Genomic DNA, 144,179 nt, shown 5'->3' with positions numbered 1-144,179 from the left:
CAAATGCTTTGCCTTTCAATAGATTTTGCTTTCTTCATGCCCATTTTCTAGCTGTAAGTATTCTTACAAGGCATTACTTCAATTTTCACAGTGTTGATAAGTAGTTTCTCAAGCCCCAGATTATGCATGGTCCTTGCACAAATAACTGGTAATAGCAAAGGGATTATATAAAAAAAAGTAAAAGACTGAGTAAATAAATAGCTCCTGGTTAAAAATCTGAACCTCTTATTGGCTTTAATGCGAACGTTTCCCCTTGGGTGTGTATCCACGGGAATCATTTACCTCTCTGAGGAAGCTTTTTTTTTACAGTTAAATGATCCTCAAAGGCACAAAACATGGCCATGATTTATATACATGCATGCGTGTGTATGTATGTATATGATCAATGTCTATGTATACGTATTTGTTGGTGGTAGAACCAGAGCTGTTCTGAAGATCTCTTCCAGACCTGTTTTTCTGTGATTCTGTGAGAAAAGGCTAATTAGGAATCCATTTTCAGAGGCACTGAGTATCTCCTGCTGCCACCCCAAAAACAGCTTTCTTAGAGAACAGCTCCTGTGAAAATCCTGGGTTTGAAGCTTATTTCCCCATGAGAAGTGCAATGGTTTACTTTAAAGCCATTTAAAAACAATTTAGTGTTCTTATATTTTGCTAAGCAGTGGGTTATATTGTTTTGAGTTAGTAAGGATTTGACTGAAATCAATGTAAGCTGTTCTTCTGTTTAATGAGTTCATTCCTATTAAAATCATGTCTTTATTAGGTTTACGGATGTTTCTTGTATAAATCAGACCTTAGAGCCTCTAAAGGGCTCTAAGATGCACAAAGGAAAGATAATGCCTACCTTTATTTCCTGTTTTTTTCTGCACTAAGTTACCTATCTTATATAGCAGTATTTCTGCAGTCTTTGGGCCTCTCACAACACACCTGGGAAGAGGAGAACTATTTTCTTTGCAATGTACCTACAGGGAAGTGGGCTGGAAAGCAGCCCTAAGCCCTCAGCCATACCTGAGCTGGGTCCTGCATTCAGCTCACCAGCCACTAACCCATGAACTGCTCTTCTCCTTCCACGCTATCGCTCTCTCCCTCTTTCTATAATGCACCTGGCTCAGCCCTAAAGAAGTCACAAAGACAGACAAAACCATGGGGCAAGGACACACACATATCTGGTTCCCCCTAAGGACAGACCAGGGCATCTCCTGCTCCCTCCATTCACCGGGGTTCTGGCCTGACTTGTGCTCTGGAGACCATCCCAGCACCCTGAAGCAGTGAAGTGCTCTTGGGCACCAACAGCTTAGATATAACCAACAACGACTTGCACAACGCTATTTTTGGGAAACAGCTTCCCCCACTTCTGTTCAATGTGCTTCATTAATCAGATGCAGTGGTTGATGTTCCAAGGGGCTGAAGTGCCAACTTAGTCTGAGCTGCGAGAACTCCCGTGGCTGCCAAATAGGTTACGTGAAAACCATCACAGCAGAAGAAATACATCGAGTGCAGCAGGGAGCAAGAGAGACGAATATGGAGTTGAAGATGAGAGGAAATGCTCTAGTGCCAGACTTTAAACTGTACACAGGGGCATTTGCTCTCCTTTCTCATACAAAATTAAAAAACAACTGCAGTGCTGATGTTTCAGGAAGCCTTGAAAAGAGACTTGGTGGTACAGGCGTTCAGCAGTCTGGTCTCCTTTCCTTTCACTAGGACTGGAGACCTTCTCAAAGAAAATCACACTTGGTTTTTTAGGAAGAAAAGTGTTATGCAAGAAATGAGGTATGACCTCCTAATTTTATACCCATTCAAAACCACATAAATATTATTTCTATATGCACTGTATGTTAGGGAGACCTCTCACTGGCATTTAGAATTGAAAACAACCTGTATTCCTGTGAAGCACTTAAAGCTCTCATCTGGAGATGCAGTCAGGAGAGAAAATGAAGAGGGGGAATCTGTAGGCAGATTTCTGACAAAAGCCGCTGTTTATAGCCAAGCGAGGCTAGGAAGCCAGTGCCAAGATTCCTGCAAGATTTTTCAAACCTGGTGCCCGGATTTTGGCTCCCACATCCATCATTTGGCACCTCTTTGGCAGCGCAGAGCACCCTGGCCGCCCTCCTTGGGATGTGCGAGGGTCTCTGCTGGAAACCTCAGCGGCCCCGCGCGTCCCGTCCCTCTGCTGCTGTCTCACGCAGATGTGTTTCCTTTGGAAGTGGGGGCAGATGGCACGGATTCATTTATTTCTGCTGCACAAACAGAAAACAAACCCCAAAAGGCGACATGCAAGAAGAGGCTGTACTCTGCATCCTGATCCCAATATCCACACAAATACAGCTCAGGCCTGCAAGGATGCTACCAGATGGAAACTATGGTAATTTTAAAGAAAAAAAAAAACAAAACCATTTTGCGAGCTGGGGGGTGTACATTTAAGTTTGCATTTGGCAGAGCAACAGACCTTATCTCTCTAAAATACACCTCCTAGAGTGGCACTCGGCAAAAATAAGCCTTTGCTTCTACCTCCCCCACTGCCCACTCTTTTTCTGGAGCTCAGAGCTTGCGTAGGGGTTTGGGCAGTGGAGCCATCCACCTCCTGTAGTGTCCAGAAGAGGAGAACAATTTTTCCAACAGAAAGAGGAAATTCATGGAAGTTGACAGGAACAAGGACACAGCAGTGAAGTCCTAACATCCATCATTTCACAGAAAAGACCAAAGACTGGTCAGTAACTGCTGGCAGCTGGGACAACAGCTTTCAGCCATATTTTAAAGAAAATGCCTGACCTCACCCTGGTCCTGTGCAGGACATATGACTCTGAGCCACACTCTCACCCAGCTAACCCAGTGTTTTCCTTGGTCGTCCCACCCCAGTGCTGGCCAGCTCTGGAACTGTTCAACCACTCATAACATCCCTGTCAATCTAAAACAGAAGGCAAAGCTCTTGTATTACCAACTTCCTCCTGAGTAAGTTTTCGCAGTGGATCATATCTATCTGCATACACACAGACACTCCTTTCTGTAACCTAACAGACGGGTTTTGCTCCCAAAGGCTAAAGCCTTTCCTTTTTAACGGACAAACCAAAACATCACAAAGAAAGATGATTTCTATAACCAAACATTCAGAAGTGTCTCAGATGGTACGTTCAGTATCTGGAGAGACATGTAGGCTGCATCTGAAGTTGTCCTGATACCATGCCCATGGCAATGACTTCAAGCTCCAATTCCCTGGTCGTTTTCATCACATGGTTCTTGGGTGCCATCTCCTGCGTGCGCTCCAGCTGGTCCACCATTGGAAGCATCAGCAATGGTCATCCTTACCTGGCCAGCCCCTGATGAGACCCTCAACACAGACAGACAATGCCAGGTCACGGCCTGCATCCCACATCCTCATCCCACAGCCCCTACAAAAGCACCTCCTCAGACCTGCATGATGCTCAGTCTCCTGACATAGAGGATGGTACCACCATTGCAAGTCCATGGTTTGTCATCTCTGGGGCATGCTGGATTCAGAGGGCACTTGTGCACTTCTTCTGTGTACGGACAGATTAGAGGATGTACAGAATACAGTTCAGGCAGAGCAGCAGCAATGTCTGTAAGGACACTGCAGGAATTGTCCACGAAGGGGAAGGAGCTCTGCACCATCCTCCTGATCAGGTACACCAGCGATGAGCAGCCCTCCTGCAAGGGCAGACTGTGAGGGCCCCATCAAGGAGGGTCCCCTGGCACTGAAAGCCTGCAGGGGCAGATCACGAACTCATCTACACCTCCTGTACTCAGCCGCGGGCCACCTCCCTGGCACTGTACACAGCAGCCAGGCTCCCTCTGCCCCAGCTTGCAAGTCTACGTACAGCCCTAATCACCCTTGCCACTCCAGGCCAGAGAAGGAGACCTGACGTCACTACGCACTTGCTCTGGTGACAAACCTGAGCCTCTACTGAGAAACAGTAGTGGAGGGCGAGTGAGTCTATCTTTGAGTTGCTGGTCTTCCCAAGGGTGGCTGATGGTTTCACAAGCACGTGCTCAGTCCAAAACACACCCGTTGCTCAGGGACACCCTGCATAGGCCACAAGCTCCCACAATGGTACTTATTAATGCAATCATCTTCCATGAATGCCCACCCGGCACTGGAAAGGGATGTGCCATCACCTCAGAGACAGCATCTGCGCCACCTTCAAACTGCAGGGAACAAAGTTGACTTGTCCCATGTGAAAATTTGTGACATGCACAACAACTAACATATCCAGCCTTGCCTGAAGCAGCAGCCTTCCTCCTTTCTCGAGCTATGACTCTGAGATGGCTCCTGCTCCCTGTGTCACCCATCCCATGATCTGAGCTCTTACGACTTACTGGCTCAGGAAGATCATCCTAAATGCCCTTACAGAGCTCAGTTCTTGGAAGCAAGATGAGGACATTGAAGATGTGGGCATACAGATGAATGGCAAAGCAAAAATTACAGCCTCACTTCATTGCCAAAATGTGGAAAGGAAAGAGCATAATATAAGAAAGAAAAGCCTGGTCAGCCTGATTAGGAAATATTTCACATGATACAGTAAAATGAGCTGCTGGCAAAAAAGACCATGAAAAAAATGAGACACTCGGAGACTGGCATGAGTTAAAAGCAGACAAGAAAGAGTACCTGCCTCAGGTCTTAGTGCAGAGTCAGCCTATATGTCAAAAAAGGTTGGGTTCCTGAGCTCTGTATTACAACATCTGTGATCTTCTACTGCTCTGAGCCATAAAAGGTCACAACAGCTCATGTCACAGCCAGTTCCTTCCAGGGCTTTCAGACATCTGCTGGAGATCTACATTGACCTGGCGATAATCACACCTGAGCACCAAGGAGGACCCATCACTCTAAACCCCACAGGTACCCAAACCCCCTGTGGAGAAACAAGATAGTCTTGTCAATCTCTCACATATGCTTTCACGCCCAGTGTGACAGTCGTGTGGCTGGGTCTACCTGGACAGCTGTTCAGCACTAATCCAGCCCTCTGACTGTACCCAGAGATAATGGGTATGAGAAAGGGGGTGAGCTGCATGGATGCCCCTAGCCAGCTTCTGCAGATTTATGAGAAGAGAAAGCAGCATTGCTGCCTTCAGATATGAAGTTGCACAAACAAAATCTAGTGGTATGATCGTACAGGGTTACATTATGACTAGAAGTGTAAAGGCAGTGCCAGACTCAAAGATTTCTCAGTTTAGGTGAGACACGCTGAGATGCCTTCACTCATACATGACACTTCATGGTAAGACAGAGACAGGAGCTAGAGGTTTGATATGACAACAGTGAAAAGCTCTTACCTACCATTGGCTTCTAACCACAGAATCCACAGCCACTTTTTCACAGAATCACAGAATCATTAAGGTTGGAAAAGACCTTCAAGATCATCAAGTCCAACCATCAACCCAACACCACCATGCCCACTAAACCATATCCTGAAGTACCAGGTCCACACGTTTTTTGAACACTTCCAGAGATGGTGACTCCACCACCTCCCTGGGCAGCCTGTTCCAATGCTTGATCACTCTCTCCATGAAGAAATTTTTCTTAATATCTAGTCTAAACCTCCCCTGGCGCAATTTGAGGCCATTTCCTCTCGTCCTATCGCTAGTTACTTGGGAGAAGAGACCAACACCCACCTCACCACTACCCCCTTTCAGGTAGTTGTAGAGAGCGAGAAGGTCTCCCCTCAGCCTCCTCTTCTCCAGACTAAACAACCCCAGTTCCCTCAGCAGCTCCTCATAAAACTTGTGCTCCAGACACCCCATCAGCTTCGTTGCCCTTCTCTGGACACGCTCCAGCACCTCAACATCCTTCTTGTAGTGAGGGGCCCAACACTGAACACAGCATTCAAGCTGCGGCCTCACCAGTGCCGAGTACAGAGGCACAATCACTTCCCTACTCCTGCTGGCCACGCTATTGCTGATACAGGCCAGGACGCTGTTGACTTTCTTGGCCACCTGGGCACACTGCTGGCTCATGTTCAGCCGGCTGTCAACCAGCACCCCCAGGTCCCTTTCCGCCGGGCTGCTCTCCAGCCACTCCACCCCAAGCCTGTAGCGTTGCATGGGGTTGTTGTGACCGAAGTGCAGGACCCTGCACTTGGCCTTATTAAACCTCATACAGTTGATCTCCGCCCATCGATCCAGCCTGTCCAGATGCCTCTGCAGAGCCCTCCTGCCCTCCAGCAGATCAATACTCCCACCCAACTTGGTGTCATCTGCAAACATACTGAGGGAGCACTCGATCCCCTCATCCAGGTCATCAATAAAGATATTGAACAAGACTGGCCCCAGAACCGAGTCCTAGGGAACACCGCTTGTGACCAGCCGCCAGCCGGATTTAACGCCGTTCACCACAACTCTCTGGGCTCGGCCATCCAGCCAGTTCTTCACCCAGCGAAGAGTAAACCCGTCCAAGCCACAAGCCGCCAGTTTCTCCAGGAGAATGCTGTGGGAGACACTGTCAAAGGCTTTACTAAAGTCCAGGTAGACGTGTTAGTAGACGTTCCCTCCTTCCCTACATTGGGAACCTTCTCTGAGATGGTAAGGGCATTATACCAGTGTTGTGGAAGATATACTCTGAGCTGCAAGGCTTTCAAGGTGCATGAAGAAATCCAGCTGTCTGAGCAGGTGAAGTTTGCAAAGCTGGGTTTTGCAGAAAGAATCTGTTAGGAAAAGCAGAAAGAGGAAAATGCTTTCTAATTTTAATCTGAACCCATATGAAATGGGAACACTGGGATACAATGACCCTGATTCATAAAACATAACAAGGGAGCACAAAGGGGATTTAAGTTATTACTTGCCCTGATAAGATATACCTCTGAATCTAAGCACAGCCCTCCTCGTCACAAAAGAGCACTTGACCTGGGTGAGAGGGCTACTGAGACCAGATCTGGGACAGCATGGGTCAGTGTTGGAGAGTGGTTACAACCAAACATGTTCACCACACTGGCCATTAAAAATCACAGCAGGTTCCCAAAACAACTGTTAAAAACTCACCTGCTGAAATGTCCTCTTTCATTTCTCCTGGAGGCCATTCCTAGTCATCTCCCCATCATCTGCCCTTCATCTTCCTGCCATGAGTTTGGCAGTAGGCTGCAGCCTGGCTTTCCATCCAGTTCTCCTCTGTGTCCTTGCGATAGTCCCACCAGGGGAGAACCAGCTCCAGACTCAGACAACCATGGCTTGATTCAGTTGCCCATACATAAGCGCTGATTATCATTGTTACACGCTCTGAGTTACCTGAAGCATCCCTACGGGGCTGCTATATACGGTACAAGACCAAACAGAGGCACATGCCCTTCTGCAGTGGCAGAGCAAGGCTGGGGGCAGACTCCAAGGAACTCCAGTGGCACTAAGTGCTCATGCTTAGGTAGGTGAATCACATCCCGCATCTGCATTGCCTGTCATAGGTGGTTAGGTCCCCAGCCATACGTAGGCAGATGCATTTAAGCCCCTGAATCCAGAGCCAGTTCCAGCCTTCTGTGAGTGCCTCAGTTTCCCCTTTGAGTTTCTCAGTTTCTGTACAGTTGGGATGATGATACTCTATGTAGCACCTTGGAGAATGAGATGAAAAGGACGTTATCAGACTGAGACAAAAAGCAATCTCAGTGTGGGCTGTCCCACTTTCTTCACTGGGTTTCCCTCCTTCCACCTCGTACCTGAGCAACACAGCAGGTCCCCTCTGTGTGCACGGGTCTGCTCCAAATCCCCTTGGGCAGTTAATGGTGTCTCATGCAAACAAAGGTGATTTTGTGGAGCAAGGTCAAAAAGAACTGTCCTATTCACCATGTGTGTAGGAGAAAAGTTACGATCCCTCACATAAATTGGAACAGCAAGGATTTCATTCAGGCGTTTTTTTTCTCAAGGTATAACATCATTCTTGTACGTGGCTACCAGGGAGAACGTTAGCTGCTGAACTGTGAGTTGATAAAACTATGAGATGATAACAATGTCTCACTGAATTTCAGCAGTAGAAAACGGTTCTCCTGTTGCTGCTGGGTTCTTGGCTGTGTTACGCATTTATGCACGGCGGCCACCATAACAGCGTCCAACCCGAGGAACTCGCTGATCAATGTAAGGTCTGAGTGAGGGTTTCCAGTTCCTCTTTTATTAGTTCTCAGGTTACAGCTCGAGCTGGGTGCCGCCAGACCCCCACCCAAGCCAATGCTCCTCAGTCATACCCGTCCCACCCAGAAAGTCCAATCACTTAGTTCTGGTGGGCAGTCTCTTGACTTCTTATTGGTTTTCACTGTTGCTGAGCTGGCCTTCTGCTGAAGTCACCTCCTTCTCTCGGAATTGCCTCCTCAGTCCTTATCTTCTTCATTCCACCCGTATCTGCTGGATTCAGCTAGTTCTATGTTAGCTGCATTAGTTTTACCAAAAAGTTACTCTCAGTCAGCTCTCACAGCCTAAAGCTTCAACTACTTTAGCTTCTAGTGCTAAGCTACTAATGCTAAACGAGACTATTCAGAGAGAAGAATACAGTTAATAAAACTTCTTCTATGACAGGCTGCTACCCTCCCATAGCATGTCTTCACCAAATGCTACACTTTTAGACATCTAATGACAAAAATCCTTATTTTCTTCCTGCATCTTGGTTTCTTCCATTACATTTGTGTTACTAAGGGGACCTGCCTTACACGTTTTAAAGGAGGAAAAGATCACACATTTGTGATCACACATCACAGAAAATCACACAAAGGGGTAGCTGTTTCTTCCACATTATCCCCAGGCTGGACCTCTGAGCTGCTCACCCTTGCCTCCATTACTCATATTCACCCTTATTTTCATCCCAAACTGGGAGAAAAGCTCATTTTACTGCTATCAGTCTCACTCTCCAAGTAGGGCGGAAGATTTCTCTGTGTGTCCATATTTTCTGTGTTCATCTAACTGTACCCAAGCAGCACCCTGTTTTTTTGGATAAGGACTCAGACAGCAAACTGACTCCTTCAGTCAATGGTTGTAAGTTCACAGCGGGGTGGCTGCCACAGAGCATCTCCCCGTATCCTGAAATCAGAATCTCTCTGAACTAGAAGCAACATTTTTAAGAGTAAAAGAAATTTTCTTCTGCCACTTTTTGAAATTTTTTTTTTCCTGACATTTTGTGTCCAGTTGTATCAGCTTATTGTAATTCTTAAAGCTTTGCAGCTTGCTAAGTCTAGGAGTCCACTTTCTGGCTCTTCATGGAAGCAAACATAGATATGGACAGCTCTAAAGCAGTGTTTCTGGGTAACGCTTTTGCCTAGCCATTTTCCACCCCAGAGAAAAATGTTTCTAAGCAAGGAGTGTTACAGCATGAGACAGAAACTGTGATCTCTGGAATGAAACGTTACATTTTATTAACCTCAAATATAAAGCCTCCGTGTACTAGCAAGCAAATTATACTGTTCTAACCAAAAGGAGTTTTTCATAATTATCATCAGAGAGGCAGTAGCTGTAGGAAGGTGAAATAACCTCCCAGTAAAAGTCTACTGGCGTTAATGAATTGTAAATTAGATACTGTGAGCACCTGCCCACTGCTGTAAATTGTTTGCTTTTGAAACAGCCTGGACCTTCTTCCTCTGGGTAAAAGGATAATGAGACTTGATGTTACGGTCTTATTACAAGAAAAAGGAGGATCTAATGGAATAACTGTGTGAAACTGGAGACAAATGTCATGGCAATGGCCAGGAGGTGGGAAGCTGGGAGGTGCTGTCAGGGGGTTACAGGTCACCTTCAGCCTTCGGTAAGAAAAGACCTCACGGTTTGATGATGTGACGCTGTGCTGGGATGACATGAGGCTCTTCATCCAGCGGAGGATGCTGGCCATCAGCAAACCACTCACACAGCAGAAAGGGGAGAGCACAGGGGCTGCCACCAGGTTTGGGGGACAGGCCTGGGGGCAGGAACCAGCCGGCTGAGGAGCAAAGCAATCCTACATCCCACCGAACGGACAGCAAGGAGTGCTGCGGACACGCGAAGGCAGGGGATTTCGCAAGCCAACGAGTCCTATGCATTGTACTGCTGCGTAATTACTCAGCCACGTGTCCTGTTTCACTTGAAAGTACATTGCTACAGATACTTTGCCTAGTGCCTTGCAGTAGTCAAAAAATTTAAAAAAAGCAAAACAAAATATTCAGCTGAGTCAAAAAAAATAGCAGAAAAATCTGTAAGTTCTTTTATATAACCTGATGCACATCCTCACCTGAAACACTGCTCTTTTCCAGCTCTGCTATTGCAGAGAAAGCAGTGGAAAGCAGAGCAATTGGGGACAAGCGATGCAAATGCTTAATGGCACGTAGGAAGAGCTGAGAAGATTGGGATGGCTGGGTTAGGGAGAAGACAGTGTGTACACAACATGATGTAGATGAAATGATGACTCAGACTCGAGCAGGTAAATTTATCTCCAGAGTGCCATAAACTGGAACAAGGGAATGTCTGATGACATTTATGGAGCACATCTGAGGAATGGGCTGCTAGTGGTACAAAGCAAAATTAGTTAAATCTAAAAACCCCAGGGGAAACAGCTCATCAGGATTTTCATATGCTACCATCAACCACAAGACTCACGCTTACATTAAATTATAAAATTAAAAATAGGATACAAGATAAAAATAGACATACATTTAAGGGATTTAAAAGTTAAAATAAATAATAAAATTAAAATAGAAGAGAAATCTTACCCAGTTAGGGTGCAAGTCTCTCTCAGGATTAAAAGATTAGGTGAAAACCAGAGTATTGAGAAATTATTTCCATGTTTTCCAATAACGGATTTCAGTGATAAACTTAAGATTACAATGTTCGGGTCAGTACTATTAAAATACATCATCAAGCTTGGCTGTACAAGACAGTTCTGGGAAGTTAGCTGTGCTGCAGTGTTATTAGAGGATGTGGCTTTCAGTAGTTGTTTTCCTGCTTTTGCTGCTTGAGCCTCTCTGAGTACAAGCTTTTCTAAGCAAAAGCTGCTGCAGGCAGGATACCCACACAGGGATAGAAAAGAACCCCTCATCCAAGGTGATTTCTTCAACTCCGATGAGATGTGCTCAAAACAACTGCTGCATAATTCTACCCGCTATCTGGAAGCTCAGCAAGAGCAAATCTGCCCACACTCCTCCTTCCCCAGGGCACCAGGACTCCTAAAGACCTCACACTTCTGCCTCCACAAATTGAAGTTGCTTCTCACGTAGCGACAGCACTGCCCATCCTACGGACATCCGACGGACAGAACAACGTCCATCAGCCTTGTCGTGGCTGTGCTTCTGAGCCATGACCCGTGTCACCGTACTTCCATGCACGCATGCAGGGGATGAGTGGCACCGTTCCTTAGGTTTCGACTCCCAGGTAAAGCCTTTCTAACTTTCTTATAGGGCCACTTCAGAGAGCCACCAGACTGCAATTAACAGTAGCAATAATAACAGTAAGAAAGCTAAAAGCAATTGCCATTGCAAATACGGCCTATTGGCATATCAAAGCACAAGCAGCGACATTCATCAAAGAAACGAGCAATCAAGATACTGATGCATAATGAGCTGCTGCTCATGACTCAGCCATAGGCTGATGGATGGCTCCTAGCCCATTAGAAAATAGGAAGTTAAAAGTGGTTGTTTCAACCCCTGTAAAAGTGTTTTCTTACATAAAAGCAGGAGGTTTGTGCCAATGGTATTTATTTCACATTTGCAATGGCCTGAGAGTACCTGTTTTCTGCAGCTAATCAGATGAGCAATTATCTTGGCAAATCAGTCACCCAGTGCCTTGTGACAGACTAGGCACGCTGTGCAGATCCAGACCTGGCTCTGGGTTTTGGACATCCCAAAGTCCCTCAACGGCTCACTCCACGTTTTGAGACTAGTTCCAACACAAAATCAAGCAGAACTCGGTTCTGTTTTGGACTAACACCCCTCTCTCACTGCCTTTGGAGACGTTCAGATGCAGGGTTCTGCTTCAGGTCCATTTGGGAGAAAACATAAGGAAGGATTTCTCAAGAGCTGCTGTTAGAGGAACTGGCAGCAAGACTGGCAAGATCCTGCTGCTGTCACTAAGCTTTGACAAGCTGGCAGGAAGCAAGCGTAGCTGTGATCAAATGACAAAACAGAGAAGCTCCTTTTTTGTTTTAATCACTGAATTTTGTATTATAGGTCTGAAAGGCACCCAAAGAACAGTTCCTCTCTGAAATCCACTGCTTTAACTGATCACGCAGCTCTGTGCCAGCAGAGGCTGCAGTAGGGAGAAAAGTTCCACCCTACCCCAGCCAACCCAGCACTTTCATGAATGGATGGTGTATGAAAGTTTGGAAGTCAACCACCTTGGCTGGAACCCTCAAACTTGACCTTTCTGAGACAGGGCAAGCAACACAATGAGAGATGCTATCCAGGGCTCTGTTGTGAGAGTTAACTCCAGCCCCAGGAGCAGGGTAGTCTTTCCACCAGGGTTTTCCTTCCTTCACTGGGAGCCACCAGCTTGGCTGTGCAGCTCTTTGTGCAGCACTCTGGGGGCTGCACAGGCTTCCTCAGCTGCAGTGCTCTTCTTTTCATCATGGTGAAACTGGTCCTCCCCAGTCTTCATGTCTTCTCCCATCTGCCCATCTCTAAGCTCCTCTTCTGCTCTCCCAGTTCCTATCCCTTCTGACACGCAACCTGCTGCTTTTTCAGGGCCCTTCTCCCAGCAGCATGGAAAAAACACACTTCTGTGGGCAGCACAGCAGGTAGCCTGGCTCCTGGCTCCTGTCCTTAATTGGTGGTGTGGTTTATCTACCCTTGCTCCACGGCATAACCTGGCTCCTTATCCTTAATTGGTGCTGTGGTTTATCTACCGTTGTTCCACTGCATAACCATGGAACTACACCATAAAAACCCTTTCTCACAAATAAGAGGGCACCAAGGTTTGATAGTCTGCACATGTATGACGAGTTGGGTGAGCTGTTCTCTTGGATTGCGTTCCAGACTCCCATACCACAACTTGATGGTTTAGTCTTAATTATCATAGAATCATAGAATCTTGCATGGGAAGGGACCTTTAAAGGCCATCTAGTCCAATCCCCTGCCATGAGCAGGGGCATCTTCAACTAGATCAGATTGCTCAGAGCCCCATCCAACCTGACCTGGAATGTTTCCAGGGATGGGGCATCCACCAGCTCTCTGGGTAACCTGTGCCAGTGGTTCACCACCCTCATTGTCAAAAATTTCTTCCTTAGATCTAGTCTAAATCTGCCCTCTTTCAGTTTAAAACCATTACCCCTTGTCCTATTGCAACAGGTACCTCCATGGCTTGACTCATTCTTCTGTTTCCTTTTCTTGTCTTTTAGATAATCTAATCATGGCCTCTTGATGACCTCCTCTCTGGCTGTCCTACATCTCCAGGTGGTTGAGTAGTTAATTGTTATGCCAGAGGATTCAAAACCTGCTTTTTGCTGTGTTAACCTCTCTGGCATCTCCTGCATTCATCACCTTAGAGAGACAGTGTAAGAGTCCCAAGGGCTGAAATGAGTGCTGCCTTTTCTAGTCCAACCACAAAGAGAGGCACAACAGCACAGAGGAACACTTTTCTTTGAACTTACTTGCCTTTTCAGAGCAGCTGCATACCGCATTAAGTACAACAAAACGTATAAAGTGAAGTCTAGCTTGACCTTATTTTTTCCTTTTCAGGTGATCTAACCTTCTCCTTGCCAGTGCTCCCTCCTCTCCTTCTCCTATCTCCTCCTCCACCTTGTCTTTTTAGATGTAAATTCTTTGGGGGTTGAGATTTGCTATCAGTATGTGCTGCCTAGCAAGGAATGCCTGATCTTAGGAAGGCTCTTGAGACAGTTGTGATTAAACAGTGCATCAACCCAAGAAAACCATACAGTTTCTCGTAAATGCTAAATAAAAAAGGGTCAGGGGGACAGCTCCAACACCAGACCCTGGATCTTCCCCACTGCTCAGCTATTGCCTCTGCCCCTGGCCCTGTTTTGGACCATCCCTGCTGTGTCCAAAGCATATTTCCAGTAGACAGCCACTAAAATTTTTAGGCTGTTTTATAACCTGTTTCTTGCTCAGGATGCCTTTACTCAGCCACTGCGTCCTCCAGGGAGCCATGAGTTCTCAAAGACCTAGACTTTGCAGTGGGCATTGGCAAATTCCAGGTCTAAGATTAAATGAACAAATTATATTAATTTAAATTTGTATTGCAAATGCTTGGAGAAGACTGCAGGCAAAACCTCTACATGAAGGCAGACTGGCAAAGTGGCTATTACGGTGACAAGACATGTCCTACTCCAACAAAGCTCCTCATTCAGCACAACTCTTCTGTCATGTGTTGTCATTGTTACCAGACAGTGGTGACAATGCTCTAAAGCTCCTGTTTTCAAACACACGCAGCTGCTGTCTGAGGGTGATAATAGCACAAATCAGATCATGTCTGATTACAGTACCTATCTTTATCTCATTACAGGATCTATCAAAATCAGAAGGATTAGGAAATTCATAAACTTTGCACCATGGTATCCATGCAGCATTAGAAAGCTGCCTTCAGGTAGATGCATAAGCATCAACTGGCAACCCCACTCTTTCTGAAGGCTGTGGCAAATCTCTTATGTCCTCTGAAGAACTTATGACACTCTGTATTAGTAACAGCATAGTGCTATCTATTTTAACAGTTTGTAGAAAATATTCAGCAATTTGGATGAGAAAGAGAGGGTGAAAGATCTCTGCATATCAGAGTAACAAGAGCATAAATAATACAGCAGATTGATCAGCTCCTGAGCAACGTTTTCCAAAAATCACCAAAAGTGCCAAGGCAGATTAATCAGTTTTGTTTGATTCAAAGATGTTTCAGAAAGAACTTGATGTGAAGGAAATCATGTGAAGCCAGCAACACTTCTGGGAGCCTAGGAGAAAAATGGAGTGTAGTTTTTCAGGATGGGAAGGGAAAAGAGGACACATCCTATTTATGCTCTACACCTTTCCATGTTACTTGACTACGTAACAGATTCAGCTATGTGTGTGGAAATTTTCGTACAGTTCCCTCATGAGGTTCCTGTCCGTTTTGGCAACATGTGCAACACCACTCCCATTGCTTTCCTTCCTTGAGCCACACTAACCAGTTCTGGAGTCTTTCACACTTAGAGAGGCATTTCTGGATTATCCATCCCTGGACCGTCTGGGCTACACATTATCCATGCCATGGATGCCAAGCCAGGGTATGTTGAAGAGTACACCTTAGCTCAGACTTTGCTCCACAGAAATAAAGGCTGGTTTTGGTGTATCTGCTTCCTTGTGGTGCGTGGTTGGCATTAGTACACCTGCTGGACCCAAGCTGGTCTCACACAGGGCTCCTTGGCTTTTGAAACTGGGATCATGGTGCAGACAGCCTAGGTGGAGTCTGCTGTTGGCTATAACATATGCTTGCATTTCACATCCAATAACTCCGGAGCACTCGTCTCATCTTCAAAGGTCTTCATGACCTCTGAGGTCTCCAGAGGTCACTAAGACCACCACAGGTACATTTTGCAGATGTTTCAGAGCTATTCGATGATTTCCCTTTACCACAGGCAGCTAAAAATACAAGGGTGAGAGTTTGCAGAAGAGTGCAAATGTTAACGCCTCTCTTCCAGCGTGGTGTTAAGTAAGAAACAATGCAAAACCACATTCTGCACTTATTAAGTTTGTCACTTAATGCATACATATTATATTGGACTATTACCATGATTCATTTCATCTGTCACCTCTTCCTCTCTCTTTTGATGTATTTTATTTTGTGCTACGCAGTGGCATGTAGCAAGCATAAGAAGCCCCCAGTGAATACAAGCTGACTGATTAGGTGGAAGAAGAAGGTTATTACAAGGACTGGTAGAAGTTTAGGCTGTAACTGCTGTAGAGATGGCACCTGTCTCTGCAAAACAGTATGGACGATAAAAGGAATAAATAAAGGTATCTGCTAAACAAGATGGGTAGTTCGGGGTTGTCTGTGTGCCACAAAAATAAATGAAATAGCGTGAAGAGATATGAAAATGGAAGACTGCTAATGAACTATGAGCTACTTCTTAAGTAGCTTACTGGAGTCCTTCAGCTCTGGCAGCAAATTCAACTGTAAGACTGAGTAGAACAGCAAGCTGAACTGCTTAGAAATAGCTGTGATTAATCTCAAGTGGGATTTTCTCTAGTGGTCAGGGCGAGGGAAGGAGAGGCAGAACAACAGCTTTATGTTGCCTATTCTGCAAAGTGAATTGCTGTGTGAAAATTGAAAAGTCTGCGCTGGCAGAGCTATCCTGGTCTCCAGTCCTGGAGACAAGCGAGCCTTCCTGCTGCCTCACCTTAATGAAGGATTCGGTTATGAACACAGAAGTCCAAATCCTTGGTGACTGTATTCAGCAGAGATGTAGACCTCCAGTCTTACCAAAGCACCACCGTGAGCTTGTGAAGTCTAAGGAGAAGGCAGAGTCCACTTAGGAGTGTGAGCTCACTGTCCATCAGTCTCATTTAATCATTTCCGTAATTATTAGGTGGGGGTGAATGCTCCTAATGCTTTCTTCCTGTGGGGTAGTTATCTCTTGGAACTGGCTTGTTGCTTATACAAACAGTTTTAATTTTGGTAAGAAAAGGACTAACCTGTTTTGTGCTTAAATAAATGGCATCTGCCATTCAGCATGCTAAGCACCAGCCCTGGAACGCAACAGATTTATGATTTACATAGATTTCTCTGTTTCTTCAAAGTTAGTCACCAGCTGTGCAAAAATATAGCTTAGAAGCCATTATTCTTTCACATAACTCTTATATTTGGATTATTCCCAATGTGAATTACTCACTAAAAGGTCCCCTCCCTTGCATGAGAACATATTTTTCTTCTGCTTACTGCCAGTGAATAAGCCTCAGGAAAATGTATGAATCTTAAAGGGAGTGAAGGAAAATGAAAAAGAAGCTCTAGCCAGCTAGTTTGGATCCAGACTTCAAACAGCCTGAAATCCAAGGATGTTTGGATTCAGGATTTTCATGCATGCTCATTCACTGTAGGCAGTATTGCTTTATTTGAAAAAAGAATAGAAGCAATTTGGACAGGAAAATGCCTTCTTGGAAACTATTTTTAAAATGACCCTTAAGGAAGAGTGAATTCTTGCTGTGCAATTTGCAAGATAAGTACATTTGAAGCAACCCACTGATAAAACAGCATGATGAAAGGTGGCAGTGAGTGATTGACTTCATGCTAGCCCACAATGTTAGAAGCAGCTCAGGTAACTAAAAATATATTATTATCTAGAACAATAAACATCAGAGAGAATTAATTTGTAGAGACACCATTGTTTCTCCAGTTGCTCACATGCACACAGAGATGAGAACTGCTGAAGAGTCAGGAGAGGACAGAGGAGAACTGTTCCCATAAAACCTAGCCCAAGCCATCTCACTTTGCACAAGATGGGAGCACTCAATGAAGATCACAAGATGCCAACAAAAATAAGGGCTGGTGCATGTGGCTTCACATGTCCCAGCTCACTACACCACTAAAATGGGTGGGCTCCAGCCATACAGCAGCTCTTGGGACAGGGCAGCTCCACAACCGGGCAGGCAACACTAATTACAAGTGCTATAAAAAATGGTGCAAGGTTTACTGATCACGTCCCATGTGGGAAACAGGTAGGCTGTGGAAATCTCCACTTGTGGAAAATTTCTGTAAGAATTCAGCAGGGTCAATATTGCTTCACTCCGACAGGGAGGGAGTGCTGCTGCTGGGATGGCACCACAACAGGAGGAGACCAACTCATGCCACTCTCTTAAAACCAGAAAGCCACTTATCTAAACTCAAATTTCTACGAGGAGTGACTTTGGGTATTTAGGGATTTGTTTAGCTATATCCCACTTGCCTGGTGAGCTCCTTTAAGTGTTAATCATGCCATTGGTTGATCTGCAGAGGTGTCACCACCCACAACCCAGATCTAAAGAGCTGGGACACAAGATGGTCACCCTTCACAGATGGAGGCTGTGGCTCCCGCTTGTCTACTATTATACAAGGAGACTGAAATTTGACATGTTCTGCTTTCATGCCTTGCTCACAAGTTCACTGTTCCTTTCGACTCAGTGAATTTCTGAAGCCAATTGATTTTTCTATACTACAACCTTGCACTAAGCAGGTTGGTTTGATTTTGTTTATTTGGGACTTTTTTTCCTATTTGGGAGCTGCCTCCATTCAAGCTGCATCCTGGTGACCTTTAAAAAGACCACACACTACACAGAATGAGATATTTGGTTTGCCTCTTCATGCCTTAGTGGAGACAATCCCACGTCATCTTTTCTTCAGTGTCATTGCTGGTCTAAGCACAGTCTGACCCTGACTGATCATTCATGTCTCCAACACATGCCTTCATTTGTGTCAATACACCAAGTAAGGGCTGTCTAGGAAATCCAGGCAGTGAGCTGAACTCCCAACACTGAAGTTTTGTTGCCCCACAAATAATTGGCAACACAACGCAGAGATGAGGCTGCAGGTAGGAGTTCCTCCAGCTTGCAAGGCAGCTCAGAAATCCCTCGTAGCAATAGATCCTGAGAGATCAAAAGCTCTTTTCATGCTTTTCAAGAAAAAAAGCCATCGTATGCTGTACCGTGTGTGTCACACGTAAATGTAACACTACCATCCCATCAAACAGTTGGACTCTACTGAATTTAAATTTTAAATCCACCAGGAGATATGCTGCTGAGTTACCACCTTATTAAATCCAAAGTGTTTGTCAAATTTATGTCTTTGGCAGACAGATTATCAAGTTTACAATTCCTTGGAGTTTCAGCCCAACATAGGAGGTCTGAGGGCAACAGGCAACCCTGTGCACCAGATGGAGCTATGTGGTAGGCCACCGACATGGAAAAAAATCCCCTACCTCCAAAAGAATAAAGAAGTTCTAAGCAGACAGTCCCAAAGCTGTCATACAAATGAGAGGAACCTTTCTATTTGACTAATTTCCAGAACGTGAAAGCAAAGCTCTGATTCCACCCTGGAGGATTTGTTCAAAAGAGAGAGAATGTCAAAATTAAACTGATTTACTAGATAGGAGATTAATGGGTAAAGACCACAGATAATAGATAGAGGAGTTCATCGATCAGACAAGGGGAAAAAATAAATGCTGAAGGAATCCTTCCTTCTGCTGAGGACAGGAAGTAAGACAGATCTTGCAGCTATTATTCTCTCCTTTAAGTACAAATACTTCAGTGTCAAGATATGGGAGCAGGGTAGTTTTCAGCCATGGGCCTCTCCAGAGAACTGGAAGCTGTTCAAAGATGACTCTCAAACTCCTCCTTGAGTTTGTCTACCACAACAGAATATAGAACAAATAGAACCATGTAAATTTTAACAGGAGACTAATTCTGTATAGCACTTTATAGCCCTGTGTATGCGTCAGGAATTTTCTCTTACAAATTCCTACTTTCAAACTCTTTCCGTGACTATTTTATATTTTTACCACTTATGGCTTTGCAGATTTGTGTGTGCTGATTCACCCTTATGTGTAGATATGTGTGTATATGCATACACACACATTTATAGAGGAGGACTTCACATTCATCATGCATGCACTGTGATGGAATAGTAACAAGTACATCATATTCCTGGAAACCACTTCTAAACATATATATGAATAACAAAAATGTGATTGGGAGTAGTCAGCATGGATTTAGGAAGAGAAAATCACGTTTGACATATCTGACAGCCTTCTATGATGAAACAAGTAGGCTGGTGGATGGGGAGGAGCTGACATTGTTTAATCTTGACTTTTAGTTAGACTTTCAAGACTGTGTCTCATGCTCATAGACAAACAAATGAAGATAAATGGATGGTACAGTGGACTGAGAACTGGCTGAACATCTGGGCTTAGAGGATTCTGGATCAGCAGCACAAAGTCCAACTGGAGGCCAGTCAGTAGTGGTGTACGCCAGGGATTGGCACTGGAGGTAATACTCTGTAACATCTTCATCAACAACCTGGATGATGGGTCAGGCTGCACCTGAGCAAGTTTGCAGATGATAAAGTAGGAGGAGTTGTTGATAACACCAACAGTTGCACTGCCATTCATAGAGGGACCTTGACAAGCTGGGGAAACAGGACAACAGAAACCTCATGAAGTTTAACAGAGGGAAACAGAAAGCCCTGTCCCTGGAGTGGAATAGTCCTAGGCACCAGTATATGCTGGGGGCCAGCTGGCTGGAAAACACAACACTCCTGAAAGGTGACTAAATATTATGCCCTTAGTAAAGACAGAGAAGCTGAAGCAGAGCAAGGGCAGCTAAAGGGCATCTGGAGACTCCAAAACAGGATGAGTCTTGACCCTCCTGCTTTATTACTTACACAATTTCCCTTGATTAACTGGACATCAAAGAGAATTCTATTTTTTCTTTAAATGTGTTATCTAATCAGTAAAAGAATGACTGACTGCTTAAAAATTCTAAAACAGACTGGTAGTAATGAGAGGGCAACATGACCTTTATTTCATAGAATCATAGAATTGTTGGGTTGGAAGGGATCTTTAAAGGCCATCTAGTCCAACCCCCCTGCAGTAAGCAGGGGCATCTTCAACTACAGCAGGTTGCTCAGAGCCCCGTCCAACCTGACCTGGAATGGTTCCAGGGATGGGGCATCTACCACCTCTCTGGGCAACCTGGGCCAGGGTTTCACCACCCTCACTGGGAAAAATTTCTTCCTTCTATCTAGTCAAAACCTCCCCTCTTTTAGTTTAAAACCATTACCTCTTGTCCTATCGCAACAGGCCCTGATAAAAAGTCTGTCCCCATCTTTCTTATAATCCTCCTTTAAGTACTAGAAGGCTGCAGCAAGGTGCCCCCAAAGCCTCCTCTTCTCCAGGCTGAACAACCCCAACCTTCTTCATAGCAGAGCTGTTCCATCCCTTTGAGCATTTTGGTGTCCTCCTCTGGCCCTGCTCAAACAGGTCCATGTCTTTCCTGTGCTGAGGGCTCCAGAGCTGGATGCAGCAATGCGGGGCGAGGTGGGGGGGTCTCCCCGGAGCGGAGCAGAGGGGCAGAATCCCCTCCCTCGCCCTGCTGGCCACACCGCTTTGGATGCGGCCCAGGAGACGGTTGGCTTTCTGGGCTGTGAGCGCACATTGCTGGCTCATGTCCAGCTTTTCATCCACCAGTATATTCTTGGCAGGGCTGCTCTCCATCCCTTCATCCCCCAGCCTGTATTGTCTGGGATTGCCCCGACCCAGGTGCAGGACCGTGCACTTGGCCTTGTTGAACCTCATGAGGTTCACACAGGCCCATTCCTTGAGCTTGTCCAGGTCCCTCTGGATGGCATCCCATCCCTCAGGTGTGTCAACCACACCACTCAGCTTGGTGTCACCTGCAAACCTGCTGAGGGTGCACTCGATCCCACTGTCTATGTCATTGATGAAGATATTAAACAGTACTGGTCCCACTATGGACCCCTGAGGGACACCATTCATCACTGATCTCCATCTGGACATTGAGCCATTGACCACTCCTCTCTGGATGTGATGTCAGCAATTTTTGCTGAATCTATTGGTCTCTCAAAAAGCCTTAATCCAGTATTGCATCTCTTGCCATTAACCGGACTTCTGCTATTGACTTTGTTCTGACCAGGCCACTTTAATTAGGAAAACAATCTTTTCTTCTTTCCTTTCCTATACATGAAGACTGGGATATATCAGAAGGGATATTTCACAAGGACATGGAAAGCATTCAAATTAATAATTTTATTTCTGTTAATGAGAATAACTGCTTTTAAACTGGGTTGGTGTAATATACAAGATAGATCTAAGAGCATTTGGCTCTGCTTTCTATGGTATCGAGTTACTTAAGAGATTGCTAGTATGGCTTAGATTAGAGAAACATTATCAGAGCTGAAACCACCCAAATGGCTAATTTCTTTTTTATGTAACAATTGATTTTTCTTGAACTATCAAGAGTCCAGTTGTAACTTACATGTTCCTAATTTTCTTTGCACCTCAGAGGGAGCTGGAGCAAATCTTTGAGGAGTTTGCTGGATGAAAGTCTATCTTAAACACGACAAATCAGCATGGCAAACTTTCAGTGACATAAAATATACACAAACACTTGACTTTTACTGGTGGAGGGACCCCTATGGTAAGCGTCTTTGAAAATCCTCCAGAAGTTGCTATATTTGCTGGTGTAAACCCAGAATTAACAGGGTGTCTTCTATTTGCTGCATATTTGAGCGAGCAGCATGAACAAGAAGCAGAATAACCTTTATAGATGGGTTTAACTGCTCTCCTGTTGTGGTCTTCTGAACTTTGTTTATTATGATTCTGCATGTTTTCCCATTTGCTTCGCACTCTGAGTTCCCGGAGAATCCACACTCCCCTAGGAAAAAGCACAGTGCTTAGGCACTAGAGCCCAGGGGCAATGCTAGGTTAGCCTTTACATTCAGATCTTTGCCAGTATACGGAATTTGCATAATGCTTCCCCTAAAGTCCTTGCAGCCTGAGGCTGCTCTGAATTGCAGAAGGCTCAGCAGGAACAGAATCATAGAATCATAGAATTATAGAATCAATCATAGAACAGTTTGGGTTGGAAGGGACCTTTAAAGGCCATCTAGTCCAACCCCCTGCAGGGAGCAGGGACATCTTCAACTAGAGCAGGTTGCTCAGAGCCCCGTCCAACCTGACCTGGAATGGTTCCAGGGATGGGGCATCTCCCACCTCTCTGGGCAACCTGGGCCAGTGGTTCACTACCCTCATTGGGAAAAATTTCTTCTTAATACCTAGTCTAAATCTGCCCTCTTTTACATTAAAACCATTACCCCTTGTCCTATCACAACAGGGCCTGCTAGAAAGTCTGTTCCCATCTTTCTTACCAGTCCCCTTTAAGTACTGGCAGGCTGCAAAAGGGTCTCCCCAAAGCCCTCTCTTCTCCAGGATGAAAACCCCAACTCTTTCAGCCTTTTTTCACAGGAGAGGTGTTCCATCCCTCTGAGCATTTTCGTGGCCAGGCTAGGCTTTGCTAACTCAGCCTTCAGACTGAAGGACTCAGGAGGTTCTTCAAACCATGAAGGAGATAGATACTTAAAAAAGGAGGCAATAAGAGAAGGAATATGTGCCTGAGCCAGTCAGAAGCACTTCCTTTACAAAGGCAGGCATTATTTATACATAACCAGGTCAGGTCTAGCGGCTAAAGGTTGCAAAAGGGAGGGACTGTTTTTCTATGGATCTTCAGATCATCCAGCATTTTCGTTCCTGGTCTGACTAGGACTTTTATGGTTATAAAACTCTGTAGGTCTTTGCATTGTAAGAATTTGCATGAACAACAGGTCACCGCATTAAATGGTATTGTGTTTCTATGTATTTCTATTCCAAATGCAGTTAATTGTGAAAAGGCTTAAGAGTCCTTTAGGGACTTAGCCTTGTTGGTTTTGTAGTGAAATACAATGAGAGATTTCATGCAACTCTTTTGAGTGCAGCTTTTTCTCCATACTGTGATATGGTCAATTAATTTTTAAAGCAGCCACTAATAGAGCTTGCCTGTAAACTAGATGTTAGTCTTAGGAGAATAAATAGTAACAGATTTTTTTCAATTAACCCAAGAGCAGCACAGCAATTAGTGTATCGGTATTTGCTGTTGTATTGCACGTCTTCTGATGTCTGAATCATTCCTCTGTTTTTCAGCTTGGACGTTTGCAAAAGATTTCCAAGCACTTGCTTGGAAATCTTGCTAATATACAGAACAGTAGCTTGGAAGGAAAAGTTGAATTTTATTCAAAGTCTCATATCTGCTCTGGTTTTTTTCGTAAGCTCTCCTCTTCTTTTGGTTTTCAAGGACATAGCTCACTAATGGACATTACTATCTGCTAACATTTCTGAGCAAGAAGAATTTTTTAGTATAAAAGGGTAATTACAGTAAATGCAGGAAAGTATATTGATTAACATTAACTTCAGTAGATCCAAGAAGTAAGGCTGCTGGTAAGAAAGCTACCAAGTAATTTAGCCAACCCTCAATGCCGTTCCCACTAGTATTACTGCAAAGGAACTTGCCTAATTAGGGGCCTATCAGTTCAGAAGAAATAAAAAAAGCCTAATTCCAATCTTGAACATGCAGTTTTGTATTGGCATATATCTACCCATTTCATTCTTGTTACCCGTTACTTAGTGTACACCAGCATCAAGCAAATTATGAGTAGAATGTTATCAGCCATGTCTCATGTTGTTTTGCAAAGACTGCTAAATCACACAGGAGAAGGGTGAAGGAAATATGTCTATAGACACTATTTAGCTGGTGGTGCCTCTGTTGCAGGCACTACAATGAATACTGCAGATACTATTGAAACTACGTAGACGTTAATTTTAAACCATTACAGCCCTTAGTGTACTAGCATTATGCAACTTTTGTGCCAAAAGTGTTTTAAAATCTTTTGCCTTTGGAAAAAAAAAACCCACTTCCCTTTATGAAAAGTTCATGACAGCAATTTCAGAGCACATAAGAAAAACACGAAAAGAAGTTTAAGCAGCAAATCTCAATTACAAAGGTCTTGCCAAGCAATGCCAGGACAGGTCTTAGGGTCTTAATTTAAACATCCACAGTATCAATAACTATACCTGGAATACTCCCCATAGGCTCTCCTTCTGCTCAACAGGGAGAAACAGTCACTTGTAAGTTGTGACACTCCTGGCATATATTCAGGATCTATTTTAGAATGAGCTGAAGTGCCCATTACTCTCTCATTGATTATTAAAACAGATTAGATGATGAAATCGTATGTGTAGGTGTCTCCATTTGGTCAGATGAGGCCCACCTTTTAATATTTTTTTTGAAAGGGGAATGTGGAGAAGTAACAGTAGCAAACTTGTTTGCATTTATAACACTAACTCATTAATATAGAGAGCAGTCTCAGTTGTCCTTCACCAAGAAGCATCAGTCAAAACATTTCTCTGTACAAATACAAGGAGTTTTGGACAGTTTGTTCCACCAACCCACCATTCGACTTCTCCAGGAATACATATCTGCTGCCTCACTGATAACATACAGCTAGAAAGATGCTAATATGAGATGCAAGGGAGGTTTGCTGCATCCTCCTCAATTCCGTTCCAGGGTCAAGAACAGCCAAGACCAATTAATCACAAATCCTAAAACAGTTCAGAAATGCAATTCAGTGCATTCAGTAAGAGTCAGTGATGGGCATGTATCTTCAGGTGCTCCCTCAGAACTTAAACGGCCACCGTATAAAACTACTGAATAGCTTCAAACGTCCAGCCCAGCCATCTCCTACACTTCCCTGGAGATATGGATGTAGGAAGAAGTCCTGCATCAGTGATAACACAAGGTTTAATATCTTTAATATCTTGTGATTCTACTGAACTAGAAAAGTAGGATTCCAGCTCTCCAGCAGGGAACTGACCAATTCCTTCTAACACTTTTACACTAAAAATGTGGCATTGTAGATGAAATGTCCATTTTAGGCCTTTTTCATGGGTTTCTAAAATGTGTTAGTTATAAATTATCACTCAATGTCTTGCACAGCTAGACCCAGGGTGGTTAAGGCAATCCTATTGCCAGCAGAGGACAAAATCTTACAACTCTTAGAAATCTTCTGTAGGCTTTCCCTGTTCAAATATATGGCACAGTGTAACATGTACAGAGTGATCCCAGAGTTTTATCTCTTCTTCCTACTCTCCAGCTAAGAGTTACAGATGAGAAATGACAAGTGAAAACTCGTGCCCCAGATTTGCCACCGGATCAGCAGCCTACAGTCTGGCCCTTACAATGCTGTTGAAGAGCATCCAGCAAACCCAAAGAATTATAAAGCTCAACACACCCAGAGCAGTCCCGCTCACGCTAACAATGTTCACCTCTTGCTAGGAATGGTGCTCCCTTATTTTAACCAGGTCCCTACATTTTATTCAGGTAAGATTTAGGGTAAAAGGACACATTTTATTAACCAGAAGACTAAAATGGATTAAAATTGCAATAATTAGAAGGGTTATACAGAAAAAGTCCTGTGTAACCCACCCTGGAAGATTCTTCGCTATATGTCTTGTTTTTACTGTTATCTGGATCTCTCTTATCCTGGGGATACTGTGAAGACCAAGGTCTCCAACTGCTTAACTTGAACTTGAGTTGGCCCCCAACTTCCATTTTTTCCTTTCTAAAAAGTCCTAGCCATTGATTTTCCATGAAAAAGACAATATGGGAGTAAGTAACATGGGTGACTAATTCTTTTCCTCATCTCAAGCTTTCTTCACTACCATTTTGATCTTTTGCAGCTTTGTGAGAAAAAAAGTGTTATAAATTTGCTTTTCAAGGAATGTATCAGATTATCCCTACCTGAAGCTGGGAATGAAATGCTTCAGTTCAGTCCCAGTTCCCACCTTCATTTCCCTCAAAGATATAATTAACCCAAGGGTGGGAGGGAACATGGAGAATAATGTGGAGCTGATTCACTTTCTTCATGCACTAGCAAAAATATAGAGTATTACTGCATGCATCAGTGGAATTAAAGAAGAAATTAGTCTGAGATCACTCATAAACAGATCCAGTCAGACACGATTCTTGCATGAATGGGAATGCATAAATTAAGCTTCACCAAAGGTTATTAGTAATTTATAATTTGGGCTTTTTGGAAGCTCCAAGCATGACACTATTTATTTGTATTGTTTATTGAACAAGTATGCTTAACAGGGCAGTCACGGTATCTAAATGCTACTTTGTCTCTCAAATATATCGTGATTGATGAGCAACTCTGAGATGTCATAGGCCAAACACTGCCTTTGAAGTTGGAAAACATCTATCGATCAATGCTTGTCTGAAGAGCTCTCATATGGAACATGGAAGAAAGAATAATTGTCATAACATGCCTAATACTGAAATGTGATGTGTTTCTTTTTCATCATTTCCAAAACAGAGTAAACTGAAAGATGCTTGATGACAAAGCATTTAAATATGGATAGACTTTTTCAACATATGTGTGGAAATAACTGACGACTTTGATTTAAAGAACACTGTAAATAAGTAAAAGAACTAAAAGAACTGAAAGAAACACAAAATAAATGTTTGGATCCCTTTGCTCCCTGGCAGTCACTGGGGAATTCCACAGTTCTGCCCTGTGTGGGGTGCTGATTAAGAGAGTAGCTCTAATTATTCCCTGATTATAAAGCCATATCATCTTGGAGTGTGATCTTTTTTATAGTTTAGGATTTTAGCAAATCAACATTATTATCTTACCAGAAGCTGGATCGAAGACCTATTTAGTGGAAGCAGTAGTTTACATTCGAAAGATGGCATTCTTTCCTCATACCTAGAAATGCCTCAGCTTTGTGCTGAGAAGGTCTTGTGCTTTCTTAAAGATAAGGAGAAACAAATTGTGTTTATTTGTTAACGCCGCCAAGCCATGACGATCAGCCCTCTTCCAACTTGAGCAATTACACTGATTGTATTTCAGCAGGATGTGAAGTCTGTCTCTGAATTTTCCCTCTGATCTCTATTTACTGTCTTCAAACACTTCCTTCCCTCCTCTAATTTGCTGTATCCTTGACTTGATGGCCTTCAAGCCATAAGGTTGGAGGTTTTTCTTGACTGCCTCCTTGTTTGCTTTGACTTCACTTAATTATGAACTTCACCACCACCAGAGTTGACTTTGCACTGAACTATCACTCCATCCTTATTTTCTGATTACTGTAACACCAAATGTGAATACTTTCTCCTTATCTACAGTCACACTTTGGGAAAAATCAGTTCTCTACTGCAGCGACCTCATCTCCTATCTGCAACATGGGTTTTACATTTCATGTATGACTGAAAAGATCCATGCATGAAGTCACTTAACTTGCAGCTATCCAGGGCAGAGGAGAACATCAGCAAGCTGTTGTGGGGCAGCTCGAGGAAAAACATAAGGAAGATAGCTAGAGATGCAGATACTATTGTCAAGGTAAATTAAGCTCCTTCACCCAAGTGAGAGGAAGGAGATCTGGCAGTGCCCCAGGTATGTGGAAGTCCCTTGCCTATGCAGCCAAATCAAACCCTGTAAGTAAGGTTTTCCAGAGCATAACTTTTTGCCTGAAGAGACTGCATGTCCGTTGTCCTACAGCCTTTCTGCTGCATTCGTCAGCTCTTACTGGAGGTTATAGGTCAGGAGCCTTCACTGCTCCTGTCACAGCTGCTGCCACATTACTGAACACATCAGTGGCAAATGGAAGGCAAAAATTATTTGCTGCTTTATGGAAAGTTCATTGCCTTGTGCTAGATGAGGGCATGTCTTTGATGTGCTCATCTTCTCTGTCTCTTCTTTAATAGCAGGAGAAACATGCTGCTGGAAACACTGTCATAAATCTTTGTGCAGTCATTGGGGAATGAGAGCTGATGTCATGTTGAGTTGAATGTTTTCAGTCACATAAACAACAGGAGGAAAACTTAGCTCAGGGCAAAGAATTGAATTCAACCCTGACACATATAATAGCAACTCAATTAGTTAATGAGTTTTTAAGGTATTTAGATAATGACAGATGGAAAGATTGAATTTCTACTATACGCAGTAGCACTGAGTTGGGTTCTTTGAGAATCCTATTTGCCATCAGCCTACATATTTAGATGGTTAAACATTTTTTTCTTTCTTAACTGTCCCTTACTTGCCCCAGTTCACGTTCTTTCTACCGGGAGTTCAATAACTTTCCTCTTATTTTCCTCTCTAATCTGAGTCCCTGGCTGCTATCTGCACCTACCATCTCCTTCACTCCTGCCTGAAGGATGAACTTCCAAGCCCAGGCAAGGCAGCCCTTCAGCAGCAAACCCACCTCTTCCCAACACGGCAAGTGGTCTTCTTGCTGAACACAGCATCCCCAACTGCAACACGGGCTGGCTCCTGGCATTCATGACATCAGGTGCTGGTATCATGTATTAATGGGACTTAGGAGCAGGTGAAATGACATCTACACAATGCCATCTGCAAGAGCACTGGGGAAGCAGCTGGGGCGCACGGCATGGCTCTACAGCCCCAGCCTTATCACTTGGACCTTCCTTCTCACTTGTCATTGTTTTGGTCTCCCAGCAGCTACCTGAAAGTGTGGATCATCACAGACCCCGGACAACAGCTCACCAGTTCAGTCCGTGGGGTGCGTGATACAGGTCTGTGCTGTTGGTCATTCTAGGTCTGTTCCACCAGAGGAATTTAAGGAAAACCATGCATGACCTGAGATCCTTGAAATACAATGTAAGAGGTTTGTACGTTGTCCTGGGCTTTGGTGTGGGAATGAGTCTTATTTTGACTCTTATTTTGCCAAGCCTACACATCCGGTATTATTGACTGATTTGCTCTGTGTATGGACACGGAGTGTTTGTGAGGGATGGGGGAACAGCATGGGAGAAAGGGAGGCAGGGAGACTACGTAGAGTCCAAGGGAAAACAAGTGCCTCTACTCCCTGTGCAATGTCAGCAACCCGGCATCAGCAACGTGGCTTAGATCAGTAATGGCTTCAAGATGGGGTGCATGTCCTGGTGTCTTAAAAAAGAATGGAAATGTTGTGTTATCTTTCCTATGTTATTATGTAAAAAGCAAAAAATGTTTGTTTCTTCCACCCTGGAGGTGTCCGCAGCCTCTCCACAGCTGGTTTCTCGGTGCACTATGAGACTTAAAATAACATCTCAAGGACCCGCTGGGAGGAGCCGCTTCTTTGATGGTTTTTGACTGTTCCAAAAATAGCAGCTGCAAACTGTATATTCTCATGGGAGGCATTTTCTGCCCGCATACCATTCACCGGCACACCATTCACTGCGGCAGCACAGGTCAACTCATGAGTCTCAAAGCGCAACTTTTAAAAGCCTTCTGAAATGAAGTTTCTCCTGCAGTTCCCCCAGCACACTTCGGTGCCCGCAAGGCTTGTGTGCAAAGTCAGCTCCCTCTGCCAGCAACCTCCACTCTTGATTTCTTCCTCCTGAGCAAGAGGCGGGAAGGGCAGAGCCCTGACAGAAGCCGTCTTGGGGGTACTTCGTCTTTCATTGGCCTTTTCCCTTTAACCAGACTAGAGGTGCACGTTTCAAAAAGCCAATTTTAAGACTGACAGTGAAGTCTCAACCCACCTGGAGTGAAGGTAACAGAAACTGTGAAACCAGGGGGTTATTTATTTGTAGCACAGCCAAATTTAATCATGCAGGACACAACCCCACTGACATGGATGTTCCCCACTGTAGCTACAATTCAGACGTCTCTGCTATAATCTTTAAATTAAAGGCAATTTTTTATACCAGAACACAATTATCCTATTAGATACACCAAATGAAAGAATAAGCCAACCACATGCCTTACACATCTGTTTAAACTTTCATCCATCAGTCACATCCAGGAGGCACAATGAGCTCTTTGCCAACTAATTACAGACCAAATATCACTCTGGAATTACTCATCTACCAATTTTAAATAAGGAATGAACTCTGAGAAAATGGTGAGCAACCAGCACCTAAAACCAGTAAAGTCCACTGAATACATCATTCCAAATTAATTTCTTGCTCAGCACTATTATAGTGCCAGGGATGAATAATTGGAAATTGGAAATAATTAGTGAGGAACTCTAGGATAAAAGATTTTTTTACCTGAAACCCATTTTGGAATTTCTTAACCACAGGTCTATCCAGGGAGCAGATCTTGCTAGGAATGCTTTGTGAGAATTTTTATTTTTATTGCATTCTAATGTGATTTTAAAGCTCATTAAAGCAAGTCCTTTTGTGCTGCCAGCAATGAAAGTCTTAATGTTAAGAGTCCCCTGGAGTCTACAGTACAGATAAGCGCTGTTGTTTTTCACTAAGCTCAGCCTCTTAAGCTACCAGCTCACAGATAAAACAGAAGCTTGCTGCCAGCAGCAACCTGGAAGCCAGATTTCTAGATAATGCGCTTGCAGCAAAAACGTGGCCCTTTCTGTACAAAAATGCTTTAGTCACAGAAAATAAGCAGCTGTGTATTGCATGCTGCCCAGGCTGTAGCACAGAATATGTACTCAGCATTTCTTAAAAACACTTTTTCCACCTTTTATTTACCAAGAGTTCAGATGAGAAACATCCAGGTAACATTATAGTTGCTTATATATTTGCAATGCAATGATGAGTGCATGTTTTAAAAGCCATAATTAACTTTCAAATATAATTCCCCTCTTAAAACAAAACCCAACTCTTGGAGCCTCTGTACTTGATCAATGACTCCACATCAAATTTGTCCAATTTGCAAGTAAAATCAGTTCGGTCTTATTCCTAACTGACAGCATATTTTAGCAGAGGATCAGGAAGTCAAGTTCGTTGGTGTTTATTGACTTGCAAATCACCCAGTAGTAATAACGATTTTGTGATACAAAACCTAAAATAGATTGCAATGCATTCTCCTGTAGCGTATGAATTTTCCATGGAAATTAACTTCAGGATTTGATTTACCAATTGAAAATATGTCAGCATAGATGGAGAGATCTGTTGAGTCAGCAAGGGTGTGGGTTAGGGTTTCTTTATCTGTTACTGCACTAAAATGAGCAATTACAAGTTTAACTGTTCAATAAAAAAACCCTGTCCAAGTAACAATTCTGCATTTTAAGTAAAGTATATTATGAATTCCTGAAAAATACATTCAGCTAAAATTTAAGGAAAGAATTCTCAAAGGTGAAGTTAGAAGGTCTTACAGCCCTTGTTTCTCAATAAAAATCAGATATCTGCACTGACTTCTCCCATAATTCTGTAAAACATTTCACCTTGCCTTTACTATTAGACCTGGCAACCAGTACTACTCTTTTAACTTTTGCAAAGGAGTGCTTAATTCAGCAAGAACCTTAAATGGAAGCAACAAGATCTTTTTTTCATTGCACATGCTGCAAACTGGAGAAGGTGGGGCTAGCCACACTGCATGGGCTCTGGTCTGGTCTCAAAGTCAGGACATCTCTGCTTATCCTCAGATATTCTGCATGGGTGAAGACCACGTAGGCTGTGGGCAATGCAATGACATCATCTGCACATGTTGGCACAGTCCCAGGCTTGCTTTTGACCATGGCCAACTAGCCCTTGACCTCAAAAAGACGTTCTCCTGCAGTTTCTGGATTAACTCATATAAGAGTTAATCACTTTGGATTTTTCCCTAGGAGGGGATTGCATAGGAAATAACACATCCTTATAGTTAGAAGAAGCCTCAGGTCCTCAGCTAAGGCCTGGCCAAAGTGCTGCTGGTGTGGAAAATCTCTTTAACAGCATTTCCCCTAAAATGCTAGTGGACCTCTTCAGGACATGAATAGCTGGTGAAAGCTATGATGATTTATTGGCTGTGCACAGCAGTGAGGAGATACTTCAGTTTGATGAATGGTTTTGGAGCATCCTTCCCTGCCTATCATACCAGACTCCCACAATTTATACATGACTCTAAAGGCCACGATGCCCTGGATCCTGGACTTCTGACTGACTCCAGTCCATGCTAGCAAGTGTCAAGACAACCCTCATATCCTTCCACTGTATGCGGTGCTACCAGGCAATCTCCAAGAGCTGGATTTGGGAGCTCCCTGTCACCAGAGCCACCCCAAGGAGGGCCCTTTGTGTAACACATAGTCTTCAACAGGCATCTAGAGCACAGTGCAACAGCAGGGATGTCTTCCCTTCCTAGAGTTGCTCTTGACGTCTCTGGAAATGTTCAGGGTGGACCAACCCATGCATTTTCCCCAACAACTACTGGACAATAAACTTGCTATTGCTCCCTGATCACTCTTCAGAGATATGTTACTGAGTGTTGAAAAGAGGCATTTAGATGTTTTCCAAGTGAAGAGATACTCCAGACAAATTTCATAAATGCAAATGTCAATGTTCCAGTAGTGAGCAATATTGCACAATGACTATCCCCACTGTAAAGCTAAAGTGAGAAAGAGTTTACAACCAGTGTTACTGCTGTCTTTCCCAAAATCATCTTACAATTCTCAACAGGGCAGTTCTCGTTATGACTGTATCGGAGAGATGCAGCTCATCTGGTACACAGCCCTCTGTGTACACATCCTCTCAGCAGTTCGGCTCCTATTTCTACTCAAGCCAGACCCAAAAATTAGGCAAAGGAGCACACAGACCCCTGGGAGGCCTGATCAGATCCGCATGTGCTCTCACAGTTTGCCTTAATGCCCCAACCGCCTCCTCATAAAGTACAGGTGAAACTGCTTAAAGCACAGGAGGAAAGAGGGCCAATGTCAGTGTATCGCTCACATTTCATATAGCAGCTTTCTGTTACCGCATTCACCCAGGAGGTGAGAGGCCCCAAAACACCTGCCCTGATTAGGCTGGGAAAAACCCTCTCTCATGAGGGGTGTTTCCTGAGTCCCTTTGGCTGACCTGAACACAGACCTACATCCTGGGCAACCTCATTAACCCTCCAGCTATGCTAAGAAAGGTCATCAGTATCTCTTCTTTAACAAGACTACTTCTTTTCCCATTACTGACTGTGGAGGTATACATCACATGCACAAAACTTCAGCAGAACACAAATAAATGTAAGACCTTGAACATAAGTGCGTAATAGAAAGCATATATTTTTCTTAATTGAGTAATAGGACCATTAGTGTTAATAAGAGTATTACTGTAGACATAAATACGTTGTTTAAAATGTCTCTATACTAAATCACGAGGGTATTTTAGATTAAAGATGTGCTCGCCAGACAGTAAATCTTACAACTACTTGCACTTTTGACTGGTGCTAAGGATTGTAACAAAGGATTAATGTAAGTATACTAACAGCTATTCTAAGTGCAGGGTCCTGCACCTGCGTTGGGACAACCCCCAGTATCAGCACAGGCTGGGGGATGAAGGGATGGAGAGCAGCCCTGCCGAGAAGGACTTGGGGGTCCTGGTGGATGAAAAGCTGGACAGGAGCCGGCAATGTGCGCTCGCAGCCCAGAAGGCCACCCGTGTCCTGGGCTGCACCCAAAGCCGCGTGGCCAGCAGGGCGAGGGAGGGGATTCTGCCCCTCTGCTCCGCTCTGGGGAGACCCCCCTGCAGTGCTGTGTCCAGCTCTGGAGCCTTCAGCACAGGAGAGACATGGACCTGTTGGAGCGGTGCCAGAGGAGGCCACAGCAATGCTCCGAGGGCTGGAACAGCTCTGCTGGGAGGCCAGGCTGGGAGAGTTGGGGTTGTTCAGCCTGGAGAAGAGAAGGCTCTGGGAGGACCTTACTGCAGCTGCCAGGACTTAAAGGGGGCTGGTAAGATGGGGACAGACTTTTTAGCAGGGTCTGTAGTGACAGGAAGAGAAGCAACAGTTTTAAACCGCAAGAGTGTCGATTTAGATTAGATATGAAGAAGAATTTTTTTATGATGAGGATGGTGAGACACTGGCATAGGTTGCCCAGAAAGGTGGTAGATGGCTGTTGTGGTTTGACCCAGCAGGTAGCCAAAACAACCCCACAGCCGTTCACTCACCCTCCCCTGCAGTGGGATGGGGGAGAGAATTGGAAAAGAAAAAGAGTAAGACTCATGTGTTGAGATAAAGACAGTTTAACAGAACAGGGAAAATAAAAACAATAATAACAATTATAATAATAATGATAAAAGAACATACAAAACAAGTGATGCACAGCACAACTGGTCACCACCCATGGGCCAATGCCCAGTTAAATCCAGACCTGTGGTGCCTCTCCAGTCAACTCCCCCAGTTTATATACAGAGCATGACGTTGTATGGTACGGAATATTCCTTTGGCCAGCCTGGGTCACTGTCCTGGCTGTGTCCCCTCCCAGCTCCCCGTGCACCCCCAGCCTCCTCGCTGGCTGGCCAAAGCATGGAAAACTGCAAAGTCCTTGACTGTTTAGCAACAACTAAAAACATCAGTACGTTATCAACATTTTTTCATCCCAGTTCCAAAACATAGCCTCATACTAGCTTCTATGAAGAAAATTAACTCTATCCCAGATGAAACCAGAACAATGCCCCATCCCTGGAAACATTCAGGATCAGGTTGGACGGGGCTCTGAGCAATGTGATCTAGTGTAAGATGTCCCTGCCCATGGCTGGGGTGTTGGACTAGATGATCTTTAAAAGGTCTCTTCCAACCTAAACCATTCTACGAGTCTATGATTCTAGGAATATGATATTCAGAGAACAGACTACACTACACAATGAAGTATATAACTACTGGCTGTACCCTACACATTTGTATGGAAAATGGATGGTTTAGGGATAAAAACAATATTCTTAAAAGCTTAGAAAGAGCGAACTGATTGCCCAAGATGAGATCTCTCATATTTGTCATCTGGGCGTGTGAGTATAACAACTGCAAGGATTTTACTTGGTTAATGTGCTTACTCAATGCTAGTGCTATACCTGCATCTAGTTTTTACTGTGCATGTGCCTATTTTTTCCATATTCCCATAGGACTGCTGAGGACAAACCTAATTTTAAAAAAATTATTATCCTCTAGCTTATGTATTAGCTACAAATTTCTAAGAAAGTGGTCAAGAAGAAAAGGAAAATTGGAGCCTCTGTAATGCTGCCTAGACTTTGTTCATTATGAGAGAAGTAATATAACTAATATTTCAATCTCCTGTCCTACTGAATCCAATTGTTCTTACTCAGTGTCTTGCTTCTATAATATATGAGATAAGCTAATCTGTTTATCACTACTGTGCAATAACTCTTACAATGAAAGTCATTTATACGCATAGATGTCTCAGTGTGCCTTCCCAATAACTCCTGGGCTATGGCCAATATATAAAAAATATATAAGCTTCCCTTGCTCTTTTTGACTGTCAACAAAGAAAAATGGCAGCAATGATCATTTAGAAAGAACTTGTTTTCAAACATGCTATAAGCTCGTGATCTGAAGGAATCAGTATAAACCTCCTTGCACCCTTTTATATTCACATGGCTATGGTGGGATTTTTTTGGTTGTTTATTTCACTTTTTTTTCTTTCTCTGCTATTAAACCCTTCAATTCCCAGCACGTCCCTGAGTCTCAGGTCAAGCAGGATCCTAAGCTAACATGGAGATGACCTGAATAGATCAGAAAAAGCAGTTATCTTTTTTTTAAAGAAAAAGAAAAATCATAGATGTATCTATGTGCATAAAGCTTTACAGTGGCTTTGGTAAACAAAGAATCTAAAGCTCCACATGTGGTCACAAAACTATGTGTTTCAAGAGCAACAGAGACTTGGTGAGACTGCTCACACAATTGGACTGCTGCCACAGATGGATACAAGCTCTTCAGAAAGGATGGGCAAGAGCAGTGAGGATGCGGCTTGCCCACTATGTGAAGGAGCAGCTCAGACACATGCAGGGAGCTTCTCTACAGCATGGACAACAGTCAGATTGAGAGCTTATAGGTCAGGCTTGGAAAAGAGGTCAGTAATGGCACCATAGTGGTGGGAGTGTGTTACAGACCACCTCATCACAGTATGCAAGTGCACAAGCCTTCTCTAAACAGCTCCGGATCACATGCCCTTGCTCCCACTGGGGACTTCAACCTCTCTGGTATCTGTTGGAAGAGCAACGTGGTGGGATGCAAGCTGTCTAGGAGATTTCTGGAGTGTGTCAGGGATAACTTCTTGATAGAAGTAGTGGATGAGCCAGTCAGGGGTGACACACAGCTGGATTCACTGCTCACTGCCACGGAAGGACTGACTGGGGATGCAATGATCATTGGCTTGCGTGGCTCTAATTACCATGAGACAGTAGAGACCTGATGGGCTTTGTCCAAGGGGGCTGAGAGAACTGGCCAATGCCACAGCCACAGCCACCGTCATCTTTGAAAGTTTCTAGAGATTAGGAGAGGTCCTTGATGCCTGGAGAACAGCAAATGTATTGCATCTATCTTCAAAACACACCAAAAAGACGATTCAGGGAATAGGAGGACAGTCAGCTTAACTTCAAACCCTGGGAAATTCATAGAGCAAGTCCTCCTGAAGCAAGTCTCCTTGGAAGCCATGTCCAGGCAACTGAAGCAGAAGAAGCTGAGTGAGAACAGTCAGCATGGATTTCCCAGAGGTAAATCACACCTGATCAAGCTGACTGCCTTCTAGGATAAAATGACTGGATCTGGGGATGAGGAGGAGCAAATGGATGTCATTTACCTCAACTCTAGCAAGGCTTTAATCACTTTCTCCCACAATAGTCTTGTACCCATTGGGAGAAGCCAATGAAACTCTTGAGGGCAGGGCTGTCATCCAGAGAAAACTAGGCAGGTTGGAGGAAGGGGCACACAAGAACCTTACGAAATTTTAAAAGAATTGCAAAGTCTAAGTCCTGCCCCTTGAAGGATGAGCTGGAGACCAATGGGTTGGGAAGCAGCTCTGTTGAAAAGGCCTGGCAGGTGACAAGCTGGGTCCTGGGCAGATGACAAGCAAAGAGACCAACAGCCTCCTGGGCTGAATGAACAGGAGCAGAGCCAGAAGATCGAGGGAAGTGATCATGTCCCATCTAGATGGAACTTGCAAATCGTATCTTAAATATAGTGTCCAGCTTTGCACACATACACATCCCCAGTACAAGAAAGACATTGATAAAGAAAAAAATTTCCCCATGAGGACAGTAGAGCCCTGGGACAGGCTGCCCAGAGAGGTCGTGCTGTCACTGTCCCTGGAGTTTTTCAAGTCCCAAATGGAAAAAGCCCTGAGAAACCTGGTCTGATGCCATGGTGATCATGCTTTGAGCAGGAAGTTGAACTAGAGACTTCCCAAAGTCTTTTCTAAGCTGAATAATTCTGTGATTTGAATGAGATAGAGAGAACTCCAAATGATGCACATCGTGAAGACTAAAACACCTGATAACAATGAATTCATGCATATTATGATGAGCCCTTTTCATGCTTTTTCCCTGACTGCTCTTCTGCTGGGGAGTTGAATACCTCCTGTAGCCATGAGCCATCCCCAAACAAAAGAAAATGAGAGAGAATCACACCCAGCAACACTAAAGATGTGCTTTATGCTTTTGATCACAATTATACACTCGGGAGCATGTCTTCCATGTTTTGTTGTTGCTGCTGGATTTTTCTAATGCTTTTTTTTTCCACACTCCCTCCTCCTCTACCTCAATTTCAAATCAATCTTTACAACATCTTTCATTTAGCTAAGCAAATTCATTCCACATCTATAGGCTTTTCCCAGAGTCAAGGCATAAGTTGAATAGTAATACGATAGTTATTCAGTAACAAATGCAGTATTTGCCATTATGTCTAACGCTCGCTGTATATGTATAACGAGTATTTCAATTATGCAGTAACTGGAATTTGAACCTTTTGTGTGTGTGTATCAGCACATCAATTTAATGGTCTTTAGCATAGGTGCTTCTGGCTTATGAGCAATACACATATTTGCAAGGGGACAGTTACAGTCACAGTTAAAAGTTACAGCTGGTAGATGAACCATACCTACTCTTGCATTGAAATTCTCAAAATAAACTTTATTAGCAACGTATATAAGTAAGGGTTGCACAGAATATATCCTTCTCTCCTTTATTTGCATTTCATTAGCATTCCTGAGGCTGACTTAAATCATGTCACACTTATAGCTTCATATAGCAACACCCGGTACCAGTACAGGCTGGGGGATGAAGGGATGGAGAGCAGCCCTGCCGAGAAGGACTTGGAGGTCCTGGTGGATGAAAAGCTGGACATGACCCGGCAATGTGCACTCACAGCCCAGAAGGCCAACCACATCCTGGGCTGCACCCAAAGCCGTGTGGCCAGCAGGGCGAGGGAGGGGATTCTGCCCCTCTGCCCCGCTCTGGGGAGACCCCCCTGCAGTGCTGCATCCAGCTCTGGAGCCCTCAGCACAGGAGAGACATGGACCTGTTGGAGTGGGGCCAGAGGAGGCCACAGCAATGCTCAGAGGGCTGGAACAGCTCTGCTGTGAGGACAGGCTGAGAGAGTTGGGGTTGTTCAGCCTGGAGAAGAGAAGGTTCTGGGGGGACCTTACTGCAGCCTGCCAGGACTTAAAGGGGACTGATAAGAAAGATGGGGACAGACTTTTTAGCAGGGCTTGTTGCAATAGGACAAGGGGTAATGGTTTTAAACTAGAAGAGGGGAGATTTTTGACTAGATAGAAGGAAGAAATTTTTCCCAATGAAGGTGGTGAAACACTGGTCCGGGTTGCCCAGAGAGGTGGTAGATGCCCCATCCCTAGAACCATCCCAGGTCAGGTTGGACGGGGCTCTGAGCAACCTGCTGTAGTTGAAGATGTCCCTGCTCGCTGCAGGGGGGTTGGACTAGGTGACCTTTAAACGTCCCTTCCAACCCAAACTATTCTGTGATTCTATGATTCTTCATCTGCCTTGTCTTTTCATCACACTGGGGAGAAAGTCAGTAAGAAGCAGGACTGCCATTCAAAGGGACCTAGACAAGCTGGAGGAAGGGAACAACAGGAACCTCATGGCATTCATCAAGGACAAATACCAAGTCCTGCCCCTGGGAAGGAAGATCCCCTGGCAGGCTGGAAAGCAGCTCTGCAGAAAAGTCCATGGAGGTCCTGGAAGGCAGCAAGCTGGGCATGGCGCAGCCATGTGTCCTGGAAGCAAAGACTCCAACAGCCTCCTGGGCCATTTGAACAACAGCAGAGCCAGAAGATCCAGGGAGGTTGTTATCCCACTCTGCTCAGCACTCATTGGACCACACATAGGTACTGCATCCAGTTTTGGGGTGATATAGGGAACACGGGGAAGACATTGATAAATTGGAGCAAATTCAAGGGATGGCCACCAAGATGGTTGAGGCTGGAGCACCTGACCTGTGAGAAGAAGATGGAGAAACTGGGCTTGTTCTGCCTGGAAAAAGGAAGAGTTCAGGGGAGGTCATGAAGGAGTCAGAGCAAGCTCTTCACTGTGGTGTATGGCAGGAGGATGACACACAATAGATGTAAATTCAAGGAAGAAAAGTTCACAGAGGATGTAAGAAAAACCTTCCCCATGAGGACAGTCATATACTGGGACAGGTGACCCAGAGAGACTGGACAGCCTCTACACTTCAAGGTTTTCAAGACCCAACTGGATAAAGCCCTGAGCAACTTGGTCTAATCTCATAGCTGACCATGCTGTGAGCAGGAGGTTCAACTAGAGACTAGGTTCCTTCCAACCTCCATTACCCTGTGATCCTGTGATAAATCACATACCATAGGTATAGACAAGAAATACTGGAACTGCTGTATTTGACCAGAGGAATTATTTACTTAGTCCAGCAACTTTTTCCTAACATGCACAGGCTTCTGAGGAAGATGCAAGAAGAAGCCCCTCTGGCTACTGTAAGGGAATAGAGGGCACCCAGGAGAAGCTTCTTGAGAATGTTAAATATGGTGTCAATGGACAGCCCAGTCAGCTGCCTCCTCCTTATGCGATCTACCAAGATAAATGGTAGCAAAGTCACCAAGCAGACCTCTTATTAGCCCAGTGCTGTCAGCACATGAATCAAAGCCACGTGGAGTGCAGACTTTTTGGCAAGAGCTAGAGCATTTAAGTCATAAGTGTGAAACCCAAGTTTCACAGTTATAACACTAACCGGGTATCAAGGCTATATATGTGCCTATATGCACACCTAGTGCACTTGAGTCACTAATTCCCTGGACATCCAGAAATTCCTGAGCTCATTATCTGCAGGGATGAGACAATGGACTGGCTTGAGACAAGAGTCTAACCTGAGACAAGGTCATTTACTGCCCTCCTAGAGACCCTTGCAACTAAACTCTTAACTAACTCAATTTTAGAGACTCTTCTTTGGCAGCTCCTGCCTGTGCCTAGACCAGTTTGTTTGTTGCAGTGTGCTGAGTCACATCCTGGGGTGGTGAATCTGCCCATTCCAGAGACCTCCCAGGCAGTTCTGGCTACAGAACTAACCTAACTGTGCATAGATAAGATACCTTAGTATACAGTAGTAACTGTGCCTGCATGTGCAAAAATGGCCACTTGGGAAAGTCTTCTGTGCATAGTTAAGACAGTCCAGACATATTTTGTACATAGTTTAAAAGACTCAGTAGCAAGGGATCATTCTTGTGCTGGAGTGGTCCCACAGGACCATTAACCAAGTGGAATACTGGAATTTAGCAGAACAGCAGCTTGGGGAGTCTCATCCAATCCAGGTGAAGGCATCATTGCAAGCACACCTGCAACCTTCCAGTAAATGACTTATCTTTATCATAGCCTGTTCATGAGTCCAGTGCATCTACTTCATCTTCTACTCTCCATGATGTTCTCTCCATGTTGTTTCTGCAGGAAATGCTCTCGTGCAAGTGTACATCCAGCTCCAGAGCTCCCAGGAGGGCTAAGCAGGCAAAAGGGGACAGTGGCATAGATGAAGGCACATGTTGCACATAAGCTCTAGCTTATGCTCTGGATGAACTGGGGATACTGGTGAGAAAGCATGCCCACAACGAAGCTCCATAGTTTGTTCCTCTAAAAAGGACAGTGATGGTATTTTGAAGCTAAAGGGCAGCAATGTGTACAGAAATACACCGATCACAGAGCCACAGAATGGTTTGGGTTGGAAGGGACCTTTAAAGACATTGTGGTTTAATCCCAGCCAGCAACTAAGCCCCACGCAGCCGCTCGCCCACTCCCCCACAGTGGGATGGGGGAGAGAATTGGAAGGGTAAAAGTGAGAAAACTCATGGGCTGAGATAAAGACAGTTTAACAGGGAAAGCAAAAGCCGCACATGCAAGCAAAGCAAAACAATTCACCACTCTCCATGGGCAGGCAGGGGTTCAGCCATCTCCAGGGAAGCAGGGCTCCAACATGGGTAATGGCTTCTTGGGAAGACAGATGGCCATCACTCCGAACATCCCCCCTCCACCTCCTTCTTCTTCGTCCCAGCTTTATATACCGAGCATGACATCATATGGTATGGAATATCTCTTTGGCCAGCCTGGGTTCAGCTGTCCTGTCTGTGTCCCCTCCCAGCTCCCCGTGAACCCCCAGCCTTCTTGCTAGCAGGCCAGCATGAAAAGCCGGACAGTCCTTGACTACTTACCAACAACCCAAAACATCAGCACATTATCAACATTTTCTCATCCCAAATCCAAAACATAGTCTCATACTAGCTTCTGAGAAGAAAAGTAACTCTATCCCAGCTGAAACAAGGACAAAAGATCATCTCGTTCCAAACCCCCTGCCATAGGCAGGGACATCTTTCACTAGATCAGGTTGCTCAAAAGTCCCACCCAACCTGACCTTGAACACTTCCAATGATGGGACATCCACAACTTCTCCAGGCAACCTCTTCCAGTATCTCACCACCACCGTCACAGAACTCAACACGTCAAAGCTGCTTCTGGAGCCTTCTCTAAGATTCACAGTGGGCAAGTCCTTCTTGTGACCTTTCCGTCTTTGAAACTACCAGCTCCCACACTGAAACAACCTACGCATTATTTTGCACCAGAAGGTGCTGGTCCATTATGATCCCAGTAACAATAAAATAGAGTAGAGTAGAGTAGAGTAGAGTAGAGTAGAGTAGAGTAGAGTAGAGTAGAGTAGAGTAGAGTAGAGTAGACTATTTCAGTTGGAAGGGACCTACAAGGATCATCTAGTCCAACTGCCTGACCACTTCAGGGCTGTCCAAAGGTTAAAGCATGTTGTTAACGGCATTGTCCAAATGCCTCTGAAACACCGACAGGCTTGGGGCATTGACCACCTCTCTAGGAAGTCTGTTCCAGGGTTTGACCACCCTCTCAGTAAAGAAATGCTTCCTAATGTCCAGTCTAAACTTGCCCTGGCACAGCTTTGAATCATTTCCACAAGTCCTGTCACTGGATACCAGGGAGAAGAGATCAGCACCTCCCTCTCCACATCCCCTCCTCAGGAAGCTGTAGAAAGAATGAGGTTGCCCCTCAGCCTCCTTTCCTCCAAACTAGACAAGCCCGAAGTCCTTAGCCGCTACTCACAAGACATTTCTTCCAGCTTTTTCATCAGCTTTGTTGCCATCCTCTGGATGCATTCAAGGACCTTCACATCCTTCTTAAATTGTGGGACATTCAGACTTTGTAAAGTATCATTTAAGATGTTATTTATTAGACCTAAGACTATACCGAAAGGAAGAATACTACAGATAACCTTATGCCCTTTTAAACGCTGGGAACCCCAAGTGGCATAGCATTGAACAGCCCTCCAATCCATGCACAGCATACTGTGCAGATCCCATCCATAAAAGAGTCTCCCGTTTTGCTAATTTGAGCTATTTTCCTTATATATATATATATTCTGTCATTTTCACAAGGAAACAACTCTATTCATCAACATCAGGAATGACGTTTGCGGGAGAAGTTCTTGCTGCACTTTTTAATAAAGGCAGGGCCACGCAGGTGGTGTGATCACCCATACCGACCGAGAACTGCCTGCAGGCTCCTCCGATACAGTGAGCTGGCTGCGTTAGGGGTTCATGCAGCACGACACATGCTGTACGTGCAGCACAGTGCAAGCCACAGCCCTCCACACCCAGGAGAGCCCCTCCATTCACATCAGCTTGCTTTAAGCATGAAGACAAAACCTGACAACCCTGGGACAGCCTTGCTCTTCAGTCCTCCCTGCAAGTATCACCGCACGGACTACCGACACCTAGAAGGAAAGCGCCATGCTGCCAGTGCTCATTCATCTTTCATAGGTCTCCATCTCCTTTGTACTGGAGCTTCCACTTGCGTGAACATTTTCCTTTTTCTCTTGAGGGTGGAAGGATTGTTTAACTGTACCTGCTCTGGCATACAGAAACATGCCCCTGTGCAGCTTGTAGCTCTGCTGCCAGACTTCCTTGAGCAGACTGGCATGAAATGTTTTCGTCAGATAGTTTAACTGTCATAAATTAGAAATTCAGATACTCTCAGCTACTAAAAGTGTCAAGTCCTGTTTCCACTTTTGTTTAATGAACATTTGAAATTTTCTGTTACAGAAACAAAGTTTTGAGACCTATGTTTCACCTAAATGTAGTTTTTTGACTGTTAAAAAGAAAACAAACCGTTACAATTTTCATGAAATCTGTTTGGTTTCACAGCTGGGCTTTTTTTGCTTTGGATCAAGACCAAATAAATTAACTTTAGTGATTTTCACTCAGGCCATGAATACAAAAAATCAGCTGTTTCCACAATTCTGCCCCTCAGGACAACAAGAACAGTTTCCTTCTATAGCAGGAATTGACCACCGATTTTTCACACTCCAGTTAACTCCTACCAGAGTTAAATGAAAATTGATTTTTCTCTCGCTCCACAGCCTTGCTATGTTAATCTCCTGTATTTGCTTGGCAGCATAAAGAAGCTGTTCAAATTTACTTGCTATCAGTGACTTAGGAAATTGTTTTATGATACAACACTTATAGTTCTGCCTGCAGAGTGGCTCTGATTCAAGCTTGTTACCTACCTGGCCTTCACATCTGCAAAGCTAGAACACTCACGTTTGGTCTTCAGTTGCTATAAACTGAAATAACATTAGTTCTGTTTGTCAAGCAGACAGGGCTCTGCTGATGTAGTGGTCTCAGACACCAGAAGGTACTGAGACCTCCTAGGCTAGGAAACACTTTGGAAAGTGTTTTCTGACAGATTCATGGAGAAATAGAAGGGTTTAACCAATTTTGCCCATGTTGCATCTGCTAGTCATACCTATTATCTATGCCTAACACAGGAGCAGCTGAAGAAATGTCTGGCTCTAAAACAGCACTAGGAAGTTCATGGCATCCTTTTGAACTGCTCCCTGTCTCCTAAAGCTGCCTCCTTGCTGCTGCTGATCTCTCTGTGTGGCTGATCTGCCCATGGACCAGGCAGTGGCTGTCATGTCCAGCCTCACAACGACATCCACATGCCTCTCCTAGTGCCCTCCGTACGTCAAAGGCTTCCTGAAGAAGGCAGCTGGTAAATTCAGCCTACAAAAGGAGAGGCCCTTCCTTTCCTCCCAAAAAGGGAGAGAAAATAGAAAAGAAGGAAGCTATAACTGTGTTAAGTCTATGCTCCTTCTCATCACCAACCCAATTTCAAGGAAGGTAAATGTCATGGCTTTAAGCTAGCAAAAACAGTAGTAGGTTCTGTTTATACATCTAACATTGAGTAACATGATTCTTGGCCCTGGTGGATAAAATACCAGTGACCCAAAGGGGAAATAGTATCTTTGGTTAACATACCGGTCCAGGTTTTAAGAGATTTCAGTTCAAGCCACATATAACCATCCTGGCTGTGTCTAATTGATAGCCTTAGCATATGCTCTTCTTGAATACAAACTATTTCAGTATGAAATTCACTCTCAGGTATTGGTTTAGAGCACATCCTGAAAAAAAAAAATTACCCTGGTCTACTTGCTAGTGAAAGCCCATGCACATCCTTCTTCATTGTTTAGGTGCCCATAAGTGCCCTAGGCATTATGTGAAACACAGGCTGCCTGCTGACCTACCGTACGCAAAGCAGACAGCATTGTGCATGAGGATGCACCCTGTATTTTATCTGGCTCTCCAGGTGTTTCTGAGGACAAAAGGCATTGTTCAACTTCTCCATCAGTGCCTGCTGCCTGCAAACCTAGTCTTTAGCTCCTCTAGGGAGAAAGTTGGCAGACGGGAGGGAAATATCCCATGCACTGCCAGCTGGGTACATTCTGATTTAGGACTTACATTCCAAGACCCAGATTAACCTTTTCCTGAGCAAGTACCTTATCTAGCTACAGGGGGGAGATAATTTCAGCTGGAACTTCTGTAATGCAAACAAATAGCACCAAATTGCTATCTCTGTATCAGGAACATGAGAACAGCTATTTAAAAGGTTTCTTTTTGGCTGAGTCATCCACACACATGTATCTTTTCTGTTTTTCAATGAAGCAATGTGCAAATAACTGAAGGTATTTCAAAGGCATTTGAAATGAATAAACAGGATTTGCCTTGGTTGAAAGCAGGTTTATAGAATAGCAGCCTGAAATCCTTGGAAGTCTAGCATCTCTTCCTCCCACTTTTGTAAATGGGAATGATTCACATGAGCATTCAGACTACCTCTTTCAAATCACGATCATTTTGTTCAGTCTCAACGACAGGAGAAGCCCACCTCCTCTCCAGAGGGGTGATTTATAAAACTGAACTTGCAACAGTGTTTGTTCTTTTTAATTGTTTTCTTCATGCTAAATTACATGAGTCTGCAAAGAAGACAGGAATCATTAAAACTCTGAGATGGAGAAGAGGCATTAGATTTAATCCCTTCCCATATTAAAATTCTGTACTGTGTATTTTGTAAGGGATTCAGTGTCAGGTGATGAGCTTTACGTGTCAGGTTATTTGAGCCTCATCATCAGGAAATTTGTTATAGAAGCTTCATTTTCCATTCCTTAACCTAATCCTATTACTCTTTAATTTAATCCTATTACAACCCGGATTGTTACTGCTAGCCATGTCCACACATCAGCACTGCGATGAAGAGTTACTTTAAAATGTGGAAACTCAAATCATTTTACTACAACTCCTAGAGCAGTACAATTTCTAGGTGGGGTCTGTTCCAGGGGGTAGTTCATCTCATGCATGGAGGGGACGGCACACTAATGCTAGTTTATCTATGCCAGTTAATTGATGTTCATCATTTAGTACTGTGTAAGTAATCTTCCTGAGCATACAGGAGAAGACTACACCTGGAACAGAACACCTGCAATCATAGCCGGCAAAATAAAGCAAAATTGTTTCTTTGCACTCCTTCTGGATATTTCAGAAATTCCCCATAGGCTTGTCTTAGCTCTGAGGTATGATCTCGGGTTAATAGTTTTGGTTAAAGCAAAGGAGGAAAAGAAAAGGGGAATCAAAACACAAATAATATCTCAGATCAAAACAATTTTTTCTTCAGCTTTATTTCAGTATAATTTCCATATAATTTGTTTCCAAGTGCTATTGAAACAGAGGCTGGCTGCTTTTCAACAGCTTATGTATATTGTGTCTATATAGACACGCACACAAAAATATATATTACATGTATACTATTAAAATTGCAAAACCTAAACCTAAAACTACAAGCATACACTATATCATAATGCCAGATTTAAGGTTACCCATACTCATGTTGTGCATGTGTTATGACTTAGTTGTAAAGGACATGATCACGTTATTTTCCTTAAGATCTCTGTTCATTTAGTGCTTAACTATGTACCTCTGTGGTTCACAGAAGTGTGGGTTAACCCCCCACTTGCAGAATGGCGATGAACTTACAGCCTCTGCTAAGTCTATTCATTATACAATATAGAGATAATGAAGAAAGCAAAGGGTTTGACCCAAGCTAATGCCCTGCCAAAATTCCCATGTTGCTTCAAGGTGTGGAAGTATCAGAGCTGCCCACTGAGAAAGACCTGAACCATTCTGCCTTAAGTTTTCAAATTCAGCCACAAACAGAATTTCCAATTCTGAAAATTCCAGCCCAAATGATTAAACAGTAGTAAGGAATAAAGATTTCATACCAGGAAGTGACCAGACCCTGGCATTGGAGCCAGAAGGCCTCTGTGCTACTCTTGTCTTTGCCACTGAGCAACTACAGACCTCTGACCCCTTGTTTCCTCAGTTGTTCTCTCCATAAATCATAGAATCATAGAATCATTAAGATTGGAAAAGACCTTCAAGATCATTAAGCCCAACTGTCAACCCAACACCACCATGCCCACTAAACCATATCCTGAAGTACCAGGTCCACACGTTTTTTGAACACTTCCAGAGATGGTGACTCCACCACCTCCCTGGGCAGCCTGTTCCAATGCTTGATAACTCTCTCCATGAAGAAATTTTTCTTAATATCTAGTCTAAATCTGACCTGGTGCAACTTGAGGCCATTTCCTCTCATCCTATCACAAGTTACTTGGGAGAAGAGACCAACACCCACCTCACCACAACCTCCTTTCAGGTAGTTGTAGAGTGTGATACGGTCTCCCTTCAGCCTCCTCTTCTCCAGACTAAAGAATTCCAGTTCCCTCAGCCACTCCCCATAAGACTTGTTCTGATACAAGCAGGCAGCATTTCCACTCTACTCCTGATAGAGCCATGTTGTATAGAGCCATGCCCTCTCCTTCAGAATGTTCTGATCTTACTGTAAAGGAGACTGAATACTACCTCAAGCCCTCCTCAAGTCAGATTTCCCTTGGCATCCCCTTATTTGATCTTTTTGTTGTAAGTCCCTGTAGAATCATAGAATAGTTTGGGTTGGAAGGGACCTTTAAAGATCATCTAGTCCAACTCCCTTGCCATGTGCAAGGACATCTTTCACTAGATCAGGTTGCTCAAAGCCCCATTCAACCTCACCTTGAACACCTCTAATGATGAACACCTTGAACACCTTATGTACGTTTTAATTAGAATTGTCTATTGTGGTGGGAGAGAGTTCAATTTTGCATGTCACCTGCAGCTACTGAGAAGCATTTAATTTCTGAGGAAGGGAAAGGATTTGAAACTCTGATTCAGCTCCAACCTTGTAGTGGTAGCTGGAAGGCCTGCTTCTTCAATGCTTGTCTGTGTTCCTTATGTCCTTGCACATACACAGATGGTGTTGATATGGAATTTTTTGCGCACCTTTCTCAAAGTAACCACTCCATGTATTCTGTAAATTGAGACAGCAGTTACCATGTGCTTTGTAGCTCCAAGCTCTTCTTCACAACTCCAAAAACTGTATTTTTTCATTTTAGAAGGAGCTGAGATTGCAAACACATCACACAACTACAAGAACCAGAAAAGGCAGATGACCATACATTAGAGATTCTAACACTCAAGCTTTAATATGGCCTGGAGAGGGAAGCTGAAATAGCCAAAACCAGGTTATTAAAAAGTCTTATCATTATATCCCATAAATCTTATGGCTTGTTGGGACAAACCTATTGCCCCTAACGTAAGAAACAGCGGAACAACCTGATCAGGGAGATCAGGCTTACATTTTTTGCAGATCTGTTGCCTAAAATCAGTAAAACTGTCCAAAGAGGAGCATTATCATCTTAAATTGGACTGATTGCTGGGGAATCATCATAACATTGGAGCTTCTGCTCCTTTAGTAGAATAAAAACCAAGTCTATAGTATTTGCTTATTCATCCCCATTAACAATCACTGCAGCAAACCAACCTGGAGGTTGAAAGGCAGAAAAGGCAGAAAGACTTTGCTCACATGGTTTGTGTGCTCTTGGCCAGAACAAAAGAGTTTTTATTCATGCACTGTTACAAAGCAGGGGTCAAATTCCCTGTTGGGGAAAATGATCAGAACTTGAATGACATCAGCAGAGATTTGGTTTCAAGAGAACTTCAACTAGCATAAAGCACTTTGGAGATTGCCACCAAATGAGTCTAGCAGTTTTGCAGTAAATCCACTCCTAATTTATAGCCAAGCTATTGGGCACCGAATTTACCTAAATGTGTGTGCGTTCTCATCATAAAGTCAGAAACTCCATAATTCAGTTAGCTACTGAGTAAGACTGGCTCCTGGGGACTGAAGGTCAGGCGTGGGCTCTCTATTTTGGTGGTTTAGACACTTATGTTTAATTAACATCTGTGCAAGATGACAGAGCTCTTCAGTGTAAACTGCTGTACCTGGAACAAGGGAGAAAAATAACCTCATTTAACTCTGTTATGCAACGGCACATATGACTGGCTGCAGTCATGTCTAAAGGTGTGTGGCAGTTTGCAGTTGGTCGTAGCATATCTAACCATTATGGCATAGCTGAGAAGACAAATGTCCTTACAGGCAAATGTAGTTAACAGCACGATGCCTTGCAGGGCAGATGGATGAAATGAGCACGTAGAAATGAGCAGCTGCCACAGTGACACATCTCCCTTGACACAGCCTCACCAATCCAGGATGAATGTGCCCTCTGCATGTTGAGGGAGCTCTAAGTGGAGATGTCTTCACATCTTGTCTTGAAGCAAGCACTATACCTTTCTGAAGCTCATCTGTTTAATTTTTTAAGATCCCAGACAGATTTATATTAACTTGCAAAGAAATATATTTGCCCTGTTCCCAGGCTTACAAATACTTGGCCGCTTTGTGAAAAGCTCTTAGTCCTGGTATAATCTATTCAAGCAAGAATATCTGTGAAAACAATTGGTCTGCAAGCAAGGTTTGCTTGCAAGCAAGGGTGCTGTTTGTGCCTACTTGGAAATGCATCGATGTCTATGTGGTCTCAAAACACTAAAAGTGCACTGTGTAATCCAAGGCAACGTATTTTGGACTCCATCAAAATTTCTGAGCAACTTCAGGAGCCATGAAAAACTGTCTCCCTGGGAGCTGTCAGCCATTTCCAGAATAACTTGTAAATAAGAGCGCAGTGACTTTTATGAACTTGTTTATGAACTTCTGCCGGCTTCTCCAGTACATCTGGGTCCTTCAGGACCTTTTGCTAGACAGGTGTACTGGTTCTGGCTGGGAGGCAGGTAACTTTCTTCCTAACAGCCCATACGGAGCCATGCTTCAATTTGTGGCTGAAAAAGTGTTGATAATACTCCAATGTTTTGGTTATTGCTGAACAGAGCTTGCACAGCATCAAGGCTTTCTCTCTTTCCTACTCTGCCTACCCCACCCAGCAAGTAGGCAGAGGGTGGGCAAGGGGCTAGGAGGCAACCCAGCCAGGACAGCTGATCCCAGCTGACCAAAGGGATATTCCATACCATATGATGTCCTGCTCAGCAATAAAAGCTCAGGGCAAGGAGGAGGAAGGGGGCATGATCATGGTTACAGCATTTTTCCTCCTAATCAACTGTTATGAATGCTGACGTGCTCCTTGCCAACAAGTGGCTAAACATCTGCCTGCCAATGGGAAGTAGTGAATAAATGCCCCCCCTTTTTTTTCTTTTGCTTTGCCTGTGCATGCAGCTTTTGATCTCCCCATTAAACTGTCATTACCTGAAACGGCAAGTCTCCTTACCTTCTGCTTTCTCCCCATCCCACCAGCGAGGGGAGTGAGTGAGCAACTGGGTAGGTGTCTGGCTGTTAGCCAGGGTCAGCCCACAACAGTCTTTTTCAAGTGCAGCATGGGGCTTGAGATAACAACAGTTTTGATTTGAGTGTGTTATATGCAGTTATAGTTGTTATCTGGCAGGGTCCTGTGCTGGTCATGGAGCTTGCTTGCTTTACTGTATATTAGAGTCCAGAGCTTGTCAGTAGCTGCTTTTCTTGTTTGCTGTGGTGCTTATCACTTTACTCCACTGTGCCTGGACACATTTTGATAAAAGCAATGGCCATGCGCCAGGGCTGGCACATGGCCCTGATATTGATGCTGTTCTTGTGCTGTGTGAGCTACCTTGTGGAGAGCATGAGGGATTACACCTCCCTCTGCTCCTCTGGGATGGATGAGTCCAACTCTGCTGCATGGGTTCCCAAGTTTCTCATGTGTCTTTAGGTATGCTGTTTGATCATATCATCTAACATCGTTGGCTTGTTGGGTGTGTGGAACTTCGCTTGGTCCTGGCATAACAGTAAACAATAGTTGGTGAGGTGACAATGTGTCCCAAGGTGGTCAGTCGGTGGTGGCAGGGTTTGTGGGAGGATTTGGGCAGGTTCCTAGGGCAGTTATCATTTCCAATAGCCCACGCTTTTACACCTGAACAGGCATATAAGCCTGTTGAATTGGCACACCACTTGAAGGAAGGGTGCCTTGCCTAACCCAATGATACCCAGCGACTTCTAGCAATGTTTTGGGGCTTGGCTTGTGCCTACTGAGCCCCTGTGCAGCACCATCAGAGGAAGAGGGATGAGGAAGTGACAAAGTCACCAAGGAGGGGGAAATCACTCAGGCCCTAAACCCTGAGGTTTTAAAGGAGCTCCAGGATCTGTGGAATTACAGCCACAACCCAGGTGAGCAGATTGCTGCCTGGTTGCTCCAATGTTGGGATACTGGGGTCCACTGTCAGGACGTAGACAGGAGGCAAGCCAGGCAGCTGAGATCCCTACGTAGAGACAGTGGATTGACAAAGTGATTCGAAAGGGAACCAGAACCCTCAGCCTTTGGGCATGGTTCCTGTTGACTGTGAAAGCCAGTTACTCCCTCAAGGACAACCTGGTATGCTGCCTGGGCAATTGGACCACCACTGAGGAAGGTACGCAATGTCTGAGGCAACTAGAGATGGTGGGACTGCACCCAGTCCAAGTGGCAGAAGTGGCACTTAACTCACCAGTGTCATATGCCAACACCCTGGTGCTGATGCACTGGCCAGACTCTGAACCACTAACTGGGGAGAGACTGTTCCAATGGCTCCAGGGGTTCAAAGAGAACCTGCCCTCCTCCCCTCCACCATGGGCCTATGTCTCAGTTGTCAGGGACACCCCATGGAGTCAGCTTCACCCTGGCAGAGGGAAAGGGGGAGCCAGGTACACACCATGCCACCCTGTCGTTCCTCCTGCACAACCAGGAGGACAATATGCCCACCTCAAACCTAGAAGCCCACATACATGAACTGCAAGGAAGACCACCACTTAGAAGCACTCATCCAAGAAAGCTGACACTCCAATTGCCACCAAGACAGCGGAAGACAACCAGCAATGCCCCAGATGCAGAAGAAGAGCTGAGAACACTTCTCCTGGCCTTTGTGAAGGAAATTCTGGTCTGAGACAGCACTCAGATAGCGAATACTCCAACCAGAAACAGAGAGTCCTTGTCTCTGGCCAGGCAGTGGAGAGGGACAACCAGATTTACTGGACAGTGTGGATTTGATGGGTTGGCACATGGGATCCACAGGAGTAGAATGCTTTGGTGCACACTGGTGCACAGTGCACCCTAATGCCATCAGAGTACAAGGGAGCAGAACTCATCTGGATGTCTGGAGTGACCTAGACTGGAAATGTAAGAGTGTTATCTGTATCTTGGCAAGCCCATGAAACATCAGGACATCTAGGGAGAGATGCAACATATAGATGGGCTCTGAACCCGGCACTGAAGTCTCCTTCCCCTAACTAACTTCCATACTAGAATTCTATTGCCTTCAGCCACACACAAAACCTACATATTGAGATTTCACAACAGTGAGATGCTGACACAGGATTTGGGCTTCTCAGTACTACAGGATTACAAAGAACAAGCAATAGCTTCTGCTGATACAAGTCAGCATGGCTCCATTGACTACAGCAACCTCACTGACTTAGATGAGACTTAATCGAATACGTCTGTGACCATGAATTTCATTTCACTATCCTATTTTTTCCTTCCCCACAGGTGTCTCAAAGTTATTCAAGGCACTGACAAACACTAAAGTCAACAGAGTGTCCAATACCAACTACAGCTTCAAAGTCTGTCTGTCCACTGCCCACACTTCACCTAAATTAAATTTGGTAAGATTTATCTGAACCTGATATAACTACATTAATCATGCAGAGCACTACCCTACCACAGGCTCCTGTGCCCCACCCCGCATGTTTATATCAAAGGTAATTTAATTTGTCGCAAATGTGCTTATCTAGCTGGAAAGCAGACTGATAGGTACTCCAGAAGGAAGAAAGCATTCCAGAAAGCATGGCTCAATAATTTCCTTTGTATGAGGCATATAGAATCTATTTTATTGTTGTTGTTGATCTGTACTGGAATTATTCACCCGCTCCCTGCTCTTTGTCTCAATATATTTCTGAAGCACACTTAAGCTCCTAAACTCCAATCGGTTCAAAATTGAGTGGAATGCACCAGTCCTTTCCTCTGGGTTTTCCATAAAGAGCTTAAGCTGGAGAGCTGTGGGGTAATAACATCCTGCCTGCAAGGTACCTTTGGCAAATGAAAGTGAAATTCAGACATTTGCTAGCAAAATGCTGAAGCACAATAGCCCACTGTGTAGCCAGCAGTGGTATAGCCTGCCTTTGTAACACAGAAGAGAGCCAGAGCACCACACCTTGATATGAGTAGAGATGCGAAAAGAGACTTACACTGCAGAGGTCTCATGTTCCTAATACAATCCCAATCAGTGCTGAAATGATTAGAGGACAATACTATGGTTAATAGCAAGTGTCTTCTAAACACCAGCTGTCTTCTGTCCCACTCCAGGCTGTTGGATCTAACTCACCTTTGCCTCCCAAGCTGTATCTTGCACTTTGTCTCAGCAGTATGGTGAGGAAGGCATCAGACTCAGTTCTGCTTCCCATGGCACAACACTCAGCAATACTCCCCTCTTACCCCATGAGGTGTAGGAGAACAGGGTTGGGCAGGTACGCAGGTATATACTGGGGCAGGGATGATAGATGGATGGTCCCAAGGTAGAGGATGAGCTGAGAGAGGGACTTGTGCGGTACTCAAGACATTTGGCCACTTTGTTTCACGGCAAATTTCACAGGTTGAGTCCCAGCAGAGATTTTAGCATGTATGAAGGCAACCTTCTCCAAAAGTCCCTGTCTGGCCCCTTTCCTGCAAGGTTCAGTGATGAACACTTGGTGGTGGTGTGATGCTCCCTTTTTCCAGTTTCAGGACTTGAGGTGGAGTCCTGAAGGACTCAAGGAGACAGGCATCACCTACCACTGCCACCAAAGTTCCCTGTCTCCTTGACTATCCCTTTCCATGCTGGTTCACTTAGCAGCAGCACTGCTACACAGCTACCCAGATGACCAGAAAGAGCTCCAGAGAAGCAGCGTGGGCACCATGAAAACACGATACTGGAACTATCTTTTAGCAGAGAACATGATGCTTCCAGACTTCAACAAAACCCGTGAGACCAGTATCTGATCACCAGAGACTGATAGCGGAGAATGGACTAACAAGGGATGGATTCTGCCTGAGCATCCATGGAAATAAAATCTACATGAGGGCCCTGCCCATCAGCTCCAGCTTTGACAGGGGGGCACAACTTATGGCATGTAAACAATCACTTAGACACTTTTTACCATTTTAAACTCCTCGTTCTCTTATAATCTGTTCCAGCTAGATTTGGAAGGGGGAGGGGATAAAACCGGGCTCACTAGAGTTGAACCTAGGGATAGGTTCAACATGCCAGAGTTGAAATCGATAGCCCAGCTCAAGTGCATCTACACCAATGCAGGCAGCATGGGCACCAAACAGGAGGAGCTGGAAGCCATTGTGCAGCGTGACAGCTATGACGTAGTTGCCATCACAGAAACATGGTGGGATGCTTCTCATGACTGGAGTGCTGCAATGGATGGCTATAAGCTCTTCCGAAGGGACAGGCAGGGAAGGAGAGGCGGTGGGGTGGCTCTGTATGTTAGGGAGTGTTTTGATTGCATAGAAATCGAAGATTGTGAAGACCAAGTAGAGTGCTTGTGGGTAAGGATGAGGGGGAAGGCCAATGAGGCAGATATCCTGCTGGGAGTCTGTTACAGACCACCCAACCAGGATAAAGAGACAGATGAGACATTCTATAAGCGACTGGCAGAAGTCTCGCATTCGCTGGCCCTTGTTCTTGTGGGCGACTTCAACCTACCGGACATCTGCTGGAAGTATAACACAGCAGAGAGGAAACAGTCTAGGAGGTTCCTGGAGTGTGTGGAGGATAACTTCCTGACGCAGCTGGTGAGTGAGCCCACCAGGGGAGGTGCCTTACTGGACCTGCTGTTTACAAACAGAGAAGGACTGATGAGAGATGTGGTGGTCGGAGGCCGTCTTGGGCTTAGCGACCACGACATGATAGAATTCTCTGTTGTGAGTGAAGTAAGGAGAGGGGTCAGCAAAACTATCATGGACTTCCGGAGGGCAGACTTTGGCCTGTTCAGGTCACTGGTTGAGAGAGTCCATTGGGAGACAGTCCTGAAGGACAAAGGGGTCCAGGAAGGCTGGACAGTCTTCAAGAAGGAAATCTTAAAGGCACAGGAGCAGGCGGTCCCCGTAAGAAGAGCTGGCGGGGAAGGCGACCGGCCTGGCTGAACAGGGAGATTTTGCTGGGACTCAGGGAAAAGAGGAGAGTTTATCACCTCTGGAAGAAGGGGCAGGCAACTCACGAAGAGTACAAGGATCTCGTTAGGTCAAGCAAGGACAAAATTAGAAAGGCAAAAGCCCAGCTAGAGCTCAGTCTGGCCACAGTCGTAAAGGATAATAAAAAATGTTTTTACAAATATATTAACAACAAAAAGAGAGGCAAGGAGAATCTCCATCCCTTATTGGATATGGCGGGGAACATTGTCTCCAAGGACGAGGACAAGGCTGAGGTACTTAATGCCTCCTTTGCCTCAGTCTTTAATAGCCAGACCAGGTATCCACAGGGTATTCAGCCCCCTGAGCTGGAAGATGGGGATGGAGAGCACAATGTCCTCCTCATAATCCAGGAGGAAGCAGTCAAGGACATGCTAAACCACCTGGACACCCACAAGTCTATGGGGCCTGATGGGATCCACTCCAGAGTACTGAGGGATCTGGCAGAGGAGCTTGCCAAGCCACTCTCCATCATTTATCAGCAGTCGTGGTTACCAGGGGAGGTCCCAGAAGACTGGAGGCTTGCCAATGTGACGCCCGTTTACAAGAAAGGCTGGAAGGAGGATCCTGGGAACTACAGGTCTGTCAGCCTGACCTCTGTACTGGGGAAGATTATGGAGCGGTTGGTCTTGAGAGTGCTCACAGGGCATCTGCAGGACAACCAAGGGATCAGGCCCAGCCAGCATGGGTTCATGAAAGGCAGGTCCTGCTTGACCAACCTGACCTCCTTCTATGACCAGGTGACCCGCCTAGTGGATGAGAGAAAGACTGTGGATGTTGTCTACCTGGACTTTAGTAAAGCCTTTGACAGCGTCTCCCACAGCATTCTCCTGGAGAAACTGGCGGCTCGTGGCTTAGACAGGTTTACTCTTCGCTGGGTGAGGAACTGGCTGGATGGCCGAGCCCAGAGAGTTTTGGTGAATGGCGTTAAATCCGACTGGCGGCCGGTCACAAGCGGTGTTCCCCAGGGTTCGGTTCTAAGGCCGGTCTTGTTCAATATATTGACGATCTGGATGAGGGAATTGAGTGCTCCCTCAGTAAGTTTGCAGATGACACCAAGTTGGGTGGGAGTGTTGATCTGCTGGAGGGCAGGAGGGCTCTGCAGAGAGATCTGGACAGGCTGGATCAATGGGCAGAGGTCAACTGTATGAGGTTTAATAAGGCCAAGTGCAGGGTCCTGCACTGCCGCCACAACAACCCCATGCAACGCTACAGGCTTGGGAGGAGTGGCTAGAGAGCAGCCCGGCAGAAAGGGATCTGGGGGTGCTGGCTGACAGCCGGCTGAACATGAGCCGGCAGTGTGCCCAGGTGGCCACGAAGGCCAACAGCATCCTGGCCTGTATCAGCAATAGTGTGGCCAGCAGGAGTAGGGAAGTGATCGTGCCCCTGGACTCGGCACTGGTGAGGCCGCACCTTGAATGCTGTGTTCAGCGTTGGGCCCCTCACTACAAGAAGGACGTTGAGGTGCTGGTGCGTGTCCAGAGAAGGGCAACGAAGCTGGTGAGGGGTCTGGAGCACAAGTCTTATGAGGGGCGGCTGAGGGAACTGGGGTTGTTTAGTCTGAAGAAGAGGAGGCTGAGAGGAGACCTTATCGCTCTCTACAACTACCTGAAAGGGGGTTGTGGCGACGAGGGTGTTGGTCTCTTCTCCCAAGTAACTAGTGATAGGATGAGAGGAAATGGCCTCAAGTTGCGCCAGGGGAGGTTTAGACTGGATATTAGGAAAAATTTCTTCACTGAGAGAGCGGTCAAGCATTGGAACAGGCTGCCCAGGGAGGTGGTGGAGTCGCCATCTCTGGAAGTGTTCAAAAAACGTGTGGATGTGGCGCTTCAGGACATGGTTTAGGGGACATGGTGGTGCTGGATTAATGGTTGGACTTGATGATCTTGAAGGTCCTTTCCAACCTAGTGATTCTGTGATTCTGCGATTCTGTGATTTGTTGAGATTAAACAGTATCTTGTTTTGCTGTAGCTCTTTGTACTCTGTTTGACACTGGTCAGAAACCCCAGAAGAGATTTGCAAGGGCTGAATTCAGAGACCTGTGCTCACTAACACAGCCAATATAGAGCTTGCCATAGCCCAGGCCTCTTCTAATGGTGGAAGACTCAGAAATATTCAGAAACAAGAGAGCAGAGTGAAAGGGCATCTGGTACTCAACCACCTCTGGAAATCCAGCAGCAGTTTAGGTTTCTAAATGCAGTTCAGCTTTGAAAATCTTTGGTCCACCTAAATTCAAGAAAGGAACTTGCTAGTGATTCAGTAGGAAAATCAAACCTAGGCTGGGAAAGATCTCGAAGAAAACAGGAAGAAAAAAGGAGGGGTATGCGTGTTCATTGTTTGCAGAAGGAGCAGACTCAAGGCAAATGGTCCTTTCCAGCCCCACATACCAATGACTAGATAGCACCACCATCGACAATAGTAAAACTTTGATCTGTATCCTGAAGGCAAGGGAGGCAACAGGGAGCTCCCACAAAGGATGACAGATAGTGAAAAATATATACTGTATGAAAAATAGGGGGGAAGGGTAAAAAATTAGTTATCTTGTTTCATTAGTTTCCCTCTTTCCAACCACTTCACTGGTTTCAACATTTTTCTATGGGGGGTCCATATCTGCTTGCCCTCCTTATTTTAATCTGTTTGAGGGGTGTGCCTTCTATCTTATAGCATCTTTGTGGAGTATGGCAGCACGAACTAATCCCTGCTGCAGGCCCTTATCCAGATGGATGAACAGACAATATAGAGATGTGCGTGCAAAAGCTGTAGGAAGGCCAGCTGAGAGCATAGGAATAGCTGCTCTCCACCGTATTTGTGTAAAATAAATATCACAGAGTGGAAGGGCGCGTTGATCAGAACACACAGTCCCATCGTCAGACCCTGTATGGCTGTAGGCTGCTGCCCTCCTACGGCAAGCTGGGACAGCCGCCCTCACCTCCAGAGCATCTCTCTGTGTTACTAAGATGAACGAAGTTCAGTTGCTGATACCAGCTGCCAGAAATTACAGCTTCCAAACACCCAGCTTGCCCGCTTACTGTCTGTCTGAAGTAGAAAATAAGCACCCTGGGGCACTTGGCCTTCCTGTGCTGCAAGAGAAGCCTTTGTGGTAGGAAAGGACTGCGTGCCGCTCAACGAGCAATTGCCATCCCAAGCCTGCATGCGACATTGTTAGTGCTGAACAATAATGTCCCCACAGAGAGGGCACGGATTCAGGGCTCTTCTCCCTTAGTGACAGCTTTTTGTTGCTATTGTTGGGGTTTTTTTTCTAATGTCTGTATCTTGGCAACACAGCAGTTGTTGACTTGGAAACTCAGTACTTTAAATAAGGCTAGGCTTGTTCGAGCATTTCTGCTGGATCCTGCATCTGTTACCATGGCAGGACTGTGAAGTTAAACCTCAGCACAGGTACCGGGCCTTTGCTTTCCTGCTAATGCCCTCACAGCGAGTTCCTCGGCTGCTTGCCGCCTTTAACACCCTGGTTCAGACAACTGAGACTGGTAGCAGTGCTTCCTCCACCAAATATCCCATACACTTCTTACTTCCACCTTCGTTCTCATCCTAGAAGTCCTCTGAATGAAAGCCATGCCCTGAAAGAGGAAAGGCCTCTGAACAAATTAAGATTCCCCCAACTGGTTCTTGTGAACAGAAGGAAACAAGGCAGGACCAAAGCTCCATGTAAGCGAGAACACTGAAACAACAGCTGCTTCCACTGAACGGACACAAGCAGTTCATAAAAGCTGAAGCCAACCTGGCAGCAGAAAGGACCTTCAAGTAACTGAGAATCAAAGGGTTTTTAGTACCAAGGAGACTTTTCTGCTCCGAAAGCCTGAATTTTTAAGTGCTCAGCTTCAAGCACTGCAGCGTACTAGCTGTGACAGAAGCAGGCCTCTGGGAAGAGCACAGAAGGGTGAGTTCAGACAACCTGCAGCTGCTGGTAACTGCTGAAAAAATGCATGGTTTTTACCCACAGATGTCTTATGTCATGGCTCTCAAACTTTACTATTTCAATTAGAACTTTTTTTAAAAAGTACCACTAGCACTTTTTTCATCTGCACTTTTAAGATGTAACTTCAGCATCCCTGGACCGCTACAGTGAAACAGATGTCTGAGAGCGCCTCATGTATTTTATTGTAACTAGCACAAACTGAAAAGCAAGAATTCAATTTTGCAAAAATATTCTGAGGCTGTAAAATCTGCATTTTGCTCTGATAAGGAGTAAAATGAAAACAGGTTGCAGTTTGAAAGGTTCAGAGTTCAAAGTCACAAAGATCCAGAGTTACAGTTTCATCCTTCAGAACTGGCGCCACGGCTGGTTTTGTGTTTAAAGTCGGCGATATTTGGACATAGGCAGAGCCAGGCTTAGAGAGGTTCACCTGTGGCAGTTTTCTGAGGCTAGAGTAAGTTCAGGACAGAGAACAAGGGCTCAGTCAGGAGGAGTTCATATCACCAAAATACAGTCCCTTAGACTCTGCAGTCTGTCCCTTAGTCCTCTCCATCACAAATCTAATTCTAACTGTACATAAGGATGAAAGTTCATATCTAAGAGAAATTCAGGGCTGTTTTCTTTTCCCAAAGTCCATCTTGGGATTCTGTGTGTGCAGTGAATGCTCAGCCCTCATGTCACTAGTCCCCACATGTTCAGTCAATAGGTTTGCAGTCCCCAGAGCTGAATTTGCCTTTTCACAATATTTGCATGAATGCTCCACACCTGCATCTACACAGATCTAAATTGCTCTGAACTCTGTATGGCCTATTATAGGTCACCTGCTTTGCCTCTGGACTCTGCCTGCCCAGAAATCATTCTGTCCTGAAGGCAAGCAACATCAGGGTCTTGTCTTTGACAAGCTCTCCTGTGCTTGGCTAGATTAAGAAGCCTGTCTTACCCAAACTTTGGTTTAAGCACTCTATGGGGAATGCTCAAAACACTGGGCACACCTCCCTCGAGTTCCATATATGTCAGGGATGCTCCATCAGGCTGACAACATACACAAGTAACTCAGCTGACCCCAAGGCTGCCCAGCTGTTGCTCCACAGCATAGCACTGACAGGCACCACACATTCACAAGCTGTTTCAGACGATCCCTTATTACAAAGCTCCTCGGGGTGCACATGCTGCCCAGCAGCAAAGTGAGGTGTCCTTTATTCTAATTTGCAGCATGACACCCAGGATGTTTTTCCACTTCTGGGCTGTGTCAGAGCACTGCTTATCTCTGAGCCCTTGGACCACCCACTGACACAAGCCTCTCTCTGGATATCTCTTCTCTGTACATCTTCCAAGCAAGAATAGTCCACAGATTTATTTTTCCTACCTCCTCCTCTACCCACTGTGTTCTGCAGGTGTTTTAACTCTGCCAGTTCATCTTGGCTCTAAACAGGTACCAACACCTTTCACACACGCTGTACTGCCAGGGACCAGACCACTCGCTGCTGTCACCGGCCTAAAATCCCAACCGCCCCAGATTGATTTGCTACAGAGCAGCCTTTCGCCAAGCTTTAGCCAAGCTATGAGAAACGCTCGTGCTCTGAAGCAGCCAGGTTGCTAACAGCAATTCGAGCTTATAACCGACGAGGAAGGACGCCGGGATACCGAGTGACAGAAAACATGGCTGCCGCAGCACCGGCTCGCCGCTGCCTGCGCATGCGCAGTGAGCGCTGTCGCTCCTCCCCTCCGCAAGGCGGCGCAGCACCACCGCCCTCAAGCCGGGCCCCTTCCCGGCGGCTGAGGACTACAATACCCGGAGCGCAACCGGAAAGGTCTCGGGCGGCGCTTGCGTAGTGGGGGCACCGGGTGGTGTCTGGCGGCGCGGGCCGGAAGCGGCGGCCTCGTACTGTGATGAGGGGCGCCTGGGGCGGCGCCGCGCTCCTCGCCCGGGGCGGCGGCAGCGGCTCCCGGTCGGGCCCGCTCCGGCTCCCTCTCCGGGCCCTGCTGCCTCCGGTTCCTCAGAGAGGTGAGGAGAGCCGGAGGGCTGTGCGCGGGCCCGTGGCCCGTAGGGAGCCGGCGAGTCATCCGTCAGCCCCTCCGCGGGGTTGTACAAGCCCAGGGCAAGCAGGCGACCCCCAGCCCTTCGGGGGGCGAGGAGGGAAAGCGGCAGGAGCGGGCACAAGGCTGCCTGCTGTAGTAGGGAGTAGCCACGGCGCCTCTTAGGTGGCCTGGGAGGCCGCACTGGGCCTTTGGCGGGCGGAGACGGTTGCCTGAGAGCTGTCGTGGGGGCCTGTCCCCAGTGCGGCCTGTGCGGGAGCGCAAAACGCTTTCCTCGGGGGCTATGTGACAGGGCCGCAGCACGGGGTGCGTGGAGGGGGCAGGAGCAGTCGGTTGAGTAGCTTGTGGGGATAGACGGATGTCTGAGGCGCAATGGGAGTTAGCCAAGGGGTGTGGAAAGGCATCAAAAAATGGTGTCTGGGACACAGTCTGTGAAACTGTCGCTGAGTTCTGAAGGCAGCTTTGGGCTGAGCACTGTGCATGGAGTCATGTAGGAGTGAAGCGAGAGGAGAAGGCGGCATGTCTAGGGGGCAACTAAAGGGTTCATGCTGTAATACTAGTTTTTCTGAGAGAGAACCCTTGGTATCAGTGCAGGTTGGGAGATGAAGGGATGGCGAGCAGCCCTGCCAAGAAGGACTTGGGGATCCTGGTGGATGAAAAGCTGAACATGAGCCAGCAATGTGCGCTCGCAGCCCAGAAGGCCAACCACATCCTGGGCTGCACCCAAAGCAGCGTGGCCAGCAAGTCGAGGGATGGGATTCTGCCCCTCTGCTCCGCTCTGGGGAGACCCCCCTGCAGTGCTGCATCCAGCTCCGGAGTCCTCAGCACAGGAAGGACATGGACCTGTTGGAGTGGGGCCAGAGGTGGCCACCAAAATGCTCAGAGGGATGGAACAGCTCTGCTGGGAGGCCAGACTGGGAGAGTTGGGGTTGTTCAGCCTGGAGAAGAGAAGGCTCCAGGGAGACCTTATTGCAGCCTGCCAGGACTTAAAGGAGGATTATAAGAAAGATGGGGACAGATTTTTTAACAGTGCATGTTGTGATAGGACAAGGGGTAATGGTTTTAAACTAAAAGAGGGGAGAGTTTGACTAAAACTGAAAGAAGAAGAATTTTTTCCCAATAAGGGTGGTGAGACACTGGCCCAGATTGCCCAGAGAGGTGGTCGATGCCCCATCCCTAGAACCATTCCAGGTCAGGTTGGACGGGGCTCTGAGCAACCTGCTCTAGTTGAAGATGCCCCTGCTTACTGCAGGGGGGTTGGACTAGATGGCCTTTAAAGGTCCCTTCCAACCCAAAGATTCTATGAGATCTATAGACATATATATATATATATTCAATCTAGTGGGGAAAAAAAATCCAGTAACGCATTTAAAGGACAAAGAGCTGTGTGTTTAAAAGCTATTAACGCTTAGTGAAAAAAGAATCTTTTACTCTGCAGTAAATTTTAGAGTTATTTTAAATTATTTGTACATAGTATTCAGTGTTCATGCACTTAAATACAAATCTTTCCTTTGTCTCCTTAATCGTAAATCTTATACAGACTTTGGTTTGGATACTACAGCTGGGTTAGTTATAGTCACTTCTTCAGAGTAGATACAAGGCGGCACTTAACTTTATCTAGCAGTGATACAATATAACTTCCCTGTGTTTATAATGATGGAAAGCTTTTGAGTAAAAGTCTAGATAAGATACAGAACAACATTTTGGTTAATGCAGAGCGCCAGCAGTGAGAGGAGTTTCAAATAAGCATGGATTTAGAAGTAACAGGGCTTTTTAGATAACAAAGAATCTGTCAGAACAGAATCTGTAACATGGAAAGCCCCATAAAGATAAGATGAAGGGAAAAATATGCTTGAAATAAAGTAGGAGCAGCAGTGAAACATCTTGTGGGAAGGCATTTACATAATAAAAGGGGTGTATCTTTAATACCTATCTCTGAGGTACTGGGTACAAACATCATATTGCATTGTTTCCCAGTTACTTGCCTGGTGAACCAACAAATTCATTCTGAACAACTAGTTGTGGTGGTTTTATTTTTAGTGTATCAATATGCACAGCTTCCTAGTTATAGTAATTAAGATTGATGAGTCCTAGTTAGTATAGATTTCCTTTGGAAAAGCGATTGATGGTTTCTGATGTGTGCTGCAACCAAGCTATCAAAAGAACCCAGCTTTTTGTTGCAACATCCATGCAACTTTGCTATGATGAAAGAAATTAAAATTATAATATTGCATGATAAACCAGGTTAAGTTTAAATCCCACATTGCCACTTCCAGGTTTTGCTGCCACATTCATTAGGAAGTCATATGATGTCAGAAGAGTTGAAATCACTCCCCTGGAGCAGAGGAAGGTAACTTTTGATACCCATGCTTTAGTGCAGGATCTGGAAGCCCATGGTAAGTGATATCTGATAAATAATTCCAGGAAAACTTTACGTACTAAAACTTTGAGTGCCATCAATTTTCCCAAAGTACCAATATTCGCATTATAAATTGTTTTGGCAGCCTCTCGAGGAGGCTGGTGAAGGAGAGGCATCTGACACTGTTTCATGCCCCTGTAACCATACACATAACTATTACATTAGATTTACCTTATTTGTAGCTCTAGGCAAGTTTATATAGTGCTTCCAGCCAAGGAACATAGAGGTAACAAATGTAAAGTAACAGTAACAGTTAAAGAACTGTTTTCTAGCAAAAAGGAAGCTTTGACAGAAGTTCCTTCTACTAGCCTGCTAATAGTAACTTAAGTTTTTTTCGTAAGTATATATATTTGCAGCAGCATAGTGCTGTGATACATTCTTAATACCTGCACTTTTATTCTGTGATTGTGGCTGTCTGAAGTTAGATTAAAGGTCCATCTAGCCCTGGGTTCTGTCTGCTGACAGCAGCTGTGAGTCAGTGCCCGCAAAAGAGTGTTAAAACAGGGCAGATGTATGTGACACATCCTCCTGTACTTTCTAAGCCTCCAGCTCTGTTCACCCTGGAGGTATTTTGAGTCAGATGTGAGTTTTAGTAACAGTGGAATTCTTTGCACAAGCTTACTCAGTCGCTGGACCACTATAAACTAGTTAGTACCCAAAATATCCTTTCTTACAGAATAAAAATCTACTCCTTTTATTTATGCAGAACCTGGCTTCTGCGAGGGTAATTTGATGCCCGCTCAGCTCTTTTGTGGGAAGAGAGAATGAGTATTTGATCTTTTATGTTACTCATGATTATGTAAACTTCTGTCATATTCCTCCATGATTCTTTTCCAAATAGAAGAGTCCTAGCAGGTTGAATTTTTCCTTGAGCAGTAGCTTTTCCATGCTTCTGATCATTCCTGATGCTCTTCTGTGAATCTTTTCCACTTCTATTGCATCCAATTTCAAAGGTGAGGGAAGAGCTGCTGACACTCTTTGACAACTGAATGTCCCATGGATTTCAACAGTGACATAATGTTGTGTCTATTTTGTTCTCTGCTCCTTTTCTTAGTAATCCCTAAGGGTGTCGTTTGCTTTACTGATTCCTACTAAGCATTGAGTTGATATGTTCATCAGACTAGGAACTGTCTTTTAAAATCCCAAGATCTTTCTCCTAAGTGACAGTTGGAACCTGATCCAGTCTGAGGTTAGGGTTTTTTCCACTATTTGGGTCTAATAATAATATGTATTACTAGTTAGAAGACTCCTAACAGTCCACTAACAATATTTTTTTTTTTCATGCATGTCAGACTTGTCAGCCTGTAGTTCCCTACATCCTTTCTGGAACTGTTTAAAAACTGGCATTGTATTTGCCATTTCCAGTGCTCGGGTAACCGAGGTAGTTTGTGAGACACTACTGTCCCCAGTACTAATTCAGCTATTTCTTCTTTGAGTTCCTTTAGAACTCATGGGGTGAAGTCTGCCTGGTGCTGGTACACTGTGTTATTCAGTTTAATTTGTTCCAGAACTTCTACAAATACTTCAGTACTACAGTGACAGGGCTCTATAGGTAAAACCTATACATGACACAAAAGTGAGAGAAGCATTTAGTCTTGCTGCAGGTAGTTTTCAGGCTCCATTCTCTTGCTTATATGAATTCCTCCACATTTTCCAAATTTCAATGCAACAAGGACAGTTCCTGCTGTAGAGAAAGAACAAAACAATGAATTGGCAAAAACCTACGTAACCCTGAAAATTCAGAGGAACTGAAGCAATACTACCACACCTCTTAGTATTTGGAAGGAAACTGTCATAAAGCATGCGTAGCTTTTTTAGTAATGTAAACCAATGGTGCAGCTTGACAGCACCACTATTTTAGAAGGGAGCAGTGGCATATTTCTCTACATAATGAGAGAAATGAAAGCATTTTTCAACACAAAGTTGATTGATCCCACTTTATAAAATGGTCTAGTTGAAACACAACATGTCAGTGAGACTGCTGGAAATAAATCTTTACGGCAAAAGTTCTCAGCACTAGATCAGGTATGGCTAAAATGACAGCTGGGCGGGGTTCTACTATTGATTGCACATCATCTTTAACACTTCGGAATTGTACTAAGCTATAGACAAAGTGTAATTTTTATCATTAGAAAATAAAAATCCCAGTTTTAATTCATCCTGCAGGCAATGCAGCAGTTTTAAAATGAGTTTTGCATGTGTTCATCTCTGTGCAGAACAATTTCAGTGTATGCAGAGTTACCTTTTAATTTTATTATTCTATCAGATGCATGCGTTGTAGCTCGAGGTAAGTTTGGTTTTAACAGAATTTGCGAAGGTTCATTATGAAGTAAAATTTTGCTGAATTACTTCTGTAATGCAAGAACAATGCACACAATGCAACTAATGTACAGAAATTTGGTCCTCCTGTCTGCTGCTTGCACAGACTGTTTCAGTATATTGAAAGTTAATGTGCTTCATGTTTTTGTAGCATTGTCTGTGTTTTTTTCTGTTTAAAATTTACGTTACTGGCTCCTCGCTGTCAGTTTTCAGTAACTGTGTGGCTTCCCATTGCTACTGTAGTTAGGTACAGTGCTTGAGTGTCCCAGTTTATTACGTACCTCTTGCTCTTCTCTTCATCCAGCTTTCTAATATTACCTTAACTTGTCATCCTTCAACTGTCTTCTAGGCTTTGGGAAGGAACAAGCGGAGACCATCGTATCGGCATTAATAACCCTGTCGAATGTCAGCTTAGACACAGTCTATAAGGATATGGTTACACAGGCTCAGCAGGTAAAAAGTAATCTACTGCGTATGTATACAGCATTTTGTGGCTATAGTGCCTCAGATTTGCGTATTTAAAAGACAAGTGAACAACTGTCTATAGTACTATAACAGTTCACTTTCCTAAGTTTCAGGGTGGTACTGAGAACAGTGATCTCTTACACCTTTTGTCTCACAGGAGTGTTTTCCAAATGCAGCCACAATGTATAAATATAATGCAGAGATTGCTTCATTTGCTACTGAGGAGCTCTGTGGTGACACCAGACTTTTAACTGTACTTTACAGCGGTTGAGGGCAGAAGAGAGATGCAAGGAGGGGTTCCTGAGCAATAGCAAGACCACCTAAAATACCAGAAAACTGTCAGTGTCTTTACTATAGTAAAGATGTGAACTCTGTTCTGAGATACACTGTGTTTGTCCTATTTTCCTATTCATAAACTAAAAACTACTATTAAAACTATTTCATTATTTTACTCTGCATTTCTAAAACTATACCTGTAGCAAAAGCTAAACATGGCTAGGGTGTGGGCTCAAACACCACCACGTGGTTGTCCGAAGTGTTCAACAGTTACTGCAGCACCTTGGCTTGATTTTGACCTGTGCCAACTCAGCTCCCCAACCTGGGCACAATTTACCTGAAAGTGCAGGGCCAGGAACTGTTCCTACCGGGCAGGGTGGACAGAGCCATCCTGGTTTAGGAGGAAGACATTTTAGCCATCTGGATGTAATCTGTGGTGTGTCATGTGCCCTCGGGGACAGAAGCAGGCTCTGAATTGTCTGGTTGTTGATGTAAACCTAGCTGTTTGCCCCAGTCAGGTCAACACCTCAGCCTGCACTCAAGCAAAAAGTATCGAGGTGTCTCCTACATTTAGATATTCAAGCTGATGTCCGTGGCCATATCTGAAGGCAGTGAATCAGTTGCACGGATGGTTTTTCTGCTGATAATAGAGGTGGTGACAAGTTTTGTTTTAACAAATTGCCAAAATAAAAAGAACTTCAGTTTTTCTTGTAGGCCAGACATCTGAGCTAAGATAATAAAGCTCTGATGCACAGTAATGGTTTTAATAATTACTTAGGAGGGCTGTGCAAGCTGAAATTATGTGCCATTCCTCTTCAGTGAGTTAATGCAATTAAGCATTCATTGCTATTTTATTTAAACTGCTGAGCCTTACTTCCAACAGATTTATATCTTACTGGCATTTATTCCTAATAAAAGTTATTGAACTTTTTTTTTCTGTAAGTCTGAGAAGAAGACAGGAACTTGTTTCTTCCCCCCCCCCCCGCCCCCAAAATGGAAACCTTTCTTTTTGGAAATCCTATTATGTGTAAAGAAAGTCAGTTTCCCAAATATAATTTGCATGGAAACAGGCAGAAACACTGTTTTTTTATACTGTAGTCAGTGTTGAGACTGAATGTTTTAAGGTGGGATAAGGCAAAGTAGCTCCTCAATGTAAATGCGACGGAAGTTTCCCAGGAATTGTAAAAACTTCATTGTGTTTGGCGGACTAGTCAGACTTCAGTGGAAGTTGCGTCAGGGCATATTTTAATGAATTCAGTTCAACATAGGATCTGAGAAATACTGTTTGCTTGTAGTCTGAATGAGAGCTCTTCGTTTTGCTGGCAATTCTGAACTTGTTAGGCCAAACAGCAGGAAGGCTTTTTTCAGTGCTTTTTAGCAATGTTTTACTAGTGTCCATCAGACTTGAACACTGAGAGGACAGTGTGATACTTGTATCATTAAGTCTTTGGCTTTTGATGACGTTGTGGGCAAGAAATGGAAGTGCTTACTTAGGAACTGGATTCAAATGTTCATTAATGGTTTGTAGGCTACAGAACGCTCGTTGAAAACAGAAGAGAATGAAGGGCTAACCTGTAGTTTCGGGTCTATTTCATTTCATAGCTACTTAGACTAATACCTCTAGCTTTTTTGCTTAAATTCAGAATTAGTGTATTAAAGCAACAGAAAAAGCACAAAACAAAAGCCTCTTGAGTCTTTCAAACAAATTGCAGCTATAAAATTCTGTTTCTGTCACTTTCTTGTTGAAGAGTCTCGCCATTTTTGTGCTTTGCAGCAGCTAATTTCATAATTTCAGACCTAAAACTCCTTACTTTACTTACCAGAAACTGTGCAGCTTAATCATTGACATGTTTTATTGTTTCTAAGGAAATAACTTTACAGCAGATAATGGCACATTTGGACTCCATTCGAAAAGATATGGTCATCCTGGAGAAAAGTGAATTTGCAAACTTGAGAGCAGAGAATGAGGTACTAATAAATATTTTTAATTAAGCAGTTTAATTGCAATAGATGTTGGGTTATACCTGTTGTACATTCTTGTGGAACAAAACATAAATGTAAAAGTAATTTTTTAAAAATGGATACTTTTATCAAGAGTTTAAGTGTTTGTAGACTACAACTTCTATGATCATATAAAAATATACTTCAAATTATAAGACTAGCTCAGTTCTTCTGTAAAGAAAAAAAAAATCTACACATCTTAGAATCTTCCTTAATTTTATTTAAGGATTATTCTGGTACAGTCTTGTCACCATTAACCATACAATGCAGGGAGAGTAGTCAGCCATTTCTTTACAACAATTTAATTAAACTGGTGATTAAGACATGTTTCACTTTTGCTTGATAGCATTTTGGTATTTTTCTGCTGTCTTTAATTTCAGAATAAAACTATCATCATTGTTACAAAATAACCTTTTATTTTGAGGAAAATTCACAGCAGATTATATGTGGCTATACAGATTGAACACACTAGTTCGGTTATTTAATCAAGAACAAATTGCTCTGTTGGGAGAATAATCAGGGAAAAGTAATTGCATGCATGCAGTGGTAACGCTTACATGACTGATTAACTTGGTCAGCAGTTTTCTGAATTTGTAAAATCATTTTTTATTTTCCTCCTCTGCACCTAGAAAATGAAAATTGAATTAGATCAAGTTAAACAGCAGCTAATGGTAAGTAAACAGCAAGTACCTACACACTCCTATTGGGGAAAGTAAATAGTTATTTTAGAATCATAGAATAGTTTGCGTTGAAAGGGACCTTTAAAGGCCGTCTAGTCCAGCCCCTGTAAAGTGAGCAACTAGATCAGGTTGCTCAGAGCCCCGTCCAGCCTGACCTGCAGTGTTTTCGGGGGTGGGGCATCTACCACCTCTCTGGGCAACCTGGGCCAGTGTCTCACTGTCAAAAATTTCTGCCTTAGATCTACTCTGAATCACCTCTCTTTTAGTTTAAAACTGTTACCCCTTGTCCTGTAACAACAGGCCCTGCTAAAAAGCCTGTCCCCATCTTTCTTATCAGCCCCCTTTAAGTCCTGGCAGGCTGCAAGAAGGTCTCCCCGGAGCCTTCTCTTCTCCAGGCTAAACAACCCCAGCTCTCCCAGCCTGGCCTCCCAGCAGAGCTGTTCCAGCCCTCGGAGCATTTTGGTGGCCTCCTCTGGCCCCACTCCAACAGGTCCATGTCTCTACCTGTGCCGAGGGCTCCGGAGCTGGATGCAGCACTGCAGGGGGGTCTCCCCAGAGCGGAGCAGAGGGGCAGAATCCCCTCCCTCACCCTGCTGGCCACGCGGCTTTGGATGCAGCCCAGGATGTGGTTGGCCTTCTGGGCTGCGAGCGCACACTGCCGGCTCATGTTCAGCTTTTCATCCACCAGGCCCCCCAAGTCCTCGGCAGGGCTGCTCTCCATCCCTTCATTCCCCAGCCTGGAGTGATACTGGATGTTGTCCCAACACAGGTGCAGGACCCTGCACTTGGCCTTGTTGAACCTCATGAGGTTCACACAGGCCCACTTCTTGATTTTCATAATCTTTGTTTGTGTTAAAGAATGAAACCGGTAAAATCCGAGCTGACAGCAAGCTAGACATAAACCTGGAACGGAGCAGAGTGACGGATATGGTAAGCTGGTCTATGAAGATAACCTTTTCAGTTCTGTGTTGTCTTTTCTGTTACTACAGTTGTAATTTATCTTTTATCCACAGTTTACAGATCAGGAGAGGAAACTGATGGAAGCAACTACAGAGTTTCATAAAAAAGTAAGTCTTGAACAAAGCTCATTTTCTATTGAGCCAGATGCAGTTACACATCACATGTTGTGTAACCCCCAAACTTTCATGAAAGTTAATAGACTTTTGAATGTGGTAAAGCAAAAGGCTGCGCTGTATCACTCACAGCTCCTGCACATGCCTGTTGCCTAGGTCTGTGGGATTTGCAGGAAGAATCCCGCAGAAGGACTGTATGTATCCCACATTCAGGCAGGAGTCATACAAGCCTTGTCTCTCGCTTCCTGAGTATCTTATGCACAGACTGTTACAGGTGGGATGTGCGCTGCTGTGCTGCCCTTCGCAGTATTAACAGATGAGCTGATCAGCTGTACCAGAGAGGTGGTTTAGGCGGCTACCACCAAGCAAATATTTCAAGGGCAGGATGTCCTCAAAGCTGCTAGCAGGCGCTGAAGTCCAAGAAGCTGATGATGGACACGTCCCATCTTCAGCATCTCCTCCCTTTTCTGGATATGGCTTGTAAATGCGTAAACCTTTGTTTCGTGAAAATTTAGGTGTCCTATCTATTCGCTGTAGAGCTTCCTTTAGGAGGCACAGGCATATCAGAGACAAAAGTCTGCATGATCTGAGTTTTCTCTTTCTATATCCCTCTTTAATATTCTTCCTGGATTGTATTAAATGCTGTTCTGTCTCTTCTAAGGTCTCTTACCAGCTCTGTATTTTACTTCAGTGATAAGTTGGAAATTTGTTTCTCTTGTTTCTGGTAGCATGGTATTCTTGTTTGGCTTTGCAAAGCTGAAAGGGCTAGAGACCACTGTCAAATATGTGCTCTCTTTTAATGTTTCAGGATTCAAGTACCAACAGTGTTATCTCAGAAATCAGTAATAAAATTGACACTGAAATAGCCTCCTTAAAAACACTCATGGAATCGAATAAACTCGATACAATACGTTATTTGGCAGGTATGTAATAGGCAAGGAGGTGAGTACCAGTATTGTATTTTGGATTGTATAAAACCTTATTCAAAAGTATATGCTAAATGAATTCAAGAGGTCAGATGTGTAGCAGCAGACAACTGGGATTGGGTGGGGGAAATCCCCCACCCAGCGGGAAGAAATGTGACATAGAACACAGAAGAGATGGGAACATACAGACTCTGCTGCAGTTGGGACTAGGATTGTGCCCAGAACTGGGATTAGGAGGAATATGGACATGACTTTAAAAAAAAAACTTACTACCTTGACTAGTTTGACAGTACCTCTGCTTGCTGCAGGGCAGCTGTTTATGTGGCGGCATTGCTACAAAAGTTCTCCTAAGGTAATTTAATTTACCCCGAAAGTTATCTGTCATTCAGGACTCGTCTGAGAATGACCAGTCCTGCCTCCCATTCAGTCCCCTGCAGACAGTTGCAGCCTGGCAGTACTGGTACTTTCCCCTGCTGAGCAGAACAAATTTCAGTCTGATTTGAGATTTGTCTTCTCAATATGTACAGAACCAGTGGAATTTTTATTGTATTGGAGCTGGATAAAAAGAGTGTAATGCATTATATTTGGAAGTGAGAACAAGTTCCAAGGGAAACATAATTAGCATTATTCTAACACTAATTGAACAGCAGCTTAACAAATCTGAAAGACAACTCATCAGGCTTCGGAGGTGCTGCCTAGATATCCTTATGCTGTGTCAGATACGTGTATTGTTAGTTCATTGTCATATTGTTCAGTGGGAAATCATTTTAATTACATCCTGGTACAGCCATCGTTCCTGTAACAGAATTTCTGATAGATGGGTGACAGTAGTAAAAGTTACTGTAGCCCGTTTTGCCCTGTATTATCCAGCGTGGTTACTCAGATGAGTCCCTGCAAACATAGCTCCTCAGGCTGCTGAATTCAACCTGTCTCAACACCTGGGCAGTGCTACTGTCCGGGATATTACACCTAAGACAAGTCATTGTCTTCTAAAATTATTCTATCACACCTGCAGTGATTCAGGAAGTTTAGGAGGCTCTGCTCTAAAGTTGTTACCATTCTTCCATCTGTTGCAGTTAATTTCCTGTATGTAGAAGGTGATACAATTTAAGAGTCAGCTAATTTCCTTCCCTTTTTTTTAACAGCTTCCGTATTCACTTGCTTAGCAATAGCACTGGGATTTTACAGGTTCTGGAAATAGATCTAAATGGAATGACTGCATCAAATACAGGTGGAGGAAAGGCCACCTAAGCAACATCAGTTTGACGATCATGTTTGCGCTGTAGATAACCTTGGTACCTTTTTGTTTTGATACTCTTACTGTGCACTAAAAATGTTTTCTGCATATGTAACACTAAAGATCAAAATAATTGAGAGGGAAGGAGGCAGATAGTAATATTTCATTGTCCCCTATTTAACACTGTATTTATTTCAAGGGACTTCTTATGCTAAATCAGAAAGCGTTCCCTAATGTGTTTTAGAATTAATTTTGTTTTCTTTTTGGAACATTCTCAATGGAACATTCTCAGCTCCTCTCAAAATGGAAATACTAAACATTTGATATGCCCTTGAAATGGAAATACTATTCCAAGTTAGTATTCCCAGTATGGGAATACAAATGCCAGATTCCAACAGATCTACTCTGATTCAAGTAACGTAATCTTAAATATAGGAGCTGGATTTTTTGCCTCTCTTTTCTGAACGGATTGAAGCCTGGCCCTTGGGTTTTTTTACTTATTTATAAACACACACTCCAAGGCCCTTACCAAATAGTCCCTGTTCTTCTTGAAAACTGGTTTACATAAATCTAAAATCTCATATAAAATTAAAATGTCTTCATAGATTTTTTTTTTTTTTTTAAACCTCTGTTGCCATTTCTGTAACCCCAGAGGTCAACAGAATGCGAGAACTTCTGTCTGTCTTTCTAAGGGGAAATGCCTCCACTCTCAGCAACTGTGTACAGCCCTGGGGCAGATAAGTGCACTTAACTCCTCCAAGTAGCGTAGAGTATTTCCAGTAAACCCACATGTATTTTCTGGGCATAGGATCTGGCTTGTAACATGGAAATACTCAGCATCTCAGTGGTGCCAGTGTGATCCTCCTCCCATCTCCACACTCCTCTGGACTGTTCTGTAATCCTGTGGGACACACTGACTCTCCTAACTTCTGGTGGTGACCCCTCTACCTTCTGCAAGGACTTCACAGCTCGTGTTGCAGAGATGGGACATAGCAGGTGGATGCCTTCCAAAACTGAAGCAGTTACACCTTAATGAGTACAAATGCATATGCTTGGTTTGATTATTTTAATAAAACAATAATTTGAAAAATAATCTTGGATTAAACTGTTTAATTTAGCTGTTGCTAAGCTACTACCTGGACAGGAAGAGAAGTCTTTCTGCCTTTTTTTCTTTTTTAATAAAAAATGCTGCTGCTGTGATTTAAAAATATTTTCTATCCCAGAGAACTAGAGAACTGTGCTGGTTTTGGCTGGGTTAGAGTTAATTTTCTTCATAGTAACTGGTATGGGGCTATGTTTTGCATTTGTGCTGGAAACAGTGATGATAATACAGGGATGTTTTCATTATTGCTGAGCAGTGCTTACACAAAGTCAAGGCCTTTTCTGATCCTCACCCCACCCTACCAGTGAGGAGGCTGGGGGTGCTAGGGAAGCTGGGAGGGGACACAGCCAGGACAGTTTACTCAGGCTGGCCAAAGGGATATTCCATACCATATGGCGTCATGCTCAGTAGATAAAGCTGGGGGAAGAAGAAGGAAGGGGGTGACGTTCAGAGTGATGGTGTTTGTCTTCCCAAGTCACCGTTAGGCATGGTGGAGCCCTGCTCCCCTGGAGATGGCTGAACACTGCCTGCCCCTGGGAAGTGGTGAATGACTTCTTCCTTTTGCTTTGCTTGCATGCCTGGCTTTTCCTTTACCTGTTAAACTGTCTTTATCTCAACCCCTGAGTTTTCACACTTTTACCCTTCCTAGTCTCTTCCCTCTTCCCACTGGGGGGGAGTGAGCAAGTGGCTGGGTGGTGCTTAGCTGCCTCCCCAGTTAAACCATGAGAACGGAAAAAATAATTCAATGAAATGCAAAGACCCACAAGTCATCTGTGGAGCTGGGCTATGCAAGCACTTTGTGTTTAGATCTAGAGTATTGCTGTTCTACCTCCTTGCTCTGCCTGCCCGTAATCAGAGGTTCACTCCTCAGCGTAGTCTCACAAACACTCCTCCAGGGCTGCAGGCTGGTTTCTTCTTTGCTTTCTTTTTGTCTTTGCAAGACTTGGAGGTGGTCTCAGCTTCCTGAAACAAAGGACATTGTAGCCATTAAATAGCAATCACTTAAACCTGCTACCTCATAAGACAGGATTTTAAAATATATGGCCTTGAGTAACCACAGAATATTGTGCTCAAGATGAAGCTGAGGGCAGAGCATAGTCCCAGGGCGTGGGATGACAGTCACAGCAGGGTAAAATTGGAAGGCCCTTTGGTTGTAGCAGTTGCTCAGAGCAGAAGCTTTTGAGAACAAACCTGCCTCAATAGAAGTTAAGTTAATGCCCAACTAGACTTTTTTAGACTGCTGCTGGTAAAAAAAACTTGACTACAGCCACTCTTCCACCCTAGAAATGGGGCACATTATGCCATAGGTTAAACCTGCCAGGGGAGTAGAATGAGTAATGTCTTAAAAGAGAGCTTTGGAAGTAGAAAGTGGCTTTTCTTCCAAGGGTGGAGGCACCTGGGGACCTGAGGGTCTCAGCAGCATGGAAAACACCAGTCCCAAGGATACAGTGGGAAGCAAACAGCTGTAGGAGCATCACAGCTTGTATGTGGTGGTGGGGAAAGTGGGCACAGGCTAAAGGAAAGGGAAAAAAGGCCCAGGCGAGCAGGAAAGGTGCAGAAACAATCCTGCAAGGTAGGGCAGAAGGAAGAAAGTGGGTAAGGGGGATAGATAGAAGAGAGATGGAAAGCATTGTGCAACATGGTTCAGCCAGACCACATTGCGTTGCTCAAGCACACAAAAGCATGTGAGAACGTAAGCTGTGAAGCTAGCATGCTGCACAAGTGTGTGGCGCAGGCAACCTGAAGGTCTTGCTGCTTCAAGTTGCAGCAAGTGAATGCCATCTGGCCACACTGCACGTGCTGTTAGCCTGTGATCAGATGATGGCACCAGAAGGACTAAAATTCTCGGGACAGAAATTCCTCTGTCCTTCTCCAAGGATGTGCAGCACAACACAGTCCACAGCTCCTGCTCCCAGCTGCCTGGGGGTGGCATCACCTCAGCTCTCAAGGGGTCTGAAATGCCCTAGATGTTTCACTGGCCGAATCTACACACAGCTTAAATGGTAACAAAATTGAGCTCTAAGTGCTTGTTTCCTGCTCAGAGCATCCATCAAGCATTCTTCCCCATCACTCTCAGAAAACAACCATTATCTAGTAGGAACACTCCAAGCACCTGGGCCTCAATCAAACCTGGCTGAAGGTGGCTGTAACGTCACCCCTTTTAACCAGTAACCCAATTGCTGCTCCAAAAAAATGTTTCATGCGAAGCACAGACCAGCTCCCCCCTCCTACACGATTACCCTAATAATCAGCTTATAAAGCTGCTTTTTCTCACTCACTTCCCTCTGGACCAGTGAATATTGAAATACAGTGGTCACACTGTACAGCTGCCAGCAGGGGAATGAATACAGCTCCATCTCAGAAAAGCAGACATTGTGCTGGCTAGAACATCCTCCCTGGATGGGTATTCTCGGCTCCTCTAGGCAGAGGAAGGAGCAAATCTGAGTCGTCCACGTTGCCAGTGACTAGAGTCCTTGCCCGACTTTTATACTGGCTCTAGCAGGGCCCTACAGACAGTGACACAGTCAAGGCAGTGCAATGGTCAAGGAAGTTAAGCAAAGTTCCAAGAACAGCAACGACAGCCCAGGCTGGCAGGGCCATGAGCCTTTTTCACTGGCTGTATCTTTAGAAGAACCAGCAGCGTTACTGCACACCGGTTCCCACAATCCATAGCAGGAGGAATTTAGTTGCCTTACCCAAGGCTACTGACTAAAACTGTGACATCAGTTTGTGGGACTTATGTGGCAGGGAAAGGTCTGAACTGTCAGCCACACCACTCAGCTTGGTGTCATCTGCAAACATGCTGAGGGTGCACTCGATCCCACTATGTTTTGTAGTAATTTTGATTTGTGGCAATTTCGATTTGTGGCAATTTCGATTGCTACAAACCATGCAGCTGGGGTGAGGGTTGACACATCAGGTGTGAGCAGCCAGAAAGGTGGCCAAGATAGAAGGGGAACCGTGAGGCTGGGAACCAGAAACATCCTTCAAAAGTCCAGCTGGCATCCTGGGATACCACTGATGATAAGTAAGTGCAAAAACAAGGGACTGTAAATACAACTTATTGCCTGAAAAGGTGGAAAATAGTCTGAAAAAAACAAAAAATGGTCTGAAACGATAGAAATTGCATCATCTATTGGCTGTTACTGGTGAAAAGTGGAAAATCAGAAGTAGAAGCATAAGCATCTATTGGCTGCTTGCAGTGGTGGGTATCCTCCACCCTCTTATGTCTCTATGATATAAAAAGGGCTTAATTTTTAATCCAAAATCAAGCCTCTCTCTCTGAGAACTTCCCATAACGCACATGCTTTTCCTTTCCTAAACAGGCTGAATTCTCCACACCAATTTTCTACAAGATCTTGGACTCTCGTTTGGGATGCCTGGCTGACTCTGTGTCGCTGATCATCTTGGACGTGAGATTCTCTTATTTCTTGGTCCCTCTCTGGCCCCACTTTTGGGGTTCAGTTTGTCTTCCTCTCTGGGATGGTTTGGCCCCTTCTGAAATCTGTCTAATTCACTTCATACCGATATTATATATGCCTATAGGTTATCAATCGTAAGTATATCAGCTGTTATATTGTTGGTAAGTTTGCTTCACTAATGCTAAGTTTGTAGTAACCTGCAATAGTATATACCTACTTGGTTATTGCTATAGTGTTGATTTATTAATATTTATTATATTGATTTTTATATTTATTTATTTGTTATTTATTATTTATACTGTTGCTTTACTATTGGTTGCTACCATACTATTGATTGATACTACATTATTGATTGCTAATAGAATTTTGTAATAGCTTGATATATATATATTTATATTCACTTTATTAATCATAGGTCTACTTGCTAGTGGTGTTTTTGTGGTATTTGTAGTAATCTGTAATAACGTAGAGAAATTTAGAGGATAAAATCCTCTGTGTCCTGGTGTATCACAGAATCCTACAAACCCACAGTTGTGATCGCTGCACGCCCACAGGCCAGGTAACCCTTTAGGTGGTGACAACACCTCTCCTGAAACACCAGTCCAGTCTCAAGATACCAGGTACCAGAGAAGGTGAACTGTCAGTCACTGCATATGCAGCATGGAAGTACTCTGGGATCAGTCCACTCCCTTTTGTTAATAGGAAGATATTAATATGAAGAGTATCAGTGCTTCTCTGCCACAGTACAAACTGAAACTGTTATCCTTTCACAGAGACTCGGACATGAGTATGTCTGGACGTGACATAGGCTGCTGCTCACTTCAGCGTCCCAAGGTCAAAGCTGCTAGCACATTTACTCCAGTGTTTCCTAGCACCGTGCCTGGAGATCTTAGGGAGAACAAACATGCACAAGGAACAGGCAGTAGCCTCTGTCCCATGCACTGGGGGAGTTTGTGTGGCACTCACCAGGGGGAGAGGTGGGGGGATGCGGGTTTTCTCTAGGCACTCTCTAAGGTGGCTTATCTCAGCACGGTAGTCATCCAGCTGGCTCTCCAGCTTCTCTCGCCTGACTCGCTCGTATTCCAGCTGGGCCTCCAGCTCCCTCACAGCCCTGCCAAAAGCAAAGGAGACAAGCAGAGCATGAAGCAGATCCAAACCTGCCCTGGCTACTCCACGCGGTCCTGTGCCTTTGCTAAGGAACAGGTTAGTCTCAGCAGAAAGCAGTGCAGTACTCCTCACACCAGCGGTGCTGGGCTGAGCTACAAGACCCTTTTTAACAGCTCTAAACAGATGTTTTTCCTTCTTCACTGTCAGCTTGTGCTCAGCGCCATCTGACCACGAGATGGAGACGTTTTCCCACACACAGAGCCAGACACTAGTGCCTTCCATAGGCTGTAACCCAGGTCCATCTCCAGCTGTGGAAGAGGGAGAAGCGCCCAAGGAGCAAAAAGGTTAGTAGGAAACAGTCAAAAAGCATACAACTGTGATTCTGGAGGGGTCAGGGGCAGCTTTTTCGTTTATGCGTGGTGCCTCTACATCTTTCCCACTGATTGGCTCAGCCACAGATGAGGAATATTCGTATGACAGCCTGCATTACGCTTACTTACTAAAGGGAAACTGAAGCACTGGCTCATAAACAGTTGCACAAGATCTCATTGGTCTCACCCACGACGGCTCCTAAATTAATTGAGATTCCTGGAGCTGGTTAGCTGAGACATAATTCACATATATTCTTATTGTAACAGCAATTGACCTCAGCAACTGAGTCATCTGGAGTTGAGCTGGCTCTCTTCTGTAACAGGATGAATTAGCACAGCTGCAAAGATTGAAGATTGGTAAAAGGAAAAGGGAGACGTCTGTCCTGTGGATTCAAACAGCATGGCAAGCTCTCAGCAAGAGCTATCGCATTTCCCGGACTGAAGAATTCCTGCCTCACACGACCCAAAGCTACCAGGCTGTATCAACCTCACTGACACTGCAAGAATGGCCTGTGTTTGTGCCAGGAAATCAGTGCTCAGGGAGCACAGGCTGACTTCTTGCATGCTTCAGATTAATGAGACACAGCTCTAAAGCTGTGTGGCACACACATGCTGTCAATTTTTTCCATGCAATGCAGCCTGGTCAAAGCACTGTGCAGTGGTTCACAACAGGCCTCTTAAAGCCAGAAATCCTGGACTAAAGCAGGAACCTTCAAAATCTGCTACAGTAGCCTTCCCAAGTGGCAACTCCTGCTTGTCATCTAGCAAAATGGTGTATAAAAATATTCTAAAATAATGAGGCTTTCTGGCATATGATACAAGCTTCTTGGAGTTTACCCACAGGCAGATACCCTGAGAAGGGGAGATAGGTATGCTGAGAAGTGGTATTTCCATTTCAAAAGGCCTGTGGGGAGCTAGGGATGCTCTCTGGCCTCCACAGATGAGAGACTCTTCATAGATCCTCACAATTTTTCTAGTTTAGCCACACATGCCACAGAAAGCAAAATTCCTTAAAGAGCCTTAGCAGAGCCCTCTAATAAACACTGCCAGCTTTTGGGTAGCTGCTTTATACAAAATGAACTCTAATTTCTGCCATTAGTCAACAGCGACTTTTCCATCATTGCAAACAGATTGCTCTGACCTTCCAATGTAGGCATCAACATCTAAGCTGGTCACCCTCCTCCTTTAAAGCCACACTCCTAGAAGTGATGAATCTCATCCTGAAGTACATGTCTAATTATGCCCTGAAAGATCCTACATGTCTCCCAAAAAGTCTAAAAAGGCACTCCAGGTAATTAACTCAGACGCAGATATTTACACTGTAGACATATCAGGCGGTATGTCTACAGACGGACTTCCAGCCTGGGCTGAGTCAAAGTATGATTTGTAACTAAAAGAAATCCTGAACCTCAGTTTCTTGGCTCATATACGGCTGTAAAATGAACTACTTAATTCCAATCTGTGACACCTATTACCTGCTCCATATCTACACAGACTGGTGAGTCTGTTGTCTTCTTGATGGCATACAAGCCCTGCAGATACAGTCTCCTCTTGACCAAATAAAAGACAGTGGTTTGGGGTGGCCCAAACACATAATGGGAATGGTTATCTACAGAGACTGAGAATGGCGAGTAGCCAAATCTTTGACAGGTAGAGGTAGAGACAGGACTGTCTTTTGGATGCTGCATTATTGTTTAAGCTCTGAATCTTTGACAGACAAAAGGGCTTTTCCTTGAAACTTAGACAGTCTGCCCATCAAATCACCTGACCAATCTGACAGAACCTTTTCATTTCATGGGGACCCTGAGAACTAAAAAGACATTATGAAGAGTGCTTCACGTGCAAGGGCAGATTTGCTGAGATTTCTTTTTTCGGTGGTCTGGATATGAGCTAATGCTTTCTTGAGCATAGAAATATATTGCCCTTGACAGGCAGGTCATTGAATAATTTCTGCTGTATATGCACTTCCATCCAAGCCTTGATAAGACTAATGCCTTTTTTCAGATTCATTCAAGTACATACATGTATTTGGCATCCTCGATGCAAAGGAAACAGCCAGGACTTATCAGACCTACTGCACATATGCTGCAGGAAAACCTGAAGGCCAAACAGATAATCTTGCACAAGAAGTGTGGGCCCATCAAACACTTGTGGTGTGCTGTGGGGCTGATCCTGGTGACAGAAGTCTAGAAATGATAAGACAAATTGCTGAAGTCCATTTCTTTTTGGCCTAGCTAAAGTTGGTACGTGGAATGGACAGAATGGCCAAAACAACTTGAGTGTAAGTAAGTTAGACGTAAAGAAGGCTTTAAAACAGACCTCACAGAGTTAAACATTAGCAGGGCAAGTTAACCTTACTTCTCAACTTCCCTTTCTTCTTTTTTCATCTTCTTCTCCTCTTCAGTTATTCCTCCCAGGTGTTTGTAGTTGCTGTAGGCAATTTTTAGAAGTTGCTGAAGTTCTTGAATCTTGTGATAGGCCCTTACTGTAAGACAGCATTCTTCAGGTAGGTAAAATGCATGGAGAAGAAAGTCACGCTGGAATTCAATAGTCTGAAAATAGTCTCACAAACACAGAGCAGAAATCACACTGCTCAGCAAATACTGAGCTACACCTGACACCCACACAGCAGATAGATCTCAAAAACACGTAGCAATCCAATACAGTTTCACCAACATGGATTAAAACAGCATAACAATTATGTTCTGATTGCCCTCTGCTATGCTTTCTAATTTTCCACAATTTGTTTAAATGCTCAGTGGCACAGATACCTTGTCAACAATCTCATCTTAAAACAAAAAAGTCACAGCAGTTGGCAGAAACTGTGCAACCAGGACTAATGTCTTGAGACCAACTTTTTCAAATGAGGAGTGATGGAAAGACAGTGCTTACTGCGTGCGTTCCTTTTCTCTGCTTTATCTGGTGTTAAATCTTCTTTGCTATCTGTACTCCCTTCCACACCATGTCTTTCAAAAAACTTCATGTTGTCTGCATCTAGTTCTTCATCACTAGAGTTACTGTCTCCAGTTCTTTGTGTCAAAAGTTCCACAGCTGCAAGCTGGGCAAATCTGCACAGAGAACAGTTAACCTACACTGAAACACCCCCATCTCAGGAAAAATGCAGCCATGCTCCCTGCATGTGATAGAACTCTCTGAAACTGTTCATGTTCCCATTTATCGGAGGGGGTTTCAGGATTAAAGGAAGCACTGGTATACAAACTATAAGCAGCTAATCTGCTTTTTGTAGCATTCTGATGGTATGAGCTGTGGCTCAGTGAAATCTTATGACAATGACTCCCACATCAGAGGCATCTTTTCCTTTGCAAGTCTTCTTTACTGAATCTCATCAGAAACTGTAAAAATCAGCTGGCCTTCGCTAGTTCTCATTTACTTTGTACAGCTGAAGCATACTGGCTCACAATTTTCCTTTTGCAGATCAGCTAGTTTTCATCTTTCACGTCTGACCTTGCTAAAAAAATAACACAAATTAAGTGAAAATTATGCTCTTCTACAGCTACAATACAGCTTTGCTTATCACTCACAGCTGGAATTCATGGACCTGATCTGTTCTTGCTCCATCACTGAAAATCAGGATACATTCCAACAAAGCTGACATGATATTGATATATAAATAGTAAGTAAATAAATGACAGAGGTACATGATATGTACTTCTACCTCTTGGCTACATCCTTTGGAGTCTCTCCAGCATCATCTGTAATGTCACAGTCAGCTCCCATTTCAATCAACCACTGCAAGCAATGGATATGCCCTTGTCCAGCAGCTAAGGGAAGGAAGGTGCACACAAGTCAGTTAGTTACATACAATTGAAGTGTTTCAAACCTCAAATGTCATTATTTGACAGGCCAGAGGTTGGGTTCACTAACACACCACAGGGGAGATACTATTTCAACAGCAGTCTGTATTTCAAGATGCTCAAGTCACATGGGTACACACAGTTTTGGGGAAGATCACACAATATGGTTTTGTGCCTCTTTCTAGTTCCAGAAATTTACTGGCAACTCTTCCTGGACACGAGTTAAACTAAACTTGCCTAGTCTCATGCACTGAGCATGAGACACACAAATAATGCTGCCTCACACTCTCTTGCAGTAAGGTCTATATGACAGACATTTGCAACAAAGCAGTGTCAACTCTCTCCAACCCAGTGCTCCCATCCATCAGACACAGCTGGTTGCCCCAATCTGTGGTGTGTGGTACTGCCTCATGGAGAAGGAGAGAAGCCAGGGCCTTGTGCTGGACCTGTAAGTACATAATTTCTTGGACTAGACACTCAAGGCAACACTTCTCAGCTGCACCCTAACAAACACAACAGCTTTGCCTAGTCATACGATCTGGCATGGCTACTGCTCATAACACAGGAATGATATCTCACATATGGAAGATGGCATTTGGCATGTATGTCTAGCTGAAACCAGTAAGCTTTTTTCCTAAAGGAAGAATAAATCCATTTCTTGACAGGAGCCCCTTTGGATGTTTGCCATATTTGTTTTCTTACTGAGGTGAGGAAATGAAATTACAATCCGACATAGTATTTCCCCATAGCACCAACACTGCATGTAAAGGTTGGGGATGAAACAATTGCAAGTTAGCACCATTCCAAGGAAAGAGTGTGGGAAAGAATGTAGAAAACAGTTTTTAAATCAATACACATCAATTTTCATCATGAGAACTTTAAATATGTTTTTTTTAAATTCTACTATTTATATCTATTCAAAAAGAAATGTGGGCAATAGTGTTAAAAGCGTATTACAAGAATACTTCCCTCTTTCTTTCCTCTCCTTTCAGACATTACTATGAAACCCTCAAACACAGAAGGACCATTTTTCTGTAATGCTAGCACTCCACTACGTATCAAGGTGTTAAATACCAGAAGTTTACATTCTTTCACAGCATACTACCAAATGACTTTGTTGTGGTTTTTACAACGTATCTGCACAGTACCAGTATGTTCAGTAAATAAAGGCCCAGGCCACAATACACATCATTCTTATACCTAGCTAGCCAATGTTTCTACAAGTCACATCTCTCCTGATTAAAAACACACTATTTAGTTTTCAGTTTATATGTTGTTTTCTCTTTAATAGAAACTCTTCTTTCTTGACTTCAGCTTGGTTATTTTGTTTTTAAAGTGACACCTATGCACACATACATCACAAAATATGTTTTTCAGAGTTGCCCTTCTGAGCCTTCAGGAAATGAGATGCTGTTTTTCATGAAGTTTATCTGAAAAGCAGCCACTTGAAAAACTAAGTAAACAAGTCAACAACAAACAATAACAAGCTGAAACAACAGATGATAATTACTGACCTTTGTGCATGAGAGTGGATCCCTTATCATCCCGCTCATTAATATTGATTACTCCACTTCTCACTAATCTTCTAAGCTCTAACAAGTCACCTTTGAAAGCAGCACCATGGGCTGGAAAAGCTAAAACTGAAAATGAAATACACACGTTTCCAAACAGATGCCAGTAATTCCACTAAACATACTCATATTTGTCTCTCACTGCTTGCCTCTCCCATAGCAACTTATGCTTGGGCACTTCACAACTGTAGTTAGCCAGGTTAATGCACCCTTAATCAGTTAAAATGCAGCTGCATAACTAGCACTGTTCATCATAGACTTGATTAAACATGTCTTGGTTATGGCTACAGGCATGTTATACAGTTAAGAGATTAATTTCATAAACCTGAAATAACAAGTATACCTTTGTTTTACAGTTGATGTTGTATTACTGGTGGTAACTGGACTCCTTAATTTCAGTGGGGTATTTCCAGGCTAAGTTGCTATTCAATGCAAGTAAGGGATTCTGAGCAGGCAAATCTGAAAACTCATGAAAATGATACAGCTCATCTGGATGCCTACTGGAGTCTAAGAACATGGATAACTTGGTATCCATAGTGCAGCACAGTGTGACGTTTTATTTCAATAATGAGTAAACCTAAGACATTTATAAAATCACACTGAATATCAGAGTCTTAGCTATCGGCTCTTCCGTATATTAGTAATAATGTATATTAGTATATTAGTATAATGTTATACTTCTGCTTGTACAAGTTTTCAGAATCAAGCATTTCTGTTGAATTACAATGCCTATTATTTCAACAGCATCTTGATACATACTCACCTTCCTGTGTCTCTAGATGCTTCTCCTCTTTTTCCACACTGTCCATATATTGCAAAATATTATCTTTATAGAACCGTTCAGCCAAGTCCCTTGGAGTCTCTCCTTTGTCATTCCTGGCTTTTAGTGTGTGCATGACACTGGCCATTTTACTGACCAAGAACTTAAAGCAATGCAAGTGTCCTTCCATTGCTGCCAGATGAGCTACAGAACAAGGTGAGACAAAGTATGTTAGAGTAGAGCATTGCTGCCCACCAAGAAAGCCGTGTTCTCACCACTAGTTAGATCTAGCTCGTCTACCAGCACTTGAGCCATCCAACACGGCACAGCAAGTGGGAGCAGCCTCAGTTGGATGGGGATGCTCAGCTCCTACCCAGGACAGAGTTCAGCTCTATGCAAAGAGTGTAAAAGAGTCAAGGATAGTATCTGCAGAGAAGATTCCCTGCCAGAGCTGATTGCAGGAGACAACACACACTGCCAAGAGACCTGTGAGCACCAGCTAGGAGAGTGTGCCACTGGGGTCTCATCTTCCCCATGAACACAAATGTCACTCCTCAGCAGCTCTCTGACTTTGCTGTCCTGGGGATACTCATACCTGGGGACACCAAGGGGTGTCCTTGATTAGGAGTTGAGGCCATTTCTGCTTTAGTCCTACCTCTACTGTGCCACCACAAACAAGTTCTGTCATACCTCTACATCTCAGTTATCCCACCTATAAAATGAGGACAGTGACATTCACCTTACTGGGTAAAGTATTTGAAGGTACATGCCATGACAGAGGCTTCTATTCACAGTACTTGTGTAGTACATTTCTTTCCTTCAACTGTTTAATAAAGACAGTTGCTGTGTGCAGGAGCTGCTCCATCTCACCATGGCAGTGGCTGCTTCCCTGCAGGGGTCAAGTGTTTCCTCCCCTGTCCTTTAGGCTATGCCGAGATTTAGTTATTTAATACTACTAGAGTGCTAGGCCTATAACAAAGTAAGAGGTACAAAACACATGCTCATTATTTTGAAATTATTAGTATTCTCTAGTCCCATTTGGCAAAAGAAGTTGCCAAATAAATGCTTATTTTGTGTTATCACTCCATGAAAATGCTCTGTAAAAGTTGGCTGATGTTCTACAGGCAAAAGGATTAGTTTGTCTCCAGGTAAGAATCTCATTGTTTTCATAGTTAATAAACAATGTACCCAGGACCAAAAAACACATGTCACTTTTAAGTTAATTTTTGGCACATGCAAATTCTCTACTGCAAACCACCCACAGCTTTCCAGAGCATAATTGCTCTAAAAGGTGATGGATATTGGTTTTATAGCAAGATGACAATACCTAGGTACAGATGCTTGCTAAAATTCAACGTGACAAAATCTAAGCTTCAGGGCAGTTTTTCCCATTGTCTTAATTTTATTCAGTGAGTTAGTTACTCAAGGAGAAGTGAAAAGAAGAGGTACCTTCTTAAAAGTAAGTACCGATTACTAATCAGCTGGTGAAAAACTGACTCAGTCCTTATGAATCCACTTTCAGATACTTAAAATATCTGGGATAAAACTCCACCTTTGGGGATTAAACTTTTCTTTTTTTTAATCAGATGTCTGTCCTGTGCAGAAAGAGGTCAGAAGAGCTCAAAGTTTTCTGCAAAGATTGCAAGGCAAAAATAGAGTAGAGCTGTATTCTGTCCATGTCTTTTTGTAGAGTTTCAGTGGGATGCTGTGGAAGACACATAAAGGAGCTTTTCATAGGTGGTTTTTACCCATGTGTTTCTTAGTAGCTAGTGCCCAACATATAACTGTGCCATACCATCCTCAAGCATGCTAGGCACTTGCAGCTGAGACCAAAGCCAAGTTAACACACAGTATGCAGCTTAATGCTGAGAATTTTGAAAAACCTTGTCTCAGGCATCACAAATAGGCAGTGGGTAGCCGGCATTGGTATCCCAACTTCCCTGTGTTTCACCTCACCTTTTACAAAATCAGGCTAACACTATTCACTGTTCTCAAAGTGGCAAGTGAAAAAACAATGTCTCTGAAAAATCCAGATGCTGTGCTACAATTACATCGATATTATATTTAGAACTGGTTTAACTAGTGAGCAAAAAATGAAACATGGATATGGCCAAAAACCAAATACACAGGGAAAACAAAATGTTGAATTAATGAGCACAGCCCATTTTGTATACTGAATGAACCACAGTTCTTCCCAAAAATTAGCATGCTATAACACACACATGCAAAAGGTGCAGCCAAGTTTTATGTGTATGGCATCACAACCTCAGTAAATTTCTCTTAGTATACTGCTAGGAAAAAAATACAGCACTGTCTAGCTAATCTTGAAGCTGAAATATGTAAAGATGTTTTAAGATCACTTCACTGTTTCAGAAGCCAAGGAAAAGCTGCTCTGTACATCACACCACTTTATTAATGTTTTACTAGCAACATTCCGAATCATCTTCTTTCCTTTGGATAATAAGGTGATCAAATGAAACAGAACAAAGGCTGGAGGATCAAGCCTCTGTACATGTCAAAACAACAACAAAAACAATTTTCTACTAACCAGTATATACCGAGCATGTAAGTAGAATTGTGCTGGCATTTGCCACCTCTCCATAAAAGTTTGTTATCAGGGAAGTGTTCCCAAATGCAAATAAAGCTACCTTCTACACTCCCACCAGGGTGCCTAACACCATGATCCCTTATTGCTAATATACCAGATGTCCTGCTGGGATGCAAGAGCCTCACATCCTTTAACAGACCCAGGTTTGCAAAACAGAACATAGATACCAGTTTATTAGGTAAGTGGTGCTTAACAGAGGGTAAAAGACTTTAAGAAGGGATTTAAAAAGATAATTCTAACAAGTTCTAGAGAAAAAAATGCTATTTGGAACAAATAATGTGACAAACCATAAGAAGGAAAATGCTAAAAGGGAAAGGATGCAATGAGAACACAGGGTATCAACAATACCATTCAATTTACAGAGGATATTGAGGCAGTGACATGGTAGGTAGAGGGATGCTGGAGAAACTATGAAGAGCAAGGAATAAACACTGCCCATTTTTTGTGCTAAAGCGACTATGCTCATGATTATGAAAAGAGTACAGATTACAGCTAATACAGAATACCGGTATTCCAGAAACCAAGAAGAAGAAATCACAGGTAAATGAGAACAAGAGTTTTACCAAATCAGTGAAGAAACAGTGGGATACAAAAACCTGCATATGAACATGCCAGAATTCAATCACGCTGGCACAGCCATTAAAGCCTGGCACAAATTCAAAATGGAGCATATAGCAGCTGAAACTGCCTCCTGCTCCACCTACCCTTCTCCTCCTGTGACCTCCATTGGCACATGCGCTCCATCACATGCATATGAGATGCTGCCCACCTACACAGTGCTCTCAACCAGGCTCAGCCTGCTCCCTGTTCCAGCACCCATGAGCTCTGATCCTCACCACCAGCAGCAGGAGGTGTATAGGTTACTGTCACCAACAGATAAATACTTTGAATTTTATAAACTCCCCCATCATTATAAAAATGGAGTAACTATGTTGATTGCACGGAATCAAATAGCAAATGCTGCTGGCATGCATTAGTTATAATTTGCTACAATTATCATATCAGACAAAACTGCAAACCAAAGATTAAAAAAAGTATGATTTATCCTGATATACCTGGAAGGTTTCCATTGTTATCCACATCATCTATACATGCTCCCCATCTAACAAGAAGCTGCAAACACCCCAAGCGACCATGAAAAGCAGCATAATGAAGAGGCTTCCAGTCATTGCTGTCTGAAACATTTACATTCTAAAATGAAAGCAGCGGGTTAATGCATTCATTTATGAATCTTAGACACAAGACAAATTGTATAAATAGGAATCAGCTGTTTATTGTGTCACATTTTTGAAATCAAATCCAATAGCTTTTTTCAAAGTTCATGCCATGTATACAGTTCCCATTCCAAGATAGGTACTTTTCACAGGTTCTTGGTTTTATTTAAATAACACACATATAAAAGGTGCATTTTTAGACATCTATCACTGCATTGGTCATTATTCCTTAAATATGCATCTGGATATTTTTTTTTTAAGTTTATGTCTCCTTTACTGTAGAAAATTTGTATAATTGCAAAAAATCACAACCACCACAGGGCCTGATCTTCATTTAATGACATCCTCGGTGGAATGTGGTTTATTGATTATTGATTCTCTCTAGGTTTTTGGATCATTTCCCTAATGCATCTTACAATTAAAAAATGGAAATTTACCCTAAAAAGAAATTCACCAACAAGAACATACCAACAGAAGTTAATCTACAGTCCTAAAACTCAGTTTAATCTAGGCAGAGTTTTGTCTGGAAAAAGATACCAGACTTTGGCTCTGCACTAGGGAGCTGTGGGTAAAAGTCTCTCACCACTCCACTTCGCAGGATGGTTTGTAAGGTGTAAGACTGCCCATGGGCTGCAGCTAAGTGGGACGGAGTGCACCCACGATCATCTTGAGCTTCTGCGTTTGCTCCATTTATTAATAAAGCCTAAAAGAAATGCAAAGCAGAAGTTCAGTTCACAACCTGAAAAATCAAACACGGTCTAGCAGGATGACTTGAGATGATCAGCAAGGTAACTCTGGGCTGACCTGAAGGCAATGACATGACACAAAATAAATCTGTTTGCACAGATAGCTCAAATGAGTGCACTGTTTTTAACAAGAGTGACTTGATTCCAGATGTAAAGACATCAAGATGAGACACCCACAGCTCCATCACGAGGTCTCTCAGCTGATCTTCATAAACCTGTCCAAACTGAAGGTCTGCCCTACTTACTTTTGCTTGAGAGTGAATATTTACACGTACCTGCATGCAGGCATCCTGACCTCGGATAGCTGCAAGGTGAGCTGCTGTCCAGCCTCCGACAGTGACATGTGTTGTATCAGCTCCATGCCAGAGCAACCAGTGAAGGCACTGCTCAGCCAAAAACAAACGTTTTTACTTAACTGTTCTTATCATGTATCTGAGGCACATTTTAACTGCAATTTATCAGCTGATGTTCCATTTCAAAACAGTATTGGAATACTTCATTATGGAAATATGACACCCCAGAGCATGCCTTAGCCATGTGCATTAGGAAGTTACAGGTAAGTTATACTTTCCAGGTTTCACTCAAGGATACAAAAACTGCAAATAACCTACTAATTCAGGCCCTAGCATTGATTTTACTATATGGCTTCTTAATTTTACTCTTCCAGATTTAAAATGTAATCTGTAAGAGTACTCACATGGCATGAGGTAAAAGCATTGGAAAAAACAATGCAAACAGGCTCACTTGAATTCCAGCTAAAATTACTGGCAGGAAAAAATACCACGAACCAAATTTAAAGCCTCATTTAATTTATTAGGGTCCTTAGGTGTACACAATCCCATCTCTTTTCTCATCCTTCCACAGCTTAGTTTTGCTCATTCACCTTTTTCCAGCAGATATTATTGCTTGCAATGGAAAGCTTATGAACTATCCAAAAACAGCTAGAGGACCAGTTAAAACTTTCTATTTATATATTATTATGATTTATTATCTTCTTTTAGGCCAGTCTACAGCTCTGGTTCCTCCACTGTTTCCACGAAGGAGCTTAGCGACAAATAGATGACAGGTAATTCAATAAAGTCTAATACACTGATTGCAAAGTAGGAGAATCAAATGAAAAATGGTAGAATATATAGAGGCAGAAAAGGGTGGGTAAGCAATCTGTTTTTTAGGGTTGACAACATGATGATCAGCATTTTTTTGACAGTTTCTGTACAATCCAGTAACAGCACTGCACTTCTTATTTCTTGAGTTTAGCAAGAACTTTACATTCTTTCCTTCGGGACATGAATTTTTATTTGGTTATTCATGGTCTTGTTCCTTCAAGGTTAGATTGCTATAAAGATTGTACAAGGAGGATGCAACAAGAAGGTGAATGTTGGGCTGAATACAGCAGTTCAGTCCTTCTGGAAGTTCAAAACATTCATGCAAGTACCTGCTGATTTCTCCATCAATATTCAACTGTTTTATTTAATAAAATGAAATATATTAGGACTATTTCTATAGAGAATGAGGCATGGGACAGGACATTGGTAAATAGAATTAACATGTTTTCATGTCACTTTTCACCTGTTTCAACCACCTTCAGAACATTTTACACATCCTGCAGGATTTCCGAGATGTCCCAAAAGAAGGAGAAAATACAACAGGGACAAAAAGGAGGTCATGAATGGAAGGGAGGCCATAAGGCACATTTTGCTCAGAGTGGCAAAATCACTGATTTTGTAAAATCTGGCAATATTGACTATATAAAATGCCTGGGGCTTCAGAAAGGCCAAATGAAAACCTAAAATCCTGTACTTCTGCTCTTGGTGAATATATTTAATGACAAAACCAGGCAGAGTTTATTGACTTAGCTTGATCAAAGCTACCAATTTTGTGTCCAGCCTCTCCCAAAGAAGGAAAACATTAACCTATAAAAACCTTGCTCTGTCTGAACACTAACATAATGTTTTACCTCCAAACTTCCAGAGTGTGCAGCACAGTGCAATGGTGTGAATTTGTGGACTAAATCCACCTCGTTAATGCCAGCTCCACTTTTTATCATCGACGCAAGCTGCTCTACATCACCAGCTTTCACTGCCTCATGCACGCTAGTATAATTTTGCTTCTTCTTGACAGCTAGTGAGGAATAATAAAAGGACATTAGTCAGTTAAGCAACATTTAAGAGATAGGAAATAAGTGATGAATCAAAGAAACATCAGGGTGTCAGCTTCCCAGGAACCAATCAAAATGTTCAGAGTAACCTATGAGATTGAGATTCCTACCAGCAGGAATCCAAAGTCACTTCTTCTGTTTGTCAGAAACTAAGCAATATGCAAAAACCTGAGACAGCCGTGCCTCCTCCAGCCCCAGAAAAGGGCCCAAGAGAGTAAGACCCAGAAGAAAGATGGCAAGAAGCACAGCAAGAGCAGCAAGCAGAGCTAATCCATCTTTGTATGCAAATGCTGGAGCAGGTCCACCCCAACACAGGCTCTCTTCTGAAAGTGCATGCGTCGCAAACTCTTTCATCAATCACATCTTCAAGTATAACACCAGGGAGGCTTCTCACTTGGGCAAACAAGCTCTCAGCCATCACTTCCCAGATGTTCCACATGACCATGCTCCTGCTGCTGCTGCCTAAGGACTTGACACAGCATGGCATATCATACTGGAGGGCACCAGAGCCTTCACCATGTGAGCATACCACGTAATCGCTCTTGACTGAACTATACGGATGAGCTTCAGGACAAGCCGATGTGAAAATTAGAGCTGCTGTACAAAAACAGTTCTTTATACATCGCATTAGACATCCTATGTTGCTCTTTTGCTAGAACTATGGCATTGCTCTGTCACAGCTGTTAGCAGCCTGGTATTTTCCTCCAGCCAAAGTCAGTAACAGTTTCATTGACCTCAGTGGCACAGAATCAAACTCTAAATGTAGAAGCAGTGGAGTAAAAAGAAAAAAAAAATCCATCACCAGACCATGGGATCAAATAACCTGGGTTCTCCTTCAGGACTTTCCACTGATTAACTACATGACTGGAAACAATGGGAGTTACATATCCAAACCCCTTTGCAACCTCTTGATATCATGCAAAAACTTGTAAACAGAAATAAGTGACGTAAGTAGATCTAATAGCTGAGGGGGCTAACTTCAGATAGTCAAGCAAAAGAGGAACCTAAAACGATTAGTAATAACCTTCTAGAGTAGTCATCATTCCAGTACCAAAATGCACTAACACTGTTTCATTCGATTTCACACTGTTAGAAGTCCTGAAGAGGTGGGCTGCTGTTTTGCAAGTCAAGCAAGCATGAAAATGTAGGTCCTAAAGTATTACTGCCTCAGCTTCTCTGCCTGTGGAGAAGAAATGGTAGTAGTAGTTAAAATTGTTATGCAATTTGAGGTAAAAAATATTAAAGACTATAAATGAGAGGTTGCATGAAAATCTTTGTGATATGTGTAAAAAAAGGCATGAAATACGATGAAAAACAGCCTTCACAGTTTACCAGTATCTATTTCATGTAATCTGTAGTCTGATAGCAGTGCTCAGGAAGGTTTGGGGTTGCCACAGAGGAAAAGAGGGCTGAAGCTGTTTCAGTAATCCAGGCTAACACACCCGATGCTGTAACACACCACTTCATCTTGCGGCTGTGTGTCACTCCTCTTCCCCCGCCCACAGGTCAGCAGGCTGTACCACTGCCCCGCACAATGCAGCTTCAGTTAGGAACCGGTAACTGTGTGAACAGCAGCAGCATAGAAACACAGAATAATTCAGGTTGTGAAGGGACCTCAGGAGGTCATCTAGTTCACGTTTCCAAAGAATATTTAAGTATGTTTTGTTTTGAGTTTTTTTTTTTAAAGAGACAATATCACCAGGATGTAATTTTCCCACAAGGGAGCCATTTCTCATTATGCCAAGTGAGGGTTACAGACTTCAGTACAATTATACAGACATACGTCAGAGGAAGATCTGGCCGATTACACTACTTGCCAAAGTACTAATGTGTTTAACATAACGTTCCAGTGCAGCAAGTTCAAGGTAATCCTTTTTTCTTTTTTTTTTTTTCCTTTGTTTTACCCAGAAGAAAAGCAAACAAGGCCCATCAGCAGATTGAATCTTGTCTCTCTTCTTCCTCTGGAGACCTACAACTTTACGGAGACCAATGCCAAGTGCTGCTGCATGGCTTCTTGGCGCAGGCCACCACAAACATACCGAAGGCAGCTGCCCTGGGACTGAAGTTCAGTAAACAGGGGTTAACATGAATTCTGTACAAAATACGTTGATTTTGAAAGCAAAGGCCAGTTTCCATAATTTTAGTGCAAATTTTTTGCTATCAAAACTGTTATCAAATGCTCATTGGACATTCTGAGACAAAATTCCTTTGTAGAAAGAATTAGGTATTTTGAGATAATACCTGCCCAAAACTCATTAATGAAATTAAGCGAAGAAGAATATGGCTTAGTAGGGGGAGAAAGAGACAATTTTAGGTTTCCAAATACTTCTATGACACACAAAAAAAACCCCAGTCCTACGCAGCACGACTTGACAGTAGCTCCAGGGGACGAGGGGAGGCTGCCAGCCCCAGCCAAGTCACGCTGCGGGCAAAGGCCAAGCTGCTCGGGGGTAACGCCACCAGCTTGGGGAGCGCAGGCCCGGCCGGCTAAGGCTGGAGGTGACCGCCAGCGTTACGCCCCCTTGTCCCGCATGTGTCGCCAACATGGAGCCACCTCGGTATTTTGTGTGGGCCCCTGGCGAGCCCCATGTCACAGACTGACGATTTCGGACCAAATAAATCGTGAGAGCCGGAGCCGAGGGAGCGCGGCCGCGGGCGGGCCCCGTGCCGCTCCCCGCCATGGCGCCGCCGCCCCGCCGGGGTTTTCCCCTCAGGGCGCAGGCGGGAGCGGTGCCGCTGTGGGGGCGCAGGTGCCGCCACAGCGGTGTCCGGGGCGCAGCCGGGGCTGCCGCCAGCCCTCAGGAAAGAAAAGGGGGAGGAAGGAGCGCGGGCGAACCAGTCTCACCGGCCGGAGGGGGACACTGCGTCGTGGCTACCGTTGGCATGGCGGCCCCTCACAGCAGAAGCGGCCGGGAGCCCGCCACTCTCGCCGGGAGCCTGCCTCACTCGCCGTACCCTCTTCCTCCCCCCCCTCACCGCGCCCGACGCCGCAGGGGGGTTGCTATGGGCACAGTGTGCGCGTCCCCCGGGCTCGCACTCCCCGCGGGGAGGTGGTGGCGGCGGCAGGAAAATGGCGGGCAGGGCGGGAGAGGCGGCGTGTGCCCGCCGGGGGCGAGGGACGGCCATGGCGGCTCGGTGGGCGAGGGGAGAGCGCGGGGCCGGAGCGGCCGAGCTGCCTGTGGATGGCTCTAGCGCATGAGGGGTAGGACAGCGGGGAAGGAATGGCGGGGGGGGGGAGCTTGCATTGCCGGGTGGTGCTTTTTGGCACCTTTTTGGCAGCCCTGAGCTAGTGTCTTCATGGCATTCGTGTAACAAATCAGCGTCTGTTCTCGCCTCTGAAACTCTCGGTGATGTATTGACCAAGAAGTATTTAACCTGTTTATGCTCTTTGCGGGATAATCAGACTCCAGTCACGATTTGTATACGTTTAACCCCCGCTCTCTGCGTTAAGATGTTCATAAGGCACAAGGAGGGTGGGGTTTTTTCTGCAAGTTACATAGTCCTGCTCCTCACGCCCCTTAGCCAACACCAGCTGGTGCCCTGGACAGATGCCACGTTTTTTGGAGGGGTCAAAAAAAAGCACCTTGCATTTCCAGAGTCCTGCTTCCAAGCAGGATAAACCCTTCCTGATCAGATTTACATTGATTATTACATGGACCAAGTAAGGTCTGGTTAGCGCTTAGTTATCATTGTCATTAGAAAGCTGCCATAAATCCTCTTCTTGCAACTTACAGGTCTCTCTTTGTTCTATCCAGATGGAGCAATTTGTTCTTTTTCTAACAGCCTTCTACATATTTAAAGACATCCCATCACTGCTCAGTCTCCTCTGAATTCCGTTTACGGTATTTCAGCGCAGAGTGTCAGTTGGGCCAAGCCTCCATCCCTGTGCCAGAAGCAGCTGCAACAAGTAGCACCGCAGTACCTCCCCACAGCACAGCCAGCAGCCACGCGCCGCCCTGCGCGCTGACGTACCCCTCAGCAATTGCATTGCTATTTTTGATCCTCTAGACTCTAATTGGAAGGTATTTTTCAGGTTGACATCTAGAACAGGACACGCTCACAACTATAGCTACAACCTTAACACAACAGTCAAGGAATTATTCACATCTTAAAAAGTGCTTGAAGCCTGGTTGTGGAGAAGTGTTGCAGCCAACAGCGCAATCAGCTTCACAGCCAATTATTTCTACTTACATCATACACTAAGGGTGAGTTCAGATCTCCCACATACCCTCACTGCAAAGGCAATACACTAGGCCTGTAGCATTGCTCTGACTTGTAGTGCTCATGTCTTGCTCCCAGCAGGTTTAAAAATATGCGCTATACACACAGCAGAGTGAATAAAACATTAAATGCTTATTGTCCTAAGCCACACAATTTATGATTATTTATTTCCAATCCCATAAACATGCCAGCCACACAAACCCATTACTGAAAGGAAGAGACTCACACTCAAATATATGCTTAATTTCATTTATTATATTTAAGAAATATTAACATCTCAGGATATCTGGTTTACCATCTAAGTCCAGTCATAAGCAACAAAAAAAAAAAAGTTAACCATGTTTCAAATGAGCATTCTTACATTCATTCCCCCCTGTAACGTAAAGAAAAGTTTGTTCAGCTGTATTAAATTCTTATGTGTTTGACCAATGAAAAAAAAAATCATTAAAAATGTCTTAACTACCAGGCATCCTGGTTTGTTAGTTGTTTGTTGGCACTTGTGTTCACAATCAAGCACTCCGGTTGGTTAGTTAGATTTTCCCTTCTACCCAGAACTGTCTTTTGGTGGAGTTTTTTTGTTTTTGTGGGTTTTTTTTGTTGGGTTTTTTTTTTTTTAATATCTGGATATGTAAGTTTGTTCAAATAAGTTCAAAAAGAAAAGAAATCTAGGGCTGTCTGAGAAGTTCCTGCACTGCTTCCCTTAATAACCCACCTATGGGATAACTGAAGGAAGTTATTTGCTTTCATTTTACTGAATCTTATTGAGCAAAATTTCTTTTTAATTCCATTTAAACTGAAAAAAGTACAGAAACACTGTCTTCATTTGATGGGGTGCATAAACATTACACTCCATATATAGCAAAAATATCTTTTATTTATAATTTACATTTCCACAAGTGAAAATTGTACATTTTTACATATACCATTTCATTCCATTAAATTTTCACGCATCTACAGAACTTTCACACAATGACACCTGAAACTGTGCAGGCAATAAGAAATTCAAATACAAAAATGTATTTATTAACCAAACAGTAGTTGAGGCCCTGCCTCAGTTGAACATTTTTATTTCATATAAAAAGTATTTGCCTTCCAGAGTTAACACAGCAGCTCTTCTGTAAAAAACAAAAAATCCTACCTCTGTTTATTTAAACAGACTCATCAGGTTCTGTTTTAATATCTGTAGATGCAGATGTGCTCTCTTCTGCACAGGCAGTAGGGGTGTCATCAGGTTCTTCTTTGACTTTAGGTGAGTCACAGGACTCTTGTGTTTCTTGTTTAACAATGTTCAACATTATATTTAGTGGATTTTCTACAGGAGTCTTGCTGGGAGATGGTGTGCAATCAAATGATGATGTCTGCAAAGCAAAAGTCAAGGCAGCATTAACACACATTAAGATAACCATTTTTAGTTTCTTATCTCTTACTTTTTTTCCCAAATGAAAACACGTTCACAGTCAAGCACTCAAAATCCAAACTTCTACTTTATCAAGATCCTGAGAAAACACACTTATTCTTTAATAGCATCACTTTTTCACAATTATTTTGAAAAGGTATCATCCAAGTAGTGATGAAATGCGTAATGCATTACCATAAACTATTCCCTGCTATCCTCAGGGGAACTGTAACTTCCAAAGCATTAAAAATGTAACACACCCCAACACCCATTTATTGCATTTTTGCAAATTCCTAAGATTATGCACATTAGTCAACAATAAGTGCATGATGTGTTTTCAAACCATGGTTTTGCTTTAGTTGTGTATGACACACAAGCTGTCACGGTACATCACAACAAGAAATACATCTTAGCTAATTCTCTATTATAAACTTGCCATGCCCAAGGCCTTTGAGTCTTTGTCTAGTCATAGGCAAGAAAAACAGGTACCATATTCTGAATACGTCTGCTCCCTGCTAGGTCAGAGAACAAGCAAGCAAACTGAAAGCAAAACGCTTCCAAAAATCTGAAGAAGGATTCACTTACATTTTGGTAATCTTCATAGCAAGATGGATGGTAAATCTGAAAAACAATTGTTATACATTTAAATACATAAAAATAAATTATAGCTGGATCACTGGTTATGAACAGAACAGTGTCAATTATACCTATCACACAATTTGTCCAAAAAACAATGGTATGAGCAGGGCAAGTATGGTGTCAAACATAACTGGGAAAAGATTTTGTGTATGCTTATTTAGGAAAAGTTGTTATATAGAAGCCAGGTAAGTGTTGGGAATTATTTGTGTACAGCTGTACAGAGAAATAATTGAACCAGTATCTACACCCATAGACACATTAATTTTTCCTTTAGCACTGCAGTAAGGGAAAGCTAATGAGCCTCTACTAATGATACCATGAATTCATGCACTTCCAAAGGTTGAAACATTTATGTACTTGGAAGGCAGTAAAACGACCATGGGAATCCTTCAGGAGAGAAAGAGCACTTGGCTCGCCCATGTTTTTTGCGATAGTTCTTTGGGGTTTCTACTATAAATAAGTATCACGTATAAATAAGATCAGATTACCTTTTCATCTACTCTGATAGCATTCTTCAGGTGCCACTCTTCCTCTTCCTCATCCCAGTACTGCTCAAATTGCTCTTGGCAAATTTCACAGCTCTGAAAAGTTATTGGAGTAACATTGATAAATGAGGTTATTGCAACAATTTACTGAACACGTGAACTTCAAGAACCTAGTAACAGACAAATAAAAGTTCTTTTAAATTAAGACAAATACATTAAGACTACAACATGATCTTTCCTTCACACTTTAAAAATAACTTTAGAAAACTTTAATTAAAAATTATTTGAATATAGTTTGCAGACTGAGTAACTATCATCATCTTGTTTTGAAGACTCTTCTCGCTTGAGAAGTATAAGCTTTGCCCTTTTAGCTAGGAAGTCCCTGCTTTGTAACAACATAATGCTGTTTTACTGTCATATAAGACAATCCAGTACAGGGATTTAATAAATTTTATTTATGGCATTATCTTCACTCTTCTCCTTAACTTGGAGCCTCAAAATAAAAAGGCAGAACTTTTAGATGAAGCATTAACATTTTTAGTACTTCTGTGCAAAGTAATCAACTCTCAGAACAAAGCACAAAAGGTACTTTTTAAATCTAAAACAAGGCCTTCACTGCTTGATAGCTACTTTCTTAGAGGCTTAGCACGTAAAACTAAATTGTAATTCTACCACCATTTGTATCTGATTACTACACCAATTCATCTACCATAATACAGATCTACTGGTTACTTTAAGACTGAGATATTTGTTTGTCCTGATGCCTATTTTCAACTGAAAAAGACATTTCTGTTTAAAAATATCAAAACCTCAGGAAACCTAATCATTATTTGAATGACAAAGGACCATTTCCAATTCACTTGCTCTATTTACTCTTTCTATGGAAGCATTCGGTAAATAACACACTTTGCCCATTTTAATTTTGCTGAAAGAATGGAATGACAATGTGTGCAGATTTTTTTGAACTACAGGTGATTTATACTACATTACAAACATTACATACACAAATACACCACCTATGAAGTGGCTGCCCAGAGGCTCAAGAACAAGACTTCCGTATACATGTAGCCCACTGTATGAAAGAACACTGTAAATGTCTTTGAATTATTAGACGATTCTCAGTATCTGAGCTAATAAAGGCAAGCTGAAGCTTACCTCAACTGCTCCAGCTGGTCCAGCAGGGACACTCTGAAACTCCTTCTCTTTCGCAGCTTCTTGTGTCTTCAACACAACCTCTTCATGAGCTTTTTCAAAAAACTGGCTTTTTGCACGCTCTTCTAGATCTGCTATTTCTTCAAATTCAATCCAGTCCTAAGGAGAAAGTTTTTATTCACACTCAGACACTGACACAGCCAGAAATTTTTAAAAAATAAATATCGGGGGGGAAAAAAAGCCATCCCAAAAGTACCATACTTAATGTTATTTCATTAAAACTGAAATGCTCCTCACATGCAGCATTAGGACAGTGCTTTCTCACAATGCTACACTTCTAAAAAAAGATTTTTCCAGAAAGACCACTATCCTTCAATTTTCATTCCATTCTCAGTGCGATCAAAACAGTACCAACAGCTTCCAACTGCTTATTGTTCATCATATAATTGCCTTTTGTGTTTTGGCAGGCATTTATGAAAACTACTTGAAATATCTAAGCCATCATTGTTTACCAAAGGCCAACTCCTGTGATGATGTAAACATCAGCTGCAATCCTACAGCACATATGTAAGTAGGACACAGAATCCGGCCTGTAATTTATTCAACACATACTGCATTACTTACTGTTAAACTGTAGTACCATCTTCTGTGTGTAATTTTTCTGCTAACATCTTTTTCTGTCCTGTTCTGACGATAATGCCAATCTAAATGATCCGCATAAACATCTGTCTGTGAAGTAGTGAATCTCATTCCACATGAGTAACACTGAATTCCAGTGTACAGTCGATTTATAACACTATCGTAGCGCCTACAAATATGGAAAAAAGTCTTAACATTTCTTTGAAAAGAAACAGGTAAGAAGTTTCTCAGTAAGTTGCTTCATATGCCCACAAGAATAGAGGAAAAGCATGAATCTACTGCAAGGTTAAAGCGCACAATATGGTTAAATTCTTCCTGATTTTCATAACACAATCAGTTGAAACATTCAAATAACAAACAATGGGGTCATATCAACTATTTACAAGAAACACGCTAGCATTGTGTTTCATGCCTACTAGCTTCATCACCTAATAGTGCATAAAACGGTAACACTTGCATTTGGCTCAGCTCTGCAAACTACAACAAAGATGGCAAAATTAGTAGTGACAAACGAAGAAAAAACAACTTCAGTACATATCACAACCTTGCTGATTATGGCACAACATGCAACTTTTGTAAAGATAGTCTTCCCAGTTTAATTTTCCTTCTGTTTCCTTCTCTAAATTCTCCAACGCTAGTGTAAAAAACTGCAGGTCCTCTTAGTCACAAAGTGACATACAAAGCTCTCAGCTGTCTTGGATTAACTACCTAGATACTACCGTGTCTTCACTCTTATTGCACTGTAAACTTATTCTACTATACGCACTGTCTAAGTTCTTCAACTGTGAAGTTAGTGAGGTCTGGAACATTTTGATCTTCATTCTGGTCATCATCTTCCTCTTCAGCAGCTGGCTGGGCTGATGTTTCATTCGCTTCTAGAAAGCATAAAGACATCATTTAATCAAAATTTCAGTACAGCATGAGAAAGAAATTATGTGTCCCTGAAAGTTATTTTTATTCAGATATTAATATGTACAATCTGACTATGCTAAAATACAGACAGTCTAACATCATTAAAAAAGGATACAAGATACTGTAAGTTACTCAGAATTTCAATATAGAAAAACAGTATTTCACCTCAGTCTTTGGCATTAAAATTCAGTCTCCAGAGACACAGAAATATTTCAGAAGCCAGCAAGAATCTGATTATAATCAAGAATAAGTTACCGAGGCACTGCACCAAAGACAAACTGACTGCTCTAGATAGCTGAAGTGTACAAATTAAACAAGATACTAAGCATTTACTCCATCATGTGCACTAAACAAAGTTCAGTTTAAAAAAAGATGCAGGAGTTCACAGAAGTTCTTATACTTAGCTTTATACTTCAGCTGTGAATAAACAGAATAGTTAGAACATAACAGATCTACATACGTGCTGAAGTGGAATCAGTTTTTGACAGTTTGAGGATCCCTGTTGACAGCAGTTTAGCAAACAATTCATTGACATCAAGCTGTCCAAGATGGTTATCAGGATATGAATGTGGAACAGCTCCTAGGGAAAAGCATTGACATTCAAGGAGACAAAAGGTTAGCATCAGAAATTTATTTCATTTTTATCAGCCTATTTCACAACATACTTTTCCTTCTGTCTCCTGTTTCTCCCTTTTTTTTCCTTTCGAATTATTTATCAACTTTCTTTACTTTATGTCTAGTCCTTGGCTAATTTCTTCCCTTGCAACAGCTTCCTTCATAATATATTTTGAAGTGCTAAGCTGGCTGCCAATACACAGATTTCTACTGTAAACCGTTTATTAAAATGTAATTTCCTCGTTTTATGCTTGCATATTTCACCAGCACCAATCTACTTCATCACCTACTTTAACCATTTATGACTTTTTAGAAGCTTTTCATTACTAACCGTTCACACACCCTGGCAAACACAAACCAGACCTACAGACTGGTACTTTCCAGAAATGCAGACCGAACTTTGGGGTTTTTTTAGCACAACGACGTACCAAAACCACATGGTTAATGAAAACTAATGAAAGCCTTCACTGTTTGAGGGAAACCCCTACAGAAACCACATCTATGGCCACCTCACCGAGGAGGCTTCCCATAGCCCACACACACCTAGTACACCAGGACATTACAAGAGGGTAATTTTGTGGCCATTAACAAATAGAACTATCCAAAAGAAATACAAGTTAACTATTTTGTTACACACCTGCAGGGTTCTGAACAAAACTTCCAGGATTTGGCAAATACTGTTGACCTTGGCCATAAGGCCCTGGTTGACCAGACATGAGAGAAACCTGTGAAAGTATACATTTAAGTTATCATTAACTTCTAGACATTTCTCTATAATTTTATATATATTAAACAGGAGTGACCCATGTCAGTTTGTTATTGAAAGGTCCATGAATGACTACATAACATTTCCCTCATTTTCCACTAGAAAAATTTCAGAACACATACTCATTTTGCCTATCATTTAAATGATTAAAAAAAAATTCTTCTACCTATATCCATCCTTCAATCAGATTTTCCAAAAACTGTACTTCCTTTTAAATTTTTCCTGTTCACCAAAACAGAGCTCATCAAAAAGAAATTCAAGCAGCTGGTAAAAGTCTATTAACAAATGCCACTAATTAACTCTTATCCAAGAAGTGAAATAGCATCCACTGCACAAAACACATCTTGAAAGCAAGATTTTTCAGCAAACCAGCTACATTAAGCTTCAGATGGAAAACCAGTTTTTATAATACACTTACAAAAAAGTGGTGGTGGTTTTTTCCCTCGTGGGCTGCTTTCTGGATTTACCAAAGTGAGTTTAAATTGTTTAAAATTTTATCACATTAGAGGTTAGCATGACACATTACCTGCCTTCATACAATCAGTTAACTCTTCATGTTCAATTATTATCCCCCAAATGAAAATGATCTCATAAGATCTCTAATGTACTGAAAGAAATGACAGCATTTTCACTGATGAATAGTATCCTTTTGCCCTTTTGAAGGGAGCATTTCCAACAAGCAACAGCAAGGACAACAAAACTCATAAAGCATGCTGGTGCTGAAAGAATTTTAAAAAACTGTAGTGGAAAAATGTCTGTATCTTTCTCAATTCCCCCAAGTTATGGGTATCTCTTTAAAACCGGTTTATCACCAGTATTAGCAGCTGCAAAAAGACAACAGAATTATTTGAGTCCATTCTAATTCTACATCTGTTAGAAAAATTAATCATGTATATTAACTTACATTACTTTTTATTTATATAGAATTCACTTTTGTGTCAGTTTAATGAAAACACCACAGGCTTCCAATTCCCTAGTTTTGAAGTTAAAAATACTAATTTCACCGTCATATTCTCAGTGTAAAGTGATTGTAAAGATCCGCTATTTTAATTCCTAAAAAAAATTCTTAAAAATAGCAGTGCATGTCCTTCTTAAATGAACTAGAAACTACTGAAGAATTACTTTTTTAGCTTGAAACTGGCTCCCACTCTGCCAGCTCTTCAGAAAAATCTTCCACTTTTAGAGGAAGAAAAAATGGTAATTCTCTACACAAAAATACTTCTGCAACCAAACCAATTAACATTATCAATTCTTACCTGATTACCTCCCATTGGCATATTATTGAAGTTCCCATATTGAGGGCCCTGAAGATTTTTTTCATCGAAGTAATGTCCAGCTGCTCTCAATGGGAAATTCTGTGCTCCTGGGCCAGCTGGCCCATTGAAATTTGGTCCAGGTGAACCATCAAATATATCAGGCCTCTGGAACTGCATCCCATGCGATGGTCCATTGTAGCCTTGGCCAGGATGTTCGACAAATGGACCACCTTGTCCATATGGTGACATTTCTAGTCTTGAGGCAGGATGGTTAGCTACATTTTCGAAACGTGCACCTTGAAGGCCAAGGGGCAAGTCAAATCTAGAGGCTGGCTGGTGAGGTCCATCAAATCTTTGAGGTATGGCTGTATCAAATCGTGGTTGTGCCTGTTGGCTAGGCGCCCTTTCAAATCTTGGACCAGGCTGTCCATGAATTCCATCAAATCTTTGCAAGAGAGACAGCTGTCCAGGCTGACCATCAAATCCAGCTGCATGACAACCATCAAATCTTGGACCAGCTCGACCCAGAGGACCATCAAATCTAAGTCCACCAGCTCCCTGGTGTACTGGTCCATCAATCAACCTAGGACCTACACCTGGCTGGCCATGTGGTCCTTCCAATCTGAGCCCACCACCTGATGGTCCATGTGGCCCATCAAATCTGAGCCCACCACCTGATGGTCCATGGGGCCCCATAGGCTGACCATGTGGCCCCTCAAATCTGAGGCCACCTCCAGGTTGACCATGGGGCCCCAATGGCTGTAAATGTGGCCCTTCAAACCTGAGGCCACCCCCTGGTTGACCATGAGGCCCCAAGGGTTGACCATGGGGTCCCTCAAACCTGAGACCACCCCCTGGTTGACCTCGAGGCCCCATCGGTTGACCATGAGGTCCCTCAAACCTGAGACCACCTGAAGGCTGACCACGGGGACCCTCAAACCTGAGACCAACTCCAGGTCCTTCAAATCTAGGACCACCTACAGGCTGCCCTGCAGGCCCCTCGAACCGCAAAGGCCCACCTATCTGCCCAAGAGGTCCCTCAAACCTCAGTGGACCCCCGCCACCAACCTGTCCTGGGGGCCCTTCAAACCTCAGGGCCCCTGCCAGCTGCCCTGGTGGACCATCAAATCTTAGGGCTCCAGCTCCCCCTGCTCCTGCCAGCGGTCCATCAAACTGAGATGCCCCTGCCCCCACCAAAGGCCCCTCAAATCTCATAGCAGCCTGTCCAGGTGGCCCATCAATTCTGGAACTTGAACCAGCAGCAGGACCATCAACAAAAGGACTTCCTTGTCCATCTACCCCAACCCTTGCAGCAGCCGGTCTAGGTGAGCCATCAAATAGAGGTCTATCTTCCATTAGTGCAGTTATCCTCTGCTTTGCTTCAATGCCTCCAAATCTCGATACTGGAGTTTCTGGAAATGGTGCTTTCTCTGGATCTTCATACCTAGTTCTTTTGAAACGTTCACTGAATGGTGATCTTTGTTCCTCTCGAACACCTAAAAAAACCCAGAACAAACCAGGTAAGTAATTGCCAACTTTTTAGTGAGTAGTTAACAGCTGTAAAATAAAGCAAAAACACATACCAGCTTGCCCAAGAAGCTGTCTTTCTTCACGATTATCAAATCTGCAGACTGCATCACCATCTAGTTTCTGGAATTCTGTTGTGCTTTTCCCCTGTTGTCTAAGAGCATCTCTAAATTCATCTGATTCTCCCCAGCTGTCATAAGGATCAAAGTTCTTAGAACCTCTTGCTCCTTTAGTAGCATTTTGTTCCTCAAGCCTTCTTCGACTCTCAAGTGGTGAGAGGTTATCGGCAAAAGGTCTCTTGGTGCCACTTACAGGAGAGTGTCTCCTTGATCTTTCTCCAAATGGTTCTTTTCTGTCAAACTGTACTCCACGCTTGGCTTTTGCTTGCTCACATTCTATTCCAGAAAGCAATGAATCAGGCAAATGATAATCCAAAATATCATCGGGATCCAACAGATCAAGCCTTGACAATGAATGCTGAACTTGTGTTCTTTTTAGTTTAGCCTTATGTTCATAATAGGTCAATTCCGCATCCGACAGAAGAGGCTTCTTTTTCAAGCCACATTTTTCCTCTGTAGGGCTATCCCAGACATTACATCTGTGCTTTCCTTCCTGATATTGGAACAGCTGTCGGATCTGATGAGCTACCATGAGGAACTCATCTTGTGTTATTTCACCAGATGTTAAACGTTCATTGGCCTGTAATATAAAGTTAAAGTTTAGATTTCTAAAATAAAAAGCAAACTATACCCAGGACACTTCTATGGAGACAGATTTATTAATGTTACCTTCTTAAGTAATTCTCTCTTGCTTGCAGATGTCAATTCTTTGGGAATCTGTAAATTAGCATCCACACTTAACCGGTGCTGCTGCTTTGGTGCTCGGGGTGATAAAATTCCTTTACCAGCAGGCCAGTTCTCCCGGTGTCTTTGGTGAGGGGATTTACCAAGTGCTTGGTGTTCTTCATTCTGCTGGGAGCTGAAAGCAAGAATACATTTAAACTACAAATTACTTCTTTATTCAGGACATAACTGTTACATGCCTATTAGAACTGATCATGACAAAACATCACTATCACCTTAGAATCCAAGTATGCCTAATTTTCGTATCTCAGTAGTAGAAATAAGTTAAAACTTATCAATTTTAACAATCGGAACATTGCCTCCCAAAGCTGACTATACTGAAGTCAGCAGTAGAATTTCCACTGACTTAAAAAAGAAGTTGTTTAAAAGGTAACAACTTACTTTTTATTTTCTTCCCAACCAGATTTCCACCTCTTGCCTGATTTGGATCCCTGCCAGTTTTCTGCATTCTCCTTTGGATCAGGAGAAGCTTTTGTAGAATGCTGGCTTGCTGTTTCTTGGGGCCTGTCTTCTTGGGCTTTTTTCACTCTCCTCGGATCTCGCACCTCTTGTTTAACATTCCTCTTATTAGAATTTCTTTCATCTCTTGCTGCTTGTGTGCCTTCTTCAGCATGAGACTGCTTAGGGCCTATTGGACGTATTTTTCCAATTTTAGGAGTTGATGAAGTGGGAGATAAACTCCTAAGTCTTCTTTTGGGTGATCTCCTCTCTCGTCTTTTTGGAGAATGTGTAGATGGTGACCGTGCCTTAGGAGAGCGTGATCGTGACCGTTTTCTACTACTTGATCTCCCCTGTTTTCCACCCTGTTTTTCTGACTCCTCTGTAGTTGTGTCTTGTTTCTGAACAGCACCATTAATTACTTTATTTCTGCTGCCTACTGGTCTATGTTCACACGTCTTATGTTCCTCTTTTTTCTCTGTACTTCTCCTCTTCTCTTTCACCTCCTCCTCTTTGCCCTCTGACTTATCTTGAAGATGTCTTTTCAGTCTTGGATCCCGCTTGCTAATTTCAGATACTTTTGTGCTTTCACATTCCTGGGTTTTATTATCTTTAGTATTGGGTAGCTTATTTTTTAAAGGGGATGGCGATTTAGATTTTGCTTCTGACTGGTCAAGTTCTTTCTTCTGTGTTTTTTCACTTGCTTTCAATTTTTCTTGCTTTGTTGAGTTTTGTTTTTCAGCCTGTGTGGTTTTGTTTGCCTTGGTATCAGACTGACTGGTCGTGTTCGGTGAAAATTCTTTCCTATGAGATTGATCTTTAGCATGAGAAGAATGTTGAGCCATCCTATTAAGTCGAGGATCCCTATTCACTATTTTGATATCATGAAGAGGAGGACTTGGGGATGGTTTGTTTTTTTCGGATTGCACAGCAGTCTGATGAGGTGGTTTAACTGTCATATGAGGTGTGGGAGACATGTGTTGCTTGGAAGGTGCTGGAACTGAAGCTATAGTAGATGATCCTTGCTGAACACTAAGAGATACAGCCTGAAATAGGAAAAAATCCAGCATTAATCTGCATGACAACTACTACCCAGAGATGGTCATATTTTGTCTCGAAACCAAAACTGTAAATAGAAATGTCTTGAAAGTTATGTGATTCAGCTATTTAACTGAAAATGACACATTAATTGCTAATTACAAGCATTAAAATAATGCAGTACCATTACAAAAGATCAAATTCAAACGTAATGCAGTATCAGTACTACAAAGTCAATACTGCAAAATATCTAACTCAGGCACGTGTTCTCATTGCGGCGTTAGTTTTTCTACATATTCCACGTGCTCAAGGCAACTAAGCTGCCAAGTAGCTGATATAATCTTCAAATCTCTATACTCCAAAGATCCTTTATTGTGGGATCATCAACTGTCAACACAGCAAGACTTTCAATTACAAATGTAAAACAACACAGCTTAACTGCCATCTTCAGATGGCAGCATCAAACCAACCTGACCTAATGAGGAAACTGGCTTTATTTCCAACAATCAGGCTTCCTTATTCTGTAAGAGCAAATATATTTGAAAAAGCCTGGCTTGCCGCAAGCCACAAGAAGAGATGGAAGATGAAGATCATAGGCAGGCATAATTTTGGAGAGAAGAAAAAAAAAAAGTACTCAAACTTTTTAACCTCTAGTTTGAGTGTAATTCTCAAGGTTTTTAGGTAACAAATACTACTCAGGAACCCCAGATCAACTTGCATTGATCTAGCCCTAAAACAGCTACGCTTGTCTAACATGAGGAAAAAACAATGTATTGCATTTTAGCTAAGTACTGTCCAAAAGAAAGTTAGATCCAACTATAAAAGTATCAACTATCCTACTCACCAACTGTGCTTTAGTCTGTTCCAGCTCCAGCTCTAATTTTTTCTGCTGAAGTTCTAACAACTGCTTTTGCTTTGCAAGCAACTGCTGCCTTATCAGTTGCTCTTGTGTCAAATTCTTTTGTATTTCAGGAACAGCTGGAGGAGTAGAGGCACCAGAAGTGACAGCAGAGGTAGGTGCAGTAGATTCCTCTGGCTAAAAACAGGATAAAAAAAAAAAGTTACATTTAAAATCCTGACAGAATCAACTAATTCCATCTCCTTTAACTGTTATCATGACCCAGTACCGGGACTTAGTTTGTATAGCAGTTCTAAGTTGCATTTTTCATGCAAAATATAACAAAAAAATTTAAAACTTTTCCCCCCTAGAATTTGCCTGCAGTGACAGACGTCATTTAATATAAATTCATCAATGTTCCAAGATCTAGAATACTGTTTTGAAATATAAAAAACCCATCAAATATTCTGAATTCAGAAATTCCTCTTACCTGTCTACAAAGGTCAGATACTTCATTCTTAAAACACTAAATTGTCAAAATGCAGCATACAAACAATGAAAACTACATGTATTACCATCTGTTCATACAGTAGGCATAAAAACTTACCGATTTATTTAAAAACTTAGGATTCACATGGATGCTAGAAGTATTCACATTTGGGGGCAGAGGTTTAATTGGCCAAGCAGGATCTAATGAGTTGACTCTGACATCAAGTGCATATAGTTTCTTCAAAGGAAAAATATCATCCCATGTGGAGCGTAATTTAAATAAACTTTTCCTAGTATTTTCATCCACCTAAAACAATAAAACAATTCTATGGCTTGTTAAGTTAATATAAAACAATTTCTTAAACTTTTCTGTAGAACTTAAGACTTCATTTATTTTCTATTTCTATCAACAGTTTGCCATTTCAACACATTGAACTTCCTATACAGAATATATAAGCAGTGCAGATCATACATCTATACCAACGGAATCAGTAACAGAAGCTCAAGTGTGGAACTGTTGTTTCAAGGCCATTTGAAGGTTTTATTGTGTATTACCATTCTCTGAGAATTTTCTTTCAACTTTTCCATTACCAAAATTCTCATTTTACTTGACCAATTTCTGTGGAAAAAATACAGTAACAAAAATATTGAAAGGCAACAGCCTCTGAGACAATACATTACTCAAATGTTTGCGCTGAATGGAGTAGAACAATGACAAACAAATCAGGAAACAAACTTGTGAACAGAAAAGGAGTTTTGCTCAGCTGTTTAGCCACTGAAGGATTTTTCTTCCAACAAATGCAATGAAAGAGGTATTAGCTAAAATGAAGTAAATTATATTTCAGTTCAGCTGCAAAATTAGACCCATCTTGTGAGCCACAGAGATCAAGCGTACTTGTAGGCCCCGTGCTCATTTTGTCTCTTCATAATTAGTTTGGATTACCTCATGACAGGTAAGTTAGAAGTTTACAGTAAAGCAAAATTTAGTTCATCTCATAACTTAAGTAGTTCAAGTAAACAATAAATGAAAAACATTTGAGGACAAAATATATGCAGCTGTCCTAATGTCAATATCCCAATTTGATCATTAAGTATTGACTATGTAGATGGTTTTTGCTGCAGTTTTATTTTTAAGATGTTACAGCAAGACATAGAATGCTCTGGAAACTTTCGAGGTTTTTTCGGGGAGTAGCAGGAACTTCAACAAAACAATTCATACTTAGCTACTGGAGGGGGGTGCCTCTACACAATTTTCAAAGAGGGGGTAAAGTTCACTGCAAAAGGTGCAGAAATGACTGAGCAAAACTTTCTGACTTCATCAAGTGTCTAAAGTTACCTTAGTGGCCATTTACTGATAAAACATTTGTAACAATGTCAGTGCTGGAATTTACTTGCATCTTTAAACACAACCAATTAAGCTGTTAGAAGTGACTGCTACTTTACACATTTAATTAATACACATTAATTAAATAGTTCTACTTGGCTTAATAGACAGTTAACCTATAAAACTCTGAAAATTAGTTATTATTCAGAGCTTCAGCTGCAACATTAAATGCAACTCACTTAAAAGACATTCACAATACTGAAAAAACAAGTCTCTGCCTATCTATCTACTCTACGCATGGGAGTTTAAGTCTTCTATGGTCATTCATTATTACAATCTATTCCTCATTTCATCATGCATTTTAGATCTGAAAACCATATATAAAGCATACTGGGATCTCAGATCCTCACTGATACGTAAGATAAATAAATACGCAAAAGCTCCATTCATCTCATTCATATGAGATGCCACTTTCTTATAGCGTACAGGAAACAACAGAAGTTAACCCTTCATTTCTGATCCAATTTAAACCCATTCCAGTCCAGCCTTTCAGAAACTGGACTTTGATTTGCCTTTCTCCCTGAGGAATAAGCACAATTACTTCACTGGGTTTCAAGAGCAAAAATTAAAAGATACGGCAACGTTTTCAATGTTGAATGAAATCAAAACATATATTTGTAACTTCATATAGCAATACGTTCCAAGACCCTTTCACCATGTAGCATTTTTTCAAATCACAGACCACCATGAGAGAATCAGGTGTCAGTGTTATTCACTCGTTCACAGTTTAAGCACTCATTTAGATAAATCTAACTACAGGAAAGAGAAGCTCTGAGAAATGCACAAGAAACTGATTCTCAGTCTATTCTTGGCATAAAGACTATTTAATATCTTAAAAATAAACCAACAATTCATCATTAATTGGTCCATACATTACAGAAAGTCCATCCAGGTAAGCAATCAGTAACCAAAATACTGTTAGTAAAGTCTTTCCTGGATAGGAAAATTACAGGCATTTATGAACCAAATTAAATTAAGCAAGACTTTGCATCTTTTAGCTAACAAGTAACTTACATGCTTGATAGCAGCAAGAATAATCTTCCACCATATAGATACAGTACTGAGATTTATTAAAAAAAAAAAAATCAAATTTGCATAGTTCATCACCCAAGAAAACCCAAAACTGAAAGCATGTATTTATTTTACCAGGAACAAATTTTGCTTAGAATACAGAACTTTTCTGAAAGTGTATATACCTTTTCAAATACACAAATAAATGTTGCAACTAGGTTTTTAGTAAATGCAGTAAGATATTCTCTTCCCACATTCTTGACAATGGAATCCATAAGGTACATAACGGGAAGCTTCTCTGATGCAGGAGCCTGGAGTAATAAGAAGAAACTGAGAAGTTTAGTACAACAAAAACATTATTTTAAGCTTTTTAAATAAAGGGATTACCAATCCCAAAAATACAGACCTCTCTTTTTGGTTGCCACTATAAACACCAAGGGATCTGGCTTGGGATTTTTTTGTTTATACAAAAACTTAATCTGGAAAATTGATACTCAGTTCAATGTATAACGCAGTGGGTCTATCACACAAAAAAGGAACACCTTAGGTTATTTCGTTTGCGTATCAAAGCTTTGGAAAAAGGAAAAAAAAAAAGAAGAAAAAAGAAGCCCACAAGACAGTATTGCCGCTAGCGTACTGAGTGTAACCTTTCAAAACCCACTTGAGAAAGTAACTTTAAGTTAGCAGGAAACCATCGTTAGCACTTCAAGGAACTTCTAAAAAATAGTTCATAATTCAAACCTCCTGAATGCTTGTTTTTCTGGATTTCACAGAACACAAATCAGACTTCTGGCAAATAGCCCAAATTAGTGAACTTCTGTAGCTGTAGATATGTCGAGTACCACAGTCTTTTCATAAACTACATGCAGAATAGGTCACAACTATTTCACTGTAATCCAAACGGACGGAGCAAGCAGTCTCCTTCTCTCTTGGCACTTGTAGATAGTAACAGTTCAGATTTCCAGAGTGAATGCAAAAATGCACAGTCAGAATAAAGTTCAAAATCCAGACAAAACTCAACCATCTAGTTGACCGGGTAAATGCACAGACAAGCTCAGGAACTGCACAGAAGGGAGTCTTCGAACTCTGGACACATCTTTGCTACAAGAGAAGCCTTGGTTTTTGTTGTTTAGCTTTTGGTTGTTTTTTGGGGGGTTTTGGTTTTTTTTTAAATCCATTTTCAAAACTTGTAGCAAGTTTGTGCAATAGAAGTGTGGTGATGCTGGACCGCTACAGCGACTTCCAATATACACAAAGCACTACTGGCCCAAATCAAGGTGATTTTAATGCCCACCATTGGCTTTCACAAAGCAGAAGGCACAGCAAAGTTCCAGAAAACATCAGCAAGTACACAGACTTGTTGAAGAGGACAACATGAAAGACACCACCACAAGCCATGTGTCGACTGTGATCCCCTTAAAAGAGTATCCACTTGTATTAAGTCCCATTCACCAAGCTCAGGATAAAACCAGAATAACTTCACTCACTGCTCATTTTAAACTGGATAGGCTGCTACGTTAATTAAGGACACCTTACTTCGCAACCCCATTGTCCAGAGAAGTGTGTGGAAGTGCTCTTGCTTTACAATTTTAGATTTAATTCCTTCCCATTTAAGGTGGTTCACAGAAGGGCAGAGTCAACAACACTTTTTATATGGGTAAATCACAATGGTTCCTCACCCTTGAATGTGTATTAATTTACCATGACCTGAAAGTTTTAACATTGAAGAGGGCCTATTTCCTTGTTAGTTGGGGGCAGGGGGAGTCACTGCCTTTGAGCATATTGAAAAAAGTAAAAAACAGGCAGGTGGTGTATTTTGTACATAAAAAGACAGAAAAATGCAGTTAAGTTAGCTAAAACTAATTGCAGGACATTAAAAGCCTCTCTCACACTATGACATAATACTGAGCTGTAAACAAGCTTAATGTGCAACAGTGTTAGAATAAAGGCATCTCTCCAGTCTCAGAAAACAAAAGACTGTGGGGTCTACAGCTACTTAGTATTAAAATGTCTGTGGAATACTGGTTTCTTCTTTAAAGCAGTGTGCACATTAAAACCACTGCTCTAAGTTCTGAATGCCTGCCTTTATAAAACAATGACAGTGCACCATTTCTGACTTTCAAAGTCAGCTGTCAGGGCAACAAAGAGCTGTCTCAGAAGTACCTATGCCCACAAGCTACTAACACAGTATGTTATACTCTTCCATTTCACCAATGTATGGAAGTAGCTCACTACCCTCAGCTAAGCTTCACGTTTGAGACACTGGGGAATCACTTAGTAGCAAAGGCACTGTAACAAGTTTAACTGTCATTTTCATTATGCATCAGACTGTTAAAAGTAATCATACATGGAAGCACTGTAAGCTAGTAAGGAAGCCTACTTTGAACTATGGCACAGAATCAGAAGCTTAGCAGCATACCCTGCTTCAAATATATGCTACTCAGGTGTCACATTTTAAGAACCATGACTTAAATATGGTTGGAATACTTAAGTCTTCTCTTCTGGAAATGTTTATTATGCCAAGGCATCTAGCACGTATTCCAATAACCACAAAATGGAATCCCAGACTTAAATGTAATTTGTTTTCAGGCGGTCTATACAGTATACCCTAGCAAGAACGATGCCCACATGACACTAACCAAAGGCAGGGAGGCGCCGCATAATCACCAGAACACAGAAGAATGCTAACTCTGAGCTCATCAGCATAGTATTAAAGACTTCAATACAGAATTCCCACTGTTCCTTCAAATAATGTAGGAAAGCTATTGTTGGAAATGTGTGGCTCTTTTTTATTAGTTTCCTAAAAGATTTCAAGTTTAAAATCGTATCTCGCAATTGAACCCCAAGTCACAAACTTGTGCAAAAATTTCTTTTTTTTAAACAACTTCGTATACAAAACGGGTCTTGGAAACAAATTCTGCACTATACAATGGTAAATAAAAAGACAAATACATATTTCACACTTTTTATTTACAAATTTTATAATATCAGTCACACATTTCAGAACCATTTATTAAATTGTAAAGCAGACCACTCAAGTTTTACACTAAACAAACTGTCTCCAGGCAACACTTTTTAAAAGTGGCTTAGTAAAGGAGATCACTTTCCCAGAAACAACTAAAAACTTGCCTTGAATAAACCACAGTCACAAACAGTAACTAGGCAAAACTAACCATTGATACAGGATTTAAGACATCTTTAAAAAAAACACACTTCAGGGCAGGCTCTAAATCACCCAGAAATGAAAAAAAAAATTGACAGCATTGATATTTATCACAAATCATTTTATACACATCCACTGCCCTTTAGGAGATATAATGGTGAGATCTATTAGACTATGAGGTCACCTCCCCAAGGAATGGCAAAACTCAGCCACTGGCAGCATTTAAAACTAGACTGGAAGAGGTCTGTGGAACACTAAAAAGCCATCCTGCATTGATAGAAAGACAGATTAAATAACTTAAGAGATCCTTCCCTCCCCATCATTAGATAGTACAATTCTCACCATTATAAACCACGATTTCAAGCCAAAGGAAAAAAAAAACCCTTTAAACACCTGAGATCAGAGGGAGCAAGGGAAACAACGGGGGAGGGGTGACTGGCACGAATAGCAGGGCGGGGTGGGGGACGCTGAAAGAAGAACCCTTTTCTTACAAAATGCTCTTGTTAAAAAGGTGCTGTACACCCCCATCCATGTGCTGTGGCTGACTGATGTCAGCAACTGCCTGGGTTGGGCTCAGCGGGAACCTCCTCTTTCCCTTCTTTTTATATCATGTGCCTTTCAGACGCCATGTTAGGATCCTACAGGCTGCTGCAGTTTCTACAGACAGGGAGAATTTCTTCTTCCCCGTCTTCAACCAATAAACTTCTCTAGCCAAAATAAATTAAATACGCACACAACACTAGCATTACTCAGCGTACAGATCACCTGAAATCCAAACAGATTATCCCAAACCCACAGAATTTTCTCTTATCAGGCAGAGCAAAACAAGCCCTAGCACCACCACACACACTTCTCTATCCGGAGCAGATGGTCACCTTTCACCCGCAAACTTTTCTATAAGATAAGGGTGCCCACCCCCCCGAAATTAGTATCTCACAGGGACCACACTGGGAAAATAACCTTACAATAACTAATATTTAACAGTCGTTATATTTAGCCCTTCAGAAGTGGACAATTTGCGTGCTACAAACTTAACCTTATCTTTAGTCCTTTAAACTACCCCCAAAAAAACCAACCCTCCACAAAATCTCCGAGTCAGGCCCTCTCTAATGATCGCAATATTCACCTACTGCCGAAATCGCTAAATGCAAGGGTTCAGACACCAGATTTGAGACACTAAATACTGGCTCCATGTAGGGGGAAAACCCAGCTACAAGGGCGAGGTGCTGCTGCCCAGTCACTGCCAGGCCGCCATGTTGTGTCTGATATTTACACGGGGCTTAAATCGCGAGCCACGCTGCCCTCCCAGAGCTTTTGGTGGGGCGAGTCCCAAACCCTCCCGTACTACGAACAGGGTGGTGTGGGGGCTGTTCCCCTCCCTCGAGTCCCCTGCTCCCTATGGGGGGGGGGTAAAAGAAGCAGCCTTAAGCTTAGCGATGAAAGGAGGAGCCCCCGACGCCTCGCTCCGTGCTCCCTCATCCCAACTGAGCCACGCTTCCCTCCGCCTGCTTCCCCCCCAGCGACCCCAGCCTCCTGGCCCTTTCCCCACTGCCCCGGCCGGGGCGCTCCCTCCCCCTTCACCCTCCAGCTCCGTCGAATTTCTGCTCTCTCCACTAGCCTCCTAATTAGCCCACTCCCCCGCTACCTCCGCACCCCCTGGACCCCCTGCCTCGCCGCTCCCCGCCCCCCCAGCCCAGCTATACCCACCCCGCCGCTGGCCTCTTCGCCCCACCCGGCCACTGCCTCGCCGAGCCTCTCGCTCTGTCTCGCCCCGTTTCCTGTCTCTCAGGCCCTCTCAGCCCGCCGTTTCGCTGTCTCTCCCTGTTGCCTCTGCCCTTCCTCCTCCTCCACCCGCCACTGCCCAGCTCCGCCCGCGCCCCTCTGCAGGCCATGTCCCCCACGCCCTTCCTCCGAGCCCCCGAGGCCGCCCTAGCCCGCTGCCCCGGCCGGTCCCCCCAGCAGTATAGGTAGGAGTAGTAGTCGGTGGAATATAAAAACCTTGGCGATTTGCGCCTCGATCAGGGAGACGATGTCCTTGGCGAAGGGCACGTTCTCCTCGGCCAGGATGGTCAGCATGTTGATGTGCGGCTTGCTGTTGAACGTCAGGTCCTCCAGCGACGACTGGTAATCGCGGCACGCGTCCTCCCGGGCCTCGCTGCTACCAGCGCTGCTCTCCGGGGCCGACATGCTTCTCCGACCGGGGCCCGCACCAGGACCCGACCCACCGACCGAGAGCCCCCTCCCCGCGATCCCCTGCCGCCGCCGCCGCCGAGCGATGCCGCCCCCCCCGCCGCTGCCGCTGGGCTCCTCTACCGCATCCTCCGGGCTGCGGCTCCCGCTGACTGTGGTGTTGCCGTCGGTGCTGCTGCTCCTTCAGCCGCCGCCGACTCAGTCTCAACGCTCACAAAATGGCGGCGGCGGCTACGGTTCGCAAACCTCTTCCTCCAACCGTTGCGTCATGTGAAATTGTTCTCAGGAAAGGGGCAGGCGGCTTGGAAAGCCCCTTTTGTTCCCTCACTGCGTCCTGATTGGCTGGCTCCCCGTCTGCTCAGTTCACGATTGGCTCATCTATGACACAGCAGCCTCTGATTGGTTAGAACCGCCCTTCGTCTCCTCTGATTGGCTCCCAAACTAAAGCCCCGCTCTCGCCGCGGCGTCCCGACTTGCAATTGGTTGCGTTTCCCTACTCCCCTGCTCGTAACCCGCTGTGCCTCTTCCTACCGCCTTCCCCTACTGCCCTGAGCTTTGATTGGTGCCCCTGCGCAATCCCGCCTTTCCGCCAAGCCCTCGATTGTGACTGCGCGGCCCCGCCCCTCCGCCCCGCCCGCCACTCGCTATTGGGTCAGCCGTTGGCGTGGCAACGCAGTTGCCCACCGCCCCGTCCCCCGCTCGCTATTGGGTCAGCCGTTGCCGTGGCAATGCCGTTGCCCACCGCCCCCAGGCGAGCCTGGGGCCTGGCGGCGGACGCTGGCGGGCGGCTGCGGCTTCAGCGCCTCACACAGCCGCCCGCTCCCCCGGGCAACGGCCCTTTGGCACCGGGGGAGCGAGCAGCGGCGCCTGCCAGCAGTCTCCTACCAGAGAAACCACTCGCCGCAACGAAGCGAGTCCTACCGGTACAGGCCGCAGCCCTTAGGCAGGCCCGTCAGCAAAATGCGGCCTTGACCTCTGCCAGGGTGGTTATGCCACAGGATCTGCGAGGGCCGGTGTGACCCAGGGATGCCAGCACGCTGCATGGTGCCGGCTTGCCCAGGACACAGTGTTTTCCCTGCCTTGCCTTAGCAAGTGAGCCTGGCCTCCCTGCTTCTCTGATGACTGTCTGCCTTACACATCTTAACTGGCCAGCCCTCACACCAGTGTTTTTAGGTCTAAACAGAGCCAGGAGCAGCATTTCTCCTTTTCACTACACCAGCAGGAGAGAGCAAGTATAGTTAAAAGTAACAAAAACCTGCTTTTGGTCATGAGATTTGCCCAAAGGTTCCTCTTGGAAGTTAACTTGCTTGCAAAGCATTTTAAGGCATAGCCATTCCTTCCCTCCACTGCATATTACTTATTAACCATGGAAAACTGTCAGCATTTGAAAGTAGACCATGGGTGAATGCTTCATTAAAATACACTTTGAAAAACATATTCTGTGAGATTGTTTTTAAAATGCAAATTATTATATATAAAAACTATATATATGTATTCTGCAAATATAGCAGAAAGGTAGCAAACATGGACACCTGGCAAGTTTCTGGTAAAAACCGATGTTTGCCATTTTATCTGGATAAAAATGTATTTTAGTTCATATTTGTATCCCCTTTCTAAAAAATGCCACCTTCAAAACAGGGAAGAGGAGACAAGAAACACAACAGCACCTTTTATTTGCCCGTTGGATTGTATGTTCGTGTTTGTTCCTGTAAGCCTCGAAATGCCGTGCTTTGTACACACCACTTCGCCTTTACAGTGTGTCACCACAAGATAAGAAAATGAAACTAAAGTTTCTGTCTCCGGCCAACCGAAGCTGAGACTGCAAGACTTTTTCTCGATGTAAATATTAGCCAGCTATTTGAAGACACAGTGTCTGTGCAGAATATTAATTATGTACCAGGAATCAAGCCATAATGTAAACACATTTTATTTGGCAAGAACAGCACATATTGTTCTGCTCCTAGGGGAAAAATGTGGGGGTGGCGACATCGAGCTCCTCAAACAACTGTATTTGTAAGTTAGAATGCTCATTCATATTAATTACAGGAGCAAAACCAATAATAAGAGCAAAAGTGCCTTGATGAGGATGTCACGTGGTCCAAGGCCACCCTCAAAACCAGATTTGCTGTTTACTAATCAGCAAAGGACCGAGCCTGATGTGAGGCGAAGCAGTTTGCTGCCCTTCAGAACACAGCCGGCTCCCTGAGACCGAGAACACCCTACGTGCCTGAGCAGATGCAGTATTTTAGTATATTACTAGTTTGTCTTTACTAGTCTTCATATGAAGCCGGGAGTACCTCCACAAGGTCTGCAGGCTGTTAGCGAGAAGTTGCCCGTGAGGCCCTCACGCTGATGAGTTGTGGGAACACTCTGTGCTCTGAGCAATTCTTGAAACAGCTCATTAAGAGTGGCACAGAAATGCCCGTTGAGTCTGTCCTTGGGCTCTTTAATGAAAAGTTGTTTATTATTACAGGAATTGTGTTGTACCAGCCATATGTGCAGAGTGTGGATTTATCTATGCCTGCAAAAGCATGTTTCATACGCATGTTGTTGAAACCACCTCTTACCAAAAGCACACCTTTGCTGAAATCATTAGTTAGAAATGCTTCTAGTATACCTATGTCCCACCTTTTCTTAACCCAGTTGACATAGCTGTCAGTTAAATGTTTGCTTCTGGGTTTTTTTTATAGGTGTAGCTAGGGGTTCTGCTGCTATAAAACCCACTGAAAAGCCTCTAGACTAGACCTACGTGTAGCATACTTGGCTTTAGAATCACCAGCGACTGATAATTACAGAAGTTTTGCTGGATAATTGTGAAATTGTAGTACTACATGAGAAAACGTATCAAGGTAAGAAGTCTTTCAAGAATTTACTACCTTCCAAAACATCTGTAGTTGTGCTTGAAAATGTTCATACTTGTGTTTATGCTTGAGCTGAATTTTCTTGGGAAGTTTAATAAAATTCCTTTAAACTCTTTTATATAACTAGGCAAAGATAGAAGAAAAGGATCTCTAGGCACCCAGAAATGTTCTGGCTGCTTTTCATTCCGGAAAAGTAAAAAATAAAAAGAAAATGCATCCTTTTTGACACGTTTGGAAAAGAGAAACACAGACACTAAAGAAACAAACACAGTGTAGATTTTTAAATATTGGTTTAATGAGATGTAAATTACCCCTCTGTGTATGAGCTGAAGTTCTTTGTTCTCTGGCTGAGATTCACTTCAGGAAGCAGACAGTGTTCCTCTGTGGTTCCTCCCAAAGGGCAAAAAGCTTTACCTCTCCTCAAGCCTCCAAAGCAGCTCTACTGTCATCAGCCTCACACTCTTCAGTAGCTGATTTTGTAGAACAGCCTTGACTAGAAAGTTTGCCAATGTAGCTACAGCAGAAGAGCTGGTAAACCCTCCTAGACACTGGATCCCATTTAAATTGCTTTAATAGCTACGTCTTGATTCTATCAGAACAGCAAAGCATATTTTTCCATTGAAACTACATCTGCAGGTTTTCACCAGCAAAGCTGGCTTGATTGCTAAATGTTGTTATAATCCTGGTATTGCCAAATCAGCAAAACTTTTAAATATAAACCAGGCCTCCTTCATCTGCCAGTTAGATTCCTCCTTGTCTAGGTTACGCAGATCTCATGCAGCTTCCCTCACTTTTATTCACATTTAACGTTGTACCTTGGTGACCTCTGACCAAATAACCATAAGCTTTTTAAAACTGGATTATCTCCTGTTTAGAGCTAAGCACCTAGGTTACTCCAAATGCAGAGAGCCTAGTTTTGTTAATAAGGTCAAAATATAGGAAACACTGGAATTAAAGTCTCGGGAAAGCACAAAAAATTTCAGTTTACTCTTCCAATGTCTGGCCGTGAACAGAGCTGAATTGGAGATGTATGATGAAGGAACAATCTACTAACATTTCTGTACTTATGAAATTCTGCATATTGTAACTTTTCTAATATGGTTTGGGTTCACAGCCTCAGAAATTCTTAAGACAAAGTGAATATATTTAGTAAAAAATAATTTGATAGATTGATAATTAGGAAAAATTCAAATACTGACATATATGTGTCTAGACAAATGTAGTAACCTATATTGCCCTTCGAAGCTTTTCAAGATAGTCCTGGCAGCTTGTAATTTCTGTAACATTTTCATTGTGGTGGGTTCATCTCTCCAAGAAGGCAGACAGACTGCCAACAGCAACGAGCCAAGATCAAAGGCTAATGATAGGTAGGGAAGGAACTGTTGAATCCACATATTCCTTCCGTTGTCATTTACACTAAATACTGTGGCATAAAAACCAGATCTCTGAAATATTTTGGACAACATTATCGAACCCAGTATTTGGTATGTCGATACAACACCCAGAGATGAGACAGTAGGCTTTTGGGAACCACGTCTTTATTTACACAGACTCTAACTATCTGGGCTACTTACTATCAGGTAAGAGCCTGACTGCAGCAGCTTCTGTTCCTGGTGCTAAAGACTTGCCGAGTTCCCACAAAGGCTTGTGTAATCTTTTGAAATCCTGTGTTGTCACAGCTAGATTATTACCGGTACCCAAGTCAACATGTCACCAACTCACCTTTTCTGAAATGACATCTTGGTGGGTCTTGGGAGGTTGGAGGACTCAAAACCCAGCTGTATTTTACTCTGGCGCTTCTGTGTCATCTTCAGCTACCCAGGCAGATATTTATTACTGTGCTGTGTTACCTGTGACAGGGCGACATTTTGCTGGGCAAAGTTCTGAGTTGCTACAGAAGCTGTCTCTGCAGATCTATTCAATCAAGCAAGGCTCTAGTGACAAGACTCAGGCTTTCAGCAGGGACATAAATAATTCACATTTTAGCTGGCCTGCTATCTGTGCCTTCCCTAGAAGCAGGCTGGCGGCTCAAAGGAAAGCAGCTGTGATTAGCTGGAACTCATACCCAGAAAGTTAAGGGCATGTTTACTAAAGTATATTATATTTTCAATTTTTTGCTTCAGAGCCTAGGTTTTTTTGGAGAGGGGCAACACCAACAACCCTGTTTGTCAACCGTTTTTCATAGAGAAAACAGGAGGGACTCTTCATTTAACTACAAACCACTCCTATCGCACTGCATCACACCCCACCAGTTGTCCCTTGCTGCAGTACAGCCGCCAAGGAGGCAGCTGGCTTTCTGACTGATAAAGCATGCAGTAACGTAACACTGTGGAATTAACCTGGAAAAGATCCCCCGGTGTTTCAGATTTGCCTGGCTGACCCTACCCACAGGTAGCAGCAGCCGTTAGCACAGATATCATCCCTGGGTAACCACAGCGGTGAAGGACTCACAACGTTTAGGCTCTGTTTATGCATGGTGCTGGAGCTGCTCGTTAAAACCTGACCTTAAGCTGTATAACTACTAAAATACTCCTACACACAAATTCAAGAGTATTTCCTCTGTACGACTGGTAAACCCTTCTCACTCTGACTTCCTGTCCATGCAAACTACCAGTCCAGCATTTAATCCATCCCCCTCTCAACCACGCTCCTGCTGTTTGGGTCTGGGAGTTCAGCTCTTCCTTCTGCAACAACAACATCCCCTTTTATAACTATTTTCAATGAATATGGGATGCATGTCAACAAATATGGGACGGATGTCAATGAGTATGGGATAAATGTCAATGAATGTGGGATAAACAGGATAGTCTGCAGCAGTATTTGGGTGAGCCAAGTTCTCATCCACCTTTAGCAAGTCAATCGCCCAAGAACTCTGTGAGCAAATTTCATGTAGTTAAATAGTATTTAGGTTGTATTTGTGTTTAACATGACTGCAGCTAGCCTGGCCTCTGCTCAAGTTGCGGACTGGCCTTTTTGTTGTGTTACAGTGTGGCCTGATAAGAAGCACACTGTATGGTATGTAATCCATGTAAAAATAAAAAAGTCCTTTAGCACTTACATGTCATTTGTCTTCTTTAGTGGTCAGCTGCATCTGCTGAAGGTTGTGGGTGCCAGATAGTCGTGCTGGGAGCTGCCACCGAAATTACAGCCTCTCCTGCCTCCCTGCAGCTGTGTCTGGCTGCAGGATATTCTGTATTTTGGAGCTTCCAGCTTACTAAATGTTTTGCAGTTGGTGTGGGAGAATGTATTGGCTTTTCCTACATCCCTTTTTAGAAATGTTTCGAGCCTGCCAACTCTGTGGAGTAAACTCTAAAGAGACTAAAAAGCTCTAGACTTCTGGTAGTGGTCTCCACTCCGAACAGCAATGGCACATGGATCCACGTCAAGGTAACGACCTATTCCAGCCATATCCATGCAACTGCCATTTCTGGCACAGAAAGCAGTTTCAGGGCATAAGGGGTAATGGAAGTGTTGTCATCCATTTTACTTCCCAGACCCTTTTGGGAAAACCAGCTGCTCACCAGCTCCTTCTCAGCTTGTATCTGCACGCCTGATAATTCATGCCCAAGTGGGGCAGACTTTGTGCTGGTCCCCATTGAGTTTCGCTCCTCAAAACATCGCTCTGGTTCTCAAGTTTGCTTTGAATTTTTATCCCATCCTCCATTATAACTGCAGCCTTCACTTTTTAGCACTATCAGCAAATTTCATACATGTATTTTCTGTTCCATCATCTGCATTGCAGGTGAAAACATTGAACAAACTAGGACAGACCCCTGTAGCCACCTTTCTGTGTTGAAATTTTATGAAACCAGATTTGTACTGACCCTGTAGGAGTTTCAGCTAGTTTATTTACGAGAATGCACCATGAGACAAAAATTTCACTGAAGTCCAGCTCTCTGATGTCTACTTTTGTAGACATGATGTCTAAGCTTTTTGCTTATTTATGAGTCTTGTTAGCCTATCATAGAAAGAAATTTGATTGCAATTTCTACCTGATACAATCTTTACCTGATGAATCCACAGTAGCTGCTACTTCTTTCCTTGTTATTTTCCCAATGCTTACAAATAACTTTTTATCCACTCTAAACTGAAGGAACTGAAGATGGTTGGTCTTTAATTTGTTAGTTCCAACGAACAAACCCGTCAGATCCTGCTTCTCATTGATGGCATTACAGTCACACGCCTTACATTAACCCGCTAGAAATGCTTGAAGTGATATACATAATGAATTTACAGCCTGCACAACTGCATGCTCACGGTGAGCGAGGATCTGATTAGCAGAGTCTTTGCACTAACAGTGTAAAAATGAATTGAAAAAAAAGGCAATGTGAACACCAAGCTCTGAAAAGGAAGAGCTGTTCTTTTACCTCTTTGTGGAAGCAGACCCAGGACAGACCCTGCAGGTACATCACTCTGTTCTGCCAGTGAGTCACTGATGAATGTTTTCGGAGCACACTTATGCAACCAGTTTTGCACCAACCCTAAAGAAGTTTCAGCTGCTTTGCTTATGGGACTGTTATGTGAGACAAAAGCCGTACTGGAGTGGACATCTTCAGTGCTTTTTTTCCCTCTCCAAGTGTCTTCCATACTAGCGGCTTCCATACTAGTATGGTAGTCCCATAATAGGATTTCTGTTGGTATGATAGGATTTTTTTCAGCTAAATTTATGTTGCCAACTGCTAATGTTTTTGTTACCTACTGTGGAAAAAAAAGTATTGAAATGTTGGCAAAGATTTGCAAGGGTTTTAAAAATATATATATTTGTGTTGGGTTTTTTTTTTTTTAAATAAAAGCAAAGCTTCATATTTTCTTTAACAAAAGCACATTGTCCATCAGAAAATGCATGGTTTGACTGTGAGATGCAAAGTAGTACTTTTCCCCTGAAGTCAGTAGATAAGGTGGGTGGTGTTCCTTCTTTCTAGCTCTTTGGTTAGATTAGAAGGAAGTGCCATGAGCTGAATTTGATACTGTTCCTTGGGGCATTTTTCTGGGAAGATATGTTGTGGTCCTTGGCTAAAAATCTCTTCTCACTTGCTTGGATGTGTCAATTTTTAGGGTTTGGCTTACACTTCTAGCCCAGCGATAGCTTCGTATTGTGGTGAAAAATCTTTGTGTGTGTACTGCATTGCAAAAGGTTTCCTGCATTTCTCTTGAGAAGAGCAAATCTGGTCTCAGGATGGTGTTTTAACTCTTACTTCCTTAGCACAGCCATGTGGCAGCAACGATAACATTCACGGGACCTTGAGTAGGAGCCAAAACAGGCATCCTCGCTTTCCCCACTCCCATGCTGGATGGTTTGCACTGCTATGTGTCTCCCTACCAACACATCTCTTCCCTCTCTAATTTTCAGTTTGGACAGGAAAACCCATGCATGGGTCAGAAAACAATTATTTTTGCAGTGTCTTGAGCTTGTGTGGTCATTAAATAAAATTGTCGCTAGCTCTAACTGCAGAAACGCTTCCAAGAAGCCCATCTCTCTTTATCCCACCCTGCACAGCCCTCCTGTATAAAATAATACTAAAAAAAATCAAAACACTGGAGTAACCATGTAGAGGGTGGGGGGACTGCAGCATTATCAGCATGTTATCTCCTGTTATCTGGAATAGGCTCTCCTCTGATTCTTCAAACAGGATTTTCCTGTTACTGTGTGGGGGCTGGAAGGTTTAACTACAGTCTGACTCTTCCTACTGCTATGATTGTAATTGTCTCCCAGAGATCTTGATGGCTATTGAGTAAGGAGACATAAACCTGCTCGGTAGAGTAGTATCAGTGCTCTGCAAACCCAATCTTTGACAGCTGTCATCATCACACAACAGCCAAGAGACAAACTGCCCCCTTCAACCCTCTACATTAAGGAACAATTTTTGACTTAAGCCTATTTTGTATCTTGTAAGAAGATTAAAAGAATTAAAGAGAAACCAAGTGACCTGTTTAGTCCATTTAATATTAAGCATATGACACATAGCTTCATCTTATACAGGGCCAGAGTAAGCAGAAGGACATGATTATACACCTTTTATGCTGTTCTTGAGGACTACCAAGCTGGAATGCCTTGCCTGCATCCATCTCCAGAGAATCCCCAAAGCTTCGTAGGTGCATATGCATGCCACCATCCACAGTTCTTGGAAAAACCATCCTATTTTGGTTGTAGCAGAGTATTTCAATATATGAAGAGAAAAGCTACCTTGGCTGTGCTGCAAAGGTTTTGAGGAGGTGGAAAGTGCCTGGGGGGTGGGTGGGATGGGGCGTGTGAAGCCATGGCACCCCTGCAGACCTTGCCTGAAGGCTCCTGCACAAGGGCCAGGTGAACCAACACTTCCTTCATCGATGGTCTGAGTAGACCCCGCTCGTCACATCAGTGCAATGGTGGCACGTTGGTGTGGGGGACACGGAGGGGACAGAGAATACAGCCTTGAAAGAGAGGCCCTGCAGCAGATCTGTGCCCAACAGCCCGCTCCCCGAGGCTGCAAGACAAAGTGGTAAAAGCACGATGACTTCTTCACATACTGGTGGTGCCTAAAGATCTCGCCTTTCCAGCTGAGCCCTGGTAACACCGAACTGAAGCGTAATCTTTTTAAAGACTCCATAGACACTACGGTAAAACAATGCACGGGCTGACCTAAGTGGGGATGTTTAAAGAAGTACTCACCATGTTCTTCTTCAAGGCAGGGCTAATTCCCAAGTGCTTTTACAATCCCGATTGCCTGAGTTGCTAGCAGGGAGAAAACCTCCAACTACCATGTATCTGCAGGCTGTAGCTGCCTGCTCCCCGTCTGTTTACAGCACTGTGTTTGTCCAAAAAGTACTTACAGTAAATATCATCAACCATAAACAATCCATAATGAATTAACAAACTGTTCTCTTTACATCAGGAGCAGGTTGTAAATTGGGATATCCTGTGAGAATCACTGCTTGGAGGTGTGCCGAGTGAGAGAGGGCGTGGGACAGGTTGCTAGCCTGGTCACCATCAGTTCTTACTTTGAGTTGGGTTTACATGAGACAATACCGTTTTTGGGTAGCTAGGCATAATTTTAAACATATTTAGGCAAAGGGTGAATGTCATGTATTTCTGTGTCTAATTAACCACTTCAATGCTGTGACAGGAGCCAGAATCTAGCCCCATAATAAAACCGACCCTCGATAATCCCCATATATATATATGCTCTATATTTTATATAATTTAGGCTGCAATTTTAGTTAAGTTAATAAATTAGCAGACCTTAAAAGGTCCCTTCCAAGCCAAAGATTCTATGATTCTATGATTCCATGATCCAGTCACCAAGTTAATACAGCAGATAACCAGAATATATACATCATCATCATCAGTGATGAGCTGGTGAACTGCAGCAGAACTCAGCAGTAAGCGAGTATGTTAGTAGGTTGCTCAAACAAAATCTTTTTAGATTTTCTCTATCTGCTTTTTGTTCCTGTTAGCAGAATTTCTGGCTTCTCCTTTCTCCCTTTCCCCCCTCGCCACTTCCACCACAGGAATAAGGAAGTACACACGTACCCATTTGCTTCACACGCACTGTATGAAACACCACAAAAAATGACACACTAGCACATAAATAAGTAGAGGGGCAGCAAATATGCTTTGTTCAAGCTCTGCATCTGTTAGTAAAGGGCCCCATGCTGCAAACTTTGCAGAGACACAAGCACTTAAAAGGGCAAAAATCAGATGCATTAATACAGCCTGAAAAGTTCCTCTGCTGAGGAGCTTTATGAATCTTTCTCCTCTGCCTTGCCTTTTTATTTCTCTTTACCTCTGTACTCAGCTTGTGTAAATGTGAATGATCAGGAGAGCAACTTGATGCTTCCAGGCCAAAGTTTAGCAATGTGTTTAAATTCAAATCACCATGTTCTGCAATTTAAGCCTGCCTTGTAAGTGTCCAAATCAATGCACTAAGCTCAGGGCAGCGCAACACCATTTTTGGCAATTAGCTAAGGAATTCACATTATAAACCTGCAAAACACCTAAAGGCAGGCAAATTCATTTTAAAGGTGATAAATGTATATAATGATATCAGCACTCTGGTAGAGCCATCAGACCTCTGAGTTGGACCTACCTCCAGTTTTCCATTGAAACATGTCCCAAAACACAAAGCTCTTAACTCTAGAAATCAGATTTTATTAGCACATAAAGGAATACTTATGGGTTTTTAAGTAAAGAACAACTTCAAGTGAGACAGAACAGAAACCGAAAGTTTCTAAATTAACTCCTTGTAGGGCAGGTTCTTTCCTTCAAAAGCTTCTCTCTTTCCCATATTACTCTTAAGATGGTTCACCCAACTCAGTGTGCTTAACTGCACCAAAGAAAAACATCTCACCTCCTTTCCACGGGTCCAACAATGGCTGCAGCATCCAAGACAAGACACTTTTGGCCTTCTTCCCTGGTGCCAAAAAAACACTCTGTGTGTTTTCAGAGAATCATAGAATAGTTTGGGTTGGAAGGGACCTTTAAAGGCCATCTAGTCCAACCCCCCTGCCCTGAGCAGGGACATCTTCAACTAGAGCAGGTTGCTCAGAGCCCTGTCCAACCTGACCTGGAATGGTTCCAGGGATGGGGCATCTACCACTTCTCTGGGCAACCTTGTGCCAGTGTTTGACCACTCTCATCAAAAATTTCCTCCTTAGATCTAGTCAAAATCTCCACTCTTTTAGTTTAAAACCATCACCCCTTGTCCTATTGCAACAGGCCCTGATAAAAAGTCTGTCCCCATCTTTCTAAATCCAGCTGGCAGCCGGTCACAAGCGGTGTTCCCCAGGGCTCGGTTCTGGGGCCGGTCTTGTTCAATATCTTTATTGATGATCTGGATGAGGGGATCAAGTGCTCCCTCAGTATGTTTGCAGATGACACCAAGTTGGGTGGGAGTGTTGATCTGCTGGAGGGCAGGAGGGCTCTGCAGAGGGATCTGGACAGGCTGGATCGATGGGCAGAGGTCAACTGTATGAGGTTTAATAAGGCCAAGTGCCGGGTCCTGCACTTGGGTCACAACAACCCCATGCAGCGCTACAGGCTTGGGGAGGAGTGGCTGGAGAGCTGCCTGGTGGAAAAGGACCTGGGGGTGCTGGCTGACAGCCGGCTGAACATGAGCCGGCAGTGTGCCCAGGTGGCCAAGAAGGCCAACAGCGTCCTGGCCTGTATCAGAAATAGCGTGGCCAGCAGGAGGAGGGAAGTGATTGTGCCCCTGTACTCGGCACTGGTGAGGCCGCAGCTTGAATCCTGTGTTCAGTTTTGGGCCCCTCACTACAAGAAGGATGTTGAGGTGCTCGAGCGTGTCCAGAGAAGGGCAACAAAGCTGGTGAGGGGGCTGGAGCACAAGTCTTACGAGAAGCGGCTGAGGGAACTGGGGTTGTTCAGTCTGGAGAAGAAGAGGATAAGGGGAGACCTTATCGCTCTCTACAACTACCTGAAAGGGGGTTGTGGTGAGGTGGGTGTTGATCTCTTCTCCCAAGTAACTAGCAACAGAATGAAAGGAAATGGCCTCAAGTTGCGCCAGGGGAGGTTTAGATCGGATATTAGGAAAAATTTCTTCACCGAGAGGGTGGTCAAGCATTGGAATAGGCTGCCCAGGGAGGTGGTGGAGTCACCAGCTCTGGAAGTGTTCAGAAAACATGTAGACGTGGCACTTCAGGACATGGTTTAGTGGGCCTGGTGGTGTTGGGTTTGTGGTTGGACTTGATGGTCTTAAAGGTCTTTTCCAACCTTAATGATTCTGTGATTCTTATCAGCCTCCTTTGGGTACTGGCAGGCTGCAAGAATGGCTCCCTGGAGCCTTCTCTTCTCCAGGCTAAACAACCCCAGCTCTCCCAGCCTGGCCTCACAGCAGAGCTGTTCCAGCCCTCTGAGCATTTTTGTGGCCTCCTCTAGACCTGCTCCAACAGGTCCAGGTCTTTCCTGTGCCGAGAGCTCCAGAGCTGGACGCAGCACTGCAGGGGGGTCTCCCCAGAGCGGAGCAGAGGGGCAGAATCCCCTCCCTCGCCCTGCTGGCCACGCGGCTTTGGGTGCAGCCCAGGATGTGGTTGGCCTTCTGGGCTGCGAGCGCACATTGCCGGCTCCTGTCCAGCTTTTCATCCACCAGGACCCCTAAGTCCTTCTCAGCAGGGCTGCTCTCCATTCCTTCATCCCCAGCCTGTACTGATATTGAGGGTTGCCCTGACCCAGGTGCAGGACCCTGCACTTGGCCTTGTTGAACCTCATGAGATCACCTGGGCCCATTCCTCGAGCTTGTCCAGGTCCCTCTGGATGGCATCTCGTCCCTCAGGCATGTCAACCGCACCACTCAGCTTGGTGTCATCTGCAAACTCGCTGAGGGTGCACTTGATCCAGGGAACACAATATTTAATAAAAATAAAGAGAAGAGGTACTACCCCTGCAGGCTGAAAAAGGAGGCTGGATGGCTGTGGCTGTTTTGCCCTGCAGCAAAATTTAGATGCTAACGTTAGATGCTCTACCTAATTGCCCACTTTGTTCTGTTTCAAACCTGCTGTGTATCAAGGTAGGTGTTCATTACTGGTGAATATATTTGGCAATTGTGTCTCTTCTGTTGACTTATGCAGGTAAGTGAAGGCACATGAGCAAATCCATAGCACGTAAGCATATTTGTAATTTATAAACAGCTACATTCTCAGCGTTGCAAGATAGATCTCTACAGTCATTGTATGGGGGATGTTACAGCCTGTGCAATGTAAGGGATGTAGGTAGTTGCTTTGGAGACAGAGGCAAGAGGCTGGTGATTTCACAGCAGCGCTTCTGTACGCCGTCAGAGTTTGTGACCCAGGTTGCGGTCTGATGAAGTAAACACATCTTGCGTCCCATGTATGGGTCACATAAAAAGGGTGAATGCAAAAACATGAATCTCACAAAGCACATTACTTGCCTGATTTACTTAAAAGTTCACCAAACTGATTAAAAACCAAAGCAATACTCTATATTTTACATGTTTTGGGCTCCAATTTCAGTTAAGTCAATAAATTAGCAGATTCAAATCATCCAGTCACCAAGTTAATACAGCAGATAACCAGATTACATAATGACACAGTTATTTTTGTTACCCTTATCTTAGAATGTAATGTTTTAGATTTCTTTTAACCAGAAAAACCCAGCTACTATTTAACTAATAGTTTATTGACATAGTTAACATGTCACTGGAAGACCCTGTCATTACTGGGCATAGGTGGCTGTTGAATATTAAGTGTATATTTTGGTCTTAGGCCAGTTAAATGGTCCAAGCAGACAAGAACTGTACTCGTGCTCAGCTCAACAAAGTACAGGTATACAAATGCCTGTGCCACATCTTCTTTAAATCTCCCTGTTAATACATGTTAGCAGGTTTATGTTGTTCTTTGCCATCACTATGTAGTAACATGGAATATTTTGAAGATTTAACATGCAGATAGATGATGGTTGAATCATCTCCAGCAGCAGTTTTCAAACAGCACTGGCTTTTTCACTGAGAAGAATGTACCAGTGACAGAGTGCTTCCCTTTTTTTAGCAACTGTAAAAGATACAGTTCATCCTCCTCCTCTCTGACTGTGGCTTAATGACACAATAAATCCAACATTGGGGTCCTTAGTATCAGACCAGATATTCCATAGCCCACTATCCAAGGTGCAGATCCAACTTTCACTCATGCTGTCAGTGAAAATTTTAGAAGTTTTTTTTAGTTTAATTTCATACTGACACATGTAACGCGATTACAGCTACTGCACACTCTGTGCCATTGTCACTTCATGTCAGATCCGGTATCGGCTACCAGCTGTTATAAAACTCATACGAACTCCATACCATACTTAATAATTCAATGGAAATGTGGTCGTGTGCCCACACCTAACTGGAACCAAGTCTGTATGCTTGGCGATCCACCAGTGTATGGATCCAGTAATAAAAGCGATGGAAGCAGCCTCACACATGCACTGCACACACATTAAAAATAAGACATGCTTTCACTGAGAAAAAGTTAAAGTTAAAAAGTTCAAGCAGCTCTTTAATTTCTTAGGATCTCTCTCCTTGAAGTCACTCTAGGATTTTAACCAAATTAGTTGTTCTCTTGTAAGGGTAAAAGGCAGAGTGTGTAAGGGTCTTGGTTGACAAAACTTAGCCCTGGCTTCTGGCTGAGATTGCAAATGCAAGACCTACATCAGTATCAATTTTGTTTTATAAAAATAATTAAATTTTTTTCAGCACTGTATCTCCTTACGTCCCTCTTGTCAATCACTGTCATGTTCTCAACATTTTTAAAGCACTCCAGATTTTTACTGTGAAAGAACAGAAGCAGTAATAAGACATAGACCTCGTCTTGTTAACTTTTGACCTAAAAAACACAAGGCCATTTGGCATTTTAGAAGAGGACATTCCACTCATATCCAAACAGTTTTCTTGTTCCAGTTATCAAGGGGCTTTTATAAAGCCTCCCATGTTCTTCTCTGCGCATGAGTGAATATTCAGGCTTGGGAAGACATGGTGCGCTATCAATTTTGGTTATAGCATTTCAGGGAAGACTGAGGAGAAGAAGAAGGAGGAGAGAAGTGGCATCATCACTGGTTTAAGTCGGTTCCTGGACTCCTGGCTACCTGTGTTCAGTTAGATTTCTGAACAAGTGCTCTGTGCACTGCTTAGCATCTCCACTGCTTTAAGATTGATCTCTGTGTATTTAAAAAAATGGCATCTTTTATACACTCAAGTTTTGCACTGTTGATTTATCCTGGAAGACTGACATGTCTGCCCCAAACCACCCCTGACCAGTCGGCAGTGATATTTCTGTGTGCTGTAGTACCAATATGTACTTCCCTCCTTTGGCATAGAAGCTGCAGCATGTGTTGATTCAGCAGAAAAACATACCCTGTAATAACTGCAAAGACTTCTAATCATTACAGTCCCAGCTGGTTTTAATGCTTGTCTTAGTCAACAGAATGACTGGAGTTTAAATAGCACGTGCATAGATGTTCTTACTATAGTAAATCTCTTTCCCTTGGCTTCTCACAAGATGAAACATCTTAGCATTGCTGCAAGACAGAGGCAAGACATCTGCAGGAAAGAGTAGAGCTTGTTTTGCTGATAAGAAACTGTTTTTTGAAACAGAAGTAGCCCCTCCTCCAAGTGTGCATTCTCTTCAAACATGTCACAATTTCCCTGTTACTAAAGTCCATCCTGTCAGTTCCTTCCGTGTTGGTTTTGGCAGAAAGCTCATCCAAATCAAGTAAGTGGTGACGAATCTCTGCTCTAGGAAAGTAAGATCCCACTGAGAAAGCTGAGCATAGCCATTAAAATGTTCCACAAGAAAAATCATCACGTCACATCCGTATTTTCCTTGTCAAAGACTTTGCAAAATTCTGTGCCTTGACAAAACAACTGTAAATTGTCAATACCCAAATATTTCAAATCTGGAACACTGTTGGCTCTTTTACCCCACTGATGTCATTTAGCTTGTTCTATCTTCTTTCCTCCTTCCCTGTGGGACAATATCTAAAAAAACCTTTGTTCGAGGAAGGCACGATGGCTATAAAGCTGGCATATAGATTACGCATGAGTTCACACTGTATCAGCTGGGTCCAGTGATAGGCAAGACCAATAAGTAACTTATGACTGTCCCAAGAGATGAACAGGAATGTCTCACTGGCAGAAAGGAATTAACAACAACATAGCTCTGCGGTCTCCAGCTATTTGTCAGCACACCCATCAGACTGTGTAGCCGCTGAATATGCGGCTCTTTAGGCAGACACTATGTTTTCAGAGTCAAAGTTAAACTAAACTAAGCCACCTTGAATAAGAAAGAGCTTTACCTAAGCCCCTGCCATAGTCTGTAGAGAAAGGATAAAATATCCAACTGTAAGAACCTGATGAAGGAATTTATGTTCTGTTTTCAGACACCTGCTCCATTTCAGCCCTTGAAGGGTCAGATGTCATCCTGCTGAGATTTCAGTGGCATTAGAGGCTCATTCCAAAAGGCAGTGAAATACAATCCGGTGGAGCACTGCAGTATCTACCTTCCAGCTGAACGCAGAACTTCTTGGGCCCCGGGCCCATTACCCTATGGGAGGAGAGCCAGGTGCCTTGGCATGCAACACAAAACAATCTCCTTGTTGGGGAAGAAAGCACTTCAAGTCAGTATGGCAGGTGGGAAGCTGCCTACAAGATGCTGGGGATATGAGTGTTTACTGTCATGACACACTCAACACATAGAGTTAGGGCATCCAAACAAATCACTGCAAGTCCTACAAAGCCAGAAGGGTTTGTGTTGATGGCAGAAAAGATCTTTATAGGGGACTGTGATCTGTGAGGCAGGTTTTCATAGGCAAATAAGACTTTTGGATGGTAAGGTTTTGTTAGTACTCAAAAAATCAGAGTCTTCATTTTAGTAGATGCAACCAAAACCATGTTAGGAGTTGAACTAGATTGTAAGAGTAAGGGCATCAGTGGATATAATACAGCAGATGTGAATGAATTTGGTCTTAAGAACTACAGACCTGCAATACAGTTTTAGGACAGATTTTCTTTATATCTTGGCTCTGCTTAACAAAGCAAAAAACCATTCTTATCAAGACGATAATAGAGGATGACCTTCCCAAACCTAATCTATCTGTACAGATGATCACCATATAGAAAACTAAAAGCAAATCAGAGTTTGCCTCCTCCGAGAAAAGGGTAAGAGCTAAATCACTGACAAAATTTAACCTCATTTTGGGGAATCAAAAGCTTGAGTTTGCAATGAATGCAAGTAATTAATCCAAAAAATCAGGAATTCATTAATTTAACACAAACTACACACAGCTCATTTTTAGCAATTTATTATAATGCAGATTAACAGTGATGTAGCTCAAATCTGTTCTCTAGGAAAAGGCAATAATTCATCCAAAACTGATAAAACTGAGACTAGTTTGAGTAAAAGCTGTTGTCCAGTATCATCAACCCAAATCCTAGGGGACAGGTAGCAAACAACATAGAGCCTGTACTGGGAAGGCTAAAGGGTTAGAGATGACTCAATATTTCACTGCATCACTGCAAACAGGAAGAGGCTATTTCATAAATCATGGGTAATTTCCATAACTTGAAAGCCCATATGTATACTAACAGGTCATTACAGCACAGAATCGCACACAAGATTTTCCATATTATTAACCTCAAGTAGAGCACAAGTGCTGGGCACACTTAAATCCTGCAGAAATCTCTATACAGTCTGGTGTAGACTGGAAACTGTTCTGAGAGCCACAGCATACGCTGGTGTCATGAATACAACCCCGTGTCTGCAATAACCTTGTCTTATCCTCCTGACCCTGTTCCTCTAATCCCTTAATCATTCTTATGGCATTTCTCTGCGTTCAAGTACATCAACCAACCTTCTTGGACCATGGACACAGTTTTGGAAACCGGTTCAAAAGGCTTGATCCCTGCAGAAGAGGAAGATGCGAATCCCACTCATGTGTGTGTTTACTATTGCCTGCGTTTTGTGGAAGGGAAAGCCAGAAGTTATCTGCTGTTTGTAGCCATTATGGAAGATGCCTCTTCAATCTTTTGCTTGAGTTTGTCACCAGGTTGCTCTACTTCTGCAAACACGGAGGAATGTTACCTGCTCTAGCAGATACTAAGGCTTCATCTGTGCTATACTTCTGAAATAGTTCAAAATGAAGACTGCTGGTACTCATCATTTTTGAAAACTAAAGAACTTTAGATTGGAATTCAGTTTTGAAAACATAGGTTCTGAGTGGTAAATAAACTGAAATCAAAGACAGGAATTTTTGAATTTTTTGTTTAAACCAGCCTGAACTACTTATATTTGTGCAATCGCTCTTACGTGGATTTTCACTGGTATCAGAAAAGTTAATTACTGTCTACTAATGACATAAGTAACTGTCACACTTTATGCCATTGGATGTGAATTCAGATCCATAAAAATCTATTAAATGTCTACAGACCTTTAAAGGTGAGGCAGAGTATTACCCAATATTAGTAAAACCAGCCTGTAGACACAGTGGATGAGGTGTATCTAAGCTAGAAGTGTAGGTTAGAAGTCTAACTTTGAGCTAGTCTAACCTCTGCTCCCTCTGTAGTCAACAGAAAGGAACAGCCGTCTCAAGAGACAAGTTAGTCTCCCTGTAACACAAGCACGAGAATTGAGCCCATTCCTGCATAATAGTTACTCACATAATTAACTGTCTGGTCATTAACTTGCACATAGTGGGACTCCACAAGAGAGTAATTATACACGCACAAATAATGTTTGGGTTCAGGCTCCTGCTAGCTTGTGTTCTGCAAACTTACATTCTTAAATTAGGATAAGAGGTATTGAAATCAACCTTGGGAGGCATGCAGTCCTCTCTGCAGAGTGTAAGGAAAACCTCAGCACAGACTGGGCATCTGTTCGGTGTCTGAAGTTCGTCGAGATGAACTCCAGCCACTGTTAGTGTCTGAAGTTTCAATCCCTAATGAATGCTAGAACACTGACAACTTGTTCACAGAGTTATTTCTTTCAGACACTTTGGTCCTAGACTGAAGTAGTTCCCAATCAATAGCAACAGTATCTAAAACCTATCTTCCTAAATTTAATTATAATCCAAGATTCTCATCTGGAAGAATAATGTCAAAGCAAAATAAACAGCGAGGAAACGCTCAAATGAAAATCTTTGTTAAATACTTAATTTCTCACAATTACTAACTAAAGATAACTGGAGGATTAGGAAACAAAGCGCTAAGGGCATCACACCCAAGATCAGCCTGTGAAGTGTTTAGACCTTAAAGCAATGTATGAACGGTCCAACAGCCACCCTCTGCTGGTAGAGACCCACAAGTACAGTGGACTAGCAGCTACAGCAGCCTCTCCAATTTCAAAGCCAGCAGAGATCAACACCTCCACCACGCATTTTGCAGCACCGTGTAGTATCTGGATACATTGCAGACTTCAGTCAGAGGCGTGACCCGAGTGGTGGGGAGCCTGGGGGATGGACCCCTCCCCGCCCGGGAGCAGTACGAGGTGCCGGGGTTCTGCAACGGGGAAACTCCGCCGCTCCCTCACGCCCCTCGCAGCTGCCTCCAGCGCAGGTTTAAACTTACAGTCACATCCCTGGGAGAGTCTGCGATGGGGGAGAGGATACGAAGAGAAGGATTTATGACAGCTAACACGGCCCGTGTTCTCTTTGCTGCTCTGTAGGCAAAACAGATGGGCTAGTAAACAACAAACCCTACCTGAACACTGTGTAAGCGAGTGTGTGCATTCATTTTATTTAAAATAAAATGCAAATTTAATGTTCCTGTTTTGAAAATCAGGGCTCCTCTGATGATTTTTACCGTTTTCTGATGAAATAACACAAAGCCATTTTGTGTCTTGGACTTAGAAATGTGAACATATCCAACGATGCCACAAACTGGCTATGAAAATGGATGAGTAGTTAAAACCGTTTCAATGTTCAAGAAGTTACACTTTATCTACAGATGGCTTCCAATATAATCTTTATTAAAGTGAGAGTGGTAGTTGCTGTATTTATTAGTGCACTAAAATGGGAGGAACCCTACAGAGGTACTGTTAAGTATTTGATTCTCCTCTGTAAAATGCTGTCAACTAGTTTTCCAGTGGGTAATACTTTTTAGACAGAACACTGTAGGTGTAATGTTGTAAGAAGGGCTGGGTTTGCTCAGCCTGCTTATGAGCTTCTGTACTATTGTGTTTTTGCGGTGACTGGCTGGTTTCCAGCTGGACGGTGGTTCTGCATCTTCACCGAGTATCTGCAAAATGGCACTTCTGTTTTTGAGGTATTTGAGACAATTGGCTGTAGAGATCTATTTATCCTCAGGTGTCATCAGTTTAGAAAATGGAAGGTGCTATTTTAAATTTTTTAAATGCAAAGGTTGAGAAATTATCTGAGCACATGGAGATCACTTTTCAACTACCTTTTAAGTGTTATTCCCTCCGCCTCTCCCCAAGATTCATTTGGAACCAGAAGAAAGATTATCCTCCAGAGATAAGAGATGCAGCCAGATATTCAGAGGCATCCTCCAGTGCAAAACGTGGTCCTGAGGCGTAAATGATTTGCCCACTGAATGTACTAGGAGAGACTCCAGGTCCTCTGAAGTTTAAGCTCAGTAACTCTTGTGGTTTATGACCCAATGTTAGCATTTGTTATTCAAATATTCCTGACTAATCTAATGTGGATACATGTGGCTGCAATACAAAACATGAAAAGAAATGCCTACTAAGAAATGTCATTTATATGACTTTGCATAAAAATGGTCATATTTGTACAAAATGGAGAAATGTCATTGATTGTGAGTTACATGGAATATGTAGGGATCCTCTGAGGCTTATTTAGCTGAAACATCTGCTAAAAAAATGGTGATGTATCAAACATCTTCCCATTAATACTTGCTCTGAAGGGCCCTTGGAAGAAGTGTAGAGCCACCTTCATGTTGTGAGCTCCTCAGGGACTTCTTATGCAAGATTACCACGATAGGGCCGTGGAAAAATATTTGATCACAGTGCCACTGAAGAGAAGACCAAGTCACACAAGGTGCTTTGTCAAATTTAGCAGAGGTCACACACAAGACTCTGCAAAGGTATTTCTTGAACCTTGTCCACACTAATGTCCCCTGTTACAAACTATGTAAGGACCAGCAGCTTTCCCCCCCACAGTCAGGTGTGAAAAAAGTTCATCTGATAGTACACCAAGACACATCCAGGCCTCCTGCAGCTAATGATTTCTTGTGCTAAAAGGCCATATTAGAGCAGCTGTTTTCAAACCAGAACAGGAATGAGCTTCAGGAAGGGGAATATAAAAGTCATGGGGACAGAAAGGCAGAAGATGGCACCTCTTAAGACTCATGTCCCCTCACCTCCTCCACCCCAGGGTAGGGGGTGGATGGTAGGCAGCATCTGATCAGACCCCTGCACCAGCTCTGGAGCTGTTCAGGACATCTCAACAGACAAGAAGGAAAGGAGGGCTCTTTCCTCCAAGCTTTCTTTTTCCTTCTTCATAATGATGGGATGCAATAGCTGGAATTCTGCAGTCACTGGTTATCACCAGCACCACACAGATGAACAAATCAATGCACGCAGCATGGGCACCAAACAGGAGGAGCTGGAAGCCATTGTGCAGTGGGACAGCTAAGATGTAGTTGCCATCACAGAAACATGGTGGGATGCTTCTCATGACTGGAGTGCTGCAATGGATGGCTATAAGCTCTTCTGAAGGGATAGGCAAGGAAGGAGAGGTGGTGGGGTGGCTCTGTATGTTAGGGAGTGTTTTGATTGCATAGAAATCGAAGATTGTGAAGACCAAGTAGAGTGCTTGTGGGTAAGGATGAGGGGGAAGGCCAATGAGGCAGATATCCTGCTGGGAGTCTGTTACAGACCACCCAGCCAGGACAAAGAGACAGATGAGACATTCTATAAGTGACCGGCAGAAGTCTCGCATTCGTTGGCCCTTGTTCTTGCAGGGGACTTCAATCTACCGGACATCTGCTGGAAGTATAACACGGCAGAGAGGAAACAGTCTAGGAGGTTCCTGGAGTGTGTGGAGGATAACTTCCTGACGCAGCTCGTGAGTGAGCCCACCAGGGGAGGTGCCTTGCTAGACCTGCTGTTTACAGACAGAGAAGGACTGGTGAGAGATGTGGTGGTCGGAGGCCGTCTTGGGCTTAGCAACCACGACATGATAGAATTCTCAACTGTGAGCGAAATAAGGAGAGGGGTCAGCAAAACTGCTACCATGGACTTCCGGAGGGCAGACTTTGGCCTGTTTAGGTCACTGGTTGAGAGAGTCCCTTGGGAGACAGTCCTGAAGGACAAAGGGGTCCAGGAAGGCTGGACAGTCTTCAAGAAGGAAATCTTAAAGGCACAGGAGCAGGCAGTCTCCATGTGCCATAAGAAGAGCTGGCGGGGAAGGTGACCAGCCTGGCTGAACAGGGAGATTTTGCTGGGACTCAGGGAAAAAAGGAGAGTTTATCGCCTCTGGAAGAAAGGGAAGGCAACTCATGAAGAGTACAAGGATCTCATTAGACAGGCAAAAGCCCAGCTAGAGCTCAATCTGGCCACAGTTGTAAAGGATAATAAAAAATGCTTCTACAAATATACAGACAACAAAAAGAGAGGCAAGGAGAATCTCCATCCCTTACTGGATATGGCGGGGAACATTGTCTTCAAGGATGAGGCCAAGGTTGAGGTACTTAATGCCTCCTTTGCCTCAGTCTTTAATAGCCAGACCAGGTATCCACAGGGTATTCAGCCCCCTGAGCTGGAAGATGGGGATGGAGAGCACAATGTCCTCCTCATAATCCAGGAGGAAGCAGTCAAGGACATGCTAAACCACCTGGACACCCACAAGTCTATGGGGCCTGATGGGATCTACCCCAGAGTACTGAGAGAGCTGGCGGAGGAGATTACCAAGCCACTCTCCATCATTTATCAGCAGTCCTGGTTAACAGGGGAGGTCCCAGATGACTGGAGGCTTGCCAATGTGACACCCGTCTACAAGAAAGGCCGGAAGGAGGATCCTGGGAACTACAGGCCTGTCAGCCTGACCTCTGTACTGGGGAAGATTATGGAGCGGTTGGTCTTGAGAGTGCTCACAGGGCACCTGCAGGACAACCAAGGGATCAGGCCCAGCCAGCATGGGTTCATGAAAGGCAGATCCTGCTTGACCAACCTGATCTCCTTCTATGACCAGGTGACCCACCTAGTGGATGAGGGAAAGACTGTGGATGTTGTCTACCTGGACTTTAGTAAAGCCTTTGACAGCATCTCCCACAGCATCCTCCTGGAGAAACTGGTGGCTTGTGGCTTAGACAGGTTTACTCTTCGCTGGGTAAAGAACTGGCTGGATGGCCGAGCCCAGAGAGTTGTGGTGAATGGTGTTAAATCTGGCTGGCAGCTGGTCACAAACAGTGTTCCCCAGGGTTCGGTTCTGGGGCCAGTCTTGTTCAATATCTTTATTGATGATCTGGATGAGGGAATTGAGTGCTCCCTCAGTAAGTTTGCAGATGACACCAAGTTGGGTGGGAGTGTTGATCTGCTGGAGGGCAGGAGGGCTCTGCAGAGGCATCTGGACAGGCTGGATCGATGGGCAGAGGTCAACTGTATGAGGTTTAATAAGGCCAAGTGCCGGGTCCTGCACTTGGGTCACAACCACTCCATGCAACGCTACAGGCTTGGGGAGGAGTGGCTGGAGAGCTGCCCGGTGGAAAGGGACCTGGGGGTGCTGGTTGACAGCCGGCTGAACATGAGCCGGCAGTGTGCCCAGGTGGCCAAGAAGGCCAACAGCGTCCTGGCCTGTATCAGAAATAGTGTGGCCAGCAGGAGCAGGGAAGTGATTGTGCCCCTGTACTCGGCACTGGTGAGGCCACACCTTGAATACTGTGTTCAGTTTTGGGCACTACAAGAAGGATGCTGAGGTGCTTGAGTGTGTCCAGAGAAGGGCAACGAAGCTGGTGAGGGGTTTGGAGCAACAGTCTTTTGAGGAGCGGCTGAGGGAACTGAGGTTGTTCAGTCTGGAGAAAAGGAGGCTGAGGGGAGAACTCACTGCTCTCTACAGCTACCTGAAAGGGAGTAGTTGGTCTCTTCTCCCAAGTAACTAGTGATAGGAGAAGAAGAAATGGCCTTATGTTGTGCCAGGAGGGTTTAGATTGGGTATTAGGAAAAATTTCTTCACCGAGAGAGTGGTCAGGCATTGGAACAGGCTGCTCAGGGAGGTGGTGGAGTCGCCATCTCTGGAAGTGTTTAAAAAACGTGTGGATGTGGCACTTCAGGACATGGTTTAGGGGACATGGTGGCGCTGGATTAATGGTTGGACTTGATAATCTTGAAGGTCCTTTCCAACCTTAATGATTCTGTGAAACAGGGAAGTATCCTGGGGCTTCTCACACACGTCAGGGCATAACCTACAGACTGAACACCAAGAGCGATGTACTAAGCATGGATGACAGTGAGATACTACAGAAAAGGGAAAACCCAAAGTCTGGAAAGCCTGTGCATTGGCACAAAGCCTCCCTTAACACCTGTGTATTGACTAGAAACAAAACGGTGACCAAAACCAAATGCCATTTGTGGGCGGTGGACATAAGCAAAAAGAATGTCTTGCATTGCCTGCTATATCACTAACAGGAGCAGTAAATCTGGGGAAGACTAGGGTAGCCATTCCCATTGCATCCCACAGAGATGCACAGTAGCTGGAGGTTGTGCAGGTAAAGCACTACCACAGCATAGAGAAAATTCAGGTGCACATTTCCTTTGGGAGGAATAAGACTGACAAATCAACCGTACCGAAGAGGCAGATCCACCCGTACCAGTGAGCATGACTGAGTATACAGGGAGGCAGGCATATTCCAAACCAAGGATCCTGGCTGTCATGACTTGTACCTAAATTTACCTTCAGATAACAGAGAACCGACTATAGCAAAAGGTCGGGATATTTGATATACCATCAAACCAATGGGAATGAGGCTGCAACGCCGCTCAGAGTGAGAGGAAGCAATGTTATCTGGAGAGCCACAACACTTAAGTGTTGACAGAAACTTGTGAGAGACCCCACACATACTTGCTTCCATGGCCAAGCATGTCACATGCCTCGGTACTCATGACAAGGTTAATCCACAGCCAAACAACCTTCTCAAGGATGAGAGTTTAAAAGACAGACATGATTAGAAATTTTAACAAGATGATTCACACAAACTGTATTGTTGAGGACCAGACTTTCATGTTTGATCCGTTCTCAAGAGGGAATAGCTGTTCCATCCCAGGAGTCTGTTGGCAACACAGAGCTCCTGTTTTTCTGTGATTCCCCTGGCTTATTAATTTGTGTTTTATAAATTGTTAATTTACAAAATATTAATGTATTAACATACACAATATATAAACGTATTGAATGTATACATGCATCTATTTCCAGGTATGTATTTATAAATATATTTACACTATAAAATATTCACAATTAATTAATTTATATATTAAAAATATTTAAGTATTTATAATGAATAATAAGCAAATTCACTTATTTTCATTGGACCAGAGTACCTACTAAAACAAACTCTCTTTCCTCACTCATTTCCAGCAGGTAGCATTGGGACAGCACTTGCTCCAGTCACAATCTGCCCTGGAAATGAGAGAGGCTTGCAGTGGGCAGGAATTTGCAGAAGGCTGAATGGAGCCCACCGATAAGAGCTAGTAAAGCGTGACTGCCCTTCATCCCTGGTGAGATGTAGTACCCCCTTGGCTGTGCAACACCCTCCTGCCAATTCACATGAGGACTGCACCTGCCTCTACTTCTCATGTGTTTTCCAGAAAGGTTAACAACAGCACTAATCTAACTCTTAGGGGACACAATTACTCTTTTAGTTGACAGTCACTAAAGCAGAGCAAGCACAGCGAAGCCACTGCATGTGTCACTTGAAAACAGCTGCCACCACATCATCCTCACTAGAGGACATTCACCGTTATCAGAATGGAGGCAGTAAATCATGGCTGCATTGCAGGAGAGTTTACAGTGGCAAAGCTGACTTCACTCATATCAGGAGCGTGGCAAAAATGTTCATGTGGAAAACTGAGCTTAGGCTTTTCATCCATCATATGTGAAACATTTTAGTGCCTAACTCCCTTTTTACAGATTACTCTGCCATTAAATATAGAAGGGATATTTGGCTAGGTGTGCAGGGGTAACATACAACTCCATAAGCATAAGAAATTGGTTCCGTCATAACATAACTGGCACCCTATGTAAGTCATAAAAGGCAAAATTTAGGGGTAAACTGCTCCACATCATACTGTTCTCTCTCTTCTCCCATTGGGATTTGTCTGGACTACATCCAGCAATCACCAGTGCTGCTTACAGACATCAGGGTTTCTCAAGCTGCCACTGCCCGGTCAGAAGGCTGCATGGAGCAAGACATTTGGCTGGGTCCCGAGTCCTCAAAGCAGAGAAACATGGTTAACAAAAAGCATCCATGCGCACAAGGGACACGCTGCTGCTACTGCTGCTTCTTCCCCCCCCCAAATAAACTGCATCTTTAGAGGCATGGTTTAACGAGTCAAGAGGCTTCAGCAACAAGCCCAAGGACTTCTGACTTCCGCTGTGCACCTGGCCACCTATTTTTAGGCCCATGTTGCAAATGCTCTAAACCAGCTCAGTAACCTGGATCCTTGTTTTGGAAAGCCACACAACTACAAACCTCCTCCACTTCTACCCTGAGCCAAATAAAAACATACACAGGGCAGGGAGAGTGCCCAACACCCTAATTAAGACCCTGATAGCTCACTCTGCTGCTCCAGATAGTTGCACTGGGACAAGAGGGATTGGTGTACTGTGGCACAGGAGGACAAGGGCAAAAGGTAACACCAGACTCCTTAAACCAGCAAGGCCCCCAAAGTCTCTGTGACTACATTTTCCGAGAGCTCTAAGCAGTGAGCTGAGGTAATACACCTCCTGGGAAT

The 144,179-nt window shown here is 43.5% G+C and overlaps 3 protein-coding genes across 3 annotated transcripts; 1 reads left to right on the top strand and 2 right to left on the bottom strand.

The window, feature by feature from the left end:
* Positions 1 to 61,471: 61,471 nt before the first annotated feature.
* On the top strand, positions 61,472 to 73,038 carry CCDC90B (coiled-coil domain containing 90B; the record flags this gene model as incomplete). Its single annotated transcript, XM_082007204.1, has 9 exons — positions 61,472 to 61,586; positions 63,895 to 64,014; positions 66,706 to 66,809; positions 68,964 to 69,065; positions 69,728 to 69,769; positions 70,637 to 70,708; positions 70,792 to 70,845; positions 71,660 to 71,774; positions 72,923 to 73,038. 9 exons carry the CDS (start codon positions 61,472 to 61,474, stop codon positions 72,976 to 72,978), a joined length of 780 nt encoding a protein of 259 aa, XP_081863330.1. The 3' UTR covers positions 72,979 to 73,038.
* Positions 73,039 to 74,983: 1,945 nt separating this feature from the next.
* ANKRD42 (ankyrin repeat domain 42) lies at positions 74,984 to 92,955 on the bottom strand (the record flags this gene model as incomplete). Its single annotated transcript, XM_081998227.1, has 11 exons — positions 91,688 to 92,955; positions 90,006 to 90,113; positions 89,568 to 89,687; positions 88,826 to 88,961; positions 85,166 to 85,366; positions 84,346 to 84,471; positions 82,693 to 82,798; positions 81,909 to 82,084; positions 81,375 to 81,501; positions 78,505 to 78,649; positions 74,984 to 75,079 (listed from the first exon to the last, which is right to left on the bottom strand). Exons 1-11 carry the CDS (start codon positions 91,874 to 91,876, stop codon positions 74,984 to 74,986), a joined length of 1,530 nt encoding a protein of 509 aa, XP_081854353.1. The 5' UTR covers positions 91,877 to 92,955.
* Positions 92,956 to 95,986: 3,031 nt separating this feature from the next.
* On the bottom strand, positions 95,987 to 116,907 carry PCF11 (PCF11 cleavage and polyadenylation factor subunit; the record flags this gene model as incomplete). The annotated part of the gene is made up of 16 exons (XM_082014228.1): positions 95,987 to 97,467; positions 98,091 to 98,126; positions 98,633 to 98,725; positions 99,785 to 99,940; positions 100,406 to 100,589; positions 101,187 to 101,295; positions 101,793 to 101,912; positions 102,585 to 102,672; positions 103,970 to 105,465; positions 105,553 to 106,195; positions 106,285 to 106,474; positions 106,741 to 107,843; positions 108,680 to 108,871; positions 109,281 to 109,469; positions 111,743 to 111,868; positions 116,719 to 116,907. The coding sequence occupies 16 exons, from the start codon at positions 116,905 to 116,907 to the stop codon at positions 97,258 to 97,260; spliced, it is 5,124 nt and encodes a 1,707-aa protein (XP_081870354.1). The 3' UTR covers positions 95,987 to 97,257.
* Positions 116,908 to 144,179: the final 27,272 nt, after the last annotated feature.

The sequence above is a fragment of the Phaethon aethereus genome (assembly GCF_964289735.1).
Source record: "Phaethon aethereus genome assembly, chromosome: 1".
Lineage (NCBI taxonomy): Eukaryota > Metazoa > Chordata > Aves > Phaethontiformes > Phaethontidae > Phaethon > Phaethon aethereus.
The sequence above is the reverse complement of the archived record's forward strand: the minus strand, read 5'-3'. Positions and strand labels throughout refer to the sequence as shown.